The following is a 144,179-nucleotide window of genomic DNA, read 5'->3' on the forward strand; positions in this document are numbered from 1 at the left end:
GAGAAGTTGGGCCTGAAAAAATGATCCCAACCCTCCTCGGAATCCAGAAATACAAAAAACCACTCACTCTTCCATGTTGGATACGAGTCGGGGTTGGTGCCAGAAATAAAGCAGGAACGGGCCAAGGATCTATGAACTATTTTGACCCATCCTTGGTCCTCAGAAGCATTTACAAATTTAAATAAGTAACGAAAGACACAAACATTTGGCTCGAAACCGTGTTTACGAGATTGGGCCATATAACAGTGAATAAAACGCCAAGAGTTGGGTGTGAGTTGGGTCGGACAGACTCGGGCCTCAGCCAAGAGGCGAAAAACAAAAGGATGAGGAGGTAGGCGAAAACCAGCATAGAAGGTTTCCTTATAGACCCGAATGGCCCCAGGTTTTGGGTAGCAGGCCCTATCATTTGGGCCTGGAGCCTCGGCCCTATAAGGGTGAGAAATGCCAAAAAGGCGGGCTATGGTGCCTACTTGATCTAGACCAAATCTAGAAGGATAATTATATGCATCTAAGTGTAACATGTTAGGAAAGGCTTGCCCGAATTCGGTTAAAAGATCCCTAAGAGAAATAACTGAGGAATGTACAAGAGATTTTTTACCTCGGCTGGCCCTAGAGGGACGGGCGACAGCTTGGGGGACATGGGAGTGAGATGAATCGGAATCCGCCATGAATGAAGAAAAAACCCAGGAAGCTCTTGAAAGTAAGTGAAGAAGATGAAGATTCAAACGGAATCTTCAAAATCAGCCCAGAAAGCGGTGGAGTATAAAGCCGAAAATAGCTTGGAGGTGGCGATTCTTAAGAGACTAATTGCAGAGTTGAAGTTTAGAAATTTTTGTGAAGGTGAAGTGTGAGAAATGAACTCACACTCCACCTCTTATATAGAGGAGCTCAAAGATGCACAAATGGGCCTGGGCCTAAGAAAAAGGCGGGAAGCCCATAAGATTTGAATTTTGAAAAGATTTAAAATCAAAGTTCATTGAATGAATCAAAGCTCGAACAACCTCCAACAACGCCCAGGAGACAATATTCCTAGGCGCTGTTGGAAGGATGTCTCCTAGGCGGGGGTCAACAACGCCTAGGAAGTATGGGGCCTCCAACAACGCCCAGGAGACAATATTCCTAGGGGCTGTTGGAAGGATGTCTCCTAGGCGGGGGTCAACAACGCCTAGGAAGTATGGGGCCTCCAACAACGCCCAGGAGATAATATTCCTAGGGGCTGTTGGAAGGATGTCTCCTAGGCGGGGGTCAACAACGCCTAGGAAGTATGGGACCTCCAACAACGCCCAGGAGACAATATTCCTAGGCGCTGTTGGAAGGATGTCTCCTAGGCGGGGGTCAACAACGCCTAGGAAGTATGGGGCCTCCAACAACGCCCAGGAGACAATATTCCTAGGCGCTGTTGGAAGGTCGTCTCCTAGGCGGGGGTCAACAACGCCTAGGATGCATTATGCAATAAAAGCCAATTTTCTGATTATTTAATTAATCAGAAAATGGGCTAAAAGTAAGAAAATTGCTGAAAAATTCCAAAAAATAGGGAAAAACAAAAGCAAAAATTCCCAGAAGATCAGGAAAATTAAAAAATAATTTTCAATAATTATTTTTAATATTCTTGAAAAATTAGGGGAAAATACCTGTGAGTACCAAAATAAGGAAATTCCTTAAATATTTTCTGAAAAATATTAATAAGGAATAAATCCAGAAAATTAAAGGATAAATCCCAGAAATAAGGGAAAAAATCCAGAAAAATAAGGAAATTCCTTAAATATTTTCTGAAAAATGTTAATATTTTCAGAAATAAGGAATAAATCCAGAAAATTAAGGATAAATCCCAGTAAATTAGGGAAAAATCCAGAAAATTAGGGAAAAATCCCAGAAGTAAGGGAAAAATTCCTGGAAATTAAAGATAATTCCTGAATCAAAGGAAAATTCATTGAAATGTGTAGGTCGCCCCACACTTTACAGAAAAACGAAACCCTGTAAGGGAACAGATAGACTTAACTTCTGCGAAACCTAATCAATGTTTCCCAAAAGTTGGGGGGCAAATGATAGGGATAAATAAATTATGATTGTATAATTAAATACTGCATTAATTATACAAGCTGTGGGCTGCTAGACCCAATAAAAAGATATATGATACTCAGACCAGAAAGGTTAAGCCTGATGGACCAGATCAGGCCTGATGGAATAAAAAAGGCCCAAAAGCCCTGATTATTAATTAATTACGAAATTAATTAATAAGGGACAAAACAGATGTTGAAAAGAGTCCCGATAAGAATATAAATCCTTGGAGATTAGCCTCAAGGGGACCTAAAAGGATAAGGAATCAATTTCCTACTATCTAGGACTCCAAAGTCCATTCTAACTATGAGACTTGCCCACCAAGTCTCCTATACCAAGTCCAATTCAAGGACTCCCAACATCTATATAAGGGGTCTCACCCCATAAATCAGAACTACGTTTTTTGGCTTGATTCTCTAATTCACAGAGATACGTAGGCATCTCGTAAAGGCAGAGTTAAGCTACGAAACACGAGAGCAGCCATTAAAGGCCTTGAGCTCCCGAATCTCAGTAATAAATACAGCAATTATATATACTAGTTTTAATCCATAACAAGAATTATTTATAATATAAATCAATTAAATAATTAATTAATCAATTTACAAAATAAATAAAACTGATTTTTAAAATTAATAAAAATAAAAATAAAGTTAAAAATCCAGAAACATTTGTAAGAATCAGAACATCTGACAATTCAGATCAAAACCGGGTAATATGAACGGGTCAAACGGGTCAAAATCCGGGTCGTGAAGTACACGCCGGATTTTGCCCAGAATCCGGCCACCGGAGCAGATTCCAGTGAGCCAATTTCAGGCCAAAAACAACACGTTTGGTGCGGTTTTTACTGGGTTTTCATTCCTGACAATTACCCCAATCTATTCCTGACCAAAACAAACCAGAAACATCCCTGAAACTTCATCTCCGATCAAACCGACTTCAATTTCCGGCCAAAATCCTATCTTTTTATTCTGTAAACCAAACTCAACGTTCTATAGTGCAAATCAAAGCTAATAACACATACAATCAAAGCCCTAACCTTTCAGGAACCAAAGATTCACAGAAATCATCGAGTTGTGTTTTGAAAATCTGACATAAACCCTAGAAATCGTGAATCACTATCATGGCTTCGTTTGTTCAATTAAACACCATGAATCGACTGTAAATCATCTAACAAAGCTATATCAATCATCAAAACATCAAAATAACCCTAGAATCAAAAAGTCCTAATTCGAACATAAACCCTAGAAATCAAAAATCAAAAACGATGCAATAAAACGTGAAATTGATGTCAAAAACAGAAAGAATAGATCAAAACCTTTCATTTGAGTACTTGAATCACTCGATTTGATGCTGTAATCAGTGAGAAATCACGGCTTGATTCTTCGACCCGAACCTATTCTTCCCGACCCGATTTTAGAGATTTTTGTGTATTTTTGCAGATTTTAATGATTTATTAATTATAATTAAATAATAATTAGGCTATTTATAGTAGTAGAATTAATACTCCTAATTAAAATTAAGGGGCTAATTATACATTTAATAAAAATATTTGGCCCTAATTTTTACAATTTTTGGGTATTAAAATTTAATTTATAAATATTTTATATATGCAATATATATGCCAAAAAATCCCAAAAATTGTGAATAATGCAAAAATATAAAGAAATAATATAAATGAAAGTCCTATAATTTTATAAAAATAAAAATGTGATTTTTGTGGGGTTTTTGACACCTAATGGGGTCCAGAATCATTTTTCGCAAAACGAGAAAATTTATAAAATATCTAGATGTTCAGAATATTGCGATTATAAAAGCCATTTGATGAAAATAAGGCCCATTATTTTATTTGAATCAGTGGCTTTAAAATCATTATTTAGGTCGTAAAACGTTTGAAATGAAACCTATGAATGCATAATAAAATATCTGAAAATACCTTAAAAATACAGAAATGACATGGAATACACGTAACATATAATATTTAGGGTTTATTAGATAACCACACATAAATGACATAGTAATACACATATTTTATTATAATTATGATATAAAATAAACGTAAATTTCCCAGTCGTTACATCCTCCCCCCCCCCTAAAAGGATTCTGTCCTCAGAATCTTCTATGAAAACAAATGAGGGTATTTCTCTAACATTTCGCTTTCAAGTTCCCAGGTTGATTCTTCAACCATAGGATTTCTCCACAACATTCGCACTAAATATACAGACTTATTTCTCAACACTTTCTCTTGCCGATCTAAAATTCTTACCGGCTGTTCTACAAAAGACAAATCAGGTTGGATTTCTATCGGCTCATACTCTATTACATGCCTAGAATCAGGATTATATCGCTTAAGCATTGACACGTGAAACACATTATGAATATGTTGCATATGAGGCGGTAAAGCTAATTCGTACACAACTTTTCCCACTTTTTTCAAAATTTCAAATGGTTCGACGTATCGTGGTTTCAATTTACCCTTATTGCCAAATCTGGTCAATCCTTTCCATGGCCATATTTTGAGTAATACATTTTCTCCTTCCTGATAGTCCATATCTTTCCTGGCTTGATCTGCATATTTGCGTTGCCCGTTTTGCGCTGCATCGAGTCGTTTTCGAATGAGTTCAATCTTTTCTTTCGTCTGTTAAATTAATTCTGGACCCAAAATTTTGCGTTCTCCAACTTCATCCCAATGTACTGGTGATCTGCATTTTCTACCGTATAATGCTTCATACGGTGGCATTCCAATGCTGGCGATATGCAAGGTGATCTCATATATCTAACCTTGTCTCAACGTTTTTCTGAAAATCTTTGTCATGCATAAGATAATCATTTACTAGATATAAGTTAAAAAGATGAAGTTACAAGATACTCCCATATACTTATATCTTTTCCGAATACTACTTGAACTACCACCGTTCAAGTTATAATTAGTTTCAAAAGTTCATCACACAGATGAGACTACAAGATAAGACTTGAATAGATTCAATCTTTAAAATATTATTGAATGAAATGAAGTTACGAGATACTTCATTAAGTCCCGATATATATATATATATATCCATATATATCTCTCACACATTTCCTGGAAACCTCTATCATGTAAAGTATGAACAGAGTTGCAATATCCAATGAATTTGGAAAGGAAAGAATTTTTGGCATAAACCCGATATCTTGCTGATCAGGCAAAGATCCAATAAGTAAGCCTGTAGATGGATGAATTCCTCGCCGGTCATCACCCTGGCCGCATTCGGACCTCGCGCTAGACCGTTACCCGGCCACTCACGCGTGGATGGACTGTCACCCAGCCTCTTACACCTTCATAGACCGTACCCCGGCCTGTCGCTTATGCCGACACAATTAGATGGACTTACTTCCCGAATATTGGGCAAGTAATCAAATTGTTTTCTCAAAACAGCAAACTCGTTGCGAATATAAAATACACCACAGAGCCGGATCCCTAAGATTTTTGAGCGAATATTCAAGTCTCCTTCGAAAAGAAGATCTTAAATCTGAAAACGAGTTTTGGGATCCGCTCTAACTTTCAAAATCATTTTGAAGACTCGAAAACATTTTTAAGAATGTTTGGAGTAATGTTGATTTAATGAAATAAATCAGTCCCGATATATTAGAAAATATCTGAATATTATTATTTAAATAATATTCCCATGAAGAATAATCTTTATAAAAATATTTGAAGTAAAAGTTTTAAAACTTATACTTGAAATGAATAATAAATAACCAAAGATATACTTATACGAAAGTACGATCTTTATTTGAATAATCGAAAATAAGTTTGATTATCGGAATATTATTCTTTAATAAAATAAAGAATATTTTTTAATAAATAAGCGGAGTCATAAGTCCTCAAATGAATATTCAAAATAATATCCATTAAATAAAATAAACGGAGTCTTAACTCCTAAAATGAATATTCAAAATAATATTCATTAAATAAAATAAACGGAGTCTTAAGTCCTCGAATGAATATTCAAAATAATATTTATTAAATAAAATAAAGTTATCGAATAAACCTTATTCGATTAATAGTTTTGAAAGCTATATCAATATATATATATATAAATGTATATAATATACTCGGGAATATCGACTCCCGGTTTTAGAAAATATTCACCTTTGGGTCCCCTATACTAAGGGTATACGCAACTACTGCTTATCTCTAGCATAGGTATTATGCAACTTATAAGCAACTGAATCAACAATTAGAAATCAAGATTACGAAAACAGGCGTGCATATATACCATAACACATGCTCCAATATATCGCAAGATTTGCTAATAACAATCATGCATTTATCACAAGATAATGCATATACATATATACATCACCACAACAGTATAACGGGTAGAAAACTTGCCTGAGTGCTCCCGGAAAGACTTAAGCTTAGAGTGGGTCCGATAACCTATGAACAACAACATAAGTCGGAATTAAACCCCGGTCGCTTAAGAAACTAGACTTTAACCAATTGAACCCTAACGTTCGCTTTAGCGCTTAACGATTCACTAAAGTCGCTCGTGTACCCTCGGCTCCACCATTTTTAATAAATTAACCATTAAGAGTTTTAAGGCGATTCTTTCGCGAGCACCTTACCAACTGCCTAATCCACTTTACATAAATGTTTCATAGTCCAATTAGTCATTTAAGGGCCTTAACCAAGGTTTCAAAGTAAGGTGAGGTGTAATGGTTCGGTCGCGAAATGCTATTACTTAAAACGGTCGTTTCTCCTAAACCGTACATTGGATTCGAACGAACCACATATCAAAACGAAGCTTGTAACATGAACTATCTAATCATGGCAATGGTCAAAACTTAACAGTGAGTTCACGGGTCCTAATGTTAAGAACAAAAACAGTCTAGGATAATCGGACATTACGACGGCTATGTTTACGCGATTACCAATTTCGTACAACTCCAATTCAACTCACAAATAACCCACAATCATCACCATTCCACCATCATTCAACCACAATACAATATCATTCAACCATAACTCAATATCTCAACTTATTCATCTAAACCAAGTCAAAAATGTGGCCAAGAACTTTAAATCCAACAAGTATCACTCCTAACTCCAAAATCAACAAAACTATTTACTAAACAAAGCTCTAAACATGATTACACACCCATTACACTAACCCATCATCTAAACATTAGGAAATCCAAACAACAAAACTTAAGACTAAGATCATGAAGAGTTATACCTTCCTTGAAGCTTTTAATCCATGAAAGATCCTTGGAATGCTCATCGAAGCCTTAATCTAACCTCCTACAAGCTTGATCTTTTAAAGAAATCAAGAACACAAAAATTAATTTCAAGAAAGTACTATTCACCATCTTCTTGAATGATTTATAGGAAATGCTAGGAAAGGATTTTGAAGCTAAGATTCCTAGGAAGTATGTAACTTAACTAGGAGAAGCTAGGATAATTACCTTATAAATTAGCAAGTAGAGGAGCTTGGACTTCCCATTTCTTAAGAAAGAGGCCGAGAGCTTCAAGAAGAAAAAAAGAAGTCAAGTTGTATTTTTGTGATTTGTTTTGCTTTCCTTGGTTGGTTGCTTTTGTTTTGATTAATTACTTTTAACCATGGTGAATTTTGTGTGGTTTAGAATCAACCAACACTTCCTTCCCTTTTTGTCATGCTCATGTCATCCCCTTATGTCATCATCCCACACTTGTCCTCTTCTTGTTGGTGAGATGACATCACCCTCCACTAACTCTTTGATTAACTCCTAATCACTTGGCTAATGACCGCTGATCTGTTATATGGTTCTCTTAACTTTCGTTCTCGTTTATCGTTTGAGGGATCATACCCGGGATCTTATTACTTGGGTTCCCTTAACCTTTCTCAATACATTATATTCCTTTTATGACCCTCTCTTATAATCCTTGAATTTAAATCCTTTTAATCATGTTACCTTATACTCAATTCTTTCGGTATCTGGTGGATTTTCGGGAAAAATCAAAGTGTTCGGATTTGGATTCTGACGATCTTTACATACACTTATATACCACATAGAGTACTAATAATATCTCAGAAGATTAATAAAAGAACCCCTACATAGTGTGGTATGAAAAGTTTTCTTATTCAGAATAATCAGCAAAAGCACTATTCATAAGGGTTTCAAAAATTTCAAAAATTGGGGTTATTACAGTCTCCCCTCCTTAAAAGGATTCCGTCCCGGAATCAGACAGAAAATGAATAGGGATACTTTCTTAGCATTGCACTTTCTAACTCTCAAGTAAATTTTCCCACATTGTGGTTCTTCCATCAAACTCTGAATAGTTTGATAACCCTTCTCCTAAGCACTTGTTCATTTTTCAATCTATAACCCTTCCTGGTTGCTCCATATAGGTTACGTCTGGTTGCATGTCTATGCGCTCATATGCCCCTATTTATCTTGCATCCGAATTACACTTCCTTAACATTGATACGTGAAACACGTTATGACTTGCTACATGTTCGGGGATAGGGCTAGCTCATATGCTAACTTCCCAATACGTCTTAATATATCCAAGGGTCCAACAATTCGTGGACTTAAACTTTCCTTTCTTTCCAACCTCATCAATTCTTTTTTAAGGGAATACTTTTAACAATACAAGGTTCCCTCCTTCATACTCTTTGTCCTTTCATTGTCAAATCAGCATACTTCTTATGTCCATCTTGGGCTACTCCCAGCCGTCCTCTGATTAGATCTATTATATTCTTGGTCCTTTGGACCACTGCTGGTCCGAGCATCTTGCGCTCTACAACTTCATCCTAACATAAGGGAGATCGACATTGTCTTCCCTCAAAGATCTCATAAGACGACATCTCGATACCTGACGTACGATCTATTATCGTGAGAAATTTCAATCCGCGTTTGGTGATCATTCCAAATTATTTCAAGTCTATTGCACAGACTCTCATTATAGCTTTTAGCATTAGAGCTTTTGCTTCTCAATACCCATTCTTTTCCAGTTCGTAATCGCTACTACCTTCCGTTCCTAATATTATACTGGTTATACTTTTGCTTATTAGCGTTCTATAACCTTTTAATAACCACGTCAACCTTAGTATCACGAATGTGTTTCCATTCTGAATACCACCATAACTTTACTACTCCTTTTTCAGCTGTTTCTATTTTCCAAAGTTTGATCAATCATATAGAAGTAAAGGAATTTGTTGAGAGATCACTATGATCATGAACACTTGTTCTATTGCATAGTTAGTACAGAAGGTGGCCAGCCTTTAGTACTTGACAAGCAATTAAACAACATGTGGTATCCTGCTAGGCTTCTATCACACGGATAGATAGTCATTCGGAAATACCTCCCCTTCTGGAAAGGTTGTTCTTCTCAGCTTACAGGAAATTAAAAGAAAAGAAAAGAACGAACTGAAGAGAATTGTATATACGTAAAAAAATTTTATTGCCATAAAATATCTGGCTTCCAATCTACCTCTGAACTATAGAGGTTTGTCATTGGAGAACAAAACATATATGTATTTATATCAACATCAAGTATTATAGCATCGTATTTCACAGGCCTAAATATTTTTGCTATTCCGCCCATCATTCTATGGACCCATGCTCTTCCTCGAGCTTATACACAATCACCTTTGAAACTCCCTCGATATCGAAAATCGAATCTAGGATCTCATTCTAGACATCATCGTTACTAGAATTCTATGCTTGCATCGCAACCTTCCTCGTATAGTAATACGACTCTCTATTGATAAGAAGGAATAAATATTCAATAGGTAAATAATCGACCTAGTTTTTCTATCAAAGATAACTTATACGTCAACACGACCCGATTAGTGGTACTCAATCTCAACATCCATTCCAATATAACTCTCACGATTGTAATCAGCTCATTACTCGCAGAATCATTGCTACATTACTAGGGTCCACCACTGACCTACTATCGTCATTCACTTTCCATGAAATCTTAATATCTAACCATACGGAGTCCATACATGTCGTATAGAATTCTTCTAAGGAGTTAACATAATCACCATTCATAATTCATGAAGAACACTCCAAATTCTGATGTACTTTCATAACATGAAGCAGATAAAATTGCAGAAGAGTTTCAATGAAAGCAACGATAGCAGGTTAATACCATTATTAACCATATGTCTTTATTAGTAGACATGAAGCTCAAAGGTTCATTTAGTCCTCTCGTAACATGGTCCTGGCTTATCTCAAGATAGTACCTTCTGAGATAGATAGCCTGCTCATGGCGATTACACGAATTAAACCTTTACCAACTACTATTACGGTTGGATATTGCACAGTCATCAGAAGGAATGTCAATCTTCCAAACCATAATACAACCTTCACAGCTTTAACCATCATCATTGTATTCCTTTGGCACAAACGCCTATAATTATCCTCTTACCTTTAAAGTGTCGGCCACGTCTTTGGCCTTTCCTGATAGTAAAATTTCCTTACAGTCAATGTCATTTTACCCACCTCTAAATAAATTTTCTACCTCATTTCAATCACTGCATATGTGAAGATGTTTTCCTTAAAATCTGATGAGTAAAAAAAAATATCACCATTTTTCCATAAGTTATTGCCTCAGTCTTTAGAGGTTAATACTGTCACGACTGACTCTCAATCATACTTAGAACATCTTTTATCTTAGGTCTTAACTGCCCTGAACAATTTCGACCTTTACTGGTTCGATCCATACTTTCTCGTGGTTTAACACGTGCCCCCACTTGGCATCATTATAATTACGTCATATTTCCTTTATCAACATTTCTATTCTTGAGAATTTTGAATATTACCTTTCTCCTTGTAAAACCTCTAAGGTTATCCTTGAATCGTTCCTCCTGTATTCCCTAGATACAGGGCATATCAAGATACCATTTATTAATACCAGAATCATTGTCTATATACTTCTGAAAAATTTCTCCCCTGATCCTTAAAGGTTGTTATTACCTTAATCCTTTCCAATTCATACTGTCAAAACTCATACTATCCCTATTAAGGGTGAAATGCCAACCTTTATGCATTCCCCTAGGATTCATTTTAAGTTACCGATGTTTTATCCTTAATTCCACCTTTAAAAAGGTACATGCATCCTTCCATGGATAAATCAAGTCATATATCCCTGATAAGGGTATCTTATTCAATCATTCCCATCTCGATAGTATATGCCTAATTTCACAATAACATCTGTATTCAAAATGAGGTCAATCAATATGGCCTCCAAAAGATAACAACGGTTATCTGCTTTTCTTGCCTAATTTGGTAACGATAACAAGGATGTTCTGGAAGATATTGGTCGTGTTCAACGTGAACTTCTTCTTAATAATTCCTTATTTACTTTTGTTGTTTATCTCAACAGTCATCTCAATGTTGGGATATCTTTCATACCTGGTGTCTCCCTTTCTGGGTATCAAGCCACCGGTCTTACACTTCACATTCTTGAAGGTCACTTCCTTCATCCAATTTTCCTAATTTCTTACTTCCTTGTCTCCTCAGTCTATCCGCGTCTCATTATTTATCCTTCGAACTATCTCAAGGTTTCCTCGAACCCTCCCAACTTACAGGGGATAAAATATATGTATCTCTTATTCCTTCAATCATCAACTTTAACTCATGGTGAATCACCCTCATCCTGACGATTACATACTTTTCTATTTCTATTGCTACGAGTCTTTAGGGTTTCCTCATACCCAACTCCCTTATCATTCCTCAAACTCTATTGCCTTTATATTCCTTTCCACTTCAGTTTCTTTTTATTTTCCTTTCTCTTATCATTATTTCATGAACCAACACAACATAAGCATTGATTTCAAACATCCCGTCATTCTGGATTCGTGTCCTCAGAACGAATCTTGACAACTTTTACAACTTAGATTCATAATTCATCATACTCTTCTTCCTTTGTTCTGGCTCTAAAGCTTTTACACTATCTCCATAACCTTGGGAAGTACTTTCCTGAAAACAATTGACTGAACATAAATCAGTTTATTATAATCTCTTGCTTCGTGTCTTCCTTGGCCTTTTACCAGCGGGTGGCCTCTCTCTTAGGAGGGTAAGTGACAAAAACAGTCTTTTGTGATTCGTCAATCATTTAGAATCTGAAATGATTCCTATATTTCCTTTAGCCAGGCTCTTGCCTCGACTGGCTCAGCTTGTTCCTTGGAACTCTGAGAGCTTAGCGACTTAAAGGTCCTGAAAGAATTTCTCACCGCATTGTTGCCTCAGGGTGGTGGTTGGGGATAATAGTCTAAGTTCTGTTTAGACAGGTCCATGAATTGTCGTACAGGAGTACCGTCTTGGTGCTCCCTTCCTTGCTCGACTTATGTTTTCTCAGTCTAAAATATTTCCTCCTACTCCCCATAATTAGGGTCATCTTATACGTTAAAATTCATGTTTTCCACTTCATAATGATATGGATTCCTTCTTTCTTGATGGCGACCTCCCTGACTATCATATTCAGGGTTTGCTCTAAATCTTATTCCTCAAACTAGCTTTCATCTAAGATCTCATCTTTAAGCTCTTTCTCGGTATTAATCTTTTATCTAATTGTTGGCTCTCTGCCTTCATTCATCACTTTTTCTGGCACAATATGTTCTTTTCCGATAATTCGGACTGTATTGCAATCTCGAACAGCTTTTCGGTACCGGCTCCGTGACCTTCACTTCTATTTCCATTTTCTCAAAATCTCTTATAAATTCTCCCAAAGACATTATCATCTTGAGTCTCTCCTTTTTACTAAGGGCATCATCCACCACATTGGCTTTCCCCGAATGATAAAGAATCTCCCAATCATAATTCTTGATTAGCTCTAACCGCCTCCTCTGGCATATGTTGAGCTCTTTCTACGGGAAAATGTACTAGAGCACTTATGGCTTAGGTAAATCTCGCACTTCTCTCCATACAAGTAGTGCCTCCAATCTTTAGGGCAAATCTATTGCCACGAGCCCAAGCTCATGGGTGGGGATATCGAATTTTATATTCCCTTAATTTTCTTGACGCGTACACGAGTACCTTGTTGTGCTGTATAAGAGCACCCTAATTCCTTATGCGAAGCGTCAATACAAATCACAAAATCTCCTTTTTCCATCCGGCAATGCCAACATAGGGGCCATCACCAATCTTTGCTTCAGTTCTTGAAAGCTGTTCTCATATTTCTCTGTCCATTCAAACTTCTCAGTCTTACGAGTAAGCCTCGTTAAAGGGCTACTATCTTTACAAACTTGAACGCACCTCCGGTAGTGACCGGCCAATCCTACCTCTGGTAGTTGCCCTAACCATAGTCATCAATTCCTCAGTGGTCCTTTATTCATTCTTGTCAGGATCCTCCACGGGATTCTTCTCAGCAACAAGCCCTTTCTAGGACAACATCCTCAACCGCTACATCCTCAATATGAACATCATCCGGTCCCGCATTAGGACGCTCTATCGGATCCATAATCTGATCTCCAATAAGTAATAAAACATCAGCGCGTTGTTGCTCCTCAACCTCAGGGTTCGGAGTCCCGCTACCATATACGATAACGAACTACACTTCTATCACGATATTTATAAGGGTTCACATAAGGGTTTTAACTGTCAGTACTACGTTAGGTAGTCCGACTATGAACTTGGCAAGAGTTCTTATTATCTTACTGAACTTATTATTTTAACGTCATATCATCTCTGAGGTTTATAACACTTGGCTATGATACCATTTCTGTACCACCCCCAAATCCGGGGTCGGGGATTCGGGTTGTCACGAGTTCCATTTCCCTTATCAATACTTAATCTTAACAGTCAACCAACTACTGAGTATTGTGGCCCCACAATACACACACACACACACCATATGTTATAGTCTCAGAGATGAATACCAAAAATAACACAAGTCCTTTTATTCCACAATTATAAACCGTTACACCTTAAAAGGGTTTCTGAATAATTTACATATTCCTTTCCATTATTACAATTCATAAATATACATAAGTCCGGTACAATAAAAGTTGAAAGCCTAGCCTATTGGTAGTTCCTACCTCAACTACAATGGCATCAACGCCTACAGAAAACTGCGGAACGTTTCCTATCCGCTCACAAATTGGGAGCTTGGTCCTGTTCATCTTGTCTATCTGTTGTTGTGTGATGAAAGAAGAAAGCAAGGGTGAGCAACAAGCCCACCGAAATAATATGTATAATAATTAACAATATATGAGCATTCTCATAGTAGTCATGAAAGTCTTGGTCAAGAAGAAATGAACCAAGTTGATATCTTAACGCGACCAAGTCGCAAAATATTCAGTATATAGTATATATACTTTTCATAATCTTTGAAATCCTCTGCCATGCATAATATACACAGAGTTCCAGTTTATAACTGTATAAAATTTCGTTGCAAGGTGATCTCATATATCTAACCTTGTCTCAACGTTTTTCTGAAAATCTTTGTCATGCATAAGATAATCATTTACTAGATATAAGTTGAAAAGATGAAGTTACAAGATACTCCCATATACTTATATCTTTTCCGAATACTACTTGAACTACGATCGTTCAAGTTATAATTAGTTTCAAAAGTTCATCACACAGATGAGACTACAAGATAAGACTTGAATATATTCAATCTTTGAAATATTATTGAATGAAATGAAGTTACGAGATACTTCATTAAGTCACGATATATATATATATATCCATATATATCTCTCACACATTTCCTGAAAACCTCTGTCATGTAAAGTGTGAACAGAGTTGCAATATCCAATGAATTTGGAAAGAAAAGAATTTTTGGCATAAACCTGATATCTTGTTGATCAGGCAAAGATACAAATAAGTAACCTTTTCTACTGTAGATGGATGAATTCCTCGTCGGTCATCACCCTAGCTGCATTCAGACCTCGCGCTAGACCGTTACCCGGCCACTCACGCATGGATGGACTGTCACCCAGCCTCTTACACCTTCATAGACCGTACCCCGGCCTGTCGCTTATGCCGACTCAATTAGATGGACTTACTTCCCGAACATTGGGCAAGTAATCAAATTGTTTTCTCAAAACAGCAACCTCGTTGCGAATATAAAATACACCACAGAGCCGGATCCCTAAGATTTTTGAGCGAATATTCAAGTCTCCTTCGAAAGGAAGATCTTAAATCTGAAAACGAGTTTTGGGATCCGCTCTAACTTTTAAAATCATTTTGAAGACTCGAAAACATTTTTAAGAATGTTTGGAGTAATGCTAATTTAATGAAATAAATCAGTCCCGATATATTAGAAAATATCTGAATATTATTATTTAAATAATATTCCCATGAAGAATAATCTTTATAAAAATATTTGAAGTAAAAGTTTTAAAACTTATACTTGAAATGAATAATAAATAACCAAAGATATATTTATACAAAAGTACGATCTTTATTTGAATAATCGAAAATAAGTTTGATTATCGGAACATTATTCTTTAATAAAATAAAGAATATTATTTAATAAATAAGCGGAGTCATAAGTCCTCAAATGAATATTCAAAATAATATTCATTGAATAAAATAAAAGGAGTCTTAAGTCCTCAAATGAATATTCAAAATAATATTCATTAAATAAAATAAACGGAGTCTTAAGTCCTCGAATTAATATTCAAAATAATATTCATTAAATAAAATAAAGTTATCGAATAAACCTTATTCGATTAATAGTTTTGAAAGCTATATCAATATATATATATATATAAATGTATATAATATACTCGGGAACATCCACTCCAGATTTTAGAAAATGTTCACCTTTGGGTCCCCTATACTAAGGGTATACGCAACTACTGCTCATCTCTAGCATAGGTATTATGCAACTTGTAAGCAATTGAATCAACAATTAGAAATCAAGATTACGAAAACAGGCATGCATATATACCATAACACATGCTCCAATATATCGCAAGATTTGCTAATAACAATCATGCATTTATCACAAGATAATGCATATACATATATACATCACCACAACAGTATAACGGGTAGAAAACTTTCCTGAGTGCTCCCGGATAGACTTAAGCTTAGAGTGGGTCCGATAACCTATGAACAACAACATAAGTCGGAATTAAACCCCGGTCGCTTAAGAAACTAGACTTTAACCAATTGAACCCTAACGTTCGCTTTAGCGCTTAACGATTCACTTAAGTCACTCGTGTACCCTCGGCTCCACCATTTTTAATAAATTAACCATTAAGATTTTTAAGGCGATTCTTTCACGAGCACCTTACCAACTGCCTAATCCACTTTACATAAATGTTTCATACTCCAATTAGTCATTTAAGGGCCTTAACCAAGGTTTCAAAGTAAGGCGAGGGGTAATGGTTTGGTCGCGAAACGCCGTTACTTAAAACGGTCGTTTCTCCTAAACCGTACATCGGATTCGAATGAACCACATATCAAAATAAAGCTCGTAACATGAACTATCTAATCATGGCAATGGTCAAAACCTAACAGTAAGTTCACGGGTCCTAATGTTAAGAACAAAAACAGTCTAGGGTAATTGGACATTACGACAGCTATGTTTACGCGATTACCAATTTCGTACAACTCCAATTCAACTCACAAACAACCCACAATCATCACCATTCCACCATCATTCAACCACAATACAATATCATTCAACCATAACTCAATATCTCAACTTATTCATCTAAACCAAGTCAAAAATGTGGCCAAGAACTTTAAATCCAACAAGTATCACTCCTAACTCCAAAATCAACAAAACCACTTACTAAACAAAGCTCTAAACATGATTACACACCCATTACACTAACCCATCATCTAAACATTAGGAAATCTAAAAAACAAAACTTAAGACTAAGATCATGAAGAGTTATACCTTCCTTGAAGCTTTTAATCCATGAAAGATCCTTGGAATGCCCATGGAAGCCTTAATCTAACCTCCTACAAGCTTGATCTTTCAAAGAAATCAAGAACACAAAAATTAATTTCAAGAAAGTACTATTCACCATCTTCTTGAATGATTTATAGGAAATGCTAGGAAAGGATTTTGAAGCTAAGATTCCTAGGAAGTATGTAACTTAACTAGGAGAAGCTAGGATAATTACCTTGTAAATTAGCAAATGGAGGAGCTTGGACTTCCCATTTCTTAAGAAAGAGGCCGAGTGCTTCAAGAAGAAAAAAAGAAGTCAAGTTGTGTTTTTGTGATTTGTTTTTTTTGCCTTGGTTGGTTGCTTTTGTTTTGATTAATTACTTTTAACCATGGTGAATTTTGTGTGGTTTAGAATCAACCAACACTTCCTTCCCTTTTTGTCATGCTCATGTCATCCCCTTATGTCATCATCCCACACTTGTCCTCTTCTTGTTGGTGAGATGACATCACCCTCCACTAACTCTTTGATTAACTCCTAATCACTTGGCTAATGACCGCCGATCTGTTATATGGTTCGCTTAACTTTCGTTCTCGTTTATCGTTTGAGGGATCATACCCATGATCTTATTACTTGGGTTCCCTTAACCTTTCTCAATACATTATATTCCTTTTATGATCCTCTCTTATAATCCTTGAATTTAAATCCTTTTAATCATGTTACCTTATACTCAATTCTTTCGGTATCTGGTGGATTTTCGGGAAAAATCAAAGTGTTCGGATTTGGATTCTGACGATCTTTACATACACTTATATACCACATAGAGTACTAATAATATCTCAGAAGATCAATAAAAGAACCCCAACATAGTGTGGTATGAAAAGTTTTCTTATTCATCATAATCAGCAAAAGCACTATTCATAAGGGTTTCAAAAATTCCAAAAATTGGGGTTATTACAAATGTGCTACAGAATTATTGTTACATAAGCTATTCACTCGATGGATAATAGATCATCATCCGTCGGGACTATATTGAGTCATCCGTCGGGACTATAATCCTTATCCGTCGAATGCTACATTTTTCACTATGTAAAATCTACCAAGGTGTTTTGTTAATGAAATCATCAAGTACACAACATATACACAACAGAGAGAGAGTGAATTTGGCATACCACAAGTTCATAACCACCCTCTAGAGCCCAATCAAACACCTTCAACTCTCCTAGCCCAAACCCTGGAGTATAAGGACCCCATGCAAATAGAGGGAGAAACTGCACTAAATACAGCAAATAAGGAAGGTACTTTGAGAGAACCCGCAGCTCTGTCTCCTTTGAAGTAAAGTAGTGAATTTCCTGAGACAACTGTAAACCTCCAGGTATCTTCTCAAAAGGATTCTCTGGCTAAAAAGGCAACTAAACAGTTACTAGATCTATCTTCTCAACAAGGTAGATCTATTGAAATTCGCCCGTCAGCCATGACATCCTGTAATGAGTCAAACACACTATCCAGTATCCAAGCTCTTGAAGCATTAAATAAGTTGATTAGAAGAGTTCTATTTGGTGAGGAAGTATTGACGGAAACAAGGCATTTAACCATTTTACGGTTGGAATATCCTATTAAAGGTCCTTCAATGGATCAACTGCCTTCACAAATGTTAAGAGAGAGTATTGTAAATGCTGCCAAACCTAGCACAACACTTACCTCCCCAGGACTAATAAACCTGGATGCATCTGTGGATAGTGGATCCAACATAGGCGCGGATCGGCAACCCATTGGCGATGAACTAGATTTAACTAGTGAGCATAAGGGGAATGTATCTTTACAGATACAAGGGGAAGCTGGGGATCAGATGCCAAATATGACAGCCCCAGTGCTCCTACCAAAGATTCTAACTCTGGATGAGTCATCTTCTGATGACAGGCAACTTGTCTTAGACAAGGATCGGGAATTGCGAACTCCCATTGCACCACTGCTGACCTCCTTAAGGATGGCTCCAGTGTCTACTGCAGGTACACTTGGAACTCGGAGCTTTGAGCAGAGTGAACATTTGAGAATGAGTGACACACATGACCCTAAACCGAGTGCTAGAGTGCTGAGCGATACACTGCGAGAAGCCTGTGAGACACCTACCATCCAAACTACACTTATAGATCTCTCAAACTATGTTACTAAATCCTATCTTGAAGAGCAGCTGGCTTTCAAAGACAGTTATCTCAAAGAACAGCTGGCTCTTAAAGATCAACATTTTCAGACATAACTATCTCTCAGGGATCATCAGATTGCCAGTCTTTCCGATCAACTTGAACATCAACAAGCAACATTCGCTAGCTTACGGGAATTTGTTGAGCGATCTCTCTCTCATACAGGAAAAGGAAAAGCAATTGCCAATACTGAGCCAAAGCTCTCAGTTAGCAAGCAAGTGCCTATCCCGGTCTCATCTGAAGCAGCTCTTGCCAGTACTGGGCCAATGACCTCAGTTAATAAGCAACTGCCTGTTTCTCTTGAGATCCCTGTTTCAACTTTACATGCTCAATCAACACCAGCTCTGAAGGATAACCCAACTGAGGGGGAGAAAAGGGTAGTAGAATAAGAAAACGTAGACGCTGTTGTTAATCTACTTCAAGATGCCTTTCAGACTACTGGTACTTATGATGAATTTGGAGATGAGATGGAGGAAGAACGAGAAGAGAGAATTGATGAAAGGGTGCTCCTTAAGGAAAGATTTTCTAAGGAGAGTGCAACATCTCAGGGGGAGCAATGAGGACATCTGAGCCAAATCATTACAACTCAGAGAAATCTGCTATCTCAGATATATACTCCAAAACCCTTATCCTCTGAAGATGAACTAGAAGAAGGTGAAATAAATGAAAGTGATGTTCCGATGGGGTTTGAGCCAAGATTCGAGGAAGTGGCTACAGAAAAAAGAAAGATTATCTTTGAGGATGAAGAGTTTGAAGATGAAGATGCTTTCTCAGACAACTGTATATTCTATAGACTTCCAGAGAAAATCAACTGCTCTTATATAGAGATTCAAGAAGAAATGGAAAGATCAATAGCAAAAATTGAAAGAACTATTCAAAGAAGGAGGAACATGGAAGAGAGAGAGAGGCATATCTTTGAGCTAACAAGAAAGGAAGCAAATGGGAAGAAATAAAGAAGAAAATGGACAAACCAGAAACATATCACTATTCAGACCCTGGTAACTCTAAATTATTGAGAACTGTGGAGAATTACAGAAAGACATATGAAAACATCCACGAGTTCTATGATCAGTTCAGCAAAGTAATTACTGGAACTACTGTGAACATTCTGAAGAATGGATGAAAGATCACTATCAATCACGGATATGGTCTACAGATGAAAGTGTCTACCAGTGTACTGAAGAAGTTTAACATTGTTGAACTGTTTATTTTAGCCTCAAAAAATCCCATGGTTGAAATCGAATGAGAATGAATATTTCAGAGAAAAACTTTGGAGAATGATGATGAATGTATCTCCTCAAGCCTTTTTGTATCCATTCATGATCAAAGTAGTTACGGATGGCAGGTTGCAAAATATCACTATGTCTGACCAACATTTGAGATCCATTCGATATCTACAACTCACTTTCCTTGAAAGTTAACTCAGGAGTAAAAGAGCAAAACCGGAGGCACCAGGAGTTAAAAGATCAGAAGCAGACCTTAAAGCTGATGAAGTTCTATATGCTTACAAACTCAATGACAAAATGATCAGGGATACAGAGAAGGACATGAGGAAAGTTGGAAGAGCTTATCATGAGATAGTATTAATTAATGGAGAACCAGAAATGAATCTTCTAAAAGACAGTAAACCTATCATCAGCACTAACAGTGAAGGGGAACTAGTCTTTCAGATTAATCAAGCAAAGATCAAGATCCATGATTTCAGAACAAGCTCATCAAAATCAATTTATCAAGCCTTAATGGACGTCAAGCTCTCCACATGTAAGGATGATAAAATTGCATTGATCCCAATCATAAGTATACTTGCCGAGGCATTGGAAGAAGAGTCAATAAATGACACCAAGTGTAACACCCCCAGATCCGGGGTCGGGGATCCGGGTTGTCACGGTCTTTCTTTCCACAATATCACTTCACTTAATTAATAAAAATAACCTTATGCTGTGACCCCACACTAACACACACCACAACCCGTTATAGTCTCAGAGATGAAATTGAAATAAGTACAAGTCTTTGAATCCACAATTTAAAATTATTACAACCCAAAATGATTACTTGATAAATTTACAGTTAATTGCCATTATCTGCCACAAGTTATAATTATACATAATTTGATTCTCAAAAGTAGATAGTAGGATCTACAATAGATCTACCTCTGCAGCTATAGCAGCTACAACATCATCTGGAAGACGCGGGGCGCTTCCCACGCGCTTGCGCTGGGTCTGCTGGAGTCTGGCCATCTCTCCTAACTGTTGTTGTGTGATGAAGAAATAAAACAAGAGTGAGCCTTACAGCTCGCAAGATAATATATAGTGATAACAATAATATAAGTATCTAAATGGATACTTAATAGAATCTTTATCGTGCGTAAGATAATTACTTACTAGATATAAGTAAAAACAAGAAATGAAGTTACCAAACACTTCACTACACTTATATCATCTATAAAGCTTACTTGAACTACCACTGTTCAAAGTATAAAGAGTTTTAAGAAAAACATCCCATAGATGAGACCACAAGTTAAGACTTGAATGGATTCAATCTTTGAAATATTATTGAATGAAAAAGTTATGAGATACTTTATTTAGTCCCGATATATATATATCCACATATATATATCCCGAAAACATTTCCTGGAACCTCTGTTATGTAAAGTATGAACAGAGTTTGAAACATCCAATGAATTTTGGAAAGGAAAAGAATTTTGGCATAAACTAGATATCTTGCTGATCAGGCAAAGATACCCATTAGTAACCTTTTCTACTAGTAGATGGACGAATTCCCCACTGGTCATCACCCTGGTCATAATTAGGACCTTATGCTGGACTGCCACTCAGCCACTTATGCATTTGATGGACTCCCACTGAGCCACTTACACTATCATGGACGCCCACTGCGCCCATGTTGCTTATGCCGACTCAATAGATGGACTTACTTCCCGAACGTTGGGTAAGTAATCAATTCATTTACCAAAACTGCGACCTTGTTGCGAATATAAAATACACCACTGAGCCGGATCCCTCAAGTTTTGAACGAGTATTTAAATCCCCTTAAAAGGAAGATCTTAAATATAAAAATGAGTTTTGGGATCCGCTCTATCTTTTAAAAATCATTTCGAAGACTCGAAAATACTTTATAGAGTGTTTGGAGTAAAGCTGATTTAATGAAGTAAATCAGTCCCCAGAATATTTAGAAAATGACTGAATATTATTAATTAAATAATATTCCCATAAAGAATAATCTTTATAAAAATAATTGAAGTAGAAGTTTTAAAACTTATACTTGAAACGAGTATTAAATAACCAAAGATATACTTATATGAAAGTATTATCTTTATTTGAATAATCGAAAATAAGTTTGATTATTGACATCTTATTCTTTAATAAAATAAAGAATATATTTCAGCAAATAATCGGAGTCATAGATCCTCAAATGAATATTCAAATAATGCTCAATAAATAAAATAAGCTGAGTCATAATACCTCGAATGAATAGTATAAATAATATTCATTAAATAAAATAAAGGAGTCATACATCCTCAAATGAATATTCAAATAATATTCAATAAATAATATAAAAGAGTCATAAGCCCTCGAATGAATATTCAAATAATATTCAATAAATAATAAAAGGAGTCATACGCCTTCGAATAATATTCGAAATAATATTCAATAATAAATAAAGTTTAAAGTTATCGAATAAACCTTATTCGATCCATAGTTTTAAAAAAAACTATAACCATATATATATATATATAAATATATATATATATAATATACTCGGGAACATCGACTCCCGGTTTAGAAATATGTTCACCTTTGGGTCCCTATACTAAGGGTATACACAAGTTACCGCTATCCTCTAGCATAGGTATTATCAACTGAACCAACAGATATATATTCCAAGAATATGAAACAGGCATGCATACATACTATATCACATGCTACAATATATCGCATCATTTGCTAATTATCCAACATGCATCTATCGCAAGATAATGCAAATACATATATTCATCACAACAACAGTATAACGGATAGAATACTTGCCTGAGCGACTTGGGGGTGAGAAAGGCTCGGGACGAGTCTGATCACCTATAAACAACAAGTAAGTTGGAATTAAACCAAAATCACTTGTAAACCTATACTTTAACTAACTTAGACTCTAACGCTTGTTTGGCGCTCACCGATTCGCTTAAGTCACTCGGGTACCCTCGGCTCCGCCATTTTTAATAATTTAACCTTTACGAGTTTTAAAGCGATTCCTTCGCGAATGACTTACCAACTGCCTAACACACTTACCATAAATGTTTCACACATTAATTAACCCTTTTTGGTCTTTAACCTATGTTTCAAAGTAAGGCGAGGGAAAAAGTTTCGTTCGTGAAACGCCGTTACTTGAAACGGTCGTTTCTCCTAAACCGTGCATCGGAATCGAACGAACTACATATCAAAACGAAGCTCGTAACATGAGCTATCTAAACATGGCAGTGGTCATAATCTAGCAGGGGGTTCTCGGGTCCTAATGATATGCACAAAAACAGTCCAAAGAAAATCGGACGTTACGACGGCTATGTTTACGCGATTTCCAAATTTTTAAACCATCCACAATCAACCCAAACCATCCTCAAATCCAACACACAACAAACATCCATCCTTATCACATCATAACAATCCCAACCAATTCAATTTTAATCATTCATACATATGCTTAAACCTAACTTTAATCATACTTAAGTTCCTTAAAATCAAAACCACAAAATTACCATTCCATTACACTACCATACCAAATCTCAAACTCTAAATCATAACAACAACTACAATAGCATCCCACTCATCAAAATCACCTTATAATATATATGAACCTAGGGTTTGGAAATGGTATACCTTCCTTGAAGTGGTGGGTGGAGCTAGGAAGCCTTAAGAAGCTTTGAGAAGCCTTAGGAAAGCTTGGATCTTCAAGAAAAACAAGAAAAAGTTCAAGTTAAAAACTTGAAAACACTATTCATTGTCTTCTTCTTTGATTAAATGAAGAAGTTAGAGAAAGAATTAATGGCTTAAACTCATGATATAGCCATAACTAAGCATAAAGATGATTAGGGAATTTTCTTACCAATTTAGGATGCTTGGATCTTGATTTTTGAAAAATCTAGCCTTGAAAATGTGTAAAAGCCGAGAGCAAGGTGAAGAACAAATGCCTTGGTTGTTTTTGATTTTTGATGAAATGATTTTGCTAGCTTGGTTGACTTGATTTGTATTTGATTTAGCAAATTACTACCTTGCCCTTGAATTTGTGTGGTTCTTATTCAACCACACCTCCTTCCTTCCCATGTCATGCTTACCTCATCCTCATGATGTCATCCTTCCTTCCTTGTCTTCTTTCTATTGGTTGGATGACATCATTCCCATTAATCCCTTTGATTAACTTCCTAATCGTTTGCCTAATGACCGCTGATCTGTTATACGGTTCGCTTAACTTTCGTTCTCGTTTATCGTTTGAAGGATCATACCCGGGATCTTATTACTTAGGTTCCCTTAACCTTTCTCAATACATTATATTCCTTTTTTATGATCCTCTATATAATCCTTAAATTTAAATCCTTTTTATCCTGTTACCTTATACTCAATTCTCTCCGTATCTTGTGGATTTCCGGGAAAAACCAAAGTGTTCGGAAATTGGATTCTGACGATATTTACATACACTTATATACTTCATAGAGTACTAATAAAATCCCAGAATATCCATAACAGAACCCCTACATAGTGTGGCGTGAAAAGTTTTCTCATTCAGCTAAAATACTATTCACAAGGGTTACAAAAAGTTGAAAAATTTTGGGGTTATTACAGTCTCCCCTCCTTAAAAGGATTCCGTCCCGGAATCAAACAGAAAACAAATGGGGATACTTTTCTAGCATTGCGCTCTCTAGTTCCCAAGTCGATTCTTCCGCATTATGATTCTGCCATAGTACTCTGACTAGCTTGATCACCTTGTTCCGAAGCACCTGCTCCTTCTTATCTATGATCCTTACTGGCTTCTCCACGTAAGTTAGATCTGGCTGCATATCCACCTGCTCGTACTCCACTATGTGCCTGGCATCCCGATGATACCTCCTTAGCATGGACACATGGAACACATTATGAACTTGTTGCAAATTAGAGGGTAGGGCTAGCTCGTAAGCTAACTTTCCAATCCGTCTTAATATCTCGAAAGGTCCAATGTATCTTGGGCTTAGTTTTCCTTTCTTTCCGAACCTCATTAATCCCTTCCAAGGGGATACTTTCAACAGTACTAAGTCCCCTACTTCATATTCCTTGTCCTTTCGGGCTAGGTCTGCATATTTCTTCTGTCTGTCTTGGGCTGCTACAAGTCGCCCTCTGATAAGATCCACTATATCTTTGGTCCTTTGGACCACTTCGGGTCCGAGCATCTTCCGCTCTCCTACTTCATCCCAGTATAAGGGAGATCGACACCTTCTTCCGTACAAGGCCTCATAAGGCGGCATTCCGATGCTAGCATGAAAGCTATTGTTATAAGAAAACTCGATCAACGGCAAGTGATCATCCCAACTTCCTTTAAGGTCTATTGCACAGACTCTCAACATATCCTCTAGTGTCTGGATGGTCCTTTCACTCTGTCCATCCGTCTGGGGATGGTACACGGTACTCATATTTAACTTGGTCCCCGCACATTCCTAAAAGCTCCTCCAAAATCTGGAGTTGAACCTTGGGTCTCGGTCTGAGACAATGGACGCTGGGACTCCATGTCGCGTTACTATTTCCTTAAGGTAAATGTCCACCAGTCTATCGACTGTGTATCTCTCATTGATAGGAATGAAATGAGCTGACTTTGTCAGTCGGTCTATAATTACCCAAATGGCGTTGTGATTGGCTTTCGTCCTTGGCAAGCCTACAACAAAATCCATCGCTATCTGTTCCCATTTCCATTCGGGAATCTCCAGGGGTCGCAAAAGTCCACTGGGTCTCTGGTGCTCTGCCTTTACTCTTTGGCAAGTCAAACACTTGTTTACCCATTCTGCTACGTCCCTCTTCATGTTGGGCCACCAGTAATATTCCTTCAAATCCCTATACATCTTGGTACTTCCCGGGTGAATGGAATACCTCGAACTATGGCTTTCGTCCAAAATCTCATTTTTAAGTTCTTGAACATTCGGAACCCAAATTCGGTAGGAGTACCTCATTATCCCCTTATCATCTTTTTCAGTATGGATCTCCTCTCCAGTCATTGACTTTCTGCCTTCATTCATTATTTTCTCCTGGCACAATCTGATTTTTTCCAATAACTCTGGCTGCATTGAGATCTCAAAAAGCTTTTCAGTTCCGGTTCCGGTTACCTTTACTTCTATTTCCATTCTCTCAAAATCCCTCATCAACTATTCCGAAGTCGTTATCATTCTGAGTCTTTCCTTTCTACTAAGGGCATCAGCCACCACATTGGCTTTCCCTGGATGATAGAGAATCTCACAATCATAGTCCTTGATTAGTTCTAACCATCTCCTCTGGCACATGTTGAGCTCTTCCTGCGTAAATATGTACTTGAGGCTCTTATGGTCTGTGAAAATCTCGCACTTCTCTCCATACAAGTAGTGCCTCCAAATTTTTAAAGCAAATACTATTGCCGTGAGCTCAAGGTCATGAGTAGGATATCTAACCTCGTATTCCTTCAGTTGTCTCGACGCATACGCGATAACTTTACCGTGCTGCATAAGCACACATCCTAATCCTTTGTGCGACGCGTCACTATATATCACAAAATCTCCTTTTCCGTCCGGCAATGCCAATACCGGAGCCGTTATCAACCTCTTCTTTAATTCCTGAAAACTGTTCTCGCATTTCTCCGTCCATTCAAACTTCTCTGTCTTACGAGTAAGTCGTGTCAAAGGGGCTGCGATCTTCGCAAAGTCCTGTACAAATCTACGATAGTAGCCGGCCAATCCTATGAAACTCCTTACCTCTGTGGGTGTGGTTGGCCTTTCCCAATTTGAGACCGCCTCTATCTTGGAGGGGTCGACCAATACTCCTTCTTTATTGATCACATGTCCTAAAAACTGTACTTCATTCCGCCAGAATTCACACTTCGAGAATTTGGCATATAACTGCTCCTCTCTGAGTATTCCTAGAGCTATCCTCAAATGCTCTGCATGTTCTGCCTCAGTCCTTGAGTAGATCAAAATATCATCGATAAAAACTATCACACACTTGTCCAAGTACTTCTTAAATACTCTATTCATTAAATCCATGAAAGCCGCTGGGGCGTTGGTTAATCCAAAGGACATTACCAAGAACTCATAATGCCCATACCTGGTACGGAACGCTGTCTTGGAAATATCTTCGGGTTTAATCTTTAGTTGGTGATATCCAGTTCTCAGGTCGATCTTGGAAAAATAAACAGCATCCTTTAGCTGGTCGAACAGATCGTCTATTCTAGGTAATGGGTACCGGTTCTTTATGGTTAGCTTGTTCAACTCTCGATAGTCTATGCACAACCTCATGCTCCCATCTTTCTTCTTAACAAATAAAATTGGTGCTCCCCACGGGGACACACTGGGTCTTATCATACCCTTATCCAAGAGTTCCTGCAATTGGATAGCTAATTCCTTCATTTCTAACGGGGCTAACCGGTAAGGTGCTTTTGAAACTGGCGCCGTCCCTGGGGCCAACTCAATAGCAAATTCAATCACTCTATCGGGTGGTAATCCCGGAAGGTCTTGGGGGAATACATCTTCAAATTCGTTGACTACTGGAATATCTTGTAAGTTGGGCACCTCCTTCTGCGTGTCCACCACATAGGCTAGGTAGGCCTCACTTCCTTTTCGTAGCATCCTTTTGGCCTGGGCCATAGTCAAAAATTTCTGCGTCTGCCTCTTTCCTCTAAATATAACTTCTTTCTTCCCGGGGATATTTAACTTAACTTTCTTCCCTTTACAGTCTATCTGAGCATCGTTGCTAGATAGCCAGTCCATTCCCAAAATCACATCAAACTCCCCTAATTTAAAAGGAATCAGATCAACACGGAAAGATTGCTCCCCTATGCCTATCTCACAGGCGGGGTGAATCTGGTTAACAGGAATAATTTCATGATTGGCTATTTCTACTTGTAAGGGTTCTATCAAGGGTTTAGCCTTAAGTCTTAACTTACGCGCAAAGTCCTTTGATATAAAAGATTTAGTTGCTCCCGAATCAAATAAAACATTTGCACTGACTGAATTTAGAGAAAGGGTACCTGCTATCACATCTGAATCTTTCATAGCATCCTGGACTGTCATGTTGAAAGTCCTCGCAGTAGGTGGCTTATTAGAAGCAGCCCTGCTTGCTCCCGAAGCTGCTGGTTTGTTCATTGGGCATTCCTTCTTCCAATGACCCGGGCGTCCACACCGATGACAATTGGTGGTTGGAACGACGGCAGGGGTTGATGATGGGCACCTAGTTGAATAGTGGCCTTCCCGACCGCACTTAAAGCAGGTTACTGGCCTTTCTTTACACTCCCCCGTGTGATTCCTTCCACATATGTTACAGGCTGGCAATGGGGGTCGAGACTGGTTGGAATAGGACATTCTTGACTTCTGGCCGCCCTGGCTCACACTCACACTCATTGGTCGCTTAAACCCAGTGTTCCTTCCTGGCAGGGACACTGCTCCTCGATTAAATCTAGTTGGGAAGCTCCTTCCTGCGGAACCTCCACCCGTGCTCATACTTTTCCTCTTTATTCCTTTCTCCTCTCTTTCCTTCTGCATCTGTTCACTTCCAACTTCTACAATCGTTGCCTTTTGCACCAGAGTGGCATAGTCCGTAAGCTCAAGGATTGCCACCCTATTCTGAATCCACGGTTTCAGTCCCTACTGAAACCTCCTAGCTTTCTTTTCCTCGGTGCTCACAAACTCCGGCACAAACCTTGATAACTCAGTAAATTTCGCCTCGTACTCTGCTACAGACAAGTTATTCTGCTTTAGCTCCAAGAACTTGAGCTCCATCTGGCTTTCCATAAACCTCGGGAAATACTTCCCCAGAAACAACTGACTAAATCTCTCCCAGGTTATAATAGCACCTGTCTCCATGTTTTTCTTGGCCTCCCACCAGTAGTTAGCTTCTCCTTTCAGAAGGTAGGTAGCAAATACAGTCTTCTGTGCCTCCTCGGTACTCAAAATCTCAAAAGATTTCTCCATTTCCTTTAACCATGCCCTTGCCTCAACTGGGTCGGCTGATCCGTGGAACTCAGGGGGCTTAAGGGACTTAAAAGCCCTGAAAGAGTTTGCCACTGCATTGTTACTTCCTTGAGGGGGTGGGTTGGGTTGACGTTCCAAATTCTGCCTTAGGAGTTGCATGAACTGGCTCATGGGATCCATGCCTGGGTTTGGTACTGGTTGCTCAACCTCGGTTTCTCCTTCTTCAGCCTCTATCTCAAATCCCTCAACATCATATGTTTCCTCTTCTTCTTCATACAGGGAGTCATCCTGTTCCACATAATCCTCATCTTCCTCTTCACTGTGTTCTTGGTTTCTATTGTCCTGATTATGGCTTCCCTGGTCCTCAGACCCAGGGTTCGCCCTAGTTCCAATCTTTCTTGGCGGCATGATTCTGATAATAATAAAAACAATTATTGGGAAAAATTCAACGTTAGGTCACAATCATATACAACATTGTGCCTTGCACAGCTCTTATAATGGGGAGAACGTATATCACAATTCTATTATTTTAAGAAAGTTCTAATACGAAGTGCAGTAAATATAATAATAAAACAGTGATCCCGTCACTATGGAACTGAACCGAAAGGAAACAAATATATACATAATGCGAGAAATACATAGTTTGATCTGGTCAAAAGTACAACAGTGCTATAGTCATCTGTCCCAAAAGTGATACACAAGAGTCTATCTGTCTAGTCAGAAAAAGGGATGCTATATACAAGTCAACTATCCCGGAAAATTGGATCTTACTAAGGCCTCGGCTAACTAGACAACTAGACTATTCCATCATCAATCCTGAATCACACACCGGAGCGGGTCAGCTCCCAAACCCTTTCCATCGCACGACGGAAAATATAGTCGGCCTGCCGCCTGGAGATCCTACCATGCCTGTCCCCCTGGAGAGATCTGAGTCTCGCTCGGGACGTGAGCTCTATCCCCGTAAGCTCCCTCCTCAAGGATCGGGGTATAGAAGCCCTGGTCTCATAAGCTCGGGTACGCCTACCCGCCCTCTCTGCATCCCACTCCCTCCTGGCCTCATCCAGTCGGGCCTCGGCAACAGCCACTCGGGTCCTCAGAACATCCTGAACATATCCATGAGCTAACGAAGACTGCCTCTGGGCAGGGTCAAGAGGTGGTGAATCCGGAGCCGCTGAGGGTGCCTCCTCGGTCTGTGATAGGGATAAATAAGTCCTGATTTTATAATTAATGGGCTGATAGGCCCAATAAAAAGGTATATGATACTCAGACCAGAAAGGTTAAGCCTGATGGACCAGATCAGACCTGATGGAATAAAAAAGGCCCAAAAACCCTGATTATTAATTAATTTCGTAATTAATTAATAAGGGACAAATCAGATGTTGAAAAGAGTCCCGATAAGGATATAAATCCTTGGAGATTAGCCTCAAGGGGACCTAAAAGGATAAGGAATCAGTTTCCTACTATCTAGGACTCCAAAGTCCATTCTAATTATGAGACTTGCCCACCAAGTCTCCTATACCAAGTCCAATTCAAGGACTCCCAACATCTATATAAGGGGTCTCACCCCCACCAATCAGAACTACGTTTTTTGGCTTGATTCTCTAATTCACAGAGATACGTAGGCATCTCGTAAAGGCAGATTGAGTCACGAAGTACGAGAGCAGCCATTAAAGGCCTTGAACTCCCGAATCTTAGTATTAAATACAGCAAGTAATAACCTTGGTTTTTTATCCATAACATTTGGCACCGTCTGTGGGAAAACGCAACAACAACCATGGCGAGAACACGGAGAACAATTGGAGCTCTAGAGGAAGTAACACCATCAGAGACAACCCAGGTGATTTCATCAACCGTGGAGGTTCCTCCCCATTCAACTTATGCATCTACTCAGGGGGAAGCCCAGACAGGGGCAACTCATCCTCAGCCACAAGGGACAACTCACACGACTATTCAAGGTACGAATCCTCAAGTTCAGCAAGTACATATACCTGTGAATTCTCGACCCGTCGGGTATGAATATTCAACTGTTGTTACTACTAACCCCCCTTATGGGATGCCCCTTCACCCTGAGGTTGGAGGAAGCGGATATGCTGGGCGAAGCGAAGCACGAGGGCGGTCGCCCCCCTATATACGAGGTTTGGATCCTATCCCTGAGGATCGGGAATTTTCTGGTCCATACACTGAGAGAGACTCCGAATCTTCGGATGATGAAGTGGCCCCGAGAAGGAGGCGTCCTGGAAAAGAGCCAATAGCCGATGGAAGGCAACGCCCCCAAAGCACCCCAGGGGCGAATCCCCAAGAAGTGCAGGAAAAGATCAGGGCTCATGAGGCTGAAATCCAAAGGCTGAGGCGTGATTTGGAGGCTCACCAAGCCACCAGACCCCACATACCTCCTAGGGGGAGAAATCCTCCTCCTATCATAGACCTGGATGGTCCGGTAAGAAGAAGGGCTGCTATCCCAAGAACTGATCCGAGCAATCTCCTTCCCCTTGGAGATCCTGATGATCCAACTCCACCCTTCACAGAAGAGATAATGAATGCCCATATCTCAAGGAAATTCAAGATGCCCACTATCAAAGCCTATGATGGCACGGGAGACCCCGCTAATCATGTTAGGACATTCTCTAATGCACTGCTGCTGCAACCCGTGAATGATGCTATAAAATGTCGGGCCTTCCCTCAAACCCTGTCGGGTATGGCTCAAAGATGGTACAGTCGCCTACCCCCAAATTCTATTGGATCATTCAGAGAATTAAGTCAGGCTTTTATTAAGCAATTCATCAGTGGAAGAGTCCATGAGAAAAGTTCAGCATCTCTTATGAGTCTTGTGCAGGGAGCTAAGGAATCCTTAAGAGATTACCTAAATCGTTTTACAAAGGAGGCTTTAAAAGTCCCAGACCTTGATGATAAGGTAGCCATGATAGCACTGCAACAAGGAACTAGGGATGAGTTTTTCAAGATGTCTTTGGCCAAACGACCCCCTGAGAGCATGTTGCAGCTCCAAGAGAGGGCAGGGAAGTATATCAAGGTTGAAGAAAGTATGAGGAAGACCGTAGTAAGTAATGAGCCCACTGGAGGCAAGAAACGAAAAACTGATTTGGAGTATATTGCTAAGGACAAATATCCTAGAACCGAACAAAACCCTGATTCAAACCCCAAGAAGGGAGGACCTGGGCAAAAGTTCACTGAATACGCTAAGCTGAATGCTCCCAGAAGTCAAATTTTGATGGAGATTGAGAAAGACAGAGATATTCGCTGGCCTAAGCCCTTGAAGGCTGATCCCGCCAAGCTAGATAAGGGCAAGTATTGCAGGTTTCACAAAGATGTTGGCCATGACACCGATGAGTGTAGGCAATTGAAAGATGAAATTGAATTTTTGATTCGAAAAGGAAGATTGAACAAGTATACTGGAGATGGAGGGGACAGAAATAATAATGGAAGGAAGAACTTTGAAGATCGTAGGAGGGACCAAGACGATCAGGGGCGAAACCCCCAGCCTAGAGGACCAGTTATAAACACCATTTATGGAGGGCCGAGACCTCGAGGGCCTGTGATAAACACGATCTTTGGAGGTCCAACTGCTGCTGGATTGTCCAAAAATTCTAGAAAGGCATATACTAGAGAGGTTATGCATATTGTTGGAGAAGCCCCGAAAAGGGCCAGGACAGAAGTAACATTGGCTTTTGATGACTCCGACCTAGAGGGTGTGAAGTTTCTCCATGACGACCCGTTGGTCATAACACCAATAATAGGAAATAGCCCGGTTAAGAGGGTCCTTGTGGATAATGGTGCTTCTGTGGATATCTTGCTCCACGACACCTTTCTAAGGATGGGGTATAACGACTCCCAGTTGACACCAACCGACATGCCGATATATGGATTTGCTGGAGTAGAATGTCCTGTGGAAGGGATAATTAAATTGCCAACCACCATAGGTACGGAGCCAAGGCAAGCAACGCAGATGCTGGATTTCGTGGTGGTAAAGGCTAGTTCAACTTATAATGCTATCATGGGGAGAACAGGGATACATGCCTTCAAGGCAGTCCCCTCTTCCTACTATTCAGTCATGAAGTTTCCCACCCGAAACGGGATTGGAGAAGAGAGAGGAGATCAAAAAATGGCTAGAAGCTGTTATGTGGCCTCTTTGAGGGCAGATGGAGTCGGGGGGCAGGTTCTTCCTATTGAAGATATGGACGTTCGAGAAAATGATGAGAATAGAGGAAGGCCAGCAGAAGAATTGGTTTCGGTTCCTTTAGACCCCGAGAATCCTGAGAGGACGACTTTCATTGGAGCCACATTAGAGGAGCCCCTTAGAGGGAAGTTAGTGAAATTTTTGCAAGAAAATAGTGATGTGTTTGCATGGTCAGCAGCTGATATGCCAGGCATAGACCCGGAGTTAATTACTCACAAGCTAAACGTAGATCCAAGCCGGAAGACAGTGAAACAAAAGAAAAGAAATTTTGCCCCGGAAAGACAAGAGGCTATAAAGCAGGAAGTGGAAAAGCTTTTAGAGGCTGGTTTCATTGAGGAGATTCAATTTCCGGAGTGGTTAGCAAACCCTGTAATGGTGAAGAAGTCTAATGGAAAGTGGAGGATGTGTATAGACTTCACCGATCTGAATTATGCATGCCCCAAAGACTGTTTTCCGCTGCCTAGAATTGATACTTTGATTGATGCCACCGCTGGACATGAGATGCTGAGTTTCATGGATGGGTTTAGCGGATACAACCAGATCAAAATGCATAAGGATGACATTCCAAAGGTATCATTTATCACTGACTTTGGTGTTTATTGTTATCTTGTTATGGCGTTTGGTCTCAAGAATGCAGGAGCCACCTATCAAAGGTTGGTGAATAGAATTTTTAAGGGTCTTATTGGTAAGACTATGGAAGTCTATGTTGATGACATGTTAGTCAAGAGTCTAGTGAAGACTGATCATATAGCCCATTTAAGGGAAGCTTTTGAGGTCCTGAGGTACCATAAGATGATGTTGAATCCGACGAAGTGTGCTTTCGGAGTAGGATCTGGAAAATTTTTGGGATTGATGGTCTCGAAGAGGGGAATTGAGGCAAACCCCGATAAAATAAAGGCAATCCTGGACATGGAACCCCCCAAAACTGTCAAGGATGTTCAGAAGCTCACAGGAAGGGTTGCTGCGTTAGGACGATTCATCTCCAAGTCAGGAGACAAGTGCTTTTCATTTTTCAAGTCACTAAAGAACATCAAAGACTTTGTATGGAGTGAGGAAAATCAGAAGGCATTTGAAGAGTTAAAGAAGTATATGGGCCAGGCCCCGTTGTTGGCCAAGCCAGTTCTGAATGAAGTTTTATTCTTGTACTTGGCTGTTTCAGAGAGCGCCTTGAGCGCCGTGTTGGTTAAGGAGGAACTGAAAGTCCAGAAACCCGTATACTATGTTAGCAAAATTTTGCATGGTGCTGAGTTGAATTATTCAGCCATTGAGAAATTCGCTTTAGCCTTGGTAATGGCTTCAAGAAAGCTGCGTCCTTATTTTCAAGCTCACCAAATTGAAGTGCTAACAAATCAGCCACTGAGAAATATCATTCACAGTCCCAAGGCAAGTGGGAGACTGATTAAGTGGGCAATAGAGTTGGGAGAGTTCGATCTCAAGTATAAGCCACGTATGGCCATAAAAGCCCAGGCACTAGCTGACTTCGTGGTGGAATGTACCATACCCAACCAAGAAGTCGGGGGGCAGGAAGATACCATACCTCAAGACAAGGGAGTCGACAATGGGGACAGGCAGAAGAATGATAAGGAGAAAGAATATTGGGTTCTCTATTTTGATGGAGCATCAAAAACAAATTCCAGTGGAGCAGGGTTGGTTTTGCAAAGCCCTGATGGGTTCTTAATTGAGTATGCTATGAAGCTAGATTTTCCAACCACAAACAATGAGGCAGAGTATGAAGCCCTAATAGCTGGCCTTGGTCTAGCTGGGACACTTAGAGTCAAAAACTTAAAGGTCCGTGGAGACTCGTAGCTGATCATAACCCAGGTAAAGGGAGAATTCGAGGCAAGGGATGATACGATGGCTAAGTATGTCCGCCTAGTAAGGGCTGTGATGACCCAATTTAATGAGTGCCATGTTGAACACATTCCAAGGGAAGAAAATGTTAAGGCAGATGCGCTATCAAAGTTCGCTTCGTCTGAGATTGAAGAAAGTTCAGGAAGTGTGTACTTCCGTGTTTTGAAGACACGAAGCATAGATGTTAAGCTTGTGGCTCCCGTAGGCTTGGGGACGTCATGGATTGATCCCATCAAGGCTCACATTCAGACCGGTTGGTTGCCTAGCGATGTAGTTGAGGCACGGAAGTTAACTGTTCGAGCACTAAGGTACTCTTTGATAGATGGGATTCTATATAAAAGATCTTTCTTGGTTCCTTACTTGAGGTGTCTCAGGCCCGATGAGGCACGCTTAGCTCTTGAGGAAGTGCATGAAGGTATTTGTGGGCAACACTTGGGGGGCAGGGCCTTGGCTCATAAGATAACCCGTTTAGGCTTCTATTGGCCAGAAATGATGGCTGATGCCAAAGAATATGTAAAGAAGTGTGATCGCTGTCAGAAGCATGCACCAGTCGCCAGACAACCCCCCGAGATGCTGACCTCTATCAACTCACCTATTCCCTTTGCTATGTGGGGGATGGATATTCTAGGGCCTTTTCCTATGGCCACAGCACAAAGGAAGTTTCTGATTGTAGCCATTGATTATTTCACCAAGTGGATCGAAGCCAAACCTTTGGCCAAAATCACAACTAAGCAGGTTGCACAATTCCTGTGGGAAAATATTATGTGCCGATATGGAATTCCCCGTATCCTCGTCACTGACAATGGAACACAATTCAACAACGAGGAATTCAAGAAGTATTGCGAAGAAAATGAAATTGAGTTACGGTTCACCTCTGTGGCTCACCCGCAAGCCAATGGGCAAGCGGAGGTAGTAAATCGGATAATCCTGGATGGACTAAAGAAGAGGATCGAAAAGTCAAGAAATAATTGGGTGGATGAGATACTTTCCATATTATGGGCCTATAGAACTACCTGTAGAGTCACGACAGATGCAACTCCTTTCATGTTGGCATATGGGGCAGAAGCAGTAGTTCCCGTGGAGATATCACATTCCTCTCCAAGGATTCAGGCTTTTGATGAAAAAGAAAATGAAGAAGGGCAGAAGTTAGCCCTGGATTTAATCGATGAAGTGCGAGATAAAGCACATGCAAAGATAGTAGAATATCAGAAAAAAGCTTCATTCTACTACAACTTAAGGGTTAAAGAGAGGTTTTTTAAACAAGGTGATCTAGTTTTGAGAAAAATAGAGGCTTCTGGTGTTGGACAGAAAGGAAAGCTCGCCCCAAATTGGGAAGGGCCGTACAGAGTCAAGAGCGTTCAGGGTAGAGGAACCTACAAGCTGGAAACTATGGATGGTTTTGAAGTCCCGAGGACCTGGCATGCACAAAACCTGAAGGTTTACTACGTGTAAGATAGGCTAAGTACGATTCTCACTTGTCATTGTGACAAATAGGTTTAAAAGCACCTGGAAGCTTTGTTTGCATAGGATTTTTATTTTTTAGCTATTATAGATCAGGGTCGAACCCATATTATGTAAGGTTTAGGAAAACCAGACTTGAAATGGAAGAGTTTGAAATTATTTCAACCTATGGATGTTTGACTTGTGATAATACTTGTGTGGCCCATTAAGCCGAGTTTGAATATTAAAGTATCGGAAAAATGAAGGAGAGAATGCAAATAAGGAAAGTAGCATAGCCCCGCAGGGTAATAAGTTTTAATACAAACAAAAGTCCAGACATAAATTAAGGATAAAATTACAGAATAGAAAAACTACTCCTCCATGCGGGAGCCTTCATTCTCTTTCTCCTTATCAGCGCCTTCAGCGTCCTTCGCAGGAGAAGCGGGAGGAGAAGCAGTGTTAGGATCCAAGATGCGATCATCTGGCTGAGGGGAGTTGAAGAGGGCGTCTATGCTGTCCTCTGACTCAGCCTGCTCAGGACTTATAAAGTCCTTAGGGTCGACTAAGCCCGGGTACTTCTCAGAAACAGCCTTCACGGCCGCATCCCATCCCTGAGTGAACTGTAGGGAATAAAGACCCTCATCATGAATCTCCATGAGATTCTTAAACTTGTCAGAATCCATGTAGTCATCAATGAGCTTATCCTTATCGCTCCTAAGTTTCACCAGCTCGGAATGAGCCTTAGCCTGCTCCTCTTTCTTCGTGTCCAGCTTCTTCTCCAGGACCTTGGCTCTCTCCTCCCACTTCTTCATCTCCTTCTCAAAAACATCAGAGTTACCCTTCCAAGATCTAGCCTGATGTAGGGCCGCCTGGAAATAGGTATTACTCTGCAAAGAAATATGTATGAGTTGGCACAAATTCATTGGGATACAAGAAAAGTTGAAATTCATAAAAGGAAGAGAAGAAAAAAGAAAATTACCGTAGCTTGGGCTTGAGAACCCAGAAGCTCAATAGTCTCGACATCACTCCCCGTAACAATGTCAGTGAAATCATGGGGAGTGATGGAATGGTACGACCAATCCTTGGCATGTTTGGTGGATCCAACCACCGTATCGCTCCTCCTGAAGCCCCAGTTAGGCCTGAAGGAATGTGCCTTAAGTGGAGGATCCACATCGTCCCCCAGCTCGACCACCGGGACGTGGGGCTTAAGGAAAGTAGGACCGTCAGGTTTGCTCCTGGGGTCCCTGTTTAACTTGGCCCTCTTCTGGCGGCCAGATTCCCCCTCCTTGGGCCTATTGACATTATTAATAGCCTCACAAGCTGAAAGGAAAAGCAGAAGGAATATTAAAATCCAGAAAAAAGAAAAAGTGCGATTAAAGAGAAGGAAAAATAATTACGCAGGTATAAATTTACCCTTATCACTGGCCTGGGAGAGACCAACTTTCTTCAAGGAAAATTCCTCTAAAAGGGTCCAGGTGTCTGTTTTCCCATCATCTGAAATTAAGGCTTGGTAGGCCACCTCCTCCTCATCAGTTAATCTGATGCTACCAGGACTACCATCTGATACTTTGCAAAATGGCCTACGGAAGAGTGTGGCCCAATCACCCCCAGCCCAGGTCAGCCTGACAAACTCATCCCTCCATTTAGGGTTGTTCTCGACTATAGAGTTACTATCAAAGATATGGGGAATTTTGGGCCGTTGGCGAATTAAAACCCAGCCTGGCTGACTCATGGAACTATTATAGAATTGGAAAACTTTCCTAAAGACAGCTACGGAAAGAGGGAAGCTATTCCTGAGACAAAGGACCATAAAACAGATAATGTTCCTCCAGGCGTTAGGAGGGAGTTGACAAGGGTTGATTCGTACATCGGCTAGTAAACGAGGAATAAATTCATGGAATGGGAACCTAAGACCTGCGGTCAGGGCTCCTCGATAAATGAACAGGGTATCCCCCTCCCAATTACAAGTCCTATCCCCAGGGGCGGCTGGAGTGATCCTAAGGTGGGGTGGAAGTCTGTACAAGGTGTTCATAGACTCTATCCTACCATCTAACTCATGAAAAGTGTTACCATGATTATACGAATCTAACTCAGATAGAGAAGGATATTCATCACCTCTCGAGTTAATCATATCAATGAGGGAAGTATATGGAGATTGAATTTGAATGTTTGTACCTCTTTTAGAGACATTCATCTTCTGCAAACGAGCCAGGTCACGGTCCGCCATTGATATGCTTCGGTTGAAGGCTTGAAACCCAGAAATACTTGAAAATGGTGGAGCTGCGGTGGCTTTGGTAGCCGGAAATCGCCTTCTCAAAGGGAGAACTCTAGAGGAAATTGTGAGAGAAAATGAGAAGTGGGAAGTGAAGTGAGGGTTCTCACTCCACACTACACTTATATAGGCGAAAAGCTCGGAATACGAGGCGTTTTTAGGCCCATTTAGCCAGGCCCAACCTAGAGGCCCATCTACAAGAAGTATCAGGAACAATCTAGAAGCTCCTGTGAAATTTAAAAAGTCAAAAATCGACCAGAACCTTAATATGGTTCGATCAGAGTCCTGATCGATGCAAAAGAGGATCCTGATCAACATCTTATTCGAACAGGAGGGAAGAAATCCTTTAAGATCGATCAGAGTCCTGATCGACACAGAAGAGAGTCCTGATCGATATCTTATTCGAACAGGAGAGAAGAAATCCCCTAAGATCGATCAGAGTCCTGATCGACACAGAAGAGAGTCCTGATCGATATCTTATTCGAACAGGAGGGAAGAAATCCCCTAAGATCGATCAGAGTCCTGATCGACAGAGAAGAGAGTCCTGATCGATATCTTATTCGAACAGGAGGGAAGAAATCCCCTAAGATTGATCAGAGTCCTGATCGACAGAGAAGAGAGTCCTGATCGATATTCCATTCGATCAGAATGGTCGAGAGCCATTTAATTCGATCAGAGTCCTGATCTAAATCGATCAGGAATCCTGGTCGATTAAGCCCGTGTAACAATCGACTAGGGTGTCACTTTGAAGGCCAATTCGGTCAGAATCCTGATCGAAATCGATCAGGAATCCTGTCGACCAGAGTGTAAGATCCTGAGCTAATTCGATCAGGATCCTGATCGATTTTGGCTGCATCCTGATCGATTTTGTCTGCATTCTGATCGATTTTAAGCCAGAAATTAGGGAAAAAATCCAGAAATTAAGGATAAATCCCAGAAATTAGGGAAAATCCCAGAAATTAGGGAAAAATCCAGAAATTAAGGAAAAATCCCAGAAAATTAGGGAAAATCCCAGAAATTAGGGAAAAAATCCAGAAATTAAGGATAAATCCCAGAAAATTAGGGAAAAATCCAGAAATTAAGGAAAAATACCAGAAAATTAGGGAAAAATCCCAGAAAATTAGGATAAATCCCAAAAATTAAGGGAAAAATCCAGAAATTAGGGAAAACCCCAGAAAATTAGGGAAAAATTCCTGGAAATTAAGATAATTTCCGAATAAAAGGAAGATTCATTGTAAATGTGTAGGTCGCTCCACACTATACGCAAAAACGAAACCCTGAAAGGGAACGAATACCTTCTGCGAAACCTAATCAATGTTTCCCAAAAGTTGGGGGGCAAATGATAGGGATAAATAAGTCCTGATTTTATAATTAATGGGCTGATAGGCCCAATAAAAAGGTATATGATACTCAGACCAGAAAGGTTAAGCCTGATGGACCAGATCAGACCTGATGGAATAAAAAAGGCCCAAAAACCCTGATTATTAATTAATTTCGTAATTAATTAATAAGGGACAAATCAGATGTTGAAAAGAGTCCCGATAAGGATATAAATCCTTGGAGATTAGCCTCAAGGGGACCTAAAAGGATAAGGAATCAGTTTCCTACTATCTAGGACTCCAAAGTCCATTCTAATTATGAGACTTGCCCACCAAGTCTCCTATACCAAGTCCAATTCAAGGACTCCCAACATCTATATAAGGGGTCTCACCCCCACCAATCAGAACTACGTTTTTTGGCTTGATTCTCTAATTCACAGAGATACGTAGGCATCTCGTAAAGGCAGATTGAGTCACGAAGTACGAGAGCAGCCATTAAAGGCCTTGAACTCCCGAATCTTAGTATTAAATACAGCAAGTAATAACCTTGGTTTTTTATCCATAACAGTCTGCCTAGGCTCGGAAGTATGGGTCTCTGAGCTGTCATCATCAGGAATCCAAGATAGTGGTGGAGGGGTAGGGGCTCTGACCACCGGAAGTGTGGGTAAAGGGATACCAGCATACACTACCATAGATCCAACACGCTCCTCAGCTACTGGGACCTCATCCGGGTCCTCCTCATCTGGAATAGCAATAACCTCTGTCTCTGACTCCTCTGAGGGGTCCTCCTCATCTGAAACAGCAATGACCTCCGTCTCAGGCTCCTCTGAGGGGTCCTCCTCATCCTCCTCCATCTCAGGCTCCTCATGATCCTCAACATCTAGCAATGCCTCATCATGCTCATGCTCGAACATCTCAGGGTCCTCTATCTCAGGCGCCTACACATTAAACGAGCTAAGTTACTATCATGATACTTATAAGGGTTCCCGTAAGGGTTTTAACTGTCAGCACTACTTTAAGTAGTCCGACCATGAACTTGGCAAGAGTTCTTATTATCTTTGTGAGTTTATTATTATATCGTCGCATCATCTCTGAGGTTTATAACGCTTAGCTCTGATACCATTTCTGTAACACCCCCAGATCCGGGGTCGGGGATCCGGGTTGTCACGGTCTTTCTTTCCACAATATCACTTCACTTAATTAATAAAAATAACCTTATGCTGTGACCCCACACTAACACATACCACAACCCGTTATAGTCTCAGAGATGAAATTGAAATAAGTACAAGTCTTTGAATCCACAATTTAAAATTATTACAACCCAAAATGATTACTTGATAAATTTACAGTTAATTGCCATTATCTGCCACAAGTTATAATTATACATAATTTGATTCTCAAAAGTAGATAGTAGGATCTACAATAGATCTACCTCTGCAGCTATAGCAGCTACAACATCATCGGGAAGACGCGGGGCGCTTCCCACGCGCTTGCGCTGGGTCTGCTGGAGTCTGGCCATCTCTCCTAACTGTTGTTGTGTGATGAAGAAATAAAACAAGAGTGAGCCTTACAGCTCGCAAGATAATATATAGTGATAACAATAATATAAGTATCTAAATGGATACTTAATAGAATCTTTATCGTGCGTAAGATAATTACTTACTAGATATAAGTAAAAACAAGAAATGAAGTTACCAAATACTTCACTACACTTATATCATCTATAAAGCTTACTTGAACTACCACTGTTCAAAGTATAAAGAGTTTTAAGAAAAACATCCCATAGATGAGACCACAAGTTAAGACTTGAATGGATTCAATCTTTGAAATATTATTGAATGAAAAAGTTATGAGATACTTTATTTAGTCCCGATATATATATATCCACATATATATATCCCGAAAACATTTCCTGGAACCTCTGTTATGTAAAGTATGAACAGAGTTTGAAACATCCAATGAATTTTGGAAAGGAAAAGAATTTTGGCATAAACTAGATATCTTGCTGATCAGGCAAAGATACCCATTAGTAACCTTTTCTACTAGTAGATGGACGAATTCCCCACTGGTCATCACTCTGGTCATAATTAGGACCTTATGCTGGACTGCCACTCAGCCACTTATGCATTTGATGGACTCCCACTGAGCCACTTACACTATCATGGACGCCCACTGCGCCCATGTTGCTTATGCCGACTCAATAGATGGACTTACTTCCCGAACGTTGGGTAAGTAATCAATTCATTTACCAAAACTGCGACCTTGTTGTGAATATAAAATACACCACTGAGCCGGATCCCTCAAGTTTTGAACGAGTATTTAAATCCCCTTAAAAGGAAGATCTTAAATATAAAAATGAGTTTTGGGATCCGCTCTATCTTTTAAAAATCATTTTGAAGACTCGAAAACACTTTATAGAGTGTTTGGAGTAAAGCTGATTTAATGAAGTAAATCAGTCCCCAGAATATTTAGAAAATGACTGAATATTATTAATTAAATAATATTCCCATAAAGAATAATCTTTATAAAAATAATTGAAGTAGAAGTTTTAAAACTTATACTTGAAACGAGTATTAAATAACCAAAGATATACTTATATGAAAGTATTATCTTTATTTGAATAATCGAAAATAAGTTTGATTATTGACATCTTATTCTTTAATAAAATAAAGAATATATTTCAGCAAATAATCGGAGTCATAGATCCTCAAATGAATATTCAAATAATGCTCAATAAATAAAATAAGCTGAGTCATAATACCTCGAATGAATAGTATAAATAATATTCATTAAATAAAATAAAGGAGTCATACATCCTCAAATGAATATTCAAATAATATTCAATAAATAATATAAAAGAGTCATAAGCCCTCGAATGAATATTCAAATAATATTCAATAAATAATAAAAGGAGTCATACGCCTTCGAATAATATTCGAAATAATATTCAATAATAAATAAAGTTTAAAGTTATCGAATAAACCTTATTTGATCCATAGTTTTAAAAAAAACTATAACCATCTATATATATATAAATATATATATATAATATACTCGGGAACATCGACTCCCGGTTTAGAAATATGTTCACCTTTGGGTCCCTATACTAAGGGTATACACAAGTTACCGCTATCCTCTAGCATAGGTATTATCAACTGAACCAACAGATATATATTCCAAGAATATGAAACAGGCATGCATACATACTATATCACATGCTACAATATATCGCATCATTTGCTAATTATCCAACATGCATCTATCGCAAGATAATGCAAATACATATATTCATCACAACAACAGTATAACGGATAGAATACTTGCCTGAGCGACTTGGGGGTGAGAAAGGCTCGGGACGAGTCTGATCACCTATAAACAACAAGTAAGTTGGAATTAAACCAAAATCACTTGTAAACCTATACTTTAACTAACTTAGACTCTAACGCTTGTTTGGCGCTCACCGATTCGCTTAAGTCACTCGGGTACCCTCGGCTCCGCCATTTTTAATAATTTAACCTTTACGAGTTTTAAAGCGATTCCTTCGCGAATGACTTACCAACTGCCTAACACACTTACCATAAATGTTTCACACATTAATTAACCCTTTTTGGTCTTTAACCTATGTTTCAAAGTAAGGCGAGGGAAAAAGTTTCGTTCGCGAAACGCCGTTACTTGAAACGGTCGTTTCTCCTAAACCGTGCATCGGAATCGAACGAACTACATATCAAAACGAAGCTCGTAACATGAGCTATCTAAACATGGCAGTGGTCATAATCTAGCAGGGGGTTCTCGGGTCCTAATGCTATGCACAAAAACAGTCCAAAGAAAATCGGACGTTACGACGGCTATGTTTACGCGATTTCCAAATTTTTAAACCATCCACAATCAACCCAAACCATCCTCAAATCCAACACACAACAAACATCCATCCTTATCACATCATAACAATCCCAACCAATTCAATTTTAATCATTCATACATATGCTTAAACCTAACTTTAATCATACTTAAGTTCCTTAAAATCAAAACCACAAAATTACCATTCCATTACACTACCATACCAAATCTCAAACTCTAAATCATAACAACAACTACAATAGCATCCCACACATCAAAATCACCTTATAATATATATGAACCTAGGGTTTGGAAATGGTATACCTTCCTTGAAGTGGTGGGTGGAGCTAGGAAGCCTTAAGAAGCTTTGAGAAGCCTTAGGAAAGCTTGGATCTTCAAGAAAACAAGAAAAAGTTCAAGTTAAAAACTTGAAAACACTATTCATTGTCTTCTTCTTTGATTAAATGAAGAAGTTAGAGAAAGAATTAATGGCTTAAACTCATGATATAGCCATAACTAAGCATAAAGATGATTAGGGAATTTTCTTACCAATTTAGGATGCTTGGATCTTGATTTTTGAAAAATCTAGCCTTGAAAATGTGTAAAAGCCGAGAGCAAGGTGAAGAACAAATGCCTTGGTTGTTTTTGATTTTTGATGAAATGATTTTGCTAGCTTGGTTGACTTGATTTGTATTTGATTTAGCAAATTACTACCTTGCCCTTGAATTTGTGTGGTTCTTATTCAACCACACCTCCTTCCTTCCCATGTCATGCTTACCTCATCCTCATGATGTCATCCTTCCTTCCTTGTCTTCTTTCTATTGGTTGGATGACATCATTCCCATTAATCCCTTTGATTAACTTCCTAATCGTTTGCCTAATGACCGCTGATCTGTTATACGGTTCGCTTAACTTTCGTTCTCGTTTATCGTTTGAAGGATCATACCCGGGATCTTATTACTTAGGTTCCCTTAACCTTTCTCAATACATTATATTCCTTTTTTATGATCCTCTATATAATCCTTAAATTTAAATCCTTTTTATCCTGTTACCTTATACTCAATTCTCTCCGTATCTTGTGGATTTCCGGGAAAAACCAAAGTGTTCGGAAATTGGATTCTGACGATATTTACATACACTTATATACTTCATAGAGTACTAATAAAATCCCAGAATATCCATAACAGAACCCCTACATAGTGTGGCGTGAAAAGTTTTCTCATTCAGCTAAAACACTATTCACAAGGGTTACAAAAAGTTGAAAAATTTTGGGGTTATTACACCAAGAGAGTACGAGGACATCCTAAAAGGATAACAGTCTTATTTATTTGTATAAAAAATCATCACTATTGTTTGATCTTGTTCCTAAATGCACCAAAGTCAAAAATCTTGAGATAATGCTTCATGAACTGAATAATCCACCTCCGGTCAATGCACTTGAAATAGAAGCTCGTGATTGCGTGCAAGCTAGATTGAATAAGATGAAAGAGTCTCCTCCAAAACCTTTAGACCCCAAGAAGAAAGCCTCTAAGAGAAAATCTGATCAGCCTCAGGAAGGAGAAGAAAGCAAGAAGCAGAAGAGAACAAGAAAAAGAAGACATAGAATATATGTTCAGGCTAGAGGAACACTTCTTTGTAATTTGTATCTTAAGATATCTAGAATTGAATATGTAATCCAGAATGTATTTAATATCTTTATTTGTTTAGAGATTGTACTTTTTCTTATTATCAGTTGAGTTATTCTTAGGGATTTACTTGTCGAACCCCAACAATCAAATAGGGGGAGATTGTAAAGCATAATGTAATGTAACATGTAATCGAGGACTTATAACTCAACATGAAAACATAAACAGATAAACAATATTAAACTGTGAAGCACAGGAACCCTACAGATGAAGACAGGATAAACACAATGAACCAAATGATGTGATTGACTCCTTAAGTTCTCCAACAGATCATGGGAAGAAGTTCATTATCATGTTCAAGCAGCCATGAAGAATAAAACATCAAGGGACTTTAAACATCAGTTACATGTATTGATTTCAAGTGTTACAGATCAAGGATTTAGTGAAAGAAGCAATGGATAAACACCATTATGTATCAACTCAGAAACACAAGACAAATTGAATTAGGATCCTCTCAATGCTAGCTATTTGTGAACCAGACCAGTGCACCAAACATCAGTATTTAAGAAAGTATTTTGATGTAATTACAGAAGGAAATGATTGATACATTGAAGAATGGTTTGACAAGAGCAAAAATACTCTAAGTCATGACAGCCCTCTCAACAGGTCGCCATAGAAGTCCTATTCACCATAAAAATACACTAAGTGTCTATCTAGTCGCCATAGGAGTCCTAGTCGCCACAGAAATAGACTAAGTGTCTATTAGTTGCCATAGAACTCTGTGCCACAGAGTTTAGTCACCACAGAGAAAGGCACAAGGGAACTTTGTCCCCACGGAGCTTAGTCGCCACAGAGAAAGGCACTGGGGATACTGGTCCCCACAGAGCTCATTCGCCATAGAAGTGTTATTAATTGATTTCAAATGCAGCAAAGTTTAATGAAATGTGTGCACAAAAATAGGCCACCTGTCCATTGAATTTGAAAGACTACAAAGCAGCAATTGAATGTATTCATTCAGTTAGTTATCTTCTTCAGAAAACATAGAAAGTTTATGAGAGCTCCATTAAAGCTTCACATTTATTACTCTTGTAAACATACTGTTATGCTGCTGAATTTATTGTAGCTAATCAATACTTTGATTAGATTGTAGCAACCTCAAGGTTTATATTAATAAAACAATATATTCCTCGAATTTTTTTGTGTTATTTTGATTTTGTACTTTTAACGAAGAACTTGAAACGAATCGAAAAAGATTGTAGGTATCGTATTAACCCCCCCCCCCTTCTACGATACTTTGGGACTAACGATTGGTCAATCCAAAATCACTAGGAACTCATAATGTCCATATATTTTTCTGAATGCAGTCTTCGGTATGTCTTCAGGCTTAATCTTCAACTGATGGTAGCCCGATCTCAAGTCAATCTTCGAGAAACAGCACGCTCCCTTAAGCTGGTCAAACAAGTCATCTATCCTTGGCAGAGGATACCTATTTTTGATGGTCAACTTATTTAATTCCCAATAATCAATACACAACCTCATACTTCCATCCTTCTTCTTTACGAATAGCACTGGTGTACCGCACAAAGATACCTTTGGCCTAATTACACCTTTATCCAATAATTCCTGAAGTTGCTTAGCTAGCTCTTTCATTTCTACTGGGGCCATTCGATACAGAGCCTTTGAAACTGGTTCTGCTCCGGGAACTAAATCAATAAAAAACTCGATCTCATAATCTAGTGCCAATCTTGGAAACTCGTCTGGAAATTTTCTTACTATTGGAATCTCATCCAGATTAGGTACCTCTTTCTCATTGTCTACTACATGTGCTAGGTAGGCCTTGCATCCTTGTCTTAACAATTTTTTTGCCTTTAATATCGAGAGAAATTTCTTTTCTTGCCTTTGTCCTTAATAATTTACCTTAACATTATCCACGATAAACATCACAATCTTCTTCTTCTTATGGTCAATATTTGCCTTATATTGGGACTACCAATCCATTCCTAAAATCACGTTGAACTCTCCTAGCTCGAAAGGTATTAGGTCAGCCGAAAAAGAATGCCTGTGGATTTCCAATTGACACTTAGGGCAAAGCTGACTCACTGAAATTCTATCTTGATTAGCTACTTCTATAGTCAAAGGTTCAGCCAGGTCTTCTAACATTAAGTCCATTTTACTCACACAATCATTTGATATAAAAGACTTAGATGCTCTTAAATCAAACAAAACTTTAACAGGTACGGAATTGAGAGAAAGCGTACCTGCAACCATATCTGAATCCTGGGCGTTGGGTCTCTTGGTCATCTTGAAAGTTCTGACCTTAGCTGTGCTGGATGCCAATCCTTGAGACGCAGTACCTTGAGTAGCTGTCCTACAATTCCTAGCAAGATGTCCGATCTTACCACAATTATAGCAAGTAAATGCGCATTTCTCTGAGTTTCACTCCGATGCTGTTAGGGCAAAAACACGCGCTAAATTACACACAAGTATATGCATTCGCAAGTAGTATAAGATTTAGATCAAATTCATTCTCACAGAGACTCTTTGGTTAATTTAAGAATATGCACCTATGCAATAATGATATGATTATTATCCAATGTTAAGACAATTATTTTAACTAAACTTAAGCTAACAATTACAACTAAGAGAATAAGAATGGTTGTATTAATATATATGACAAACATGGGATTCTAACTTCATTAAATACTTTATTCAATAGCCTTTTTGTTCTTAACCTTGGCATGTAATGGTGATGACAGTAATCAGATAACATGAAACTAGTAAACGCCAACTTTTATTGTACGAATACCCTACTACCAAGCATCCACAAAAGAGATAGAAGTTGAATAAACACCAATTATGCTTAGTCCTTATATGTCTATAAGAATTGAAAACATAACGGTTTAATGCGCAAGTTATCTATCGTGATTATATAGGGCAAGTAATATGGTAAAAATTACCTACGAATCATGCATACAAATTATACATGAGCCTATGCTAGCATGGCAAGTTCTAAATCTCTATATTCACTTCTCTTAAATAGATATTAACATGCTATCTTATATGTTAGCTACACACATAAGACGAATAAGTACAACCAATACTAGGTTATCATACAATCACCACACACTAAGATATCGAAACAATTTAACTAAAGAAATCCATAAATAAATCCGCTAGAACCCCACGATAATGATTAGTTCATAATCAAACTCATCATCACCATGGGTTCCAATGAAAGCATGATAATAAATAATATAAGAGTACTAGGGTTCAAAGACAAATCGAAAACAAGCATCCAAGTATCGCCTGAATCAAAGAAAACAAAAGTCTTCTTCTCTGTAGCCGTCTCGTGCTCTCTACGTCTTCTTATTGCTCTCACAGGTCTCCTTGTTGTTAAAAAAGTCTTTTTATGGGTATATATAGGCTCCAAGATGACAAGGACTCTCAAAATCTTCAATTTCCACTAAAATCAGGATTCTGGGGCAGGAACCGGGCACGGGCGCGCTGTTTTCGGGCACGGCCGCACTGTAATAGTGTTTCAGCGGCGCGGCTGCGCTGGGTCTAGCGCGGCCACACTGACATTTTGGAAAAATTCTGAAAATTCTTCTTTTGGCCGTATCTTGAGTTCTGCTCGTCAGAATTAGGCAATTCAACTGCCCACGGGAAGCTAACGAGATTTTCTAAAACTTGAGAATGGCCTAGGCTTCCAATTCTGATCTCTTTTTACCATATTTCTTTGAAAAGCTTCTTTCTTCCTTTAACTGATGCCTGAAATGCAATAACACAAAAACACATCAAAAATACCAACAACTTGAGTCCAAAACACCAACTTAAGCCTGTAATGAAGTGTTCCAAGTAGATATAAAATCCACTTATATTGATCATTTGTGTAATAATGCTGAATCTCACAACTAATTACACATTTAAATAATGCAGAATATAAGAGTCGTTATAGTAGGCATAAATTAAGATAAACATGATGATAACAAAATACCCTATGAATGCAGACTGATTTCTAGTAGATAAAATTAACAAGTGCTGCAATTTATTGAAAATAATTTAGAGGAAGGTTTGCAGAGAATCTCACAAGCCATTTTCAAGGCGCTCTTCTAGGCTGAGCAAATTTAACTCATTTCCTTGACTGTCTGAACTTCTTTCCCCATTTCTCATTATTTTCTTTAATCTGGTATTGAAGTTGCCTGTAGAATTCATATTTATCTTCATTTGTCTGATCCAGCATTTCTTGCATCTCCATGAGAGTTTCATTGCTTGAAATTTTTAGCTGATCTTCTAATCTGAAGAATCTTCTAGTACATTTTTCATCTTTGAACTCCATCAACCAGTAAGGCCTTAAATGCACTCTATTTCCTGTGTATGGAATTGTTAGGACTTTTGTAATGCATTTGGTCCTCTCCAGCTATTCCTTATCTCCTCAATTTTATTCAGTACCATCTTTTTGGCAACAATGTTGAAACTAAAGTTCTTCTTTATTGAGGAGAAAACTTTCACCAGAACAGAATAGCCTTCATTGAGAATTATGTGAAGAGGCCAAGTTAGCTCTCTTCCACCCTTGTACTTGAAGACTAATCTCAAAGGAAGATTTTTGTAAGTATCAATAACTCTAACTTCTTCTAGCTCATCCAGATATAGATTTATGTCTGAGAATTCCTTGATGTCACAGATGAAGAGTTGATCTCCCTTGTTGACAGTTGGTTTGGGCTTGGCTAATGCTTTGGATTGAAGTTTGACAGGCTTGACCTTTTTGATTGCTCTCTTATTTGTTTTCCTTGGTTTGGTTTGGATTGGAATGTTTAGATCAGGAAGTGGTAAGCTTTCCCAATCTATAAGTTCATCTTTGGGAATTACGGTTTCACCATGGAAATTCATGTCAGGATACACCTTGAATTCAGCGTGCTCCATTTTGGGCATGGCTATTTGGCTTGAAGTGGTAGATTAGGTAGGAATGAACTCTTACTTATCTTTATTACAATTCAGCTTCCTCCTTGGTATGTATTTGTATCTTTGTTTCTTTGCCTGCTTTGGTTCTTCTTGCTTTTCTTTATTAACTGACTCAGCTATCACAATAGATAATTTAGATTCTGTGGTTGCTGACTTCTTAGCTTGATTCTTGGCATCTAAAGCAGCTTGCTTTTGTTGTTATTTGAGCCTCACATTTTCTTCTTTCCTAGCCTCTGCAAAATGTGGAGGTCCAGCCACCACATAAATTAATTTACCATTTCTATAGATTTTAGCAATCCTTTTCTTTAAGACCGAGTCTCTGGGATCTTTGAAGAAAACAATAGACCTACCAAGCAGCTTCTTCTCATCAGGCTTGGTGGTTTCATAAACTAGGTCCAATGGAATTTTGTCTGAATTCTTTGGATAGTTTCTCTTTGGCTGAAAAATCACATTGGCCTTTGGAGATTTTATTGCTAAGGGTTGGCCCATTTCCATGTTCCCTAAGCTCATGTCATTGGCTGAAATTGGTCTCAATTGAGAGAAATGAGAGAAGACTTTGTCTTGCTTCTCAATTGGACCAAATTTCTTCTCTAATTTCTCATCAAGCTTCTTCCACTTTTCTTTTAACTCTAATTCAGCTGATGCTATCTTGATCAAATCAATGTTGTCAAGGATTGGTGGCTTGGAGAAAGTAATTGTTGGAACAATCACTTTACTTCCTTGAATGTTGTGCACTTTATCCCCCTCACTAATTGACTCCTCCTGACTAACTGGAATGATAGAATCTTTCTCCCCCTTTTTGTTAGTATCAAGCTGAGTAGAGTCTGAGGTTTGTGCAGCAACCAATTTTTGAAGTAGCAGTGTCTGTTGAGCTTGATGGAGTTGGATTTTGGTGATAGAAGTTTCTAGGACTTTCAACCTTGTGTCCAAAGAATCAACCTTGATACTGAGATCATAGTATTTCCTGAGTTTCCTGTTTACATCTCTCATTATAGTGTCAGAAAGAAGATATTCTAATCTGTCATTGATGTCCTTCTTGACTTGTCCAATTGCTATCTTGATCTCAGACACATATTGATTTTTCTTGAGATTTTGGATTTTGTGCAAGTGAAGAGGCTCAAGGTGTGCTTGAAGAAGGCTCTTGGTGTTAGCATCTATAGTAGCTTGAAGAGTTGTCTGAGTCTGATGAATTATATTGAAGAGAGTTGATTTCAAGTGGTGTTCACTGCATTTTTTGCCAAACATCCATGATGGAGTGTTTATGCTTGCAATAGGACCTATTTCCCCCCCTATGTCCATGAAATCTCCTTCATCATCCTCACAATCATCCCCAAATTTGTCTTCAGAACCACTAGTTGGAAATTCAAAGTCATCACCAGCTATGAAGGGCATGGCAGTGATTACATCCTTGGCCCTTTGCACTGAAGCTACTGTGTGCACCAAGTTGAGAATTCTCTCAGCAACCTCATTGTCCTATTAAGCCAAAACTTGATAAGGTGGAACAGGGTGAGTAAATGCATCAGCTTCATAAGAAACAGAGTCTAAGACAGCTTGATAATCTTGTTGAAATAGCTATTTTTTTAGCATCATTGATATCCCTTAACTCACTAACAATGGGCTCTTCCCATTCTTCAGTACCTGCTTTTCTCTCATTTTCTCTCTTTTCTTGCATCAAGGGCTCCCCTTGACTTCCAACCCTCACACCCTCACCTTTACCTACCAAGGTGGGACTTCTCTCACTTACTTTTGTCAAGCTGGAAGAAATAGCTTGCATAGTTTCACTCTTTTCCTCTCCTTTTGTCTAAGAGCAACTCAGCCTCTCACTCTGTTCACTCCCTTCCCTGAATCCTTGGAGTGATTGTACATCTACTAAATCATCTGCACTTGTAACAATAGTTGAGATTTCAACTGGTGCCGTGATAATCAACGGATGAGAAACATCCGTCGAGGTAGTAGTTGAGAGTTACAACGGATGATTGATGTTAAGCCCATCCGTCGAGATGCAATCACTGGCCAACGGATGAAGAATATCCGTCGAGATAGTAGAAATGACAGAGTTTGGAGTATAAACTACTGCGAATCTGTGGTGATTGATTTAAGATTTGGCACAGATTTCTTAGTAGAATCTGAATGAAATGGCAAGTGAGCCAACAAATTATCTAAAAGATGATGCTCACTTGTTGTAGATTTGGCTTCTCCATGAGAGTTAAAGATGGAGAATCAGGAATGGATGTGTGAATCATGTCCAAATCTAAAGAATTTGTGGGTGAGTTTTGTGTGTGAGGTGCTTCTTATTGTGAGATATTTTGGCTGTGACTCCACATTTACAGAAACCACATCAAACTGACTTTGAGAAGGTGCTATAACTGAGTCTTTGACTACAGTTTGCACTGTGTGTGCACCATGTGTATCCCCAAGTATTTTAGATTTCTTCTTTCTTGTGTAAGTTTGGGGTGAGTCTATGTCCCTAACCCTCTTGAACCGTGCTCTTGGTTGAGAGCTTATTTCAATAGTGACATCCTTTTGGGAGGATGAAACTAGTAATGAGCTTAAATTCTTATTAAGCACTACAGCTTATTGGAAAACTGTAGTGTGGCTTGGCTTGGTTACACACACCTCTCCATCCTTATCCTTGGGATTTATTTTATGTTCACCCTATCCCTCACCAGGATCACTTCCCTTCACACTCCCCTCTTGGTTTTTAGTGGATTTTAAAACTAGTTTCTTTTGAGAGAAACTAGAGTGGGTTTTCTTGGACTTGGATTTGGAAATTCTTGATTTTATGACTTGGGTAGGCACCTGTTTGGTCACTGTCATAGGTGTCATAGCCACAGTTGTTTATAAAGGAATTTGTGGTAGAGAAGTAGTAGGGACAGAACTGTTTACCTCACTTACCTGAGGCTGTTCCATTATTGGCATGTAGATGAGGGGAACCTCCTTATGGTGATTAGCCCTGAGATCAGCAATAACCCTTCTCTCTTGGACCCAACAATCTAACTTGTTTGTTGGGTTCTCAATTGAGAGATTCTCAGAAACAAAATTAGCTATCATCATTAAGAATCTAGCATAATAGATGTTCGTAGACCTCTTCTTGATTTCTCTTAATTTACTCCCTAAATCATACATCATAGAGGTGCTGAAATTGAAATACTTATCACTAAGAAGCATATAAAGCATGCTAACAAGTGAGTAAGTTACAACATCAAAATTGCTAACTTTACCATAAAACACTTTAATAAAAGAATCACACAGGAAGCTCCATTCTTTCCTAAATCCTTGTCTCCTAACTTCACCTAACTTGGTGGCAGTAAGAGCATAATCCATAGAAATAAGCTTGTTACTCATATCAGTTTCTGTGTGTGGAGCAAGAGTGATATTTTCAGGAAATTTAAATCATTTTTCAATTGCATCACATTTAATACAGTGTTCATTACCTTTAAGAGTGAAAGCAATGGTTTTATCCTTGCAGTTGAACACTGCAGTAGTGCAAACCTCCTCAATAACCTCATAGTAGATAATTGGAGACTCAAGCATTGCATAACTCAGTTTGCAACTTTGAATGAAGTCCATCATTTTGTGATAGTCTTCAGATGCAGGAATTTGCTTGTTCACCAAAGCTACGAAGTTGTTCTTTTCATATATATACCCAGTTTGAGACATGATTTTGACTACAGTGCCATTGATGTGATTAACAGTAGTTGCAGAAATGGGGTTTTTTCTTTGGAGACGAAGAGAGTTAGAGAAATTGCTTGAGATAGATAAAAGTAAAAATGAAAATGAAATAGGCTTTTATACTTTCCAAAAAAAATAAAAGGTTAAAAAGTAAAAGTAAAGAAATAAAGTAACCAATCAAATTATCCCAAAATAGCCGTTCAAAAAATAAAGAAATTTGTCAAAATTCTAATGATTATCCATCGAAGTATACTTACAGGCTGTAAGTAAATTTGACGGATAAAGCCACGAATTAACGGCTAAGATTGAGAACAATTCGACGGATAATGGTTAAAAGTATCCAGAATAATATTTGATATTTCAACGGAAGATATCATAAAGTTCAACGAATATTCATTTTCAACGGATAATGAACATTCGTCGAGATGTAAATTCTGACTTAGCCAAAATTTCATCTTTGACAAGAAACATCAAATTTTATTCCGGCTGCACTTCAATCTGCTTAGATATCAAAACAAATTAAGAGTAATTAAGCATACCTAACTCACTTACCAACCTAGTAAAGGTGGATTCATTAAGTGGTTTGGTGAAGATGTCTGCAAGTTGCTTCCCACTTGGAAAAAAATGAAGTTCTACAGTACCATTGATCACATGCTCTCTAATGAAGTGGTACTTGATGTCAATGTGCTTGGTCCTTGAATGCTGTACTGGATTTTCAGTAATTACAATGGCTCTTGTGTTATCACAGAAAATAGGAATCTTATTCACATGTAGACCATAGTCCAACAGTTTATTTTTCATCCATAAAATATGTGCACAATAGCTACAGCAACAACATATTTAGCCTCAGCTATAGATGTAGAGACTGAATTTTGCTTTTTACTGAACCAGGATACTAGCTTATTTCCTAGAAATGGACAGGTTCCTGTAGTACTTTTTCTATCAATTTTACAACCTGCATATTATGCATCTGAGTAACCAGTTAGATCAAAACCAGAATCTCTAGGATACCAAATGCCAAGTTTTGGTGTTCCTTTGAGATATCTGAAAATTCTATTAATAGCTACTAAATGAGATTCTCTAGGATCAGCCTAAAATTTAGCACAAAGATAAGTAGCAAACATTATATATGGCCTACTGGTTGTTAAATATAAAAGTGAGCCAACCATGCCTCTATAGCTTGAAATATTCACAAAAATTTTCAGTAGTGTTTACTTTTAGTTTAGTTGCAGTGGCCATGGTAGTTTTTGCAAATGTGCAATCCATTAAATCAAACTTCTTTAAAAGATCATAAATATATTTGGTTTGACTAATGAATATTCCATCACTAACTCGCTTAACTTGTAAAATAAGAAAGTAAGTTAGTTCTCCCATCATACTCATTTCATATTTACTTTACATCAATTTGGCAAATATTTTGCACATTTTTTTATTTGTAGAGCCAAATATAATATCATCTACATATATTTGAATAAGTATACTAGAGCCATTAACATTTCTATAGAATAAGGTTTTATCAACAATACCTCTAGTGAAATGATTTTCTGGAAGAAACTTTGACAAAGTATCATACCAGGCTCTAGGTGCTTGCTTTAGTCCATAAAGTGTTTTCAAAAGATAGTAGAAATATTCTAGAAAATTGGGGTCTTCAAAACCAGGAGGCTGACTGACATAAAAATTCCTCCTCCAAATCTCCATTTAGAAATGCACTTTTAACATCCATTTGATAGACTTTGAAATTGGCATAGGCTAGAAAAATTCTGATAGTTTCAAGTCTTGCAACAGGAGCAAAGGTCTCATCAAAATCTATTCCTTCTTGTTGACAGTAGCCCTTAGCAACCAATCTAGCTTTATTGCTGACTACTATGCCATTTTCATCCATCTTGTTTCTGAATATCCACTTGGTGTCAATAGGATTCTTTACTTTAGGCTTGGGTACCAGCTTCCAAACTTTATTCCTTTCAAATTGGTTTAGCTCCTCCTGCATAGCTAAAACCCAATCAGAATCCAACAAAGCTTCTTCCACCTTTGTAGGTTCTTTCTGAGATAGAAATCTGTTACACAGACATTCTTCTTGAGTTACTTTTCTTGTTTGCACTCATGAAGATGCATCACCAATAATTAGCTCAAATGGGCGATCTCTAGTCCATTTTCTCTCTTGGGGTAGATTAGCTCTAGATGAAGAGGCCTCATAGTTGTCTTGATGTGTGACTGAGTTTTGATTAAATGAAACTCCCCCTGAGTTTGTGGATCTTTGACTTGAAGTTGGGTTTCTTTCTAATTATGATCTGTATTAGCTTTCAATTCCTATTGGTGGCTCAACAGATGTTGATCTCTGCCTTTCGACAGATGATGCAGACTGTCTTTCAATGGATGATGCACTTTATCTTTTGATGGATGTTGAATTATGTGCTTCATTTGTTGTAGATTCTTCTATATTATCCTTAGATATTTCATGTTGATCACCTTCATTATCACTATCATCACAAATAATCTCAACATTGTCAAATTTGAGGCTTTCATGGAAATCTCCATCTTGTATTCCTTTAATCATTTTATCATCAAACACAACATGTACAGATTCCATAACAATGTTGGTTTTGAGATTGTAGACTCTATATGCTTTTCCAACTGTATATCCAATAAAAATTCCTTCATCTGCTTTGGCATCAAACTTTCCATGCTGATCAGTTTGATTCCTTATGATATATCATTTGCAGCCAAATACATGAAGAAAGTTTAATATTGGCTTCCTATTCTTGAACAACTGATAGAGTGTCATGCACTTTTCTTGATTAACCAAAGAAATATTCTGAGTATAGCATGTAGTATTTACAGCTTCTGCCCAAAAGTATGTTGGTAACTTTGATTCTTATAGCATTGTTCTTGCAGCTTCAATTAGAGATCTATTCTTAATATCCACCACTCCATTTTGTTGTGGGGTTCTTGCTGCAGAAAACTCATGCATGATCCCATTCTCTTCACAAAACAATCTCATCACAGATTCTTCTAACTTTGAAATCAGGATGGTTGTTGACTTGCCTTATGTGATTGATGATGATTTCACTAACTTCATATTTGAATTTGAGAAAATATATCCAAGAGAACTTTCAGAAATCATCCACAATTATTAGGCAATATCTTTTCTTTGAGATTTACAACACATTGACTGGTCCGAATAAATCCATGTGCAGTAGTTGTAAAGGTTCTTCAATTGTTGAATCAAGCTTCTTTTTGAATGAAGCTTTGATCTATTTTCCTTTCTAACAGGCATCACATAATCCATCCTTTGAGAATTCCACTTGAGGAATGCCTCTTACCAAATCTTTCCTGACCAGTTCATTCATAGTCTTGAAGTTAAGCTGGGACAGTTTCTTGTGCCATAGCCAACTTTCATCTTGACTTGCCTTGCTGAAGAGACGATTTACAGATTCTGCATTTGATGCGTTAAAGTCAGCTAGATACATATTTCCTTTTCTCACTCCAGTGAGAACCACTTTGTTGTTTTCCTTGTTGGTCAAAACACAAGCTTCAGAATTGAATGTTAATGAGTTGCCCTTATCACAAAGATGGATAATACTCAACAAGTTATGCTTGAGTCCATCTACTAGGGCAACTTTCTCAATGATGACATTGACTTTTGAAATCAAGCCATATACCACAGTATAACCTTTGCTGTCATCTCCAAAAGTGATACTTGGGCAAGCTCTCTCCTTGAACTCAGTGAGTAGGGTAGAATCTCCAGTCATGTACCTTGAGCACCCACTATCCAAATACCAAAGATTCTTTCTGTTTCCATGCACACAAAAAAATCAAATCAAGTTGATTTTGATACCCAAGTTTCCTTGGGTTCTGTTTTGTTAGCCTTTTTTGTAGGTTTCTTAGCCTGTCCTCATTTGACTTAGGTATCTGAGATTCATCATTAGTCAATTGAGTAAATACTTTAAAACCATTCATCATTACAGAACTATCATGCACAGGTTGGTTAATATGGAAAGGCATATTCTGTGCAAACATGTTATTCTGGTAAGGCATGCTAAATGGCATTTGTGGCATTCTGAATGCAGAATAGTAAGGATTTTGTGCAGGAATAACATTTACAGGCATTGTAGGCATGTTAGGAAATAAAGTAGGTGTAGACGTGGGTGCAGGTAGGGGTAATAGACTAAAACGTAATCAAACTGACCCAAAACTTACAACTGGATTACTGAACACAAAAAGTTTACACTCGACTAAGTGAACTAATATAAACTTGCAATTAACTAACTGAACTGTTAAAAAGTTGCAATTTAATTATTGAACTGATGGTCAACTGACAATTCGATAATCAAAGTCAAAAAATTATAAAATAACACATATTTTCAATTATATGCATTTATTTACTCAATTAAATTAGTAATTTAGTTTTTAATATTAAAAATAACAATTAAAATCAAATTTGTATTTATCGAAAATCATAAAAATGAAAATCGTGTTTTAAATATTATATTATAGTATTCACGGTTAGATTTAGGCCATGTTTAAAAGTTAGCCTTTTGAGATAAATTAGGCTATTGTATTAAATTAGATGTTTGACCAAATGAAAAAGAAAATATTGGTGCTTGGTAGTTAGCTGATTGAAATGGCTTTTTAGTCCCAATAAGTAGGGCTATCAAAAAAATTTGAAAAATTCGATATTCGTCCGAAAAATCCGTATTCGTATCCGAAATAAAGCGGATATTATCCATATCCGAAACAAAACGGATATTATCCATATTCGAATCCGACGATTGCGGATACGGATACGGATATAGGAAAATTTGTATCTGATAATATCCGAATCCGAATAAATATATTTTATATTTAAATATTTAAATAATTTAAAATATATTATATTAAATTTATAGTGTGTTTATGTGTATATATACACAAACATATATATATATATATATATATATTAAATATTATGTTTATTTTTATTTAGTTCCCATTGGAAGTTTATTTTTATTCAATAACCCTAGTTACAAGTTTTTATTAATCTAGTAATGTAAATGCAAGTTGGGGTTGAGTTCAGTTTTGTAAATTGCAAGTTCGGTTTTTATTATGTTAGTGATGTTAACGGTAGTGACCTAAATGCATGTTTTAATTTCTTGAGTTATGTAAATGCAAGTTTTTTTAGTTCAGTAACCCAATTGCAAGTTTTGGATCAGTTCGATTATGTTTTAACCTATTAGCCTGGTGCAGGCATAGCAAATTTGCAATTAATAGACAAATGATTAACACTACCACATTTCACACAGATTTTTCTAGGTGCATATTTATCAGGTATGTAGTTGTTATGTTTTTTAATTTCTACTTTTCCATTCATATTGTTTTTCCTTTTTGATTCTGCTTTAACTTCTAATTTCTCTAATCTGTCATTCAATTGCTTGATTGACAGATGCCCTACATTGACTCTCTTGTTCTTTTTCACTTGACTTGTTTCTCCTGAAACAAAGTTCTTGGAAACTGATCCATATTTCTTATTTAACTTAGCTAGCTGGGATATGCTAACTGACTTTCTTTCACTGAACGGATGTGGTTCCTTATCTTTTGATGGATAATTCTTTTGATCATTCGACAGATAACATTCATCATCCGTCAAATCCACATCCGTTGAAAGTCCTTCTTCCAAGTTGGGATTCAGTTTCTCTTTGCTCTTTTTCTAAGATTCATCACAGAAGGATTCTATACCTTGAACTTTAGTAATTTGAACATGGACATCTCTAGATGATTTTCATGCCTTAATTACTTCTGGTTCTCGTTCAAATTGCTTTCTTAAAATATCCTCTTTCTTTAAAGATTCAGTCAGTTCATCTTTGGCAATCTTGCACTCCATTTTCAGTTTTTTAAACTCAACAAATTGATTTCTAAAACATTGTTTCTTTCACTTAAAAATAAATTGTTCTCTTTAATTTTAGTGTTTTATTTAGTGAGAGATTTGAGTGTAACTCCCAGATGATGTAATTCAGTAGACATGCCATTTATAGCAACATTATACTCAGCTTTAGATAAGTGTGCTCGATTAGTGGTGATTACCTGATTACTGGATGAACTGACTTCTGTTTCATCTGATTTGGCCTTAAGTGCTAGATTGACATAGCTTGTATCCTCATCCTCCTCTAAACCATCAGCAGCGCAGTCATTTTCCTGAGTTAGAAAAGCCCTTTCCTTTTGTTTGAGCAACTCAAAGTACTTTTTTTGTAATCTACAGGCTCAAACTTCTTCCTATCAGAATCAGGCTTTCTGCATTCATTTGAAAAATGACCACTGAAGCCACACTTGAAATATTTAAATTTTGACTTATCAACCATGTTCTTGTTTGGCATGGATGCTCCAAAATTCTTCTTAAATTTGAGCTTGGAAAATCTTCTGGATAGAAAAGCTAGATGCTCATCTATGTCATCCATATCATCTTGACTAAGATGGTCTTCATTTTCAGCTACTAGCCCTTTTCCTTTGCCTTCACAAACTCTAGGGTTTGGTGCAGATTCCACAGCTTCAACCTTTATCTCCTTCTCTTTATCTTGCTCAACAACCAATGCAATAGACCCTCCATTCTTTCTTTCTTTCTCCAGCTTCATATCTTGCTCTATTTCAAGCTCATAGGTCCTTAGAATCCCATACAGTTTGTCTAAGGTAAATTCCTTGTAGTCTTGAGAATTTCTTAGTGAGACTATCATAGGCTTCCATTCCTTTGGTAGAGATCTAAGGAATTTGAGGTTTGAGTCTTTTGTCTTATAGACTCTTCCATGCAACTTTAGAGCATTTAGTAGTTTTTGAAACCTACTAAATATGCCACTGAGTGACTTACTTTCTTTACTATAAAAATGCTCATATTTCTTGAATCAAGAGTTACATATTATTTTCCCTTACCTGCTCAGTTCCATCACATATAACTTAAATTATATCCCATACTTCTTTAACAGTTTTGCAGTTTATGATGTTGTCAAACATGTTACCATCAACACCATTCAACAAAATGTTCATGGCCTTCTTATCCTTATGAACTTGCTCAATATATGGATCAGACCATTCTGCTCTAGGCTATGGGATAGATGGCTCATTTCCTGTAGCAGTTCTCATAGGGACATGAGGACCCTTCTCAATGCAGTCCACATATTCTTCATCTTGAGAGAGGAGATGCAGGTGAATTTTCACCTTCCAATGGTGATAATTGTCTTTGTCCAGAATTGGAATCTTTACTCCAACATCTTTTCTGCTCATCTTGTTAGTTGCTGTGATCTTTAAACTCTTTATTCTTCAAGAGCTTGCTCTGATACTAATTGTTATTTCCAAACAATCTAACAAAGAATTGTAGAAGGGGGGAGGGTTGAATGTAATTCTGGCTACTTTCTGAATTTTAAGAACTATTCTACTTCGAATATATAACTGTGTTTGATTTTGCTAAAGTGCGGAATGAAAATATTGAGAGAAATCAAACACAAAGTAATTAAATACAAGTATTTAAAAACTTTCTAGTGGATTGAACTTTTCCACCAGAGATATATATTAATATGAGAACTCTGTGATGCAATGTTTTTGCACACAGCTTCTTACAAGTTGAACTTACAAAGAACAGAGAAATTATTTACAAATACAGCTTTATCTATTTCTCTAATAATTGCTTACTCACTTCGATACAGTTCTACTTGCTATACTTGGTTTATATAGCACCAAGTTACATGATAAAAAGACAAAATGTTTCTAGTCTAATTACATGCTTCTGCATTTCTCTCTCTAGCATCTTGAATATCTTCAAGTTAGCATGTAAATGGAAATATTTCTTTGTTCTCTAAAACCTGTAAATAGGCCGCCATATTCCATTTGCATACAATCAACGCATGTGACTGTGAAGTCACTATCAACTGCTTTTGAATTTGATCATCCATTGAAACTCTGTGAGATCATCAGTTGAGAGTCTGGATGATCATCCATTGAAACTCTAGTTAATCATTCGTTGAAACCTTGTGGAACATCCGTTGAGAGCATCTTCATAGCAGTTAACTATATTTCACTTACACAAGATTACAAGGCATCTAATATTTAAAGTTAGCCAACCTATCTTGCATATCAATCTAGTAGTCAACATGACTAAAACATTCTATAACATCTAGTTCTCAAAGGCATTACGGATGTTAAAGCGATCATCCGTTGAAAACTATAAAATCACTAAATTAAATCTACTAAAGTATTTTAGTTAACTTATCATCAAGTACATAATATATTCCTAACAATTTTTTTTTAAAAATAATTCAAAATTCTTATTTTATATCCTAAACATAATTTTTTATTCAAAAATTAATTTGGTTAATTATTTTTAAACAATTAATTCAATTATTTTAAATCCTGAAAATTATTTTCTTTATTATTTTTAAAAATTCAAAATTTGATTTAATTATTTATAATTTATTTTAATTAATTATTTATTGATTTAATTAATTGATTAATTTATTTAATTAATTAATTTCATCTGTAAATAGTTAAATAAAATATAATTAATTATAATTAAGCCAAATAATGATTTAAAAATTATTTTGAGCATTTAAAAATATATAAAGGTATTTAAAATTCAATTATTATTATTATTAATTGAATTATTCTTATTTTATTCATAATAAATAGACCATTCATCCGTTTAATATGAAACAAATACGTCTAGACACAGTATAACATTCTGCTTTTATTCAAAATACTTTCGAGACATAAAATCTTTCGTTTCGAAAGGTCTCTTGATTTTACAAATCATTTTGAGTCGCGTAACTATTAAAAGGTTGTATTTCAACTCGGTTCAGTCCTAAACATACCGAGTCAAATGTTGTGATAAACCGAGTCATATGCTATATGAATTATGTGATACGTGGAATAGGTGTTTGCATGTGAAATGAGTTATGTGCTAATAAGAGTGTCAAAAAATTTGTTTAATCGTATCTTCTGATCCGTATCTCGGATTAAGACGAAACAAAAATTGATCCGAAGCTTATATTGTCTATTTTAATATTTTGTAATAAAATGACTGAGACGGAAATATGAGTACATTTCAGTGGATATGAATATTGTGATTATATGTGTGATATGCCTATGTGTTTATTGTTTGACTGTGTTAGTTATAACTTTCGATCTGTACGTCAGATTTGGGTGAAATGAAGGGTTGATAGAGGCTTGAGACGTCCGTGTGACAATAGAATAAGAGATGAGATTGAATATTGATTGATACTTTTGATGACTAGCAGAGGAAGCGAGGCAGAAAAGTAAAGTAAGTGATCAGGGAATAAAACCGATAGACAAGTTCAAGTAAAGTGGAAATCAGTTGAGATAATGCAAGTGTCATGAACCTTTATTAAAATATATTGCCAGTACCATAAACTGTATTTTTTTATATTGCAAGTACTTTGATTATACCTAAGAAATACCATAAGTTAGCAATAGCTGAATGGCATAACCCTAAACCCTGATCATATTATTTGATACTTGAACCGTAAGCCTTATTCATTGTAAACCAGTGATCAATGAATTCTAAAATACTAAACCACAAATATGATACTACTCTACAAATACATTCACACCATATACCAAACATTGAAACAGAACAGTTTGAACATAAAGTAACTCATATATTCTATGATACCTTGTAACATCAAATGACTAGACCTTGTATAACCATTAAACCATTGTTTATCTATTACTTGATTCTTCTACAGACTTGAAGCCATTTTTCATACCTACCTTGGAAAACCTTTATGATACTCATAAATTACATCATGCTTTAAAATAAATGTCTTATTAATGTTGACTATGATCCTATTTTATTAAATTACATTGTTTATCATATTTGATTGTTTTAAAATTGGATGGTTTTCTAAATATAGACCAGATTCATGGTCAGACCAGATTCGTGGTCGTATTAGGCCAATATGTGCCTTGGATCCAGTATGTAGAGCAGAGGTGTGTGCCTTGCTCGGGGTTAGTGCGTGACTGATTAGCAGCCTAACCTTGATTTTTAACACTAAAAGTGAATATCCAATTCTAATAATTGCTTAACAAGAAACTTGATTCATCTGAATCATTTCAATTCTTCATTATTTAACCTCGGTTATTGTTATTATGACTTGGTGAGCTAGTTAGCTAACTCTTGCGAATCTATTTATGTTATTCTACAGTTAAAAAGGAAATTGTTGGTAGTGAGGATCCCCAGTCCAGTCTGCGAGCTAGGATTCTAGGTTGAGTTGGATCAAGCTAGCAGGAGCTTTATGTTATAGTTTGAGTTATGCAAGTTTGTAAGAATGATTTGATTATCAGTTGTAAGATAAACTAGTTGGTAAGTTAAGCTTGTGGCTTATTTTCATACTTTAACCTGTTACGGTCCGTGGTTGTGTAAATAAGGGTCATTGCATATAATATTTCATATACAGGTTTATATATTGTGTGTGTGTGTGTTGTGAACCCCAAACTTCTGACCCAAGTTTGGAGGGCGTCACAGGTTTGGTATCAGAGCTAGAGGTTATAAGTCACTGAAGCAATCCTAGATTGTCAGGATTGGATAGATGGTTAAGATTAGGAATAAGATATAAAAAGATAGGATGCCGAGAGGATGATTACGACTGTATATTAGATTTTTGGTATGGTTCGTGTTGTGATTTGAGATTCTTATCTTGCGGAGTTGACTTTTATATAATAGCCATCTGATCGTTTGGAGCCTTCTGATCCGTATTTTATTCTTTTACCAATGTTAGCTGTATTATATCCTATTGTGACAACTGCACCTCTTCGAGCTATTCTGCCACCCTTGATTATCTTGAGGAGGGGGCTAGATGGGTTTTGAAGGAGTTTGAGAAGATTGGAGATCCAAAGTTTTCTTTGAGAGATGATGGTGTTATGATATATGTTATATGTATAGTAGTGATGTGGTGTGATATCACCGGACTTTTGTCTTAATATATAAAATAGACTTGCTGACTATTTGGTAGACCTATCATACTTTACGATATCAAAAATGAAGATGAGAGTATCACAGGTAGAACAGGATGGCAACATTGGAGTGAAGTTACGAAAAAGATAGTATGCAACAATAACTGAAGTTTTCATCGACTAATGAAGGCAAAATGGACCCAACAAGGGGTAGAAATAGATTGAAGTGGACGGACCCTCACTTGATTGTTTTTTTAATTTGGTACCTTGGTATGGTTAAGGAGGATAACAACTAACTCATATAATAATGACAACCGAATATGCGATTTTCAAAATTTTAAACAAATTTTCGAAAAAGATTTTCTTAATAAATTTTCCAAAAGTTCTTTAAATGAAATAAGTTTTAAAAATTGGTTGTTAAATTACTACTTGAGTTTCTTGTTTTTTATAAGGCTTAGATTATATAGAAGAATACTTATCTAGAATTGGTATTGTTAATTAAAATTCAGAGGGCCAAGTGGACCGCTATTACAGAGAAGCTTCGATTTTTTCCAACAGAAGAGTGTAAATCTTGTTTAATAATGTTAAAAGCAGAATAAGCGCGCGGAATAATTATTTATTCAATTCCTGAGACTATTGAAGTTTAAAGAATTGGTTGATTTAAAAGAAGCCTGAGTATGATCAAAGAAGATTGAGGAATATCCAGATTTTTCCAGATTTTTCTTAGGAAAAAATACTTTTATTCGCAAAAGAGTCGATATGTCGTATGATCAGTAGTTAATCTAATTGGCATAGATAAAATTTGAAGTTATGATTTTAAATCATGTACGAATGCAATTATGGTTGAATTATTAAAATATTGAACATGAAGGTACAAGACTAAATAAGTATGAATTTATTATAGTGATCAATTTAAGAAGGCATTTTAGAGGACTTTCTGGAGTTATTATATGACTCAGAATATGATCTACTGATCGGACGAACCCCGAAGATATACATAAGTGAAATGTGGATGGTGACCAACAGTATCATTCTTTTCTACAATAATACAGTATATATTCTTCTTGATTCTTGAATAAGTATGAACCTCTTTCATTAGTAAGTTCTATGAGGTGATAAGAAAAAAAAGATTGCGGTATTCCTTTCAAAATTATTTTTCCCTCAAGTTTTGCTTCCTAATTAAGATAAGCAGTGTTATGGTGTGACGCTTTGTCGGAATGATGAAGTGTCTGGTGGGATGCCACTTAATAATGTGATGTATGCCATATGGTATGGAAGACTAGCCATCTTAAGTACCAACGTGGTTGTATTATTCACATTCAAATCATTACTCATTTTTTCTTTTTCAAATATAAGTTTGTTGAATTATGGATCCTTTTAATTATTTTCTTGCACTGTTATTGTTTACAAAAGTTTTCCAAACAAAAAATCAACCTACCACGAGTCAAACGAGCAAAGTTCCAGCAACTGAGTTTATATGTTTCAAATGTGGGAAACCAGGACATATAGTGAAGTATTGTAAAGCACTAGCCCTAGTCAATAATGTGTTGAAAATCGTGGGATCTCCTCTGATAGTGAATGAGCCTCCAGGAGTAAGAGTTTACGATATGTCTGTGAAAGATGTTAATCAGAATACAGATGTGATGGCGGGTATTCTTACTGTGAATCTTTATGTGCTAAAGTATTAGTAGATTCGGGAACAACTCGATCATTTATTTCTCAAGGTTTTGTTGGTAAGTTGAATTGCCCAATTATATTATTAACTGAGATCATGACTATAAAACTAGCAAATCAAGAACGTATATATGTTAACCAAGTGTGTATAAATTATGAGATCGAGATTTCTGGAAATAAGTTTGTGCTCATTTGATACCGTTTAAGAAAGGAGAATTTGACGTTATTCTAGGAATGGACTGGCTAACTAAGCATGATGCTCAAATAGACTATCGTAACAAGAAGGTAACTCTGAAGTCACCGGATGAGAAAGTGGTGATGTCTAAAGGTCAGAGGCAAGTAAAGAAGTTTTTAACGAGGGTTCAAGGTAAAAAAGTATTGTGAAAAAGATGTGAGCATTATATTGCTTAGGTGATAAATAAAAGTCAAGAGTCAGGAAAACTTGAAGATATTCCAGTGGTCAATAAGTTTCCAGAAGAGTTACTAGGATTTCCTCCAGATAGAGAAATTGAATTTGCAATCGACTTAGCACCTGGAACGGAATCTGTATCCAAGGCCCCGTACAGAATGGCGCCAGTTAAAATGAAGGAATCAGCAAAGCAATTATAAAAATTATTAAACATATGAGCGATTAAACCTAGTGTGTCCCCATGGGGTGCACCGGTGTTAGTTCTTAAGAAGAAAGATGGAAGCATGAGATTATTTATCGACTATTGGGAGCTCAACGAGCTTACTATCAAGAACAAGTATCCATTACCTCGAATCGATGATTTGTTTGACCAGTTAAAAGAAGCAAAGTACTTTTCCAAAATTTATTTGAGATCCGGATATCACTAATTGAAGATTAAACCTAAGGGCATACCGAAGACAACTTTCAGAACTAAGTACGGACATTATGAAAGTCTAGTAATATCTTTTGGATTGGCCAATACACCAACAGAATTTATGGACTTGATAAACAGAATCTTTAGGAAAATCTGGATAAGTTTGTAATCTTGTATATAGATGATATCTTGATTTACATGAAGTCAACGAAGGATTAGGCAGAGCATTTAAAAATAGCCTTGGGAATTGTGAGAAGGGAGAAGTTGTATGTTGAGTTTTCAAGGTGTGAGTTTTGTTTGCAGGAAGTTTAATTCTTAAGATATATAGTCAGTGATGAAGGAATCAAAGTGGATCCGGTGAAGATTGAAGCTATTATGAATTGGGAGAGATCAAAAACCCCAACAGAAGTAAGAAGTTTCTTAGGATTGGCAGGATATTATCAAAGATTTGTTCAAGATTTCTCGAATATTGCGACACCTTTGACGAAGCTTACCAAGGAGAGTTTGTAATCTTTAGTGATTCTTCTCATAAGGGATTAGGTTGTGTTCTGATGTAACATGATAAAGTTATTACATATACGTCTAGACAACTAAAATCTCATGAGCAGAAGTATCCTACTCATGACTTGGAATTGGCAGCAATAGTATACGCTTGGAAGACTGGGAGACATTATTTATACGGGGAAAGATGTGAGATTTATACGGACCATAGAAGTTGGAAATACATATTTACGTAAAAGGAACTTAACATGAAATAATGAAGATGGTTAGAGTTGATTAAAGATTATGATTGTGCAATTAATTATCACCCTGGGAAAGCAAATGTAGTGGCAGATGCGTTAAGAAATAGAGTTATATAAGGAATTTCAGACGTTGGAATTGGAAATCATAATTTGTAAGCCAAATGAAACAAAGATGTATAGTATGACCTTTCAGCCAGAATAATAGGGAAAGATAAGGAGATATTAAGAGAAGAGAGTGGATCAGGATGTTAATAGTTAGTAAGGGAAGAGATATTGCGGAATTGGTCAACGAATGTTATACATGTCAAGAGGTTAAGCAGAGCATCAGAGATTAACTGGATTATTGCAACCGTTAGAGATTTCAGAGTGGAAATGAAAGCATATTGCTATGGATTATATAGTTGGATTACCAAGGAGGAAAGCAAACCACAACGCTATTTGGGTTATAGTGGACAAACTAATCAAGTCAGCTCATTTTCTGCCTATTAATGAAAGGTTTTCATTGGACAAGTTGGTTCACATGTATTTAGTGGAGATAGTAGCTCGTCATGGAGTCCCTGTGTCTACTGTATCTGACCAAGATCCACAATTCAATTCAAAGTGGTGGAGAAGTTTTCAAGAATGATTAGGAACTAAGTTAAATATGAGTACAGCTTATCATCCGCAGACGGACAGCCAAAGCGAAAGAACGATTCAGACTATTGAAGATATATTACGTATTTATACCATTGATTTTAAAAGAAATGAGGATGAATTTAGAGAACGTAAGATACTTGGACCAGAATTAGTACAACAGACGAAAGAAATTGTTGAGGTTATTCAGAAAAGGTTAATTGCAGCACAGAGTTTTCAAAGAAAATACGCGGATCAAGCCAGAAAGGACATGGAGTTTGAAGATTGGGATCTAGTATTATTGAAAGTGTCACCATGGAAGGGATTGTTCAGATTTGAAAAGAAGGGAAAACCGAGTCCTAGATACGTAGGATCTTTTGAAATTTTGAAGTGTGTCGGTAAAGTAGTATACGAGTAAGTGTTACCCCGTATATGGAGCATACTCGTAATCTCTTTCATGTGCCAATGCTTAAGAAGTACAATCCAGATTTTAGGCATGTGATAGAGGATGAGAAGGACATGTAAGTAATTGTCATATCTACTGAAGAACCAAAACTCGCATCAAAGGGTGAACATGATATCGTAATGATTTCAAATGGAATATAGTTCATTAAGGGGTGATATAGTAAAATCACTTGGGAACCAGAGACGAAGCGTCATTTGAATTACTAGGGATAGGTTAACCAAACCTAATTATCCTTTTATTATTAAATTCTTTACCCAAGGAATAAATTCATTATTGCTTCGTAAAGATGGTGGTATGTTATTAGATTCAAGTATAGATTGTAAATAATTGATATTATTATTTGGTTAATATATTGGCAGAAGTGTGGGAAATGCTATGAACCGTACTGAACCAAAATAAGGTATACCATTCATGAATGGATAGGTACAAGTAAGGCAGAAGTAAGAGATAGGAATTGGGTAAATCTTGATAACTCGAGAAATTTAGGTTACTCCTAGAATATCATCCAAGGACATTATATGTGGCGAAATGTCAGAGAAGAGTATTGCAAAAAATTTTATATCAAAATTCCCCAGAATTAATTAAATGATAAAATAGGCTATAGTATAGGGGAAGGTAACCAAATTAATATATTTTCTTTTAGACAGTAAAAGATTCTCGCTCGATGAATATATTCGATAGTGATTAAAAAGAAATTAAGGTATACTAATGGTGAGTTAAATGCAATTGTTGAGATTTTCTCTTTAAATTCTAAATTCTAGAATGGACTTAAGACATTTAGAAACCGAAGACGCCATGAGCTCAGGATATTATTCGCAGATAGACAAAAGTATAGGAGATCGGTTAAAGGGTCTCGAATACGATTGGAATTGAGCACTGGCCAGGCTAATTGAAGAAAGAGGAAGGTGGAAAATAAAGTCGAACAACCAGTGAAAGTGGGAAGCATTCATGAGCACAAATTATTAGAATTAAAAAGAAAAGAAGACTAGTATAGATTAAGTTAGTCCTTTGAGATGGTAAGATAAGTAGAAAGATTTCGAATGAGTTGGCCTTGTTGTCACAGGTATAACGAGTTCATAAGACGTTTATAAGTATATAACCAGGAAGAGTAATTTAGCTCCATATGTATGAAATGGAGATTTGAGTCAGATTGCATAAGAAACTGATAGATTTGATGTCGGTAGGAGGCCGTTGAGTAGTGGTTAAAGTGATGAGTTCTGAGAAAATCTAAATGAGACACTTGAAAAGTATCATTATTTGTTCCTTAGTATGATTCTGAGGACAAAATCCTTTTAAGGGGGGAAGGATGTAATATCCAGAAAATATCGTGTAATTATTTTTATCACTAAACAATTATTATGTGGTTGTTACGTGAATTTTGGTTAATTATCTGATAATGGATATTGATGGTTGGATATTTATATATGATAAAATTATGATATTTTAATTTTTGATTACCCAGAATAAAATATAGATAATTTTGATATTTTTCTGGTAATTTTTTTTGGATTGTTAACGATTTTATAAGGATTTATAGAATTAATAATTATTATTTTTAAGTAATATAAAACTATTTTATTAAACTAGGAATCGTCCAACTTCGACCTTTTTGCGTTTTTACAACCCGAAACTCTTCGGAAAACTCCTTCCTAACCTAATCTGATTATTCTGAACACTTTCCGTGTTTTCACTTTTTCGATCCGGGGTACGATTTGACTCGTAAGAGTCGCGGCGCAAAATTTTCGATACGAGAATCATTTTGTAGATCGATAAAACCCGTATTCTTGAGAGGCGAGATATAATTACCTTATTTTTGTATAAAGTGTTTTATAAGAAGCTCTGTTTTGATAATTATCCAAATCTGGTATCAAATTGTATCATTTTATAGTTACTTAGTGGCTAAGTAATCTATTTTCGGATCAAATATATATAAGTGTAATTATGAAATTATTAAATAAATAAAATACTTGATGGTTCTGTCAGCTGTGCGTTACTTTATTATTAATTGTATGTGATTTGTTGGTATGAAGATTATTTGTATAATTAATTATCAAATTGTATGGTTTTGTTTTGTTTTTAAAAGTGATTTAATTGAATATTTATTCTCATAAATATTGAAATTGTTTTTAAAAATTATTTTTATTCTTTTATAATTTTAACATTTATTTTTAGGAATTTATAAAATTCAGAAAACAATATTTTATCAAGTATTCATCTTTAAATGATTTTCTGATTTGCATTTATGTGAAAATTCAGTATCTAATTTCATAATACTTCAAAAATTACAAAACTTATATTTTATTAAGTTTAGAATATTTCGAGAATTTTAAAATTATTTTGGGAATTTTTGGGATTAAAATCACCCGTACGTTTATACGTTAAATTGTTAAATGCGAATATAGGTTGCGTTTCAAACATAGTTTAAAATTTATGAAATTTTTATTTTACTAGTATTTTATTATTATGGGACTTTTAAGATATTTGGTTAGTTGCGGTTCAATTTTTAATCGCAACCTAGTCTGCTAAATTGTAACTTGCGGGACAGAAAAATTGGACTTTCGGCGGGCCATGACACGTATCTAATTTCTGTTTATGTTATTGAGGCATGGAAGTCCCAATTGCAAGGGATAATTATCAATTTCTCTCTTCTCTTCCTAGTTCCTTTTACTCTTATCTCTCTCTAATCTCTCTTTACTCTCTCTCGAGTCTCCCTCTCCTCGTTTCCCTGTTATTACCGGTGAGTCGCCGCCTAACTCAGGTGGGCCTGGTGGTTTCAATCCGGTTTCTGTTTCTTCTCCTTGTTCCGGCCGTCTGTGATGCTCCGGTAATTTCCACCACCATTTGGCGATTGCTTCTGGTTGCTTTTCTGTGTATATATGTATACACGTATACATAAGTATGTGCGTTGTGTTGAGTGTATGTGTTGTGTTGCGATGTGTGGTTGTCTGTTGTGCCTTTGCTCCTCGCCGTCTGCTTCCGTTTGCCGCCAAATTTTCCGGCATGGCGGCTGGTCGTGTATATATGTGTGTGTGGCGCGTGTGATATCCCTGTTGCTTTACTTAATTTGTTCTGATTGAATTGCTTTTGTTAAATTTACTTTAAAAAAAAGAAGAAGATACATAATAATATAATAATTGATTAATATTCATGATATTAATTAATTATTTTGTTGAAATACGGAGAAATTTATTAATTGGTGGAATTCATGTAGGAATCACGAATCAATCGGGTACCCACGAATTTTACCGCCGTCGGCGATGAGCCTCGGCAAGCCGACGGTGTACTGTGATTATATAATCTGAGTCCTACGAATAAAAACATAAAAATACGGATAATAATAATTAATAGTTAGTAATGGAATTTGTATCGGTGGTTGGGGATTTGCGGAATATGGATTGTTTGTTGTTGTGATTGATGTCGATTTGATTTCGACGGGTTAGTCCGATAAATAAAGGAAACGCTGCCCGATTTCCGAGAAATCAAATAACGAAAATACGGGAATGTAACCTATAATTATTGGAGACGTCGAACGAGGATATATATATAATTATATGATATGAAACCTAATTACGTGTTGTGTTAAGATATTTTATAAATAATCAATTACCCGATTTTATCAAAATGACGAGTATACGTACTTTCCGAAAATAAATACTGAACCGAGTTTTGAAGATGTGAACCATAATTTTTATGTGTATTTCAATAATACATATATATATATATATATGAGTCGGGTTATGAAATCTTATGGGTAGAAGTGATAGTGATATTATGCTAAGCTTAACTGATTATCTGAACTAGGGTATTTCAACCCTGTAGGTCCTAATCGAAAGACCCGAGGATTGACGTCGGACTAAGAATAGCCTAGTGGTCAATCATCAGACTCAACAAGATTCCAATCGACGGACATGAAAGATCAAATTGTATCCAGAATAGGTTATTGCTTTGAAGATAAAGCCGAACGTTCAAGTCGAACCAAAGTCAACCAGTAATAGTGGTTAAAACTTATCAAGGCAGGTATTCCTAACTTTTCTCGTAATATACTGCAAATACTTCATCTCTATTCTAAGTTCAGAATAGTTAAGTGTTTTATATTTCGTTGCAATTACTCTTAATTATGCAAGTTCCTTTCATTATTGTTCCTATATTATCGATTGTTCTCGTGAGCAAATACCTATTCTTTCGGGTTATTTATGAACCCTGAATTGGGTTGTTTTGAAATCAAAATGATCTGACATCAAAATACTCTATGGGCTAGATGGTTACTATGAGGGTCAGTGATGAGATGGACCCTATGGGCTGGGGATGGACTGGACCCTTGGGCGATAGTGCCTGGGTACCCGAATGGAACTATATATTGAGATATAGATCTACACTATATCCTGACTAATCAGCAGGGTATGAGTGTGAACGTTATACTAGTTTCCAGTCTAATTCATTGTTGATCACCATTAACGGTATTCTCTCTTGAGAAGTTTTATAATTCCAAAACCGGACAAAACCCTGATTCAAGAAATGAATCTGGGAATTGCTCGTCACTTTTGAGTTATAATTAAGGGCTGGTAATGGCCAATTTTTATTCGCTCAACTACCTCAAATAAATAAAAATGTTTATAAATTATTTAAAGATTTTGTCCATAAATTTTCCTTTCATATCGATACCTGGAAATCAGTTATATACTTGCTGGACATTTTTGGCTCACTCTTGCTTTGTAGATTCTTATTTCTTTCAGAAATAAATGAGGACAAAGGTGAATAGCTTTTAATGGATAGCAGAAGTTAGAAAGATCTTCGCTGCAAGAGGATGAAGATGTTAGAAAAATAAGATAAGGGCATTAGTACACAGGTATTTCAACTTGTATTTTAGTTGTTGTGAATTATAGAAGGTTAGATTGTTGTTTCATACCATAACCTGTAAACGATTCAAAACTAAGGGGTCATTGTATATTATTTTATATTATGTAAGATTGTTTAGTGACACCAAATCTTAACCTCGAATTTAGGCTGTTACAAGTTGACATCAGAGCAACAGGTTATTGGTCCCTTAAGAATATGTGAGAGTAAGATAGGAGTGATATACCATATAAGATGGAGAAAGACCTAGGCATACTCATTTTAAGTTTGAATTAAGTGTGAATTAGGATTAGCAGATCCAATATGGAATTAGTAAGATAGGATATTGTTGAGAAAAGTGTAAGAAGAATATAACAACGCTATAGACATATTGAGTTCTCAGGCCCTATAGTAATGAGGAGTAGACATCTCGACGAAGACGGGGTATGTTACCCTACTTTTCATGTGCTTTTAAAGAAAAAAACGATTGAATCTTGTGAGAACTTCATATTAAGAAAAGTTAGGTGAGTTTTAGTATTATATAACTTAGAATTAGGTAGTAGGATGAGCTCCACGCTGGAGGTAACGAGTTGATTGAAGCTGACGAAGAGCCAAAGTTGTACGTTTCAAAGGCACCATCATTGCGAGAAGGTTCTTATCACTTATTGGGCACTGCGCAGGGAATGATATCAACCTTATTAGGTATAGTTAAGATTAGCAAGAAGGTGCAACCTTATCTACAGCTGGAACATCGAATTGCATTAGTGGTTGTAAGTATAACATCAAGGACGACGACGAGAATATCAAAGACAGAAACGGACATCAGCATTGGGTTAGAATTATGAATAAAATGGTATACGACGGTAAATGAAGTTTCGTCGACTAAGAAGTGCGAACAGAATCCAAGGAGAAATAGAAAATATACCGAAATGGAGAGACCCGTACATGGGTGTTCCTTTAATTAGATATGTCATTAGCGGATTATAAGAATAACGAGTAACTTACATAGTAATGATGACCAAATGTCTGATTTTCAAAATTTTACAACGAGTTTTCGAAAAAGATTTTTCTTAATAAACCTTCAGAAGATCTTTGCATAAAATTAGTATCACAACGTGGTTGTCAAATTACTACTTAAGTTCTTGTTATTATAAATAGAGAATAACCTAAAAGAATAATGGATCTAGACTCAAAATGGTTAGTTCAGAGGACCAAGTAGACCCACTATCATAATGGAAGTTTAAAGTTTTCCCGTGAAAGACGAACGTAAACATGGTTTAATAATGTCAATAATTGAATCAATATGTTAAAACATTATTTACCCAGTTCATGAATTATTAAAATTTAACAAGTCTTGAGATTTAAAAAGACAGAAGATAATTGAAGAAATGGAAAACTCTTCCAGATGATTGGCGAAGAATAATATTACTACTGACGAAGTTTAGACGTTGCGTGATCGATGGTTATTCTACGCGGTATAGATGAAACCGGAAGCAATGATTATAAATTTCGTAAGGACGCGATTATGATCGAATTATTAGAGTAGTTAATATGAAAGCATTTACAGACGACATTCCGAAGTTATGATGTGACCTAAATTATGAATCTGTTATTCGAGTGATCCTTGAAGGTATGTTTAATTGAAGCGTGGACGGTGACCAACACTGTCATTCTTTTTTCTAATATGATAACATATATTCTTCTTGATTCTTGAATACGTATGAGCTTCTTTTATTAATAAATTATATGAGGAGAGAACGAAGGAAAATTTATTGTATTCCTTCTGAATTATTTCTCTTCTCAAAATATTGCTTTCTGATTGAGACAAACAGTGTTGTGGTATGACGCTTTGTCGGAATGATGAAGAGTCTGGTAGAACGCCACCTAATCATGTGTTGTATGCCATATAGTATGAAAGACTGGCCATCTTAAGTACAAATATTATGACAACCCGGGTCAAATCCCGAGCCTTTTTCGAAAACCGGGTCAAATCCCGATTCTGATTCCGAAATAAGCTGAAGCATACTGTCCCGAGTACAGCCAACTTGGGTTATGACAAGCCCACCACAGGCCCCCAAAAGATCATGATTTGTTGGTGCATAAAGTAGTAGTACTTTTCCTTATAAACTGAACAGAAGTCACAAATCTCCTCGATGTGGGACTGGGGTGTCTTGAGAGGTACGATCTTGGTCTTATGGGATGTCTGTTCGGGCCTGACGAGGATGTCAGGAGTTTAAGTGGGGGAGTTTACAACACCCTAGTCCCACATCGAGGAGATTTGGGACTTCTGTTTAGTTTATAAGGAAAAGTACTACTCCTTTGTACACAACAAATCATGATCTTTTGGGGGCCTGTGGTGGGCTTGTCGTAACCCAAGTTGGCTGCACTCGAGACAGTATGCTTTGGCTTATTTCGGACTCGGAATCGGGATTTGACCCGGTTTTTGAAAAAGGCTTGGGATTTGACCCAGGTTGTCATAAATATGGTTATCTCATTCATATCTAAATCCTCACTCATTTTTCCTTCTTCAATTATGATTTATTGATTTATGGATTCTCCCAATTGTTTTGTTGCATTGTTTTTCTTTACACCACTTTCCAATCAAAATCATATATACAAACTCTCCTCTTACGTAAAGTCTATTCTTTAAAGATTTTAAAAGGAATGGAATAGTCCCGTATGGCAGGTGGAATTACATGTCGAACATAGAGATGATTGCAAACCGATATATGGTGGATATCTACGGGCAAGGAAAAATGGATACACCGAGAATGTGGTCGTTACAAAGACATCAAATCAGACAGTTGTTCTGGTTATGAGGATTTCATCAGCATGGTAGATTGCGATGCACTTCATGTCGGGAGATTTCAACGTGAAATGAATAGTTAGAGAACCATAGTAAGTAAATTAATTATAAGATAAGAAAGTAAATCTGTGTACATCAGACAAAGTGAACACGTGTCGGACAACAACCGAAGATCAAGAAATTCTTAACAATGACTCAGACAGACAATTAATACGTGAAGCATCACTTCGTCGTGGGAAGATACTTTCCATGAAGATTCAAGATCGAAGAAATCTTAATTGCGAACAAATTTCGAGTGTGTTTTGCAAGGAATTGTTAGGTTCTCTAACTTGAGTAAATGAGAATGGTAAATTTAATACCCATAATCGAGCCAACGACGAAAGTTCGATATGAGAACATAAGTGAAGATGAAGGAATGATGATCCAACTGTGAAATCTTTTAAGGAGTAATGTTCCAAAACTAATTAAGTTTTCATCAGATTGTGATAATGATAATTGAGACCATGAGTGGTTATCGAAATATAAACAGATTAATTAATAAAAATGAGTGTATATCATTAATGATAGAGAATTTGTGTGATTAGTTGAAGGACGCAGTATAATTCTTAGAAAGTAACTATATCCAAATATCACTGGTAAGACATAAGACTAAAAGATATCCTTAAGACATATTTATAAACGAGCTTTAGTGATATGAATCGTTAATTTGAGCGCTTGGATTTAAAAGATAAGTTAACAGAATCACGAAACAAAATTTTCGGGAAATAACAAGATAAATTTTAAGTCCATCAATAATATTCTGTAATATTCTGAAAGAACTAAGAGTGGGTATGATAGGGATAAATAAATCTTGATTGTGTAATTAAATATCAGAGTAAATATACATGATTTGGGCTACTAGGCCCAATAAGAAGATGTATGACATTCAGACCAAAAAGGTTAACACATTGATCAGGCCTGATGGACTAGATCAGGCCTGATGGAACAAAGAAGGCCCAAAAACCCTGAATATTTATTAATTTTTTAATTAATTAATAAGGGGAAAATCATCTACTGAGGAGAGTCCCGATAAGGACATAAATCCTTGCAGATTAGCCTCTAAGGGACCTAGAAGGATAAGGAATCAGTTTCCTACTATATAGGACTCCAAAGTACATTCTAATTTTGAGACTTGGCTACCAAGTCTCCTATACCAAGTCCAATTCAAGGACCACCCACATCTATATAAGGGGTCTCACCCTACAAATCAGAACTACGTTTTTTGACTTGATCATTGGCAATCGGCAAGGTACGTAGGTATCTTGTTAAGGCAGATTGAGTCATGAAACACAAGAGCAGTCAAATTGAGCCTCGAAGCTCACGTTCCTTAGTAATAAATACAGCAATCATACATCTTAGTTTTTAATCCATAACATTTGGCGCCGTCTGTGGGAAAGCACAACAACAACCATGGCGAGAACACGGAGAACCATTAGAGCTCTTGAGGAAGGAACACCTTCGGGGACAACCCAGGTGATTTCGTCAACTGTGGAGATACCTCCTCATTCAACTTATGCACCTACCCAAGGGGAAGCCCAGATAGGGGCAACTCAACCTCAGCCACAAGGGACGATTCCCCCAGCTATTCAAGGTACGAATCCCCAAGTTCAACAACTACATGCACCTGTGAATTCTCGACCCATTGGGTACGAGTATTCAACTGTTGTGACCACTAACCCCCTTATGGAATGCCCCTTTACCCTGAGGTTGGAGGAAGTGGACATGCTGGACGGAGTGAAGCACGAGGGCGATCGCCCCCATACATACGAGGTTTGGCTCCTATCCCTGAGGATCAGGAATTTTCAGGTCCTTACACTGAAAGAGACTCCGAATCTTCGGATGATGAAGTAGCCCCAAAAAGGAGATGTGATGGCAAAGAGTTGATGACAGATGGAAGCCAATGTCCTCAAAGCACCCAAGGGACGAATCCCCAAGAAGTGCAGGAAAGGATCAGGGCTCACGAGACTGAGATTCAAAGGCTGAGGCGCGACTTGGAGGCGCACTAGAGCACCAGACCCCCAGTACCTCCTGGGGGAGAAATCCTCCTCCTGTCATAGACCTGGATGGTCCAGTATAGAGAAGGGCTGTTGTCCCAAGGGCTGATCCAAGCAATCTTCTTCCCCTTGGAGATCCTGATAATCCTACTCTGCCCTTCACTGAAGAAATAATGAATGCCCATATCTCAAGGAAGTTCAAGATGCCAACTATCAAAGCTTATGATGGCACGTGAGATCCCGCTAATCATGTTAGAACATTCTCTAATGCACTGTTGTTGCAGGCGTGAATTATGCTATTAAGTGTCGGGCCTTTCCTCATACCCTGTCGGGTATGGCTCAAAGGTGGTATAGTCGCTTGCCCCCAAACTCTATTGCGTCGTTCAGAGAATTAAGTCAGGCTTTTATTAAGCAATTCATCAGCGGGAGAGTTCATGAGAAAAGTTCATCATCTCTTATGAGTATTGTGCAGGGAACAAAGGAATCCTTGAGAGACTACCTGAATCGTTTCACAAAGGAGGCTTTAAAAGTGCCAGACCTTGATGATAAGGTAGCCATGATAGCACTGCAAAAAGGAACTAGGGATGAGTTTTTTAAGATGTCCTTGGCCAAATGTCCCCCTAAACGCATGTTGCAGCTCCAGGATAGGGCAGGGAAGTATATCAAGGTGGAAGAGAGCATGAGGAAGACCGTAGTGAGTAATGAGCCCATTGGAGGCAAGAAGCGGAATACTGATCTGGAGTATATCGCTAAGGACAAGTATCCTAGAACCGAGCAAAACCCTGATTCAAACCCCAAGAAGGGAGGACCTGGACAAAAGTTCACTGAATATGCTAAGCTGAATGCTACTAGAAGCCAGATCCTGATGGAAATCGAAAAAGATCGAGATATTCGTTGGCCTAAGCCCTTGAAGGCTGATCTTGCCAAGCTAGATAAGAGCAAGTATTGCATATTTCACAAAGATTTTGGTCATGACACCGATGAGTGTAGACAGCTGAAAGATGAAATTGAGTTCCTCATTCGAAAAGGAAGATTGAACAAATACACTGGAGAAGGAGGGGATAGGAATAACAATGGAAGGAAGAACTTTGAAGATCGTAGGAGGGACCAAGACGATCAAGGGCAGAATCTCTAGCCTAGAGGACCGGTTATAAATGCAATTTTTGGAGGGCCGCGACCTCGAGGGCCTGTGATAAACACAATCTTTGGAGGACCAACTGCTGCTGAATTATCCAGAAACTCCAGAAAAGCATATACTAGAGAGGTTATGCATATTGTTGGAGAAGCCCCGAAGAGGGCCAAGACAGAAGTAACATTGGCTTTTGATGATTTTGACCTAGAGGGTGTGAAATTTCCTCATGACGACCCGCTGGTCATAACACCGATAATAGGAAATAGCCCCATCAAGAGGGTCCTTGTGGATAATGGTGCTTCAGTGGATATCTTGCTCCATGACACCTTTCTAAGGATGGGATATAACGACTCCCAATTGACCCCAACCGACATGCTTATATATGGATTTACGGGAGTAGAATGTCCCGTGGAAGGGATAATCAAGTTGCCAACCACCATAGGTCAGGAACCAAGGCAAGCAACGCAGATGTTGGACTTTGTGGTGGTAAAGGCTAGTTCAACTTATAATGCTATCATGGGGAGAACAGGGAACATGCCTTCAAGGCAGTCCCTTCTTCCTACAATTCAGTTATGAAGTTTCCCAATCGGAATGGGATTGGAGAAGAGAGAAGAGATCAAAAAATGGCTAGAAGCTGTTATGTAGCCGTTTGAGGGCAGATGGAGATGGGGGGCAGGTTCTTCCTATTGAAGATATGGATATCCGAGAGAATGATGAGAAAAGAGGAAAGCCAGCTGAAGACTTGGTTTCGATTTCTTTAGCCCACGAGAATCCTGAGAGGATGACTTTTATTGGAGCCACACTTGAGGAGCCCCTTAGAGGGAAGTTGGTGAGATTTTTGCAAGAAAATAGTGATGTGTTTGCATGGTCAGCAGCTGATATGCCAGGCATAGACCCGGAGCTGATTACTCACAAGTTAAACGTGGACCCAAACCGAAAGACAGTGAAGCAAAAGAAAAGAAACTTTTCCCCGAAAAGACAAGAGGCTATAAAACAGGAAGTAGAGAAGCTCTTAGAGGCTGGTTTCATTGAGGAGATTCAATTTTCGGAATGGTTAGCAAACCCTGTAATAGTGAAGAAGGCAGCGGAAAGTGGAGGATGTGTATAGACTTCACTGATCTGAATGATGCATGCCCTAAGGACTTTTTTCCGTTGCCAAGGATTGATACTTTGATTGATGCCACTGCTGGGCATGAGATGCTGGGCTTCATGGATGGATTTAGTGTATCTTGTTATGGCATTTGGTCTTAAGAATGCAGGAGCCACCTATCAAAGGTTGGTAAATAAAATTTTTAAGAATCTTATTGGCAAGACTATAGAAGTTTATGTCGATGACATGTTAGTCAAGAGTCTAGTAAAGACTTACCATATAACCCATTTGAGGGAAGATTTGGAGGTCCTGAGGTACCACAAGATGATGTTAAATCCTACAAAGTGTGCTTTCGGAGTAGGGTCTGGAAAATTTTTGGGATTGATGGTCTCCAAGAGAGGGATCGAGGCTAACCCAGATAAAATAAAGGCAATCCTGGACATGGAACCACCAAAAACTGTCAAGAATGTTCAGAAGCTCACAAGAAGGGTTGCTGCGCTGGGACGATTCATCTCCAAGTCAGGAGACAAGTGTTTGTCATTCTTCAAGTCACTAAAGAACATTAAGGACTTTGTATGGAATGAGGAAAACCAGAAGACATTCAAGGAATTAAAGAAATATATGGCCCAGGCCCCGTTGTTGGCCAAGCCAGCTTTGAATGAAGTTTTATTCTTGTACTTAGTTGTTTCAGAGAGTGCCTTGAGCGCTGTATTGGTTAAGGAGGAACTGAAAATCCAGAAACCCGTATACTATGTCAGCAAAATTCTGCATGGTGCTGAGTTGAATTATTCAACTATTGAGAAATTTGCTCTAGCCTTGGTAATGGCTTCAAGAAAGTTACGACCTTACTTTCAGGCTCATCAAATTGAGGTGCTAACAAATCAGCCCCTGAGAAATATCATTCATAGTCCCAAGGCTAGTGGGAGATTGATCAAGTGGGCAATAGAGCTGGGAGAGTTTGACATCAAGTATAAGCCATGAACGGCAATAAAAGCCCAGGCATTAGCTGACTTCGTGGTGGAATGTACCATACCCAACCAAAAAGTCGAGGGGCAGGAAGATACCATACCTCAAGACAAGGAGGTTGATAAGGGGGACAAAGAGAAGGATGATAAGGAGAAAGAATATTGGGTTCTCTATTTTGATAGAGCATCAAAAACAAATTCAAGTAGAGCAGGTTTGGTTTTACAAAGCCCTGATGGGTTCTTAATTGAGTATGCCATGAAGTTAGACTTCCCAACCACAAATAATGAGGAAGAATATGAAGCTCTGATAACTGGTCTTGGCTTAGCGGGGACACTTAGAGTCAAGAACTTAAAAGTCTGTGGAGATTCGAAGTTGGTCATATCCCAGGTGAAGGGAGAGTTTGCGGCAAGGGATGAAACGATGGCTAAGTATGTCCGCCTAGTAAGGGTCGTAATGACCCAATTTGATGAATGCCATGTTGAGCACATTCCAAGGGAGGAAAATGCTAAGGCAGATGCATTGTCAAAGTTTGCTTCATCTGAGATGGAAGAAAGTTCTGGAAGTGTATACTATCGTGTTTTGAAAACACGGAGCATTGATGTTAAGCTTGTGGCTCCTATAGGCCTGGGGACATCATGGATTGATCCCATTAAGGCTCACATTCAAACCGGTTGGTTACCAAACGATGCTACTGAAGCACGAAAATTGGTTGTTCGAGCACTAAGATACTCTTTGATAGATGGAATTCTGTATAAAAGATCTTTCGTGGTTCCCTATTTAAGATGTCTCAGGCCCGATGAAGCTCGTTTGGCTCTTGAAGAAGTACATGAAGGTATATGTGGGCAACATTTGGGGGCAGGGCCTTGGTTCATAAGATAACCCGTTTAGGCTTCTATTGGCCAGAAATGATGGCTGATGCCAAAGAATATGTGAAAAAATGTGACCACTTTCAGAAGCACGCACCGGTTGTTAGACAACCCCCCGAGATGCTGACCTCTATCAACTCGCCCATCCCCTTTGTTATGTGGGGAATGGATATATTATGGCCTTTCCCCATGGCCACGGCACAAAGGAAGTTTCTGATTGTAGCCATTGATTATTTCACTAAGTGGATTGAAGCCAAACCCTTGGCCAAGATCACAACTAAGCAGGTTGCACAATTCATGTGGGAAAGTATTATGTGCCGGTATAGAATTCCCCGCATCCTAGTCACTGACAATGGAACACAGTTCAACAACGAGGAATTCAAGAAGTATTGTGAGGAAAATGAAATTGAGTTACGATTCACATCTGTGGCTCACCCGCAAGCCAATGGGCAAGCGGAAGTGGCAAATCGAATAATCCTGGATGGACTAAAGAAGAAGATCGAGAAGTCAAGGAATAACTGGGTGGATGAAATACTCCCCATACTATGGGCCTATTGGACTACCTGTAGAGTCACGACTGGAGCAACTCCCTTCATGTTAGCATATGGTGCAGAAGCAGTTGCTCCTGTAGAGATATCATATTCCTCCCCCAGGATTCAAGCTTTCAATACTGAGGAAAATGAAGAAGGGCAAAGGTTGGCCCTGTATCTAATTGATGAAGTACGAGATGAGGCACATGCGAAGATAGTGGAATATCAGAAAAAAGCTTCGTTCTACTACAACCTAAGGGTTAAAGAAAAGTTCTTCAAACAAGGTGACTTAGTCTTGAGGAAAGTGGAAGCTTCTGGTGTAGGACAGAAAGGGAAACTTGCCCCAAATTGGGAAGGGTCGTACAAGTCAAGAGCGTTCAGGGTAGAGGAACCTACAGGCTGGAGACTATGGATGGTTTCAAAGTCCCGAGAACTTGGCACGCGCAAAATCTGAAGGTTTACTATGTGTAAAATAGTTGAAGCACGATTCTCACTTGTCAGAATGACAAGTAGGTTTAAAATCACCTTGAAGCTTTGCTTGCTTAGGATTTTTCTATATAGAAGATATGTTTAGATTTTATTAGGATTGAACCCATTTCATGTAAGGTATCAAGAATAACAAGTTATAATATAAAGCCTTCGACTTAATCTTAGCCTATTAGATTGATGCATTGTGAAAGATAAAACCGAGTTATAAACTTGAGTTTGAAAAATTGAAAGAAAAATACGACGATACTTAGGCAAAATACGACTGAAAACAATAAAAGTCAATTAAAAAGTTTAATATTGTCTAAAAAAGAAGAAATAAATAAAAACTTAGGCCTTAAAGGCTGGGATTCTTCGGAACCATTATCCGAAGTGTCCTCGGATGTCTCTTCAATCGGTCCCTCGGAAGTCCCCTCGGAAGTCTCCGCAGAGGTTCCCTCGGAACTATCTTCGGACGATTTGGATGCTGCAGGAGATGCTGGTTTAGGAGACGCTATCTTTGGAGGCTCTTCTGCCCTGGCCTTCTTTATAACGGGTTCAGGCTCCTCCTCAGAAGAAGATTCCTCCTCTTCAGAGCTGGACTCGAGCTCCTTCCTCTTTTGCCCTTGGCCTTGACTCCCCGATGGACCGTCCTTGATCAAATCGGCGAGCTTATCTGCAACGCCCCCAAGTGTTGGAACTCGCACAGGACAAGGGAAGTTAGACTATCCAAGGTCTTCTGGAAACTCGTCCTGAATATCCTCCGCAGCGGCATCCCAGCCTTTCTTGTAGCTGACTGGATGAAGGAGGACATCATGCTCCACCATTAAATCCTTGAATTCCTGAGTATCCATCCAGCCGTCAAAGGCCTTGTCCTTTTAAGCCTTGAGGATAACATTTTCAGCTCGGGCCATTTCCAAGTCAGAAGTTGATGAGGCGAGTTGGGCTTCAAGGGCCTCTATTCTTTGGTTGGCCTCCTCCAGCTTTTTGTTCGCATCCTCGAGGCCAACTTTCCAAGCCTTGGCTTGGTGAATCGCCCCTTGAAAATGGGCGTTCGCCTATAAGATACACAGCAAAAGTAAGAAATGGGAAAAATTAAAAAGGCAAAAAACTATGAATGGCAAAGGAAAAAGACGTACCATCGTCAAAGCCTGAGCTCCGAAAAGCTCGTTAGCCTCCAAGTCCTGTTGAAGGACAAAGTCTTGGTAGTCAACCGGGGAAATGGAATGCATGGACCATTCCTTGGCAAGCGCCGTATTGCCAACAATCGAATCCTTGCCTCGGATTCCCCAAGCAGGTTGGAAGAAAGACCCTGGTTTTTGTTTGGTACATAAAACTTGGTTGGGGCCTTCTTCGCCTGGTTCCTTTGCCTGGAGTAGGAACTCCGGGAAACAATCCCCAAGGCGCGGGTCTTTGAAGACATTTCTAACATGCTTCATCCTGGTCGTTTCCAGGTCTTTAGGCTTTGTAGCCTCCTCAATCTTCTCAGCCACTGAAACAAATAAGATAAGTGAGTTGAGAAATTAGCAAAGTGGTAAATGGAAGAAATGAAGACAACTAGAAAAGGAAGGAAACATACTCTTTTTAGGAACGGGAGAAAGGCCGCGTTCTACAAGAACGGTTTCCCTGGTAAGATCCCAAAAAAAGGAAGTCCCATTATCTTGAGTAAGGAGGTTGAAAGCTCTGATCTCCTCCTTAGACAAAACTGTATTATTAGGGCTCCCATCTACAGCTAGCCCAAAAGACGAGCAAAATAGGGTGCCCCAATCGTCACCCTCCCAAATGACGTACAGAAAATCTTTCTTCCACCCCCAAATTATTATTAAGGATGGACTTCCCGTTCACTATGTGGGGAACGGTTGGGCGCTGGTTTAAAGAAACCCACCCCGGATTCTTGTCAGGACTATTCTTGAACTGGAAAATCTTTCTGAAAACAGCAACAGAGGTAGGGACATTGTGCTTGGCACATTGCGATAGATAACAAAGAATTAACCTCCAAGAGTTAGGAGGGAGTTGGCAAGGGCTGATGCCCACATCAGCTAGCAAAACAGGGATAAATGGGTAAAAAGGAGTCTGATACCTGCCCTTAGAGTATCCCTGTATACGCATAGTGCATCCTTTCTCCACTGATAGGCCCTGTCGGCCGGACCTGGAAGAACTAGCTTGAAAGGATCCTTGATTTTGAAACAACCACTCAACTTGACCAGCTCCTTTGGATCCCGCAAGGCACTGATATGGTCGTGCGCGTCTAGATGCGCATCAGATGGGTACTCGTCCCCTCGGGTGTTGATCATATCGATCAAGGAAGTGTACCTTGATCGAATGGAGAATTCATTGGACTTTCTGGCCACATTCATCTTGGCCAAACGGGTCATTTTCTTATCAGCCATCTGAAAAAAGGGCACATAAGAAGACAATTTTAAAACGCAAACTATGCAAAAACAAGCACAAGAAGAAAAAGGGAGAAGTGTTACCTGAAGTAATGCTCCTAAAAAAAAGGCTTTGGGGCTTAAAATACTCCGACCTACTGTTATTTCTCTGAGATTCTTAACAGAAGAAAAAAAGAAGGAGAATTTAGAAATGAGAAAGTGAGGAGCAATAGACTCTACTCACTCCTGTATATAGGAGAAAAAGTGAAGTTGAAGGGACAAAAAGCCCAATAAAGATAAAGGGCCAAAGAAAAAAGCCCAGAAATGGAACATTCCAGAATATTCCAAGGAATTCCAAAGAAATTAAATAAATATTCCCAAGAATTCTAGAGAATTGTAAAGAAGGTGTTTTAATATATTAAAGCCCGGATTAATGAAAGGCCCAAATCCAATTAAGATTTGGAAAATAGAAGGCCCAAATCTAATTAAGATTTGGAAAATAGAAGGCCCAAATCCAATGAGGATTTGGAAAAATAGAAGGCCCAAATCAAAGCCCTAAAAAAGATAAGGCCCAAACAAGCCCCAATCCAAATTGGATGAGAAGGAAGCCCAATAAGACCAGGATTGAGGTCGAATTTCAAGTCGTGAATTATTCTCGAATTCTTTCGAACAGACACCCGAAAATTACGGGTATAATAGACCAGTATTGAGGTCAAATTTCCGGTCATGAATTCTGCTCGAATTCTTTCGAACAGACACCTGAAAATTACGGGTATAATAGACCAGGATTGAGGTCGAATTTCAGGTCATGAATTCTGCTCGAATTCTTTCGAACAGACACCCGAAAATTACGGGTATAATAGAACAGGATTGAGGTCGAAAGCCAGACCAGGATTGAGGTCGAATTCCTGAATCAAGCACAATATTTTTCAAGAATGGGTGCAGAAACCTAGACTAAAATCCAGGTCGAAAAATTGACAAGGATCCTGGTCGAAACCCAGGTCGTGAATCCTAGTCGAAATCTATCGACCAGGAAGCAAATAAGCACAGAAGTCTCGACTAAGATCTAGGTCGAAGGTTCGACTAGGAACCTGGTCGAAACCCAGGTCATGGATCCTAGTCGAAACCTAACAACCAGGAAGCAAAAAAAATGACACTAGTTTTCGACCAAAATCCAGGTCGAAGGTTCGACTAGGATCCTGGTCGAAATCTAGGTCGTGGATCCTAGTCGAAGTCCTTCGACCAGGATTGGATAGTTGGCCCAAAATTCGACTAGGATCCAGGTCGAAATTTCGACTAGGATCCTGGTCGAAAAAGGGCTGAAAATTTGAGAATATTTGTGAAAAATTGCAGAAAATTTGGAAAAATCTCGGGAAAAAGGGAAAATTCCTGGAAAATACCAGAAAATTCCTAAAAGTAGGGAGAAGGTAAGAAAATAGAAAGGGAAGTTTATAAACAACCCAGAAGCCGCGTACAAGGCAAATCGTTGTAAACGTGTAGGTCGTTCCACACTTTACGCAAAACGATACCCTGAAAGGGAATGAACGAACCTAACTTTTGCGGAATCTTATACGGTTTCCCAAAATTTGGGGGGAAAATGATAGGGATAAGTTAATCCTGATTATGTAATTAAATATTACAGTAATTATACATGATTTGGGCTGCTAGGCCCAATAAGAAGATGTATGACATTCAGACCAAAAAGGTTAACACATTGATCAAGCCTGATGGACCAGATCAGGCCTGATGGAACAAAGAAGGCCCAAAAACCCTGAATATTAATTAATTTTGTAATTAATTAATAAGGGAACAATCAGCTACTGAGGAGAGTCCCGATAAGGACATAAATCCTTGCAGATTAGCCTCTAAGGGACCTAGAAGGATAAGGAATCAGTTTCCTACTATATAGGACTCCAAAGTCCATTCTAATTCTGAGACTTGGCTACCAAGTCTCCTATACCAAGTCCAATTCGGATTAGCATGATGTTACTACAAGCATGTACGAGGTTTTATCTAGATGAATATGCCTTTGCAATAAACAAGAAGAGCGTTTTCAAGAACTAAAGGTGCAAGACAAAACAAAGAGATTTTATCATCTGTAATAGCATTCCAGAAAGGACTTGAATGTATACCCATATCGAATGACGATTTAATGGAAGTTACTGTGAAATACTGGGAAACTCGCGAATACAAGTATTTGATGTATGACAAAGACTGGCAATACCCGCATGTGAACTCAGGAAAAAGAAGTGTTGATTATGTAGGTAAGAAGATATATAGATGGCACAGACCTCGATAATCCGAAGCGTATCTTCAATTGGGAAATAGTTAAATATGAGATAAGAAATAATGAGAGTTAATTAGAAGTAAAAAAGTTAGGAATATGTTATGAACTTGATGATAAATTAATCAAAACACCTTAGTAGATTTAACTTAATGAATTTTGTAGAACTCGACGGATGATCAAATATAGTCCCGACGGATGATTCAATATAGTCCCGGCGGATGATGATTTGACATCCATTGAGTGAGTAGCTTATGTAAAAATAAGTATTGTAGCACATTTCTGTAAACAACTTTGTGTAGATTTTGTAGTAGCATATGAGTCATGTTGACTACTAGTAGATATGCAGAGTAGGTTGATTAATTATAAATATGAGATGTCTTATAATTCAGCATAAATGAAATGGAGTCAAGTGTCAAATAGTTACCCGACGGATGATCAACAAAGCTACCCGACGGATGATCAACAAGCTACCCGACGAATAACAAGCATGTACCTGACGGATGATCAATTCAAATATCTGTTGACAGTGACAACACAGTCACATGCGTTGGGTGTTTGCAAAAGGAATGTGGCAGCCTGTTTAGCAGGAAATTGAGAATAAAGAAGCATTACCATTTCCATGCTATTATGAAGATATTCAAAGATTTTGGAATAGAGTAATGAAAAAGTATGGAGTTAGACTTGGTAGGTTTTGTTTTATTATCCTGTCTTATTACCATATAAACTTGGTGATATATAAACTAAGTGTAGCTAGTAGAACAAATAACTAAGCAAACACATTTAGAAGAGAAATAGAAAAAGATGTACTTGTCAAGAATTTTTCTATAGTTTGTTTGTTCAACTTGTAAAGCAGCTGTGAGCCAATTTGAGCTTCACAGAGTTCTCAAATTGATATATATATATATATGTAAAAATCTGGTGGATACTTTCAAATCAACCAGAAAGTTTTAAAGACTTGATTTTTTATTACTTTGTGTTTGATTTACTTAACTCTTTATTCCGCACTTTGCAAATCAAATACTTAGATATATATATTGAGTTAGAACATTTTTATAAATCTCAAAAAGAAGCCAGAATTACATTCAACCTCTTCTGTAATTCTTGTTGTATTGTTGGGGAATAAGAATTGGTATCAGAGCAAGCTCTTGAAGTACAAAGAGTGTAAAGATCACAACATACAACAAGATGAACAAGAAGGATTTTGGAGTTAAAATTCCTTTTCTGGATAAAGACAATTATCACCACTGGAAGGTGAAAATGCATCTACATCTTCTTTCTCAAGATGAGGCTTATTTGGATTTCATAGAGAGAGGTCCTCATGTACCAATGAGAGCTGCAACAGGCAATATGTAACACCCCAAGATCCGGGGTCAGGGATCCGGGTCGTCACGGTCTTTCTTTCCACAATATCACTTCACTTAATTAATAAAAAATAACCTTATGTTGTGACCCCACACTAACACACACCACAACCCGTTATAGTCTCAGAGATGAAATTGAAATAAGTACAAGTCCTTGAATCCACAATTAAGAGTTATTACAACCCAAAACGATTACTTGATAAATTTACAGTTAATTGCCATTATCTGCCACAAGTTATAATTATACATAATTAATTCTCAAAAGTAGAATGTCTGATCTAAAGGTAGATCTACCTCTGCAGCTATAGCAGCTACGATCTCAACGGGAAGGCGCGGGGCGCTTCCCACGCGCTTGCGCTGGGTCTGCTGGAGCCTGGCCATCTTTCCTAACTGTTGTTGTGTGATGAAGAAATGAAGCAAGAGTGAGCATTATAGCTCGCAAGATAATATATAGTGATAACAATAATACAAGTATCTAAATGGATACTTACTAGAATCCTTTATCATGTGTAAGGTAATTACTTACTGGATATAAGTTTAAAAGAAGATGAAGTTACCAATTACTTCACTATACTTATACCATTTTTAGAAATCTACTTGAACTACTACTGTTCAAAGTATAATAAGATTCAAGAGGTCATCCTATAGATGAGACCACAAATAAAACTTGAATATATTTGATCTTTGAAATATTTTGAAAAGAAATGAAGTTACGAGATACTTCATTCAATGGATACACCAATAAAACTGTTCGACCCTGTCAATGCTTCGGCAACCACCCATTCGTAGCCCTTCGATCGAAATGCTATGGGAAGTGTTGCAGAATTATCCAACTGGATGATGAACTCATTACGGGAGTTTTCCGCACCAGGAAGACCACTTACGATGATCAGTCGTAGTAGTACAACCCCACCATTTTCTACATGTAGAGGAGAACCTGTCGGATTTACTTGTCAACCGAACACTGAACTCCTAAGGAATGGACCGCCTTAGCGGAACTTCCAGGCCATTTGGGCCAATATAATAAGGCTGGGCCGGCGCTACTCGACCACTTACGCCACTCCTAGTTCAGATGAAATCCATGACTCTGAAACGTAAAGCTCGTCCCCACTTTCCCCAAGTAGAAACTTGTTGATACGGCTCCACTAAGAAGTCGTATCTAGTTGGAAAGGAAAACTCACCGATATTTCCCGAGCGATGCCTGTTAATAAATTAACTTGTTCCAAGAATTTTACTTCCCGAGTATTGGGTAAGTAATCAAAAACTCTTTTATCAAGACAGCAACCTTGTTGTGAATATAAAACACACCACAGAGCCGGATCCCTCAGGTTTTGAGCGAGTATTAAAATCCCCTTCAAAAGGAGGATCTTAAATATAAAAATGAGTTTTGGGATCCGCTCTAACTTTTAAAAATCATTTTGAAGACTCGAAAACATTTTTAAGAGTGTTTGGAGTGATGCTGATTTAACAAAATAAATCAGTCCCAATATATAAAAATATCTGAATATTATTATTTAAATAATATTCCCATAAAGAATAATCTTTATAAAAATAATTGAAGTAGATGTTGTAAAACTCATACTTGAAATGACTCTTAAATAACCAAAGATATACTTATACGAAAGTAATATCTTTATTTGAATAATCAAAAGTAAGTTTGATTATCGACACATTATTCTTTAATAAAATAAAGAATATTATTAAATAATAAGCGGAGTCATAATACCTCGAATGAATATTATAAATAATATTCATTAAATAAAATAACGGAGTCATACATCCTCAAATGAATATTTAAATAACATTCATCAAATAATATGAACTGAGTCATAAGCCCTCGAATGAATATTCAAATAATATTCAATAAATAATATAAAGGAGTCATAAGTCCTCGAATAAATATTCAAATAATATTCAATAAATAATATAAAGGAGTCATAAGTCCTCGAATGAATATTCAAGTAATATTCAATAAATAATATAAAGTTATCGAATAAACCTTACCCATATATATATAAATATATATATATATATATATATATATATATATATATAAAATCTACTCGGGATCCTCGACTCCCGGTTTTAGAAAATGTTTTCACCTTTGGGTCCCTATACTAAGGGTATATGCAAATTACCGCTATTCTCTAGCATAGGTATTATCAACTGAACCAACAGATATATATGGCAAGAATACGAAACAGGCATGCATATGTACCATATCACATGCTACAATATATCGCAAGAATTTGCTAATTTAACCATCATGCATCTTGATGAGGATCAAGGAATGAATATGTTAATTTGGATTTGGTTATGTGTGCTCGTGGTGATGTTCAATTGGAGAGGATGCAAACATGGGTTATGCAGCTTACTTGGACAACAAGGAATAAAGGAGTGATGCATGAAGTTGGACAAGTAGCTGATTATTATATAATTTTTAATTCGAATTTTGCTTGCAAGTTTTTACCTTTCACTTGAAAGGGTTTTTCTTGTTTTAAGCACTTAGGATTTTATTTTCCTATTTGGATTTGTTTTTTGTCTTTTTTCTATTTGGATTTGGTTTTTAAATTTGTTTCCTAGAAGGATTCAGATATTGGCTAATTCAAGCTGATATTGAATTTCTCTCGGAATCCTATTGGGTTTGGGTTATTGTCTAAGCCTATAAATACTCTTCTAATGTAATCTTTTAAGAGAGACAATGGATGATATAAAACTTGTGTTTTGAGATAAACTATGAGTAGTTTTTCTTTCATCTAAACTTCAATTACTGGATTGTTTTGAGGTTAGATTCGAATTACTTAGTTTCTGGATTGATCTAAGCAATTCGAGATTCAAAGTTCACGTTTCTGGATTGATCGTGTTCTTTTGAAATATCCTCTTCTTCTCTTATCCCTTTTCTTCTTGTTTTTGTTTCTTTGTGGTGCGATCCACATCAATTTGGTATCAAGAGCCAAGGTTTTTTCTCCAATTTCTTAATTGTTGGGAGATCTAGGTTTCAAAAAAAAAAAATTACTATTCGCGAGTACTGTTCACGAGTACTGTTCACGGGGTTACTGTTCACAAATTACTATTCATAGGCACTGTTCACGGGGGGTTACTGTTCACGGGCACTATTCATCGGCACTGTTCACGTGCACTGTTCACCAAATTTTTTTTTAGATTTTTCTTATGGCTACGGATGAATTGCTCAGAAAATTACTTGGAAAATTGGATGAGATTGATAAACGTACTCAAAAGCTTGTTAATTCAATGGAATCGAGGTTTGATGCATGGGATAAAATTTTAATTAAGGTGAAAGATAGTGGTGAAGTATATGATCCTGGTATAGAGCTTGCTTATTTTACAGGTTTGGGTAGCATTGATGATTTTGTTGAATGGGTTACACAAGTCGACAAGATTTCTGCTTATACAGGTTGGACTGAGATGAGAATATTCAAGATTGCAGCGCTTAAACTTACAAAGAAAGCAGGCTTGTGGTTTGATAATCTAAACACAAAAAGAGTTAGATCTGGAAAAGAAAAGATTATGACTTGGACATCTCTGAAGAAGAAACTTCGTGCAAAATATATTCCTTTGCATTATAAATTCGAATGTATAATGAAGATGACATCCCTCTCTCAAGGTACTATGAGTGTTTCCGAGTATACTTCTGAATTTTATAGATTGCGCCTTATTTGTGACTTGGAGGAGACAGAAACAATTAAAATTGGAAGATTTATTCGTGGATTGAATTTGCCTATTTATCGAAAGGTTAAATCAAGTCCATATATCTCGTTTAATGATGTATGCAATCTTGCTTTGGAATTTGAATCTTTTCAACAAGAAGAGAAATTGAAGTCTTCCTTTCACGAGTTTACTCTTTCAGAAGAAACTAAAGAAGAAGACTTTGTCAGTGTGGAGAATGTCGCGGATCTTATTGTTGATTACCATGTGTTACATGTGGCAACTACATCAAGTTTGGATGAAAAGGATGAACCAGTTATAAAAGAATCTATGATAGAGAAGCATGAAGAAAGACAGTCACTTGATGATAAATTCTTGGTTGTTGAAGAAAATCAAATAGATACATCTCTTAAACTTGTGTGTCGTGACATGGTTGAAGAGAAAAAGGTACTCGAGGATATGTTCCAAACTAAAGAGGTTGTGTACAATGAAAACAACATCATCATTGTGGAACACATTGATTTTCTAGGGGTAGAGAACTTGTTGAATGCACCTATCTCAACAAACTATCTTATTCTTTCTAGTTTACTTCCTAAGATACTGGTCATGGAATTGCAATTCAAAGCTTTCAAGTTCTACGAGAAATCACCTCGTTGTGTGCTTATTCTTAAATACTTTAGAACTCGAGGGCGAGTTTTCTTCAAAGGAGAGGGGAATGATGAGGATCAAGGAATGAATATGTTAATTTAGATTTGGTTATGTGTGCTCGTGGTGATGTTCAATTGGAGAGGATGCAAACATGGGTTATGCAGCTTACTTGGACAACAAGGAATAAAGGAGCGATGCATGAAGTTGGACAAGTAGCTGATTATTATATAATTTTTTATTCGAATTTTGCTTGCAAGTTTTTACCTTTCACTTGAAAGGGTTTTTCTTGTTTTAAGCACTTAGGATTTTATTTTCCTATTTGGATTTGGTTTTTGTCTTTTTTCTATTTGGATTTGGTTTTTAAATTTGTTTCCTAGAAGGATTCAGATATTGGCTAATTCAAGCTGATATTGAATTTCTCTCGGAATCCTATTGGGTTTGGGTTATTGTCTAAGCCTATAAATACCTTTCTAATGTAATCTTTTAAGAGAGATAATGGATGATATAAAACTTGTGTTTTGAGATAAACTATGAGTAGTTTTTCTTTCATCTAAACTTTAATTACTGGATTGTTTTGAAGGTTAGATTCGAATTACTTAGTTTCTGGATTTGGTTATGTGTGCTCGTGGTGATGTTCAATTGGAGAGGATGCAAACATGGGTTATGCAGCTTACTTGGACAACAAGGAATAAAGGAGTGATGCATGAAGTTGGACAAGTAGCTGATTATTATATAATTTTTTATTCGAATTTTGCTTGCAAGTTTTTACCTTTCACTTGAAAGGGTTTTTCTTGTTTTAAGCACTTAGGATTTTATTTTCCTATTTGGATTTGGTTTTTGTCTTTTTTCTATTTGGATTTGGTTTTTAAATTTGTTTCCTAGAAGGATTCAGATATTGGCTAATTCAAGCTGATATTGAATTTCTCTCGGAATCCTATTGGGTTTGGGTTATTGTCTAAGCCTATAAATACCCTTCTAATGTAATCTTTTAAGAGAGACAATGGATGATATAAAACTTGTGTTTTGAGATAAACTATGAGTAGTTTTTCTTTCATCTAAACTTCAATTACTGGATTGTTTTGAAGGTTAGATTCAAATTACTTAGTTTCTGGATTGATCTAAGCAATTCGAGATTCAAAGTTCACGTTTCTGGATTGATCATGTTCTTTTGAAATATCCTCTTCTTCTCTTATCCCTTTTCTTCTTGTTTTTGTTTCTTTGTGGGGCGATCCACATCACATCTATCACAAGATCATGCATATACAAGTGTATACATCACAACAACAATATAACGGATAGAAAACTTGCCTGAGCGACTGGGGGTTACGAATGGCTCGGGACGAGTCTGGTAACCTATAAACAACAAGTAAGTTGGAATTAAACCAAAGTCACTTGTAAATCTATACTCTAACCAACTTAGACTCTAACGCTCGCTTTGCGCTTACGGATTCTCTTAAGTCACTCGAGTACCCCCGGCTCCACTATTTTTAATAATTTAACCATTATGAGTTTTAAGGCGATTCCTTCGCGAGTGTCTTACCAACTGCCTAACACACTTACCATAATTGTTTCATACATTAATTAACCCTTTTTGGTCTTTAACCTATGTTTCAAAGTAAGGCGAGGGGAAATGTTTCGTTCGCGAAACGCTGTTACTTAAAACAGTTGTTTCTCCTAAACCGTACATCGGAATCAAACGAACCACATATCAAAACGAAGCTCGTAACATGTACTTTCTAATCATGGCAATGGTCAAAACCTAGCAGGGAGTTCTCGGGTCCTAATGTTATGAACAAAAGCAGTCTAAAGTAAATCGGACATTACGACGGCTATGTTTACACGATTTCCCAAATTTAAACCATTCCAAATCCACCACAATTCAATCCCAATTCATAACCCAATCAAAACTCCATCCAAACTACATTACAACAGCCCCAAATCAACTCATTATAATCAATTCACTTAATGTAATAACCCCAATTTTTGGAAATTTTTGAAACCCTTATGCATAGTGATTTTGCAGATTATGCTGAATGAGAAAACTTTTCATGCCACACTATGTAGGGGTTCTGTTATTGATCTTCTGGGATATTATTAGTACTCTATGTGGTATATAAGTGTATGTAAAGATCGTCAGAATCCAATTCCGAACACTTTGATTTTTTCCCGGAAATCCACTAGATACGGAAAGAATTGAGTATAAGGTAACAGGATAAAAAGGATTTAAATAAAAGGATTATAAGAGAGGATCATAAAAGGATTAGAATGTATTGAGAAAGGTTAAGGAAACCCAAGTAATAAGATCCCGGGTATGATCCCTCAAACGATAAACGAAAACGAAAGTTAAGCGAACCGTATAACAGATCAGCGGTCATTAGGCAAACAATTAGGAAGTTAATCAAGGAGGTTAGGGATGATGAGGTCATCCAACCAATAAGGAGAGGACAAGTAAGAGATGATGACACAATAAGGTGATGTAAGCATGACATAGGAGGGAAGGAGGTGTGGATGAATGATAACCACAGAAAGTCAAGGTTAGAAAGGTAATTACCCAAAAACAAAACAAAAACAACCAACCAAAAAACAAATCAAAACAAAAAAAACACAAAAATCTCTCTTTCTCCAAGCTTGCTCTCGTCTTTTCTTCTTTTTCAAAGAAGAAATTTTCAAAAATCAAGTTCCAAGCATTGTTAAATCACAAGGTAATTATCTAAGGTTCCTTGTACATAGATATGGATGTCCTATAAGTTTAAGCTTCTAATTCCTTCACAATCTCTTCCAATAAATCAAGGAAGAAGATGGTGAATAGTAACCTTCAAGAAATAACTTTAGTTTTCTTGAATTTTTATGAAAGATTAAGGTTATACAAGCAAGGATCAAGGTTCTTTAGGCATTCAAAGCTCTTGTTGTTAGGAATATATGTGCATTAGTTTGATGATATATTTAACAAAACACTTAAGTAGAAATCTAGTGTTTGTAGCCTCAACGGATAAGACCATTTTGGCTATCCGTTGATGGTGTAGCTTTACTTAGAAATAACTCTAGTGTTGTAGCACATTTCAGTCTCTGAATTTGAGATATAATTCTTAAATGTTGAGGGAAATTATAAGTCATGTTGACTACTAGAGGATATGCAGATAGGAAGGCCAATTGTAAATATTTCATGCCTTGTAATTTTGTATAAATGAAATGGTGTCAACGGATAACTTAAAGACCTTCAACGGATGAGAAACAAAGCTTCAACGGATGTCTCTAAAGCTTCAACGGATAACATCCTTCAACGGATGAGTGCATCAACGGATAGAGCTTCAACTGCTAACACATCAATGGATAAAGCCATCAACGGATGAAGGCTTCAACGGATGTTCTGTTAAATAGCAGTTGACAAGTGGTAGTTGTACCTACAAACAGAGGCACATGGGTTGATAGAGACAACTGAGATGTGGTAGCCTATTTCAGGAACATCAGAAAAAGCAGCCGTTCTACTCTAGTATAAAGAGGCAATAGTCAACAATACACTGGAGTAAAATGGAGAAGAAACAAGTGGAGAACTTATTTTATTATTGTACTTTTTATCTTTGTCTTCACTTGTAAACTTGGTAATATATAAACCAAGTAGCAGCTAGTAATTAGATAAGAATTTTTCCAGAGCTGTTTAGAAAAATCTTGAGAGAAAAATTATCTAGTTTGTACTAGGACGCAGCTGTGATCAACTTCTTGAATCACAGATTTTCTGAAATACCATCTCTGGTGGAACAACAATCCACCAGAAAAGTTTTTAAGGTCTGTTGTGTTCTTTACATTAGTGTTTGAATATATATCTGTCTGTATTAGCTTAAAGCAATTCATACACTTGTTTGTCTTAAACACATAGCCTTTGAAACTGCTCAAAACTTGAAAAAGTTTTAAGATTTACATTCAACCCCCCTTCTGTAAATCTCATTGTTAGTCCACTAGGAATAACAATTGGTATCAGAGCAAGCTCTTGACACACAAAGAGTTTAAAGATCTTGGAAACTAACAAAGATGAGTAAGAAGGATATTGGAGTAAAAATCCCAGTTCTTGACAAAGACAGTTATCACCATTGGAAGGTGAAAATGCACCTTCATCTACTCTCCCAAGATGAAGGTTATGTAAACTGCATTGAGAATGGTCCTCACATTCCCCACAAAGTAGCCACAGTTGCTACGGCCACAATTGCTGTTGGTCAATCCATTCCAAAACCTAGAGCAGAATGGACAATGGAAGACACAGAAGAAGTCCACAAGGATAAGAAGGTTATGAACATTTTGTTTAATGGTCTTGACAAGGATATGTTTGATAATGTGATAAATTGCACAACTGCCAAAGAGGTTTGGGACACAGTTCAGCTACTGTGTGAAGGTACAGAACAAGTAAAAGAAAACAAAATGCAGCTTCTCATTCAACAGTATGAGTATTTTCATTTTGAAGAAAATGAATCTTTAAATGACACATTCAATAGATTCCAAAAGCTGTTGAATGGACTGAAGCTGTATGGTAGAGTGTACCAGGTGAAGGATTCAAATCTTAAATTTTTAAGATCCTTGCCAAAGGAATGGAAACCCATGACTGTCTCCTTGAGAAACTCTCAAGATTATAAGGACTTCACTCTTGAAAGATTATATGGAATCTTGAAGACTTATGAACTAGAGCTGGAACAGGATGAGGTATTGGAGAAGGGAAGAAAGAAAGGAGGTTGGTAGCTGAAAATGAGAAAGAATGCAGACAAGAAACTGTGAGATCTATATCAAACTCCAAAGATGGCACAAGCAAATCAGAATCAAACAAGGGTGAGAAGCAAGTTGCTGAGAATGAAGACAACTCCAGCCAAGATGACTCTGATGGTATTGATGAGCATCTTGCATTTCTGTCCAGGAGATTTGCAAAGATGAAATTTAGGAAAAACACTAGAGCCACTAAACCTCATAAGAACATTGTGGACAAATCCAAGTTCAAGTGTTACAATTGTGGTACAAGTGGACACTTTGCAAGTGAGTGCAGAAAGCCAACTTCTGAAAAGAAGAAATTTGACCAAGTAGATTACAAAAAGAAATATTTTGATCTGCTCAAGCAAAAGGAGAGGGCTTTCATTACTCAAGAAAAAGACTGGGCAGCTGATGGAGAAGAAGAGGATGAAGATATGGAATATGTCAACTTGGCTCTCATGGCTGATTCTGAGGAAAATGAAGTTAGTTCATCAAGCAACCAGGTAATCACTACTGATTTAACACAGCTTACTAAAGAAGAGTGCAATGATGCTTTTAATGACATGTCTACTGAACTGTATCATTTGCGTGTGTCTCTTAAATCTCTTGCTAAAGAAAATAGTAGGATTAAAGAGAATAATTTGTTTTTAAGTGATAGAAATGCTGTGTTAGAAGATAAGTTGATTGACCTAGAGAAAACTAAGCTACATTGTATATCTGTTGAAAATGAACTAGCTGAATCTGTTAAGAAAGTAGAAATACTTTCTAATCAATTAGAGAGAGAGCAAGAGGTGATTAAAGCCTGAAAGACATCTAGGGATGTTAGTGCTCAAATTGCCAAGGTCCAAGGAATTGAATCATTCTGTGAGACTGCCTGGGATAAAAACAAAAAGAAACTGGAATTAATTGATGGGCTGTCAACGGATGTGGAATCAACGGATGATGAAAATTATCCGTTGAAAGAAGAAAAGGAGCATCCGTTGAAGGTTCCTCAATTAAAACAGGCAGATGTTTCTAAAAGTGAAAATCTAAATAAAATCAATAAAAAGTTTGGTTCAACTTCCAAGAACTTTGTCAAAGGAGAACCAAGCACATCCAAAGATGTCAGTAAGGTGAATATAGGGCACATGACCTTAGAACAGTTAAAGAATAGGCTCAAAGTGGTTGAGGATAAAAAGGAAACTAAAAGGAAATCTAATAGAAATGGGAAGGTAGGGGTTAACAAACATAACAATTACACACCTGATAAGTATGCTCCTAGAAAAAGCTGTGTGCATTGTAGTAGTGTTAATCATCTATCTGCTAATTGCAAATATATTAAGAAAACTCTCATTCCTGTACCCTCTTCCATGCCTAATATGTCTGCATCACCTCTGCATGCTATGCCTGTTATGTCTCAACAGAATCCTTATGCACATTTTGCAAACATGCCATATTTTAACAATCCTTATCTTGCTGCATTTGGTATGCCTCAAATGCCATGCAATATGTCTATGTGGAATAACATGTTTGCACAATCCATGCCTTATCAAATTCCAAATGTGCTAAATGATTCTGTGACTAACCCTACACCTCAACCAACTACATCTAAGATCAAGGTTGACTCAAAGTTACCTAAGTCTAAAGATGCAGGAGGAATGAAGTCTAGGAGAAAGGCTAACAAGAATGGACCCAAGGAAACTTGGGTACCAAAATCAACTTGATTGATTTTATGGTGTGCAGGGAAAAAGAAGAAATCTATGGTACTTGGACAGTGGCTGTTCAAGACACATGACAAGAGATTTCTCCCTGCTCACAGAGTTTAAGGAGAGAGCTGGCCCTAGCATAACCTTTGGAGATGACAGCAAAGGGTTTACTATGGGATATGGCTTGATTTCAACAAGGAATGTCATAATTGATGAAGTTGCACTAGTTGATGGTCTCAAGCACAACTTACTGAGCATCAGTCAACTATGTGATAGAGGGAATACAATTTCCTTCAATTCAGAAGCCTGTGTTGTCACCAGTAAGAAAGACAACAAAGTGGTTCTAACTGGAGTTAGAAAAGGAAATGTGTACTTAGCTGACTTCAACTCTACAGATGCAGAATCTATTACTTGTCTCTTCAGCAAAGCAAGTTCAGCTGAAAGTTGGCTATGGCACAAGAAGCTATCCCATTTGAATTTTAAGACAATGAATGATCTAGTCAAAAAGGACTTAGTTAGAGGAATTCCTCTTGTTGAATTCTCAAGGGATGGTTTGTGTGATGCTTGTCAGAAAGGCAAACAAAGGAAAACATCATTCAAAAAGAAGCTTGAAACAACAATTGATGAACCATTACAGCTGCTACATATGGATTTGTTTGGACCAGTCAATGTATTGTCAATTGAAAGAAAAAGATATTGCTTGGTGATTGTAGATGATTTCTCAAAGTTTTCATGGGTCTATTTTCTTGGATCAAAGGATGAAGCAAGTGAAATCATTATCAATCATATCAGGCAAGTCAATAATCATCCTGACTTGAAAGTTAGGAATATCAGGAGTGACAATGGAACTGAGTTCAAGAATTTGACAATGAGGCTGTTCTGTGAAGAAAATGGAATCATGCATGAGTTCTCAGCTCCAAGAACACCTCAGCAAAATGGGGTAGTTGAAAGAAAGAACAGATCTTTAATTGAGGCTGCTAGAACAATGCTTGAAGAATCAAAGTTACCAACATATTTCTGGGCTGAAGCTGTTAATTGTGCCTGCTACACTCAGAATATTTCTTTGATCAATCAAGCTAAAGGCATGACTCCTTATCAGTTGTTCAAGAGAAGAAAACCAACTCTAAACTTTCTTCATGTCTTTGGATGTAAATGCTTTATACTGAGAAATCAATCTGACCATAATGGGAAGTTTGATGCAAAGGCTGATGAAGGGATATTTGTTGGTTACTCAGCTGGAAAATCTTATAGGGTCTACAATCTAAGAACCAACATTATTATGGAATCTGTGCATGTTGTGTTTGATGATAAAAAGATTGATGGACTAACAGATGAGGGACACCATGAAAGACTCAAATTTGACAACATTGAGATATATTGTGATGATAGTGAAGAGGAGATTGATGGAAATGACACTTCAAAAGGGATTCAAGATATGCCCTTGGATAATGCACAAAATACTGCATCCGTTGAAAGTCAGAATTCTGCATCCGTTGATAGAGGCAATGCAGTATCCGTTGAAAGACATAGTGCATCATCCGTTGAAGTACATAATGAAGCATCCGTTGATCATAGTTCATCAACGGATAATCGATTTACATCATCAGTTGATAGAACTCCAAGTTCCCTGCAAAGGACCAACAACTCAGGGGGAGTTTCAACTGATCAAAACTCTGTCTCACATCACGACAATACTGAGGCCACCTCATCTAGAGCACATCTTCCACCTCAAAGGAAATGGACCAAGAATCATCCCTTTGAACTGATCATTGGTGATGCATCATCTAAAGTGCAAACAAGAAAAGCTACTCAAAATGAATGTCTGTATAGTAGTTTTCTATCTCAGGAGGAACCTAAGAAAGTGGAAGAAGCCTTAATGGATCCAGATTGGATATTAGCTATGCAGGAAGAGCTGAACCAATTTGAGAGAAACAAAGTTTGGAAGCTGGTACCCAAGCCAAAGAACAAGAGTTCCATTGACACAAAATGGGTATTCAGAAACAAGATGGATGAAAATGGCATTGTCATAAGGAATAAAGCCAGATTGGTTGCTAAAGGCTATTCTCAACAAGAGGGAATAGATTTTGATGAAACATTTGCTCCAGTTGCAAGACTTGAAGCCATCAGAATCTTTCTAGCCTATGCAGCTAATGCCAATTTCAAAGTCTATCAGATGGATGTCAAGAGTGCATTTCTAAATGGGGAATTGGAGGAAGAAGTTTATGTAAGCCAACCTCCAGGTTTTGAAGATCAAAATTTTCCAGACCATGTGTATTATCTGTTGAAAGCACTCTATGGACTAAAGCAAGCACCTAGAGCCTGGTATGAGACTTTGTCAAAGTTCCTTCTAGATAATCATTTCACAAGAGGTACTGTTGACAAATCTCTCTTCTTTAGAAATGTTAATGGCTCTAAGATACTTGTACAAATTTATGTAGATGATATTATATTTGGATCTACAGATGATAAGCTTTGTAAAAAGTTTGCTAAATTAATGCAAAGTAAATATGAAATGAGCATGATGGGAGAGCTAACTTACTTTCTTGGGTTACAAGTTAAACAAGTTAGTGGTGGAATTTTCATTAGTCAAACTAAATATATTTATGATCTTTTAAAGAAGTTTGACTTAATGGATTGTTCACCTGCAAAAACTCCCATGGCTACTGCCACTAAGCTTGAATTAAACAAGGCTGAAAAGTCTGTGGATATTACAAGTTATAGAGGCATGGTTGGCTCACTTTTATATTTAACTGCTAGTAGACCTGATATAATGTTTTCTACATGTCTCTGTGCTAGATTTCAAGCTGACCCTAAAGAATCTCACTTAGTGGCTATTAAAAGAATTTTCAGATATCTCAAGGGAACTCCAAATCTAGGAATTTGGTACCCTAGAGAGTCTGGTTTTGATCTAATTGGCTACTCAGATGCAGATTATGCAGGTTGCAAAATAGACAGGAAAAGCACAATAGGCACTTGTCAATTTCTAGGGAACAAGCTTGTATCATGGTTCAGCAAGAAGCAGAATTCTGTTTCCACATCAACAGCTGAAGCTGAGTACATTGCAGCTGGTAGTTGCTGTGCACAAATACTATGGATGAGGAACCAATTATTTGACTATGGTATGACTGTTGACAAAATTCCAATATTTTGTGACAACACAAGTGCCATTGCCATTACTGAAAATCCAGTGCAGCACTCAAGAACCAAGCACATTGATATCAAGTACCACTTCATTAGGGAACATGTGATGAAAGGTACAGTGGAACTTCATTTTGTTCCAAGTGAACAACAAATTGCAGACATATTTACCAAGCCACTTGATGAATCAACATTCACAAGATTGGTAAGTGAGCTAGGTATGCTTAATTACTCTTAAAATTCATGTCCTTATTGCAATCTGTATTGAAGCCTGAAATGTATTAGCTGCTAGAACAAATTTGATTTTTAACACAGATTATTCCATCAACGGATATTCCCTATCCGTTGATAGTCAAAATTGTTCTGTCAACGGATGTTCATTATCCGTTGAAAGACATATACATTTCTGGAATTTTTTTTTATCCGTCAACGGATAAAACTGAAGTGCTCTTCAACGGATGACAGTTTACTTTATCCGTTGAAATATCACATCAGTCGATTCAGGTGTTTCACAGCCGTTGATTCTATTGTCTTAACCGTTGATACTCATGCATACAGCTGTATGTATTTGTTTTAAAGGTAGTTTTTAGAATACTTACAGTTTATTCTTAAACGGCTGAAATTCACGTACATATATTTATTGTTTAATCTTTTATTTATGCTTTTTAATTTGAGAAAGTATATAAGCCCTTCTGATTTTTCATTTTTACTTTACGCTTTCTTGAAATTTCAAAGCTTTTACCATTTTCTCTCTGTAAAACCTTCAAGTTATTCTCTGCAAATTCTACTCACAACAATGGCACCAGTAGTAAAGATTATGTCTCAATCCGGATTCATCTATGAGAAGAACAATTTCATAGCTTTGGTAGAAAAGAATGAAGCCCATTCCGATTATCACAAAATGATGGACTTCATCAAAAACTGTAAACTTAGCTATGCAATGCTGGAAGCCCCAACGATTTACTGTGAAGTAGTTGAGGAGATTTGGACAACTGCTCAGTTCAACTCAATAGATATGACTATCTCCTTCACCCTCAAAGGTAAAAATCACTGTGTTAACTGTGATGATTTACTAGCATGTTTTAAATTACCTGAGAACAATGCCATGACACCACACACTGATAATGATGTATCCACCATGTTAGATTCCATAGGTTATTCTCTTAACTCTGCTAGTTTAGGGAGTATTAAAAGAAATGGCCTTATGAAAGAATGGAGTTTTCTTGGGGATGCCTTTATCAAGGTTTTCTCTGGGAAAATTAGCAATTTTGATGCCATAACTTCATCTCTTGTTAATATGCTCTATATGCTTGTTTCTGATAGGTATTTTAATTTTAGCAACTATGTTATGCTAGAATTGGGTACTAGATTAGGTAACAAAGCTAATAGATCTAATAACATCTATTATGCTAGATTCTTTATGTTATTGGCTAACCATGTTGCTGAAGGTTTGGTCATAACCAATGAGAATAATAAACTCAAGTGCTGGGCACAAGAGAAAAGAGTTCTTGCAGATTTATTGAGAATGGATCTCAACAGCAGTGTGCCATTGGTATACTTACCAATCATGAACGCACCTCAGGTAAGTGAGGTAATTGCTTCTACAACTCCTACTTCTTCCAACCCCTCTATTTTTTTATCTTCTAGTGTGGCCATGGAATCTGTGATAATGCCCCAACAGATTCCTACCAAGGTCACCAAAACTAAACTTTCAAAATCAAACACAAAGAAAACTACCTCTGTTGTTTCTCAAAAGACAACAGTTGTAACATCTACCATTAACCCTGAGGGGAGTGAACAGGGTGTGAGTGGTGAGGGGAGGGGTGAACATCAAAGAAACCCCCAGGATAAGGAAGGAGAGATAAGTACTTCCCAAGCTAGCCAAGCCACAGTTTCTCAAAAAGCTGTGGTGGTTGAAAGGGTTACTAGCATATCCCTAGCTGCATCCTCCCAAAAGGATGTAACTATTGAAAATAGTTCCCAACCAGGAACACAGAACAAACGAGGGAGGGACAATAAAGCCAAACACTCACCAACAAAAGCCTTTATTAGAAGAAAGAGAGCCAGAACCCAATCTTCTACACAGGGTACACACACTGCACAGATACATCCATCTGTATCTATGCCTTCTCAAACTCAGTTTGATGTGGCTCCAACAAATGTGGAGTCACAGCCCCATTCTCTCACAATTAACACACATCAATCACCACACACTTCTTCACCATCTCTAGATGTGGATATGTTATTCCCATCAATTCCTGATTCTCCCTCTTTACAACTCAGGGAGGAGCCCCACTCAAATACAGGTGATCATCATCTTTTAGATGATTTGTTGGATCACCCGAAAATTCTTTCAGATGTAATTTAAGGATCTGTGTCACCAAAACTCATATCAATCTACACAGATTCAACAGTTATATCACTTTCAATTTCTACTTCTTTTCCTTCTTCAACGGATATCACTCATCCGTTGACAAGTGGTTGTTCTTCAACGGATAAGCTTAACAGCAATTATCCGTTGATACCATCAGTTTCACCTTCAACGGCTATTCTGCATCCGTTGATAGTCTCTACACACACAACTGAAACAATTCCAAGTGTAGAAGACTTGATTACTGTATAATCACTTCTAGGACTGAGGGAAGGGAGTGACAATTTGAGTGAGAGGCTGGGTTGCTCCCAGGTAAAAGGAGAGATTGAGAGCTTAAATATGCATGCTATTTCTTCCAGCATGGCAAAAGTAAGTGAGAGGAGTACCACCTTAGAAGGTGAAGGTGAGGGAGTGAGTTGTGTGAGCCAGGGGGAGCCCCTGATGCAAGAACATAGAGAAAATGAGAGAAAGGCAGGTATAGCAGATATAAGGATGTATCCAGCCATTGCTAGTGAGTCAATGATTGTGAATGATGCTGAAAAGGAAAGACAATTTCAGCAACATTACAAAGCTGTAATTGATAACATTTCCTTGGATGCTGACACTTTTACTCATCCTATTTCAGCCTATCAATTATTGGCTGCACAGGGCAATGTGGAGGCAGAAAAGACACTACATCTAGTACATACAACAGCATCTCTTCAAAGGGACAAAGCTGCTATTAACAAGATGCCTTCAACAGCTGGTGAGTCATCTGAAGAATTTGGAGTAAATTCTGATGATGATGACTTTGTTTCTTCTGATGGAAGCATGAACTTAGGGGGAGATGAAGGCCCTAGTTCTATTCCAAATCTACCTGAATGGGCCTTAACAAAGGAGTCTACAACAGGGCAATTCAATGTCTCCTTAGTCAAACAAATCAGTACTATCAAACAGGCCATTCAGAAAACTTCTCATGCTGGTACAAAGGCTATCCTTACAGCTCACTTGGACTCACTGCATCTCATGAAGTTGCAGCAAGTAAGACAGAATCTGAGTGTGGATGAACTCAGAAAGGATATTGCTGACTTGAAATCTTACAATTCTGAAAAATTAGATTCAGTCATGCCCTATGGTACAATGCAGAACATTTTGTTGAGATTGAAAAAGGAATCACATACTAAAAAGAGGCTGGCCAAATTGGAAGACAGAGTTCAAGTTATTGAAGATTCTGTGGCCACCATTCTTCACAACCAACAATCTCAAACAAATCTACTTATGCAGCTGGCAAAAGCACAGGGCTTGACCCCTCTCCTTGATGATAACAAAAAGGGGGAGAGTAAAAGGGAAGGGGAAGGAGAGCCATCTACAAAAATCCAAATATCTAAAGTGCTAGTTCCTGCCATCACTACTTCTCCAATCATTCAAATCAAAGGAAAGCCTGATGGAATTGATTTAATCCAGCTAGCAGCAGCTGAAATTCAAGTGAAAGAGCAAAGGAGGAGAATTGATGAAAGGATGCAACAGTTGTTTGGCTCTACACAAGATAAATCAATATCTGTGAAACATAGCACAAAGGTTGAACCAATCAATATGGAGCACAAGCCAGAAAGGAGAAATAAGGTTGGAGAGACTTCTTTCAAGAATCTAAAACCTATGGTTCTCAAGCCCAACACTAGATCCAGCAAGGACTCCACAAAGAACCCTCTAGACTTTGCTCAAATGGAAGAAGTGGACTTTCCTCTTCCAAAGCCTGATGAAGACAAAGTTTTGGGTGCTAGCATCATAAAACACAAGGAGACCATGGATGAGGCAGTAAGGAGAAACATGGCTATTATCTTTAGAGAGGGAAAGAGCATATGTGTGATGCAAGGACATCCCAAATTCTCAATAGCTAAGAGGGAAGAAACCAAAAGGTTAAAGAAAGAAGCTGAAAAACTCAAGGCTGACAAAAGAGCACAAGCAAAGCTTGAACAAAAGCTAAAGTCAAGTCTAGTTAAAAATGAGAAAGGAATTGAAGTCAGGGGTGAAGACAAGATTGCAAACTTAGATGAGGTTTTTGGGAGTATATTTGGTGAAAGTATGGAGGAAAAAGAGGAATGGCAGAAGGGAAATAGAAGAAAGGCCAAGGCACATAGAAGGAGTGAAGACAACACTGAAGAAACTAAATCTCTACCTTCCATACCTGAACCCTTTGTTGCTGATCCCGCTATAAACATCCATGGTGAACCAATCATCCCAAAAGAGGAACCTATTGATTGGGACACCATCAATTTGCCCACCTTTTTAACCACTCTTCCACTACCAAAGAAACAGAAAAGAAAATCCAAATCTACACCTCCCCTAAACTCTAAGAAATTCACTCAAAAACATAAACCTAACCCTAAGCCACCCATTTCTAAAGATGATTATGTTCACATCTGTGATATAAAAGAAATTTCAGACATTGAACTCTATCTGGATGAGCTGGAGGATGTAAGGGGAATTGCTGCCTACAGACAGCTACCAGAGTGATTGGTGTTCAGATACAAAGGAGCTGGGGAAAGAACATGGCCTCTCTACAGGATTCTGAATGAAGGCTACTCTACCTTGATCAGAGTCTTTTCAGCCATACAAAAGGATTCTGGCTTTACCAGGACTGCCAAGACTGAAATTCTCAACAAGATTGCCAACATAAGGAAAACTTGGAGGGAGCCCAATGCTTTGCCCAGAACCTTACTCATTCAAGAAAGGGGAACTACAATTCATAAATCACCTCATTGGTTGATGGAATTCAGAGATGATAAAGGAGTCAGAAGATTTTTCAGACTTGAAGACCAACTCAAGATTGCCAGCAATAAAACTCTCAAAGAAATGCAATCTAAGTTGGATATCAGTGATGAAGATGAAGCTGAATTCTTCAGACAACTCCAACTCCAAATTGAGGAAAATGACAAAGGGCTAGGAAAGAAAACCAGGGAACAAAGAAGAAAAAGATGATTTGCTCAGGCTAGAGGAGCACCCTTGGAAATACTATAAATCTTCAATTACCTTCTAGTACATACACTTTTGCAGCACTTTTAAATTTCTACTTAGTTTCAGTTCATATATTTGTTAAGTTTTTTGTTATCATCAAGTTAACCTTGAATTTATGTCTACAATTCTTATAGACATAAATAGGGGGAGATTGTTAGGAATATATGTGCATTAGTTTGATGATATGTTTAACAAAACACTTAAGTAGAAATCTAGTGTTTGTAGCCTCAACGGATAAGACCATTTTGGCTATCCGTTGATGGTGTAGCTTTACTTAGAAATAAGTCTAGTGTTGTAGCACATTTCAGTCTCTGAATTTGAGATATAATTCTTAAATGTTGAGGGAAATTATAAGTCATGTTGACTACTAGAGGATATGCAGATAGGAAGGCCAATTGTAAATATTTCATGCCTTGTAATTTTGTATAAATGAAATGGTGTCAACGGATAACTTAAAGACATTCAACGGATAAGAAACAAAGCTTCAACGGATGTCTCTAAAGCTTCAACGGATAACATCCTTCAATGGATGAGTGCATCAACGGATAGAGCTTCAACTGCTAATACATCAACGGATAAAGCCATCAACGGATGAAGGCTTCAACGGATGTTCTGTTAAATAGCAGTTGACAAGTGGTAGTTGTACCTACAAACAGAGGCACATGGGTTGACAGAGACAACTGAGATGCGGTAGCCTATTTCAGGAACATCAGAAAAAGCAGTCGTTCTACTCTAGTATAAAGAGGCAATAGTCAACAATACACTGGAGTAAAATGGAGAAGAAACAAGTGGAGAACTTATTTTATTATTGTACTTTTTATCTTTGTCTTCACTTGTAAATTTGGTAATATATAAACCAAGTAGCAGCTAGTAATTAGATAAGAATTTTTCCAGAGCTGTTTAGAAAAATCTTGAGAGAAAAATTATCTAGTTTGTACTAGGACGCAGCTGTGATCAACTTCTTGAATCACAGATTTTCTGAAATACCATCTCTGGTGGAACAATAATCCACCAGAAAAGTTTTTAAGGTCTGTTGTGTTCTTTACATTAGTGTTTGAATATATATCTGTCTGTATTAGCTTAAAGCAATTCATACACTTGTTTGTCTTAAACACATAGCCTTTGAAACTGCTCAAAACTTGAAAAAGTTTTGAGATTTACATTCAACCCCCCTTCTGTAAATCTCATTGTTAGTCCACTAGGAATAACACTTGTGTTGTGTTAAGAAGCTTCAAGGAAGGTATAATCTCTTAACCAAGCTTTGTTATTGAATGTTAAGAGCATAATATGAGTATTCTAGTTCATGAGAGGCTTGATGGTTGTGTATGTAGAGATTAGTTGGTTTTGGGATGTTTTTGGAGTTGTAAATCTTGGTTGTTGATTAATGAACTTAAGTGTAGTTTAAATTCATGACAAAGAATAGTATAAATTATTAATGTTGAGTTGTTGGGGCTTTTATGATAAAGTATGGATGGAGTTTTGATTGGGTTGTGATTGTGGGTTGATTGTGAGATGATTTAGAGTGGTTTAAAATTGGGTAATCGCGTAAACATAGCCGTCATAATGCCCGATTTACCGTAGACTGTTTTTGTTCTTAACATCAGAACCCTTGAACTCACTGTTAGGTTTTTAACATTGCCATGTTTAGATAGTTCATGTTACGAGCTTCATTTTGATATGTGGTTCGTTTGATTCCGATGTACGATTTAGGAGAAACGGCCGTTTTAAGTAACGACATTTCGCGAACGAATCATTACCCCTCGCCTTACTTTGAAACCTTGGTAAAGGACCTTAAATGACTAATTGGGGTAAGCAACATTTATATAAGGTGTAATAGCAGTTGGTAAGACATTTGCGAAAGAATCGCCTTAAAACTCGTAATGGTAAATTTATTAAAAATGGTGGAGCCACGGGTACTCGAGCGACTTAAGTAAATCGTTAAGCGCGAAAGCGAACGTTAGGACTCTAAATGGTTAAAGTCTAGTTTCTTAAGCGACCGGGGTTTAATTCCGACTTATGTTGTTGTTCATAGGTTATCGGACCCACTCTAAGCTTAAGCCTATCCGGGAGTACTCAGGCAAGTTTTCTACCCGTTATACTGTTGTTGTGATGTATACACTTGTATATGCATTATCTTGTAATAGATGCATGATGGTTATATTAGCAAATTCTTGCGATATATTTTAGCATGTGATATGGTACATATGCATGCCTGTTTCGTATTCTTGCCATATATATCTGTTGCTTCAGTTGATAATACATATGCTAGAGAATAGCGGTAATTTGCATATACCCTTAGTATAGGGACCCAAAGGTGAAAACATTTTCTAAAACCGCGAGTCGAGGATCCCGAGTAGATTTTATATATATATATATATATTTATATATATATATATGGGTATAGTTTTCAAAACTATTAATCGAATAAGGTTTATTCGATAACTTTATATTATTTATTGAATATTACTTGAATATTCATTCGAGGACTTATGACTCCTTTATATTATTTATTGAATATTATTTGAATAATTATTCGAGGACTTATGACTCCTTTATATTATTTATTGAATATTATTTGAATATTCATTCGAGGACTTATGACTCAGTTCATATTATTTGATGAATGTTATTTAAATATTCATTTGAGGATGTATGACTCCGTTATTTTATTTAATGAATATTATTTATAATATTCATTCGAGGTATTATGACTCCGCTTATTATTTAATAATATTCTTTATTTTATTAAAGAATAATGTGTCGATAATCAAACTTACTTTTGATTATTCAAATAAAGATATTACTTTCGTATAAGTATATCTTTGGTTATTTAAGAGTCATTTCAAGTATGAGTTTTACAACATCTACTTCAATTATTTTTATAAAGATTATTCTTTATGGGAATATTATTCAAATAATAATATTCAGATATTTTCTAATATATTGGGACTTATTTATTTTGTTAAATCAGCATCACTCCAAACATTCTTAAAAATATTTTGCGAGTCTTCAAAATGATTTTTAAAAGTTAGAGCGGATCCCAAAACTCATTTTTATATTTAAGATCCTCCTTTCGAAGGGGATTTAAATACTCGCTCAAAACCTGAGGGATCCGGCTCTGTGGTGTGTTTTATATTCGCAACAAGGTTGCTGTTTTGATAAATGAATTGATTACTTACCCAACACTCGGGAAGTAAAATTCTTGGAACAAGTTAATCCATTAACAGGCATCGCCTGGGAAATATCGGTGAGTTCTCCTTTCCAACTAGATACGACTTCTTGGTGGAGCCGTATCAACAAGTTTCTAATTGGGGAAAGTGGGGACGAGCTTTACATTTCAGAGTCATGGATTTCATCTGAACTAGGAGTGGCGTAAGTGGTCGAGTGGCGCCGGCCCAGCCTTATTATATTGGCCCAAATGGCCTGGAAGTTCCGCTAAGGCGGTCCATTCCTTAGGAGTTCAGTGTTCGGTTGACAAGTAAATCCGACAGGTTCTCCTCTACATGTAGAAAATGGTGGGGTTGCACTACTACAACTGATCATCCTAAGTGGTCTTCCTGGCGCGGCAAACTCCCGTAATGAGTTCATCATCCAATTGGATATTTCTGCAACACTACCCAGAGCACTTCGATAGAAAGGCTACGGTTGGGCGATTGTTGAGTGTTGGCAGGGTCAAGTTTTTAAAATGATGTTTGCATCAAATGAAGTATCTCGTAACTTCATTTTATTTTGATGATATTTTAAAGATTTAATCTATTCAAATCTAGTCTTGTAGTCTCATCTATGTGATGAATTTTTTTTTAAAACTAATTATAACTTGAACGGTGGTAGTTCAAGTAGTATTTGGAAAAGATATAAGTATATTGGAGTATCTTGTAACTTCATCTTTTAAACTTATATCTAGTAAATGATTATCTTATGCATGACAAAGATTTTCAGAAAAATGTTGAGACAAGGTTAGATATATGAGATCACCTTGCAATGATATTTTTATACAGTTATACACTGGAACTCTGTGTGTATTATGCATGGAAGAGGACTTCCAATATTTTGAAAAGTATATATGTATATATACTGAATATTTTGTGACTTCATCGCATTAAGATATCAACTTGGTTCATTTCTTTTGACCAAGACTTTCATGAGTACTATGAGAAGGCTCATATATTGTTAATCATTATACATATTATTTTGGTGGGCTTGCTGCTCACCCTTGCTTTCTTCTTTCATCACACAACATCAGATAGACAAGATGAACGGGACCAAGCTCCCAATTCGCAAGCGGATAGGAAACGTTCCGCAGTTTCCTATAGGCGTTGATGTCGTTGTAGCTGAGGTAGGAACTACCAATAGGCTAGGCTTTCAACTTTTGATGTATCAGATTATGTATATTTATGAATTGTAATAATGGCAAAGAAATGTAAATTTATTCAGAAAACCCTTTTAAGGTGTATTGGCATATATTGGTGGAATAAAACGACTTGTGATTATTTTTGGATATTCATCTCTGAGACTATAACTTGTGGTGTGTGTGTTTATTATGGGGTCACAGTACAGAGTAGTTGATTATTTATTAAGATTGGGTGTTATTAAGAGAAATAGAACTCGTGACAACCCGGATCCCCGACCCCGGATTTGGGGGTGTTACAGAAGTGGTATCAGAGCTAAGCGTTATAAACCTCAGAGATGATGTGACGTTAAGATAATAAGTCCACTAAGATAATAAGAACTCTTGCCAAGTTCATAGTCGGGCTACCTAACGTAGTACTGACAGTTAAAACCCTTATGGAAACCCTTATAAATATCGTGATAGAAGCGTAGTTCGTTATCGTATATGGTAGCGAGACTTCGAACCCTGAGGTTGAGGAGCAACAACGCGATGATGTTTTATTACTAATTGGGGATCAGATTGTGGATTCGATAGAGCATCCTAACGCAGGACCGGATGATGTTCATATTGAGGATGTAGCGGTTGAGGATGTTGTCTTAGAAGGGATTGTTGCTGAGGAGGATCCCGTGGAGGATCCTGACAAGAATGAATAAAGGACCACTGAGGAATTGATGACCATGGTTAGGGAAACTACCAGAGGAAGGATTGGCCGGTCACTACCGGAGGTTCGTTCAAGTTTGTAAAGATAGTAGCCCCTTTAACGCGGCTTACTCGTAAGACTGAGAAGTTCGAATGGACAGAGAAATGCGAGAATAACTTTTAAGAACCGAAGCAAAGGTTGGTGACGTTCCCTATGTTGGCGTTGCCGGATGGAAAATGAGATTTTGTGAAGTGTAGTGACGCTTCGCATAAGGAATTAGGGTGCTTCTTATACAGCACAGCAAGGTAATCGCGTACGCGTCAAGAAAATTAAGGGAATATAAAATTTGATATCCCCACCCATGAGCTTGGGCTCGTGGAAATAGTTTTGCCCTAAAGATTGGAGGCACTACTTGTATGGAGAAAAGTGCAAGATTTACATAAGCCATAAGTGCTCTAGTACATTTTCATGCAGAAAGAGCTCAACATGCGCCAAATGAGGTGGTTAGAGCCAATCAAGAATTATGATTGGGAGATTCTTTATCATTCAGGGAAAGCCAATGTGGTGGCTGATGCCCTTAGTAAAAAGGAGAGACTCAAGATAACAATGTCTTTGGGAAAGTTTATAAGAAATTTTGAGAAAATGGAAATAGAAGTGAAGGTAACCGGAGCCGGTACCGAAAAGATGTTTGAGATTGCAATACAGTCCGAATTATCAGAAAAGAACATATTGTGCCAGAAAAAGTGATGAATGAAGGCAGAGAGCCAACAATTAGATAAAAGATTAATACCGAGAAAGATAATAAGGGAATAATGAGGTATTCCTACAGAATTTGGGTTCCAAATGTTCAAGAGCATAAAGATGAGATCTTAGATGAAAGTCATAGTTCGAGGAATAAGAGTTAGGGCAAACCCTGAATGTGATAGTCAGGGAGGACGCCATTAAGAAAAAAGGAGCCCATAATATAATGAAGTGGAAAACAAGAATTTTAACGTATAAGATAACCCTGATTGTGGGAGAAGGATGAAACATTTCATACTAAGGAAACTGAAAGTCGAGTAAGGAAAGGAGACCCGAGACGGTACTCCTATACGGCAATTCATGGACCTGTCTAAACAGAACTTATACTTTTACCCCTAACCACTACCTTGAGGAAATAATGTAGTGGGAAATTCTTTCAGGACCTCTAAGTCGCTAAGCTCTCAGAGTTCCAAGCAACAAGCTGGCCCAGCCGAGGCAAGGGCCTGGCTAAAGGAAATAGAGGAATCATTTGAGATTCTAAATGATTGACGAACCCCAAAAGATTGTTTTTGTCACTTACCCTCCTAAGAGAGAGACCACCCGCTGGTGAAAGACCAAGGAAGGCACGGAGCAAGAGATTATAATAAACTGATTAAAGTTCAGTCAATTGTTTCAGGAAAGTACTTCCCAAGGTTATGGAGATAGTGTAAAAGCTTTAGAGCCAGAACAAAGGCGGACGAGTATGATGAATTATGAATCTAAGTTGTAAAAGTTGTCAAGATTCGTTCTGAGGACACGAATCCAGAATGACGGGATGTTTGAAATCAATGCTTATGTTGTGTTGGTTCATGAAATAATGATAAGAGAAAGGAAAATAGAAAGAAACTGAAGTGGAAAGGAATATAAAGGCAATAGAGTTTGAGGTATGATAAGGGAGTTAGGTATGAGGAAGTCCTAAAGACTCGTAGCAATAGAAGTAGAAAGTATGCATTCGTCAGGATGAGGATGATTCACCATGAGTTAAAATTGATGGTTGAGGGCATAAGAGATACATATATTTTATCCCCTGTAAGTTGGGAGGATTCGAGGAAACCTTGAGATAGTTCGAAGGATAAATAATGAGACGCGGATAGACTAAGGAGACAAGAAAGTAAGAAAGTAGGAAAATTGGATGAAGGAAGCGACCTTCAAGAATGTGAAATGTAAGACCGGTGACTCGATACCCAGAAAGGGAGACGCCAGGTATGAGAGATATCCCAACATTGAGATGACTGTTGGGATAAACAACAAAAGTAAATAAGGAATTATTAAGAAGAAGTTCACGTTGAACACGACCAATATCTTCCAGAACATCCTTGTTATCATTACCAAATTAGGCAAGAAAAGCGGATAATCGTTGTTATCTTTTGGAGGCCATATTGATTGACCCCATTTTGAATACAGATGTTATTGTGAAATTAGGCATATACTATCGAGGTGGGAATGATTGAATAAGACACCCTTGTCAGGGATATATGACTTGATTTATCCATGGAAGGATGCAGGTACCTTTTAAAGGTGGAATTAAGGATAGAACATCGGTAACTTAAAATGAATCCTAGGGGAATGCATAAAGGTTGGCATTTCACCCTTAATAGGGACAGTATAAGTTTTGACAGTATGATTTGGAAAGGGTTAAAGTAATAACAACCTTTAAGGATCAGTGGAGAAATTTTTCAGAAGTATATAGACAATGATTCTGGTATTAATAAATGGTATCTTGATATGCCCTGTATCCAGGGAATACATGAGGAACGATTCAAGGATAACCTTAGAGGTTTTACAAGGAAAAAGGTAATATTCGAAATTTTCAAGAATAGAAATGTTGATAAAGGAAATATGATGTAATTATAATGATGCCAAGTGGGGCACATGTTAAACCATGAGAAAGTATGGATCGAACCAGTAATGGTCGAAATTGTTCAGGGCAATTAGCACTTAAGATAAAAGATGTTCTAAGTATGATTGAGAGTCAGTCATGACAGTGATTAACCTCTAAAGACTGAGGCAATAACTTATGGAAAAATGGTGATATTTTTTTTACTCACCAGATTTTAAGGAAAACATCTTCACATAAGCAGTGATTGAAATGAAGTAGAAAATTTATTTGGAGGTGGTTAAAATGACATTGACTGTAAGGAAATTTTACTATCAGGAAAGGCCAAAGAGGTGGCCGACACTTTAAAGGTAAAAGGATAATTATAGGCGCTTGTGCCAAAGGAACACAGTGATGATGGTTAAAGCTATGCAGATTGTATTATGGTTTGGAAGATTGACATTCCTTCTGATGACTGTGTAATACCCAACCGTAATAGTAGTTGGTAAAGGTTTAATTCGTGTAATCGCCATGAGCGGGCTATCTATCTCAGAAGATACTATCTTGAGATAAGCCAGGACCATGTTTCAAAAAGGACTAGACGAACCCTTGAGTTAAGTCTTCTATTTAAGGCATACGAGTAAGAATGGTATTAACCTGCTATCGTTGCTTTGATTGAAACTCTTCTGCAATTTTATTTGCTTCATGTCATGTATGTATGTCAGGATCAGGAGTGTTCTTCATGAATCATGAATGGTGATTATGTTACCTCCTTAGAAGAATTTTATACGACATATATGGACTCCGTATGGTTAGATATTAAGATTTCATGGAAAGTGAATGATGACAGTAGGTCAGTGGTGGACCATAGTAAGGCAGCAATAATTCTGCGAGTAATGAGCTGATTACAACCATGAGAGTTGTATTGGAATGGATGTTGAGATTAAGTACCGCTAATCGGGTCGTGGTAGTGTATAAGTTATCATTGATAGACTAATTAAGTAGAGTATCTACCTATTGAATATTTAATCTTTCTTATCAATAGAGGGTCGTATTACTATACGAGGAAGGTTGCGGTGCAAACATAGAATTATATTAACGATGATGTATAAAATGAGATTCTAGATTCGATTTTCGATGTCGAGGGAGTTTCAAAGGTGATTGAGTATAAGCTCGATGAAGAGCATGGGTCCGTAGAATGATGGGTGGAATAATAAATATTAAGCATGTGAAATACGATGCGATAATACTTGATATATATACACATATGTTTTGTTCTCCTATGACAAGCCTCTATAGTTCAGAGGTAGGTTCCAAGCCAGATATTTTGTGGCAGTATATTTTTTTCATATATACAATTCTCTTCAATTCGTTCTTTTCTCTTCTTTACATTTCATATAAACTGAGAAGAACAACCCTTCCAGAAGGGGAGGTATTTCCGAATGACTATCTATCTGTGTGATAGAAGCCGAGTAGGATACCATCTATTGTTTAATTGCTTGTCAAGTACTAAAGGCTGGCCACCTTCTGTACTAACTATGCGATATAACAAGTGTTCATGATCATAGTGATCTCTCAACAAATTCCTTTACTTCTATATGATGGATCAAGCTTTCGAAGATGGAAGCAGCTAAAGGAAGTAGTATCAGTACGGTGGTATTCCGATTCTAACGCGTTAGTGATACTAAGGTTGACGTGGTTATTAAAAGGTTATAGAACGCTAACGAGCAAAAGTATAACCAGTATAATATTAGGAACGGAAGGTAGTAGCGATTACGAACTGGAAAAGAATGGGTATTGAGAAGCAAAAGCTATAATGCTAGAAGCTATGATGAGAGTCGGTGCAATAGACTTGAAAGAAATTGGAATGATCACTTAACACGGATTGAGTTTTCTTACGATAATAGATCATATGTCAGTATTGAGGTATCGCCATATGAGATCCTTGAGGGAAGACAATGTCGATCTCCCTTATGTTAGGATGAAGTCGTAGAGCGCAAGATGCTCGGACCCGCAGTAGTCCAAAGGACCAGGGATATAATAGATCTAATCAGAGGACGGCTGGTAGTAACCCAAGATGGACATAAGAGGTATGCTGATTTGACTCAAAAGGACAAAGAGTATGAAATAGGGGACCTAGTAATGTTATAGGTATCCCTTGGAAAGGATTGATGAGGTTCGGAAAGAAAGGAAAGCTAAGTCTACAATTTGTTGGACCCTTGGATATATTAAGACGTATTGGGAAGTTGGCTTACGAGCTAGCCCTGCCCCTGAACCTGTAGCAAAGTTCATAATGTGTTCCGCGTATCAATGTTAAGGAAGTATAATTCGGATGCCAGATAAATAGGGGCATATGAGCGCATAGGCATGCGACCAGACGTAACGTATATGGAGTGACCAGGAAGGGTTATAGAGTGAAAAGGAACAAGTGCTTAGGAGAAGGGTTATCAAACTATTCAGAGTTTGATGGAAGAACCACAATGTGGGAAAATTTACTCGAGAGTTAGAAAGTGCAATGCTAAGAGAGTATCCCTATTCATTTTCTATCTCATTCCGGGACGGAATCCTTTTAAGGAGGGGAGACTGTAATAACCCCAATTTTTGGAAATTTTTGAAACCCTTATGAAAAGTGATTTTGCAGATTATGCTGAATGAGAAAACTTTTCATGCCACACTATGTAGGGGTTCTGTTATTGATCTTCTGGGATATTATTAGTACTCTATGTGGTATATAAGTGTATGTAAAGATCGTCAGAATCCAATTCCGAACACTTTGATTTTTTCCCGGAAATCCACTAGATACGGAAAGAATTGAGTATAAGGTAACAGGATAAAAAGGATTTAAATAAAAGGATTATAAGAGAGGATCATAAAAGGATTAGAATGTATTGAGAAAGGTTAAGGAAACCCAAGTAATAAGATCCCGGGTATGATCCCTCAAACGATAAACGAAAACGAAAGTTAAGCGAACCGTATAACAGATCAGCGGTCATTAGGCAAACAATTAGGAAGTTAATCAAGGAGGTTAGGGATGATGAGGTCATCCAACCAATAAGAAGAGGACAAGTAAGAGATGATGACACAATAAGGTGATGTAAGCATGACATAGGAGGGAAGGAGGTATGGATGAATGATAACCACAGAAAGTTAAGGTTAGAAAGGTAATTACCCAAAAACAAAACAAAAACAACCAACCAAAAAACAAATCAAAGCAAAAAAAACACAAAAATCTCTCTTTCTCCAAGCTTGCTCTCGGCTTTTCTTCTTTTTCAAAGAAGAAATTTTCAAAAATCAAGTTCCAAGCATTGTTAAATCACAAGGTAATTATCTAAGGTTCCTTGTACATAGATATGGATGTCCTATAAGTTTAAGCTTCTAATTCCTTCACAATCTCTTCCAATAAATCAAGGAAGAAGATGGTGAATAGTAACCTTCAAGAAATAACTTTAGTTTTCTTGAATTTTTATGAAAGATTAAGGTTATACAAGCAAGGATCAAGGTTCTTTAGGCATTCAAAGCTCTTGTGTTGTGTTAAGAAGCTTCAAGGAAGGTATAATCTCTTAACCAAGCTTTGTTATTGAATGTTAAGAGCATAATATGAGTATTCTAGTTCATGAGAGGGTTGATGGTTGTGTATGTAGAGATTAGTTGGTTTTGGGATGTTTTTGGAGTTGTAAATCTTGGTTGTTGATTAATGAACTTAAGTGTAGTTTAAATTCATGATAAAGAATAGTATAAATTGTTAATGTTGAGTTTTTGGGGCTGTTATGATAAATTATGGATGGAGTTTTGATTGGGTTGTGATTGTGGGTTGATTGTGAGATGATTTGGAGTGGTTTAAAATTGGGTAATCGCGTAAACATAGCCGTCGTAATGCCCGATTTACCGTAGACTGTTTTTGTTCTTAACATCAGAACCCTTGAACTCACTGTTAGGTTTTTAACATTGCCATTTTTAGATAGTTCATGTTACGAGCTTCGTTTTTATATGTGGTTCGTTTGATTCCGATGTACGGTTTAGGAGAAACGGCCGTTTTAAGTAACGACGTTTCGCGAACGAATCATTACCCCTCGCCTTACTTTAAAACCTTGGTAAAGGACCTTAAATGACTAATTGGGGTAAGAAACATTTATATAAGGTGTAATAGACAGTTGGTAAGACATTTGCGAAAGAATCGCCTTAAAACTCGTAATGGTAAATTTATTAAAAATGGTGGAGCCACGGGTACTCGAGCGACTTAAGTAAATCGTTAAGCGCGAAAGCGAACGTTAGGACTCTAAATGGTTAAAGTCTAGTTTCTTAAGCGACCGGGGTTTAATTCCGACTTATGTTGTTGTTCATAGGTTATCGGACCCACTCTAAGCTTAAGCCTATCCGGGACCACTCAGGGAAGTTTTCTACCCGTTATACTGTTGTTGTGATGTATACACTTGTATATGCATTATCTTGTAATAGATGCATGATGGTTATATTAGAAAATTCTTGCGATATATTTTAGCATGTGATATGGTACATATGCATGCCTATTTCGTATTCTTGCCATATATATCTGTTGGTTCAGTTGATAATACCTATGCTAGAGAATAGCGGTAATTTGCATATACCCTTAGTATAGGGACCCAAAGGTGAAAATATTTTCTAAAAACCGGGAGTCGAGGATCCCGAGTAGATTTTATATATATATATATTTATATATATATATATTTATATATATACATGGTTATAGTTTTCAAAACTATTAATCGAATAAGATTTATTCGATAACTTTATTTTATTAATGAATATTATCTTGAATATTCATTCGAGGACTTATGACTCCTTTATATTATTTATTGAATATTACTTGAATATTCATTTGAGGATGTATGACTCCTTTATTTTATTTAATGAATATTATTTATAATATTCATTCGAGGTATTATGACTCCGCTTATTATTTATTAATATTCTTTACTTTATTAAAGAATAATGTTCGATAATCAAACTTACTTTTGATATTCAAATAAAGATATTACTTTCGTATAAGTATATCTTGATTATTTACTATTCATTTCAAGTATAAGTTTTAAAACTTCTACTTCAATTATTTTTATAAAGATTATTCTTTATGGGAATATTATTCAAATAATAATATTCAGATATTTTCTAATATATTGGGACTGATTTATTTTGTTAAATCAGCATCACTCCAAACATTCTTAAAAATGTTTTGCGAGTCTTCAAAATGATTTTTAAAAGTTAGAGCGGATCCCAAAACTCATTTTTATATTTAAGATCCTCCTTTCGAAGGGGATTTAAATACTCGCTCAAAACCTGAGGGATCCGGCTCTGTGGTGTGTTTTATATTCGCAACAAGATTGCTGTTTTGATAAATGAATTGATTACTTACCCAACAAGATTGCATCGACTGGGAAATATCGGTGAGTTCTCCTTTCCAACTAGATACGACTTCTTGGTGGAGCCGTATCAACAAGTTTCTACTTGGGGAAAGTGGGGACGAGCTTTACATTTCAGAGTCATGGATTTCATCTGAACTAGGAGTGGCGTAAGTGGTCGAGTGGCGCCGGCCCAGCCTTATTATATTGGCCCAAATGGCCTGGAAGTTCCGCTAAGGCGGTCCATTCCTTAGGAGTTCAGTGTTCGGTTGACAAGTAAATCCGACAGGTTCTCCTCTACATGTAGAAAATGGTGGGGTTGCACTACTACGACTGATCATCGTAAGTGGTCTTCCTGGCGCGGCAAACTCCCGTAATGAGTTCATCATCCAATTGGATATTTCTGCAACACTACCCAGAGCACTTCGATAGAAAGGCTACGGTTGGGCGATTGTTGAGTGTTGGCAGGGTCAAGTTTTCAAAATGATGTTTGCATCAAATGAAGTATCTCGTAACTTCATTTTATTTTGATGATATTTTAAAGATTTAATCTATTCAAATCTGGTCTTGTTGTCTCATCTATGTGATGAATTTTTTTTAAAACTAATTATAACTTGAACGGTGGTAGTTCAAGTAGTATTTGGAAAAGATATAAGTATATTGGAGTATCTTGTAACTTCATCTTTTAAACTTATATCTAGTAAATGATTATCTTATGCATGACAAAGATTTTCAGAAAAACGTTGAGACAAGGTTAGATATATGAGATCACCTTGCAACGATATTTTTATACAGTTATACACTGGAACTCTGTGTGTATTATGCATGGAAGAGGACTTCCAATATTTTGAAAAGTATATATGTATATATATACTGAATATTTTGCGACTTCATCGCATTAAGATATCAACTTGGTTTATTTCTTTTGACCAAGACTTTCATGAGTACTATGAGAAGGCTCATATATTGTTAATCATTATACATATTATTTTGGTGGGCTTGCTGCTCACCCTTGCTTTCTTCTTTCATCACACAACATCAGATAGACAAGATGAACAGGACCAAGCTCCCAATTCGCGAGCGGATAGGAAATGTTCCGCAGTTTCCTATAGGCGTTGATGTCGCTGTAGCTGAGGTAGGAACTACCAATAGGCTAGGCTTTCAACTTTTGATGTATCAGATTATGTATATTTATGAATTGTAATAATGGCAAAGAAATGTAAATTTATTCAGAAAACCCTTTTAAGGTGTATTGGCATATATTGGTGGAATAAAACGACTTGTGATTATTTTTGAATATTCATCTCTGAGACTATAACTTGTGGTGTGTGTGTTTATTGTGGGGTCACGGTACAGAGTAGTTGATTATTTATTTAGATTGGGTGTTATTAAGAGAAATGGAACTCGTGACAACCCGGATCCCCGACCCCGGATTTGGGGGTGTTACCCTTAATCTTAAAACTTGAATTTAAACTATACTACAATCTTTAACCAAATTATAAGATTTCAGCATTCCAATCTCCACCATTCCAACCCAACTCTAAACCAACCATCATTAAGCTACTCTAATACAATATCAACCAAAATCATCCTAATATACAAAGTAAAGCTAGGGTTTGGAGATGATATACCTTCCTTGAAGTGGTGTGAGTAGCTAGGAAGTCTTGAGGAGTCTTAGGAATGCTTGGATCTTAAAGGAAAAGCAAGAAAAATCAAGTTAAAAACCTTGAAATCACTATTCATTGTCTTCTTCATTGATTTATTGGAGAAGATAGAGCATGAATGGGATGCTTAAACTCATAATATAGCCATAACTATGCATAAGGAATACTAGGGAATTATCTTACCAATTTAGGAAGCTTGGATCTTGGATTTTGAAAATTTTCTCTTTGAAAACTAGGAAAAGTCGAGAGCTATGTTCTTGGTGATGAGAGATAGAATTTTGTTTTGGTGAAAAATGATTTTTTTTGGCTTGGTGGAAGTAGTTTTGTTTTTGTTTTGGTTAATTACCTTTTTAGCCTTAAACTTTGTGTGGTTCTAATTTAACCACATTTCCTTCATCCCTTTGTCATGCTTATGTTATCATATGGTGTCATCCTTCCCTCTTTGTCCTCTTCTCATTGGTTGGATGACATCATCCTCTCTAATCCCTTTGATTAACTTCCTAATTGTTTGCCTAATGACCGCTGATCTGTTATACGGTTCGCTTAACTTTCGTTTTCGTTTATCGTTTGAGGGATCATACCCGGGATCTTATTACTTAGGTTCCCTTAACCTTTCTCAATATATTATATTCCTTTTATGATCCTCTCTTATAATCCTTTAATTTAAATCCTTTTTATCCTGTTACCTTATACTCAATTCTTTCCGTATCTAGTGGATTTCCGGGAAAAATCAAAGTGTTCGGAATTGGATTCTGACGATCTTTACATACACTTATATACCATAAAGAGTACTAATAAAATCTCAGAATATCCATAACAGAACCCCTACATAGTGTGGCATGAAAAGTTTTCTCATTCAGCAAAAACACTATTCACAAGGGTTACAAAAAGTTCAAAATTTTGGGGGTTATTACAGTCTCCTCTCCTTAAAAGGATTCCGTCCCGGAATCAAATAGAAAACAAATGGGGGTACTTTTCTTGCATTGCGCTCTCTAGTTCCCAAGTTGATTCTTCCACATTATGATTCTGCCATAGCACTCTGACTAGCTTAATCACTTTATTCCGAAGCACCTGCTCCTTCTTATCTATAATCCTTACTGGCTTCTCCACGTACGTCAGATCTGGTTGCATATCCACCTGCTCGTACTCCACTATGTGTCTGGCATCCCGATGATACTTCCTTAGCATTGACACATGGAACACATTATGAACTTGTTGCAAGTTAGGGGGTAAGGCTAGCTCGTAAGCTAACTTTCCAATCCGTCTTAATATCTCAAAAGGTCCGATGCATCTTCCGCTCTCCTACTTCATACCAGTATAAGGGAGATCGACACCTTCTTCCGTGCAGGGCCTCATAAGGCGGCATTCCGATGCTAGCATGAAAGCTATTGTTATAAGAAAACTCGATCAATGGCAAGTGATCATCCCAACTTCCTTTAAAGTCTATTGCACAGACTCTCAACATATCCTCTAGTGTCTGGATGGTCCTTTCACTCTGCCCATCCGTCTGGGGATGGTACGCGGTACTCATATTTAACTTGGTCCCCGTACATTCTTGAAAGCTCCTCCAAAATCTGGAGTTGAATCTGGGGTCTCGGTCTGAGACAATGGACGCTGGGACTCCATGTCGCGTCACTATTTCCTTAAGGTAAATGTCCACCTGTCTATCGACTGTGTATCTCTCATTGATAGGAATGAAATTGGCTGACTTTGTCAGTCGGTCTATAATTACCCATATGGCGTCATGGTTGGCTTTCGTCCTTGGCAAGCCTACAACAAAATCCATCGCTATCTGTTCCCATTTCCACTCGGGAATCTCCAGGGGTCGTAAAAGTCCACTGGGTCTCTGGTGCTCTGCCTTTACTCTTTGGCAAGTCAAACATTTGCTCACCCATTCTGCTACATCCCTCTTTATGTTGGGCCACCAGTAATACTCCTTCAAATCCCTATACATCTTGGTGCTTCCCGGGTGAATGGAATACCTTGAACTATGGCTTTCATCCAAAATCTCATCTTTAAGCTCTTGAACGTTTGGAACCCAAATCCGGTAAGAGTACCTCATTATCCCTTTATCATCTTTCTCCGTATGGATCTCTTCTCCAGTCATTGACTCTCTGCCCTCATTCATTATTTTCTCTTGGCACAATCTGATCTTTTTCAGTAATTCTGGCTGCCTTGAGATCTCAAAAAGCTTTTCAGTTCCGGTTCCGGTTACCTTTACTTCTATTTCCATTCTCTAAAAATCCCTTATCAATTCTTCCGAAGTCGTTATCATTCTGAGTCTTTCCTTTCTACTAAGGGCGTCAGCCACCACATTGGCTTTCCCCGGATGATAGAGAATCTCACAATCATAGTCCTTGATTAGTTCTAACCATCTCCTCTGGCGCATGTTGAGCTCTTTCTGCATAAATATGTACTTGAGGCTCTTATGTTCTGTGAAAATCTCGCACTTCTCTCCATACAAGTAGTGCCTCCAAATTTTTAAGGCAAATACTATTGCCGCGAGCTCAAGGTCATGAGTAGGATACCGAATCTCGTATTCCTTCAGTTGTCTCGACGCATACGCAATCACCTTACCATGCTGCATAAGCACACACCCTAATCCTTTGTACGACGCGTCACTATATATCACAAAATCTCCTTTTCCGTCTGGCAATGCCAACACCGGGGCCGTTACCAACCTTTTCTTTAATTCCTGAAAACTGTTCTCGCATTTCTCCGTCCATTCAAACTTCTCTGTCTTACGAGTAAGTCGTGTCAAAGGGGCTGCGATCTTCGCAAAGTCCTGTATAAATCTACGATAGTAGCCGGCCAATCCTATGAAACTCCTTACCTCTATGGGTATGGTTGGCCTTTCCCAATTTGAGACCGCCTCTATCTTGGAGGGGTCGACCAATACTCCTTCTTTATTGATCACATGTCCTAAAAACTGTACTTCATTCCGCCAGAATTCACACTTCGAGAATTTGGCATACAACTGTTCCTCTCTGAGTATTCCTAGAGCTATCCTCAAATGCTCTGCATGTTCTGCCTCAGTCCTTGAGTAGATCAAAATATCATCGATAAAAACTATCACACACTTGTCCAAGTACTTCTTAAATACTCTATTCATTAAGTCCATAAAAGCCGTTGGGGCGTTGGTTAATCCAAAGGACATTACCAAGAACTCATAATACCCATACCTAGTACGGAACGCTGTCTTGGAAATATCTTCGGGTTTAATCTTTAGTTGGTGATATCCAGTTCTCAGGTCAATCTTGGAAAAATAAACAGCATCCTTTAGCTGGTCGAACAGATCGTCTATTCTAGGCAATAGGTACCTGTTCTTTATGGTTAGCTTGTTCAACTCTCGATAGTCGATGCACAGCCTCATACTCCCATCTTTCTTTTTAACAAATAAAACTGGTGCTCCCCACGGAGACACACTGGGTCTTATCATACCCTTATCCAAGAGTTCCTGCAATTGGATAGCTAATTCCTTCATTTCTAACGGGGCTAACCAGTAAGGTGCTTTTGAAACTGGCGTCGTCCCTGGGGCCAACTCAATAGCAAATTCAATCACTCTATCGGGTGATAATCCCGGAAGGTCTTGTGGGAATACGTCTTCAAATTCGTTGACTACCGGAATATCTTGTAAGTTGGGCACCTCCTTCTGCGTGTCCACCATATAGGCTAGGTAGGCCTCATTTCCTTTTCGTAGCATCCTTCTGGCCTGGGCCATAGTCAAAAATTTATGCGTCTGCCTCTTTCCTCTAAATATAACTTCTTTCTTCCCTGGGATATTTAACTTAACTTTCTTCCCTTTACAGTCTATCTGAGCATCATTGCTAGATAGCCAGTCCATCCCCAAAATTACATCAAACTCCCCTAATTTAAAAGGGATCAGATCAACACTAAAAGATTGTTCCCCTATGCCTATCTCACAGGCTGGGTGAATCTGGTTAACATGAATAATTTCATGATTGGCTATTTCTACTTGTAAGGGGGCTATCAAGGGTTCAACTTTAAGTCTTAATTTACGCGCAAAGTCCCTTGATATAAAAGATTTAGTTGCTCCCGAATCAAATAAAATGTTTGCACTGACTGAATTTAGAGAAAGGGTACCTGCTATCACATATGAGTCTTTCATAGCATCCTGGACTGTTATGTTGAAAGTCCTTGCAGTAGGTGGCTTATTAGAAGCAGCCCTGCTTGCTCCCGAAGCTGCTGGTTTGTTCATTGGGCATTCCCTCTTCCAATGACCCGGGCGTCCACACTGATGACAAGTGGTGGTTGGAATGATGGCAGGGGCTGACGAAGGGCATTTGTGAGAATAGTGGCCCACTTGCCCACACTTAAAGCAGGTTACGGGCTTTCCTTTACATTCCCCAGAATGCATTCTTCCACAAGTGTTACAGGCTGGCAATGGGGGTCGAGACTGGTTGGAATAGGACATTCTTGACTTCTGGCCGCTCTGGCTCACATTCACGCTCATTGGCCGCTTAAACCCAGTGTTCTTTCCCGGTAGGGACACTGCTCCTCGATTAAATCTAGTTGGGAAGCTCCTTCCTGCTGAACCCCCACCCATGCTCAAACTTTTCCTCTTTATTCCCTTCTTCTCTCTTTCCTTCTGCATCTGTTCACTTCCGGCTTCTACAATCATTGCTTTTTGCACCAGAGTGGCATAATCCGTAAGCTCAAGGATTGCCACCCTATTCTGAATCCACGGTTTCAGTCCCTGCTGAAACCTCCTAGCTTTCTTTTCCTCGGTGCTCACAAACTCCGGCACAAACCTTGATAACTCAGTAAATTTCGCTTCGTACTCTGCTACAGATAAGTTATTCTGCTTTAGCTCCAAGAACTTGAGCTCCATCTGGTTTTCCATAAACCTCGGGAAATACTTCCCCAGAAAAAACTGACTGAACCTCTCCCAGGTTATGATAGCATCTGTCTCCATGTTTTTCTTGGCGTCCCACCAGTAGTTAGCCTCTCCTTTCAGAAGGTAGGTAGCAAATACAGTCTTCTGTGCCTCATCGGTACTCAAAATCTCAAAGGATTTCTCCATTTCCTTTAACCATGCCCTTGCCTCAACTGGGTCGGCTGATCCGTGGAACTCGGGGGCTTAAGGGACTTAAAAGCCCTGAAAGAGTTTGCCACAACATTGTTATTTCCTTGAGGGGGTGGGATGGGTTGACGTTCCAAGTTCTGCCTTAGTAGTTGCATGAACTGGCCCATGGGATCCATGCCTGGGTTTGGTACTGGTTGCTCAACCTCAGTTTCTCCTTCTTCAGCCTCTATCTCAAATCCCTCAACATCATATGTTTCCTCTTCCTCTTCATACAGGGAGTCATCCTGCTCCACATAATCCTCATCTTCCTCTTCACTGTGTTCCTGGTTCCTATCATCCTGGTTATGGCTTCCCTGGTCCTCAGATCCAGGGTTCGCCCTAGTTCCAATCTTTCTTGGCGGCATGATACTGATAATAAAAAAAATATTAGGAAATTCAACGTTAGGTCACAATCATACTCAACATTGTGCCTTGCACAACTCTTATAATGGGGAAAACGTATCCCGCAATTCTATTACATTATGACAGTTCTAATAAGAAGTGCAGTACTAATAATGATAAAAACAGTGATCTCGTCACTAAGGAACTGAACTAAAAGGAAACAAATATATACATAATGCGAGAAATACATAGTTTGATCTGGTCAAAAGTACAACAGTGCTACAGCCATCTGTCCCAAAAGTGATACACAAGAGTCTATCTGTCTAGTCAGAAAAAGGGATGCTATATACAAGTCAACTATCCCGGAAAATTGGCTCTTACTAAGGCCTCGACTAACTAGACAACTAGACTATCCCATCGTCAATCCTGAATCACACACCGGAGCGGGTCAGCTCCCATACCCTTTCCATCACATGATGGAAGATATAGTCGGCCTGCCGCCTGGAGATCCTACCATGCATGTCCCCCTAGAGAGATCTGAGTCTCGCTCGGGATGTGAGCTCTATCCCCGTCAGCTCCCTCCTCAAGGATCGGGGTATATCTGCCCTAGTCTCATAAGCTCGGGTACGCCTACCCACCCTCTCCGCATCCAACTCCCTCCTGGCCTCATCTAGTCGGGCCTCAGCAACAGCCACTCGGGTCCTCAGTACATCCTGAACATAGCCGTGGGCTAACAAAGACTGCCTGTGGGCAGGGTCGAGAGGTGGTGAATCCGGAGCCGCTGGGGGTGCCTCCTCAGTCTGCCTAGGCTCGGAAGTATGGGTCTCTGAGCTGTCCTCATAGGGGATCCAAGATAGTGGTGGAGGGGTAGGAGCTCTGACCACCGGAAGTGTGGGTAAAGGGGTACCAGCGTACACTACCATAGGTCCGACACGCTCCTCAGCTACTGGGACCTCATCCGGGTCCTCCTCATCTGGAATAGCAATGACCTCTGTCTCTGACTCCTCTGAGGGGTCCTCCTCATCTGAAATAGCAATGACCTCCGTCTCTGACTCCTCTGAGGGGTCCTCCTCATCCTCCTCCATCTCAGGCTCCTCCTGATCCTCGACATCTAGCAGTGCCTCATCATGCTCACGCTCGAACATCTCAGGGTCCTCTATCTCATGCGCCTACACATTAAACGAGCTAAGTTACTATCATGATACTTATAAGGGTTCCCGTAAGGGTTTTAACTGTCAGCACTACTTTAGGTAGTCCGACCATGAACTTGGCAAGAGTTCTTATTATCTTTGTGAGTTTATTATTATATCGTCGCATCATCTCTGAGGTTTATAACGCTTGGCTCTAATACCATTTCTGTAACACCCCCAGATCCGGGGTCAGGGATCCGGGTCGTCACGGTCTTTATTTTCATAATATCACTTCACTTAATTAATAAAAATAACCTTATGCTGTGACCCCACACTAACACACACCACAACCCGTTATAGTCTCAGAGATGAAATTGAAATAAGTACAAGTCCTTGAATCCACAATTAAGAGTTATTACAACCCAAAACGATTACTTGATAAATTTACAGTTAATTGCCATTATCTGCCACAAGTTATAATTATACATAATTAATTCTCAAAAGTAGATTGTCTGATCTAAAGGTAGATCTATCTCTGCAGCTATAGCAGCTACGATCTCAACGGGAAGGCGCGGGGCGCTTCCCACGCGCTTGCGCTGGGTCTGCTGGAGCCTGGCCATCTTTCCTAACTGTTGTTGTGTGATGAAGAAATGAAGCAAGAGTGAGCGTTATAGATCGCAAGATAATATATAGTGATAACAATAATACAAGTATCTAAATGGATACTTACTAGAATCCTTTATCATGTGTAAGGTAATTACTTACTGGATATAAGTTTAAAAGAAGATGAAGTTACTAATTACTTCACTATACTTATACCATTTTTAGAAATCTACTTGAACTACTACTGTTCAAAGTATAATAAGATTCAAGAGGTCATCCCATAGATGAGACCACAAATAAAACTTGAATATATTTGATCTTTGAAATATTTTGAAAAGAAATGAAGTTACGAGATACTTCATTCAATGGATACACCAATAAAACTGTTTGACCCTGTCAATGCTTCGGCAACCACCCATTCGTAGCCCTTCGATCGAAATGCTACGGGAAGTGTTGCAGAATTATCCAACTGGATGATGAACTCATTACGGGAGTTTGCCGCGCCAGGAAGACCACTTACGATGATCAGTCGTAGTAGTACAACCCCACCATTTTCTATATGTAGAGGAGAACCTGTCGAATTTACTTGTCAACCGAACACTGAACTCCTAAGGAATGGACCGCCTTAGCGGAACTTCCAGGCCATTTGGGCCAATATAATAAGGCTAGGCCGGCGCTACTCGACCACTTACGCCACTCCTAGTTCAGATGAAATCCATGACTCTGAAATGTAAAGCTCGTCCCCACTTTCCCCAAGTAGAAACTTGTTGATACGGCTCCACTAAGAAGTCGTATCTAGTTGGAAAGGAAAACTCACTGATATTTCCCAGGCGATGCCTGTTAATGGATTAACTTGTTCCAAGAATTTTACTTCCCAAGTATTGGGTAAGTAATCAAAAACTCTTTTATCAAGACAGCAACCTTGTTGCGAATATAAAACATACCACAGAGCCGGATCCCTCAGGTTTTGAACGAGTATTTAAATCCCCTTCGAAAGGAGGATCTTAAATATAAAAATGAGTTTTGGGATCCGCTCTAACTTTTAAAAATCATTTTGAAGACTCGAAAACATTTTTAAGAATGTTTGGAGTGATGCTGATTTAATAAAATAAATCAGTCCCAATATATAAAAATATCTGAATATTATTATTTAAATAATATTCCCATAAAGAGTAATCTTTATAAAAATAATTGAAGTAGATGTTGTAAAACTCATACTTGAAATGACTCTTAAATAACCAAAGATATACTTATACGAAAGTAATATCTTTATTTGAATAATCAAAAGTAAGTTTGATTATCGACACATTATTTTTTAATAAAATAAAGAATATTATTAAATAATAAGCGGAGTCATAATACCTCGAATGAATATTATAAATAATATTCATTAAATAAAATAACGGAGTCATACATCCTCAAATGAATATTTAAATAACATTCATCAAATAATATGAACTGAGTCATAAGCCCTTGAATGAATATTCAAATAATATTCAATAAATAATATAAAGGAGTCATAAGTCCTCGAATAAATATTCAAATAATATTCAATAAATAATATAAAGGAGTCATAAGTCCTCGAATGAATATTCAAGTAATATTCAATAAATAATATAAAGTTATCGAATAAACCTTATTCGATTAATAGTTTTGAAAACTATACCCATATATATATAAATATATATATATATATAAAATCTACTCGGGATCCTCGACTCGCGGTTTTAGAAAATGTTTTCACCTTTGGGTCCCTATACTAAGGGTATATGCAAATTACCGCTATTCTCTAACATAGATATTATCAACTCAACCAACAGATATATATGGCAAGAATACGAAACAGGCATGCATATGTACCATATCACATGCTACAATATATCGCAAGAATTTGCTAATTTAACCATCATGCATCTATCACAAGATCATGCATATACAAGTGTATACATCACAATAACAGTATAACGGATAGAAAACTTGCCTGAGCGACTGGGGGTTACGAATGGTTCGGGACGAGTCTGGTAACCTATAAACAACAAGTAAGTTGGAATTAAACCAAAGTCACTTGTAAATCTATACTCTAACCAACTTAGACTCTAACGCTCGCTTTGCGCTTACGGATTCTCTTAAGTCACTCGAGTACCCTCGGCTCCACCATTTTTAATAATTTAACCATTACAAGTTTTAAGGAGATTCCTTCGCGAGTGTCTTACCAACTGCCTAACACACTTACCATAATTGTTTCATACATTAATTAACCCTTTTTGGTCTTTAACCTATGTTTCAAAGTAAGGCGAGGGGAAATGTTTCGTTCGCGAAATGCCGTTACTTAAAACGGTCGCTTCTCCTAAACCGTACATCGGAATCAAACGAACCACATATCAAAACGAAGCTCGTAACATGTACTTTCTAATCATGGAAATGGTCAAAACCTAGCAGGGAGTTCTCGGGTCCTAATGTTATGAACAAAAGCAGTCTAAAGTAAATCGGACATTACGACGGCTATGTTTACGCGATTTCCCAAATTTAAACCATTCCAAATCCACCACAATTCAATCCCAATTCATAACCCAATCAAAAATCCATCCAAACTACATTACAACAGCCCCAAATCAACTCATTATAATCAATTCACTTAATCTTAAAACTTGAATTTAAACTATACTACAATCTTTAACCAAATCATAAGATTTCAACATTCCAATCTCCACCATTCCAACCCAACTCTAAACCAACCATCATTAAGCTACTCTAATACCATATCAACCAAAATCATCCTAATATACAAAGTAAAGCTAGGGTTTGGAGATGATATACCTTCCTTGAAGTGGTGTGAGTAGCTAGGAAGCCTTAGGAAGCCTTGAGGAGTCTTAGGAATGCTTGGATCTTAAAGGAAAAGCAAGAAAAATCAAGTTAAAAACCTTGAAATCATTATTCATTGTCTTCTTCATTGATTTATTGGAGAAGATAGAGAATGAATGGGATGCTTAAACTCATAATATAGCCATAACTATGCATAAGGAATACTAGGGAATTATCTTACCAATTTAGGAAGCTTGGATCTTGGATTTTGAAAATTTTCTCTTTGAAAACTAGGAAAAGCCGAGAGCTATGTTCTTGGTGATGAGAGATAGAATTTTGTTTTGGTGAAAAATGATTTGTTTTGGCTTGGTGGAAGTAGTTTTGTTTTTGTTTTGGTTAATTACCTTTTTAGCCTTAAACTTTGTGTGGTTCTAATTCAACCTCATTTCCTTCCTCCCTTTGTCATGCTTATGTCATCATATGGTGTCATCCTTCCCTCTTTGTCCTCTTCTCATTGGTTGGATGACATCATCCTCTCTAATCCCTTTGATTAACTTCCTAATTGTTTGCCTAATGATCGCTGATCTGTTATACGGTTCGCTTAACTTTCGTTTTCGTTTATCGTTTGAGGGATCATACCCGGTATCTTATTACTTAGATTCCCTTAACCTTTCTCAATATATTATATTCCTTTTATGATCCTCTCTTATAATCCTTTAATTTAAATTTTTTTTATCCTGTTACCTTATACTCAATTCTTTCCGTATCTAGTGGATTTCCGGGAAAAATCAAAGTGTTCGGAATTGGATTTTGACGATCTTTACATACACTTATATACCATAAAGAGTACTAATAAAATCTCAGAATATCCATAACAGAACCCCTACATAGTGTGGCATGAAAAGTTTTCTCATTCAGCAAAAACACTATTCACAAGGGTTACAAAAAGTTTAAAATTTTGGGGGTTATTACACAATAAACCATCTGTTCCCAAGCCTAGGCATGAGTGGTCAGATCCTGATATTGAGCAAGTCAGGAAAGACAAGAAGGCGAAAAAAATATTGTTCAATGGAGATGATGGTGATATGTTTGATAACATCATTAACTGCAAAATAGCCAAGGAGGTTTAGGACACTATCTGGATTATTTGTGATGGTACTGAGCAAGTAAGGGAGAATAAGATGCAGCTGCTAATTCAGCAATATGAGCACTTGCATTGTGAAGATAGTGAGACTCTCACTGATATTTTTGGTAGATTTCAAAAACTACTAAATGCTCTGAAGTTGCATGGAAGAGTCTATCAGACAAAAGACTCTAACCTCAAGTTCCTTAGATATCTTCCAAAGGAGTGGAAACCAATGACATTCTTATTAAGAAATTCTCAAGATTACAAGGAGTTTACCTTGGAGAGACTATATGGCATCCTGAAGACTTATAAGCTTGAAATAGAGCAAGATGAGAGGATGGAGAAAGGAAGGAAGAAAGGAGGGTCCATAGCACTGGTTGCTGAGTTAGAGAAAGAGAAAGAGATGAAGGTAGAAGTTGTTGAGTCTACTTCAAAGGTCTGTGAGAACAAGGGCAAAGGGCTGGTAGCTGAAAATGAAGATCATTTGAGCCAAGATGACATGGATGATATTGATGAGCATTTAGCATTCCTTTCCAGAAGATTTTCCAAGCTCAAGTTCAAAAAGAACTTTGGAGCAGCCAAGCCAAGTAGAAACATGGTGGATAAATCCAAATTCAAATGTTTCAAATGTGGCTTGGCAGGGCATTTTGCCAGTGAATGTAGAAAGTCAGATTCCAGTAAAAAGAAGTTTGAGCCTGTTGATTACAAACAGAAATATTATGAGTTGCTCAAGGAAAAGGAAAGGGCTTTCATTACACAAGAAAATGACTATGTCAATTTAGCCCTGATGGCCAGTCTGATGAAACAAAAACAAGTTCTTCAAGTAATCAGGTAATCACCACTAAACTAGCACATTTATCTAAATCTGAGTGTAATGATGCAATCAATGACATGTCTACAGAGTTATATCACTTGCGTGTTACACTTAAGTCCCTCACTAAGGAAAATGCTAAAATTAAAGAAAAGAATTTGTTTTTAAGTGAGAGGAATAATGTGCTAGAGTCTCGGTTTATTGAATTTGAATAATTGAGAATTGAGTGTAAGATTGATAAGGATGAATTAACTGACTTAAAGAAAGAAGAGATTTTAAAGAAGCTGCTTGAATGAGAACAAGAAGTGATTAAAGCATGGAAATCATCCAGAGATATCCATGCTCAAATCACTAAAGTTCGAGATATTGAGTCCTTTTGTGATGCATCCTGGAAAAAGAGTAAGGAGAAGTTGGAATCCAATTTGGTTGAAGGATTGCTAACAGATGTGGACTCGATGGATGATGAAAATCATCCGTCGGATAATCAAAAGGATTATCCGTCGAGTGACAAAGAGCCACATCCATCGGCTGTGAGCAAACCTATGAGCAAAGCCAAGCTTGCCAAGCTGAATGAAAAATATGGATCAGTTTCTAAAAACTTTGTTTCAGGAGAATCAAGTCAAGTGAAGAATGAGAAGAAAGTGAAAGTTGATCATCTGTCCATCAAGCAATTGAATGACTGATTAGAAAAGATTGAGGTTAAAATAGAAACTAAAAAGAAAAACAATAGAAATGGGAAAATAGGGATTAACAAACATAACAACTACACACCTGATAAGTATGCTCCAAGAAAAATTTGTCATAAGTGTGGTAGTGTTAATCATTTGTCTATTAATTGTAAACTTGCCATGCCTACTCCTATATTTGTACCCTCTTCTTTTCCCAACATGAATGCCAAGCCTTCTATTCCTATGAATGCTATGTCTGCTCAGAATATGAATGCACAATTTGCTAATATGCCATTTGCACCTAATCCTTATTATGCTGTATTTAGTATGCCATAAATGCCATTTAGCATGCCTTACTGGAATAACATGTTTGCAAACAGCATGCCTTTTCCTGCTAATCAAAATGTGCATGATAATTCTATTTTAATGACTGGTTTCAAAGGTCCAACTCAAATGACTAAGAATGAATCACAAATTCCCAAGTCAAATGAGATCAAACCTAAGAAACCAAATAAGAAAGCTAACAAGGCAGGACCCAAGGAAACTTGGGTAGCAAAATCAACTTCATTTGGTTTTGATGTATACAGGGAAATAGAAAGAATCTTTGGTACCTGGATAGTGGTTGTTCAAGGCACATGACTGGAGATTCTACCCTGCTCATAAAGTTCAAGGAGAGAGCTGGCCCAAGTATTTCTTTTGGAGATAACAGTAAGGGTTATACTGTGGGATATGGCTTGATTTCAAAAGACAATGTCATCATTGAAGAGGTTGCTCTAGTGGATGGTCCCAAGCACAATTTGCTGAGTATCAGCCAGCTTTGTAATAAGGGCAATTCAGTAACCTTCAATTCAGAAGCCTGTGTTGTGACAAACAAAATAAACAACAAAGTGGTTCTCACTGGAGTGAGAAAAGGAAATGTGGATCTAGCTGAATTCAACTCATCTAATGTAGAATATGTCACTTGTCTTCTCAGTAAAGCAAGTCAAGATGAAAGTTGGCTATGGAACAAGAAGCTGTCCCATCTAAATTTCAAGACCATGAATGAGCTTGTCAAGAAAGAACTGGTAAGAGGAATTCCTCAAGTGGAGTTTTCTAAGGATGTATTGTGTGATGTCTGCCAAAAGGGAAAGCAGATTAAAGCATCATTCAGAAAGAAGCTTGATTCAACAATTGAAGAACCTTTGCAATTGCTACACATGGATCTATTTGGACCAGTCAATGTGTTATCTATTTCAAGAAAAAGATTATGCCTAGTAATTGTAGATGATTTCTCAAAGTTCTCTTGGACATATTTCCTAAAGTCTAAAGATGAAGCTAGTGAAATCATTATCAATCACATAAAGGCAAGTCAACAATCATCCTAATTTTAAAGTAAGAAGAATCAGGAGTGACAATGGAACTGAGTTCAAGAATTCTGTGATGAGATCATTTTGTGAAGAGAATGGGAAAATGCATGAGTTTTCTGTAGCAAGAACTCCACAACAAAATGGAGTAGTGGAAAGAAAGAACATATCTCTTATTGAAGCTATAAGGACAATGCTTGAAGAATCAAAGTTACCAACATATTTTTGGGCTGAAGCTGTGAATACTGCCTGCTACACTCAAAATATTTCTTTGATTAATCAAGAAAAGTGTTTGACACCCTATCAATTGTTCAAGAACAAGAAACCAACCCTAAATTTTCTTCATGTCTTTGGCTGCAAATGTTTTATCTTAAGGAATCAAACTGATCAACATGGGAAGTTTGATGCTAAAGAAGATGAAGGAATTTTTGTTGGATATGCTGTGGGAAAAGCATATAGAGTCTACAATCTTAGAACCAATATTGTTATGCAATCAATGCATGTTGTGTTTGATGATAAAAAGATTGAAGGACTGCAAGATGAAGATTCTCATGAAAGTCTCAAGTTTGATAATGTGGAGATGGATAGTGATGACAGTGATGATGAAAGTGATCAAGAAATAGTGAATAAGGATAATGCAGAAAAATCTACAACTAATGAAGCACATAATTCAACATCTGTCGAGTTGCAAAATGCTTCATCCATCGGGAGATAATCAGTTTCATTAGTCGGGACACAGAGTGCATCATCCGTCGGGTCATTAAGAGAAGCTCAAAGTCAAAATAGATCACTTACAGAAAGTTCCCCTTTCTCAAATCAAAGATTCACAAACTCAGGGGAAGTTTTGAATAATCAAAACTCAGTCACACATCAAGACAACAATGAGGCCTCTTCATCTAGAGATAATCTACCTCAACAAAGAAAATAGACTAAAGATCACCCTTTTGAGCTCATCATTGGTGATGCATCTTCTAAAGTTCAAACAAGGAGAGCAACTCAAGAAGAATGTCTATACAGCAGCTTCCTATCTAAGGAAGAACCAAAGAAGGTAGAAGAAGCTTTGTTGGATCTTGATTGGATTTTAGCTATACAGGAGGAGCTAAACCAATTTGAAAGGAACAAGGTATGGAAGCTGATACCCAAGCCCAAAGAAAAGAATCCAATTGACACCAAATGGGTATTCAGAAACAAGATGGATGAAAATGGCATAATAGTTAGGAACAAAGCTAGATTGGTTGCTAAGGGCTATTGTCAACAAGAAGGAATAGATTTTGATAAAACTTTTGCTCCTGTTGCAAGACTTGAAGCCATCAAAATTTTCTTAGCCTATCAGAATTTCCCAAATTATGTATACTATCTTTTGAAAGCACTTTATGGACTGGAGCAAGCAGCTAGAGCCTGGTATGACACTTTATCAAAGTTTCTTTTGGAAAACCACTTCACAAGAGGTACTATTGATAAAAATTTATTCTTTAGAAATGTTAATGGCTCTAGTATACTTGTTCAAATTTATGTAGATATATTATTTTTGGCTCTACAGATGAAAAACTTTGCAAAATGTTTGCCAAATTGATGAAAATTAAGTATGAAATGAGAATGATGGGAGAACTAACTTACTTTCTTGGTTTAAGTTAAGCAAGTTAGTGATGGAATATTCATTAGTCAAACTAAATACATTCATTATCTTGTAAAGAAGTTTGATCTAATGGATTACACATCTGCAAAAACTCCCATGGCCACTGCAACTAAGCTTGAATTAAACACTACTAAAAAGTCTGTGGATATTTCAAGCTATAGGGGCATAGTTGGCTCACTTCTGTACTTAACAGCTAGTAGGCCAGATACAATGTTTTCTACTTGTATTTGTGCTAGATTTCAGGCTGATCCTAGAGAATCTCACTTAGTAGCTATTAAGAGAATTTTCAGATATCTCAAGGGAACACCAAAACTTGGCATTTGGTACCCAAGAGATTCAGATTTTGATCTAACTGGTTATTCAGATGCAGATTATGCAGGTTGTAGAATAGACAGAAAAAGTACAACAGGAACTTGTCAATTTCTAAGGAACAAGCTTATGTCCTGGTTCAGTAAAAAGCAAAATTTAGTCTCTACTTCTACAGCTGAGGATAAATATATTGTTGCTGGTAGTTGCTGTGCACAAACTTTGTGGATGAAAAACCAATTGTTGGACTATGGTCTACAAGTGGATAGAATTCCCATTTTCTGTGATAACACAAGTGCAATTGCCATCACTGAAAATCCAGTGTAGCATTCAAGAAGAAAGCACATAGACATCAAGTACCACTTCATAAGGGAACATGTGATGAATGGTACTGTGGAACTTCATATTTTTCCAAGTGAAAAGCAGCTTGCAGACATATTTACCAAGCCACTTGATGAAACCACCTTTTCAAGGTTGGTAAGTGAGTTAGGCATGCTTAATTATTCTTGAATCATTTCAAATATTTTGCAAGTTGTAATGCAGCAAGAAATTTAATTGATTTTTCAGCTTTGGATGAAATTTTGGCTAAGTCAAAATTTACATCCCAACAGATGCTCAATATCCATCGAGTTTCATCATTCGTCGGTATATTAATTGTTCATAAAAATCAATTATTTTTCTGGAGTATTTTATAACTTGACGGATAACTGATTTATCCTCATCCGTCGAATTATCTCAATCCTCGCCGTTAAATTTCTGAACATTATCCATCAGGTATACTTACAGTTTGTAAGCATAACACGACGGATAATTGAAGAAATTTTACAGTTTATTTATTTCTAAACGGCTATTTTGGGCAATTTTTATTGGTCACTTTATTTTACTTTATTATTTTTGACAGTTTATTTCTGAGATAGTATAAAAGCAGAATTCATTTTCATTCTACTCTTTTATCATTCTCAAGATTCAATTGCTCTAACTTCTTTCTTCCTCAAAAGCAAATACTCTCTCTGCAAATTTCAATCTCTAACAATGGCACCAGTCATCAAAATCATGTCTCAAATTGGGTTCATCTATGAAAAGAATAACTTCAAAGCTCTAGTGAACAAGAAGATTCAACAATCTGGAAATTACCACAAAATGATGGATTTTGTGAAAGGCTGTAAACTCAACTATGCTATGTTGGAATCTCCCACTATCTACTGTGAGGTTTTAGAGGAGATATGGACAACTGCAGTATACAACTCAACTGACAAGACCATCACTTTCACTCTTAAAGGTAAGCAGTTTGCATTAATAGTGATATTATCAAAGCATGCTTTAGAATTCCTGATAATATTGTTACTGCTCCACACACAGACACTGATATCGTTAACATGTTAAGTTCCATGGGCTATGCACTCACTACTTCTAAATTAAGTGAAATTAGAAGGTTGGGTCTTAGGAAAGAATGGAGTTATCTGTGTGATGTGGTAACTAATGTGTTTTCTAAAATTAGTAACTTTGATTCTATCAACATATCCATGCTTAACATGCTTTACATGCTAGTTACTGATAAGTATTTCAATTTCAGTGACTTGGTTTTGTTTAAGTTAGGCTTTAACTTAGGAGAACTCAATAAGAGAGGTAAAAGTGTCTATTATGCTAGATTTTTCATGATGCTTGCTAACCATCTCATTGAGAACAGTATGATTGAGAACCCAACCAAAAAGCTGAATTGTTGGGTCCAAAAAAGAAGAATAATTGCAGATCTTAATAGAGCAGACCACCACAAAGAGGTGCCCCTCTTCTATTTTCCAGTCATGGAGGGACCTCAGGTAAGTGAGGTAATTTTTTACTGTCTCCACTCTTCCAACCTCACACATTTCTTTTCCTTCAAATGTAGCAATGACATATGTGTCAATGACCAAATAGATGCCTACCCAAGCTACTAAATCACAAACTTCAAAATCCAAATCTAAGAAATCCCCCTCTGGTTTCTTTCAAAATAAACCAGTTGCAAAATCCACTAAATAAAAAGAGGGGAGTGTGAAGGTGGGTGAGAAAGGTGAGGGACAGGGTGCAAATCAAAGAAACCCTAAGGATAAGGCTGGTGAGAAGAGAGTACCCAAACCTAGCCACACCACAGTTTCCCAACAAACTGTGGTTATTAATAAGGAAATAAGCTCATTACTAGTTTCATCCTCCCAAAAGGATGTCATTATTGAAACAAGCTCACAACCAGGAGCACAGGCCAAAAGGGGTAGGGATACTAGCTCACCGCAAACTTATGCTAGAAAGAAAAGATCAAAAACCCTTGGGGATGCACAGGGCACACACACAGTGCAGACTGGTGCTAAAGACCCAATCAGTGCACCATCTCAAAGTCAGATTGATATGGCTCCAATAAATGTGGAGTCACAACCAAAATCTCTCATAATTGAAGCACCTGATACACCAAATTCTCCCACACACTCACTGGATGTTGACATGATAAATACATCACTACCAAATTCTCCATCTTTAACTCTCTCATAATGTATAATAACATTGTCAACTGTGACACAGCCAAAAAAATCTGGGAGAAAATAGAGATATTATGTGAAGGAACAGAGGAGGTTAGGTCAAACCAAAGGAGGATTCTGGTTTCTCAGTATGAGGGGTTTATGGCTAAACCAAAAGAAGGAATCACTAAAGTTTTTGAGAGGTTCAATAAATTGTTAAATGACTTGCAGCTACATGATAAATATTATGAAGATGAGAAGGTTAACCTAAAGTTCTTGCTAGCTCTTCCTGACCATCTTGAACAGAAAATATCAGCTATTAGAGAAGGAAGAGATTTAAGAAGAATGACTTTGGAAGTTCTATATGGAATCTTGAAAACTTATGAACTTGAAATGCTGCAAAGAAAGTCATTGAAAGAACACCATGATCATGTTATCGATGGTTCAAGTTCTATGATTGTGAATGACAGAGAAGAAAGTGAAGATGAGCAAGATGATCAAGTTCCCGCTGTTCAAGCTATGGAACAAAATAACAAAGGGCCTCAAAAGCAAGTTGTGTTGGAGATGGAGGAAGATGAATATTACACCCTGGATGAGCTGGATGAGTTGGATCAATCCATGGCTTACTTGGCTAGGAAATTTTCTAACATAAGAGTCAAAAAGCCAAGATTCTTCAAAAGCAAAGGACAATCTTCCAACAGCAACAATTGGAAACCAAAAGCTCAGTATAATTCATCTAGCAAAGGTGGCTACAAAATAGGATCTGATAGGTCACACAACACTATAAAAGGGGGTTGAATATAGTATTTATAGAATCAAATCAATTTAGAACACAAGTATGTAACAATAATCAAGTTTATTCAATATAATAAGCTCTATTACAAAGTAGGTTAAACTACTCTCTCAGTGATGAACAATATCACTAAGAGCTACTAGGTTACAATATATAATATTTCTCGTGAATGATAACACATATAGTGTAAACCCTAAGCTGTGTTTATATTGTACACAGTTACAAGATATCTTCTAATTAATATGGAATATATTTTTGTCTCCTAAAATATATCAATCATATATTATCTTCTAGAAGTCTTCTAGCTGTCCAACTCTCCATGTATATCTTCTATTGTTTTAGTCATGATCATCTCCTGTAAAGTAGCCGCATTCCTTATCTGAAGTACCCGCACTTAAGTCCTGATATAAATCCTGAGGGCCTTAAGTTCTGATATAAGTTCTGACTTCAGTAAGTTCTGATTTCCAGTAACTCATGATATTAAGTTCTGAAACTAAACATAATAGATTAGACATGACATCTCAAATATATCTAACAATCTCCCCCAACTTGTAAATTATGAAAAATATACAAGTTAATAGATTTGATTATGTCAAAAACATTTAAGTACAAATGCAATGAGAGTTTATTTTATAAACAACTAACTACAACTTACAGTCCTTGTAGCTTTTACCAATCTTATTGAGTCAATCTGAATCCAAAGTGATTCTTGATAAAGTTTGATATCAGCTTCACTTCTGCATT

The sequence above is a fragment of the Apium graveolens genome, chromosome 2, assembly GCF_009905375.1.
Source record: "Apium graveolens cultivar Ventura chromosome 2, ASM990537v1, whole genome shotgun sequence".
NCBI classification, from domain to species: Eukaryota; Viridiplantae; Streptophyta; class Magnoliopsida; order Apiales; family Apiaceae; genus Apium; species Apium graveolens.